Genomic DNA, 117,855 nt, shown 5'->3' with positions numbered 1-117,855 from the left:
ACGTCACAACGCTATGAACTGTGGGTAATTTCCTTACCGTAAGTCCGCATCGATGCTGACCTACGGTAAGGGGGCATAAAGGGCTCACTCACTGACTCACTGACTTGACGATTTGACAATGGGACAGCCCTCACACACTTACGCACTTCACATGAACGCGCCTCTAAGTCAGTGAGTCTGTAAGGGATCGGATTGGAATTGGGCCTTTGTCTCTCTGTCTGTCTTAACAGGTGTGTAAATGAGATCAAATGAAGGCCGAGTTAAAAGATGGGTGTGGTCCAAGCAAGAGAGTACAGGGATAGGAAGGAAGGAAGAGGCCATTGCCCCACCCTACGCCCCAATTTCCGCATTTGGCTTACAAAACTTGCACTGTTTGCCGATACTCCCATAAAAAGTTTGGACATATCCTCTGTAATTATGAGCCAGTAATTCATGTACAGCCCATGTTATCAGGAAGACCGATGCTGTGGGAGTAAAGAAGGAAAGGGTACCATAAGGAGGCCGGTTGAGGTGGTGGATGGGTCACAAAGCACATAACAAAACATGGGACTTTGCCTGGGACTTTCTCCAGGAGACCAGTGTTGGGGACAGTATGAACTTTGATTGAACTTTAAGTCATTTTAAGGTACACCATCACAATGTTGTTGTTTTTCCCTAAACCTAACCCCAATAACTTTACTTGCCTTAAACCTAACTTCTGTAACTTTACGCTAAGGACATAGCATCATTTATGGTGCACTAATTCACAGGATATCATGCAAACTGTTGTATGAGGATATGCTGCAAAACGTGCGTAGTTGAGATCAAAATGAAGGCCGGATTTAAATATGGGCATAGTCTGAGCAAAGGCACTGGAGGGAGGGCCAACATTCACTTTTAGCTGCGGAGGACCATTTTGCAAGTACAGTAGAGTGATCCAATCCAAAAATGGTCTCTGGTTTTCCTACTTCATTTGATGCCCAGCCATACTTAAACGTTTTGGTAGCATCTTGGCATGCTGAACAGCCACCTCCCTCAAATACACTGCGTTCTTCACCACACTACAGGTATGGGTTGTGGTTGCTGCGGTAGTGGGCCAGTGACACGTCACATCAAATCAAAGAACGCTGAGCAAAACTACACAAAGGATTGAATATAGGTATCGTTTGACTGGAAAGGTTTTGATACTGCTTGGTATCGGATTATTTCAGTCAATACCTTCAAGGTATCAACTACAGATATCCAGCCCTACCAATGGAAAGCTTTCATTATTTACATTTAGCCCCTTCTTTGTAAGGATATCCACCATATAATAACAACGTCCTTCATCTCAGCCCTGCAGCACTAACTGAGTATCAGCTAATTCAATTTTACAATTAATTTGAAGTATGAGGTTACAGCACGACAACTATTTTAGCTGCCAGTCACCACTGACTGTACAGATTTCACAAATAACCTTCCAGCCAAACAAGCTGTTTTTCCATTAGTCCAAATGAACAGATGCTCTCATTCTCACATGGCCTCGGCGCAGAAGCAAGTTAAGTCAGTCTCATAAAGCTTGTACACAGTACACGTCTCGTTCTAGTTAAAAACTGATTTACCACAGCCAGGACTCAACCCAGTTCATGAAAAGTTTTATATTTGCTTCTTTTTTCCACACCTGGTGTCTTTCCAGGGAGTCCACGGGGACCATAACATAATATTTTTTATGTTTCCTGCAGCAGGAACAGTGGTTTACTTGTAATAAGCACCATCTAAAACTGCACCAACAGAGAATGCAAAGAAAAAGACATCAAGGTGCTGACAGTTGATGCGTAAGTGTAATGCAAAACACAATAGCAGAACAGCAGCTCACTAAATTATAATGATACAGTCACATAATAAATGGGGATCTTGTAGAGTTACTCTTAGAGTGAATATTACAAGCACACACACACACATTCACCTATTCCTTATTAGAGGTCAGAGGTCTGTATGGAAGATTCAAAACACCTAAATGCAGTGAAGGAAAAACACATGTTAAAAAGGACAATTCACTCACATCCCCTCACGCCCTGATCTGATTCTGATTACTGTTCGGAGTCTCCAGTTGTTCTTTTATATATAGGCCCCCCTGTGACCTTGTGTAAGTTATAAGTTGTTATGACAGAATAGCCCTTTAAAATGCTTCAGCTTCCATTTGACATGAATTCTCATGTAAATTAGCATCATCTCAAAGTAATTACAGAAACATTAACAGTCAAGCACAGAGGAAAGAAGACAATAGCTTTTATTAAAGATCAGTCCGATATAGTCAGGGCTTCACATCTGTGCAAATGTTATCTTAAAAATCCTCACATCCCACTTACAATGTGAGCATGAATGATTGTCTGTCTCTCTGTGTCAGCCCCTTGTTGGTCTGGCAACCGATCGAGGGTGTAATCAGCCTCTTGTCTAATGTCAGCTGGGATCAGCCTCAGTCCCCCTGTGACCCTGAGTAGGATACGGCTACAGATAATGGATGGATGGATAGACATCCCACTTACCAGAAGTCTTTGTGTTGCTAAAAACTTCAATAAAACAGTCCAATGTTAATGTACAATAGACTACCAGTACATATAGCTGATAGTTGGTAATATGAATGTATTTAGTCTCTGTTACTACCATCACAGTCTCTTCCCAAGTCATCACATGTTGTCACTTTGTCAGTGGCCTTTCACATTGACATGTTATGCACTTAAAGCACGTGGCAACCAACGCCAGGATTTCAACAAAAGCACATGGTTAGGTTTAAGAAACAAAAGCATGTGATTAGTTGTAGAAAAAGCAGCAGTGTTTCAAACTGAACCATCCAGCATGTCATACCACCACAACTGGTCCTGTTCAGCAGCGTTGTAAGAGTATCATACTGCTGTGACAGGTGCCGACCGGCAGTGTATCCTAACTCTGCGAAAGGTTACAACCACCCGTATTACAAACTGACATTGACAAACAGTGGTATTCGACGACTTCGGAATGAGAACAGGCTGGACACACCGCTGAAACACATTGTAACACACTGTTAATGTCAAACAGTTGCATCTAAGTTTACACCAGAAAATTACTTGAGGTTTACAGTAAAGATCATGATTTGCATTAAAACAGGTACGTTTCTTACGTAAGGTAATGTGACATAAATGTCACATTATTGAACGACAACTGTATGTGAATTGTGTAACATTACGTTAAAACAACATTGATTTTTGGTTTCATTCATGACACAAACTGTGAATAATAGCCTTGCTTTGTTTGACCCATCCCCCTCTGCCCCACCCCCCTCTGACCCACCCCCCTCTGCACTACAAGGAGTTTCTTGCGCTGTGTCAAGTGTTGCAGCTGATGGCTTTACATTGCGTAGTGCATCTTTATAAAGAAGCCAAAAGCTGCCTTTGCCATCAATATCACACACCCAGGGTTGTTACAAATCGTCGGTATATGATGCACTGGGAGTCATTGTTAATTTTGAAAACTACTTTGAATTCAGTCTAGTCTTGAGACGAAAATGCTTTTTAGTTTTAGTCACAGTCATTGTTTTCTATATTTTTTAATCTTTAAACTAAATAAATGCAGTAATTCTTATTCCGGTATCAGAAATTAGAATCAGTGTGACAGGTTAAAAAAACATTTCATTTAGACTTTTTTTTATACAATGACAAATAATTCCTTCACACTTACAAACTTGCTTTTCTCCAGCGGTTTCTGACAGGTTTAAAGGGTTGATTTACGAGCACACACAGTTACTGATGATCATTTGAAAAGCTCAACATCTCTCTATTTATGCTCTCAAAAACTTTGACACCACAGATAAGTTGTATGACACAACTAGGATTTGTTCCCAGGTTCATTGTAAACTCTGACTGATCCATCTCACTGTATAGAAGCAGAAAAATAACTTCTGCAGCATGTTAGTCTGGAGGTTTAAACTCACAGAGTTGGTGATTAGTAATAAACTTTCAGCTCTGTCAGAGAAAACTCTGCAGAGTTCAGACTGTTTACTTACAGCACAGCTACACTCACAGGTAACTGAGCCTCCTACCTGCCTGTCAAACAACAATCACACAATAAAACTTCTCGAGACAGTCCGGATCTGAGTGTTCTGCGGAGATCAGCTGTGAAGCCCGGCGACCGGTGGCCGCTAGCTCCGCTGCCATTAAGCAGCTGACAGGAAGAGCTAACTGCTTACAGCCACTTTTGTAATTATCAAACTCCACAAATCCATTAAGCAGCTCCACCACCCACAGTCAGATACACATGGCTGCTTATTAACTGCTGATTTGCAGCTCATAACTCGCACCAGCGGCTGACGCTGCTCTGGTGTCAGTGTTTTTGCTGGCTAGCTAAAAATCCTGGCGCAGACTTTTTAGTGGGGTTTAACAGCCTGTCGCTCATGCTGCATTCAAGGATATTCAACAAGCACGGCCCTTCTAAGCTTGCAATGTTCTATAGTCCACCACAAACATTTTTGTCATGTCTTGTCTCATCAAAGAAAATGAAACATAGATTTCTTCTTAGTTTTTATTATCAAGATCTATTTGTAGCTCGTCATAGTCTTGTTTTCATCACGTTAAAAAGGTTGTTGAGGAAAAATGTTGTCATAGTTTTCATCAATGAAATGAACACTGCTGGGAATGAGAATGGGCTGTGTATCCTGTAAAAAAAAATGTCATATTGTTAAGTCAACAATAACAGACCTGGCTCATTTCAAATGCCAGAATGAAAAGCTTTAGATATTTAAACGTTTTGTCATAAAGGCTAACAAGTGGCTAAATGAGACTACTGAGCATCATCACATCAAACACAGCTTTACAGCCTTGTTGTGGTGGTGACGTTTAAGTCATGTGACCATGGTGTAGTTTGTTTATGGCCTAAAGTTAGCTTTTATTTATCACGATTTTATGTGTCAAAAATAAAAAGTGAATATTATCTTGGTGAACAAAACTTGCAAGTATCAAAAAGGTTTTTTCCCCATAGCTTATTTTCTACAATGATCCCATCCAATGGAAAATCCTGTTTGTTTTTTTGACAAGGGAACCAGGGCGATGTTAACTTCCATGTTGGCTTTCAAATAAACATCATCCCCTGCAGCACTCTGCCCATAGTCCAGCCCCCAAGCTGTGATATGCATATTTTATTTCACTGGATTTCTTTGTTTGATTTGTTTTTATGTGAGCATTTTAAATATACCATACAAATTTAAGGTAGATATAAATGGGTATTTTCAATGTATGCTACATTTCAGACAGATTTATAACTTTACCATGTACTTTGTAGCTCATACAAATCCTTTAATATTTTATTATGCCTTTTTAATATATCGGTAAAACCATATAGTGATGACATGTACACAAATAATAAGATGCAAATATCCAGTAACAGTCTACTGCCACTGTCAGTTAGGTTAGAGTGCATTTATACAAAATGAAAGCAAGATAAAGTATGAGCTCTTACACTAAAAGTACAGCATCAAAACTTCTCAAGCATGATGGTGATGCTTCACAAACACAGTGTGAGAGTGAGGACAGAACTGCCGGCCCGTTCAAACCACTTTGGCAACATGGGGTGTAAAGAACAACACAGTCTCTGGGGCTGATAGTGGGGGGCAGGCAGTGTGTTTAATTGTTGAAGAGCCAACTAAAAATAGAAAAAAAGAGCAACAGTGCTGCTGAAAAGAAGGCATGCATTACAAACAGTACAGCTTATCATATACAGTCAGAGCGGTGCATATCAGGTCACAAGGGCTCTACTGAAATAACATGGAACTTCTGTGGTCAAAACATTTACGTTGTTCATGATAGCCGTTGGAGATTTAAATGTTGTAGTTTTGGTGGTTTTATTGTAAGAAGGACTGCCTGTGTCTTGGTTGATAACCTGCGTGCTCCAGTCAGCGTCAGTAAAATTGGTCAATATGTGCAGAGGCGTGAATTGTTTGGTCATCCCCCCGCAGAGCGATGGGCGCCACATTTGGGGGGCTGGTGGCAGATGGTGTGGGGTGTGAGATTAGACTGGCATTGGCACATGGCAGGAGGCTGCGCTGGTGTGAAGTTGCTGTGGGTGAGAGTGGAGTTCAGAGATCTTCTCCATGGGAATTAGCACAAGAGTTGAGGAGGAGGGGATTTACATACGTGTCTGTATCAGTCGACAGTGTGACTCCAGCACCTTGGGGGAGCAATGTTAAACGCAACATTTTTTTTTCTTGCTTTTAAAAGAATCCAAACAGTCAGCAGAGAGTACTGTTTGCTTTTTATGCTCCATTTCTCCCTCTGGACTGAACTGTGTGCCAGAAGTTTATATATAACAGGATGAATTACTAAGTAATCACTGACCAGCCCTACTTTGCATACGGCTGCGCTGGGAAAAATAGACTTCTTTATGTTATTGCTATCATAAAGCAGGATGATAGTGCTGCAGGAGTTCATTAATAACAATCCCGGCCCATAACTCTTTGAGAAATATGATGCATTTTATACATACAGGAGCACATTGGAACAACTGTATTTTTACTGGGGCAATTAAGGACAAGAACCTTGCTCAAGGGCATGAATAGGAGTGGCTCTTTGGATTCATCTCCCCGGTGTTAAATCACTTGGTGATTGACCCTGTGAAATCTCCCGCTGCTGACACAGTAGAAAAGGGACTTTAATTATATATTCAAGAGAAAATGGTGGGGGGAAAATAATGGGATACCCCAGTGGCAAGGAAAGCTCAAAGTCAAGAGGAGCTTGAAAAGAATATTGAATTAAAAAACATCACCTTTTTTTTTTATAGTGAGAGTGCTCTCTACCCCTCTGTGCAGGGCAGGTGTTAATAAATTATGATGCTTGATCATTTTCAGGCTTTTGACCAGGGTGACACTGTGTGATAAAAAAATTTTTGCATCGTGATGTCTGGATGTTAAAAAGAATGATAAAAACCAGCCATTTCAACACTGAGAGTGCATGTGACATTAGTCCCGTGGGTTTCGAGGATTTTCAAGAGGACTGTGTAGGAATAAATACCACCATAGGGGGGTGACAGACACAACAAAAATGAATTGAGAATAGGTTTTGCTTGAAAGTTGTAATTCTTAATTCTACCAACAGAGGGAAGCAGAGCACAACTTATACCAGCAGGCTCATGTTTAAAAGCACGGCCTGCATTTTGGGAGCTTTGATACTTTCAGTGGATCTCAGTCCATGAATCAATTTGTGTCAGTCACTGCCCACTGCGGAGACATCTGAGGTTATCTTTTCTCAACAGTACACCTTTAAATTCCCATTATCTTCCAGCGATCAAGATGATGTTTGACAAGGTAGACTGCTAAACATTAATCCCTAAGCACATCACTGATCTTGCCACTGATGCAAGGTCACACTGTGACACAAATTATTAGCACAGGGCGAATACAAATCTGCTTATCAAAGCCTGCTGCTTGTTAGAGCAGCCAATCAACTATTCAGCACGCCAGAGCTCATGTCAAAGTAAAGAAGCACCAAAAAAGGTTCAACAAGAGCAGAGAGAAGTCTTATTTTCTGTTGTGAAAAAAACTTGAAGCCCACAGCTACAGAGTCCCAAAATCATCAATATATAAAAAAAAATTCATTAAATTAATACTGAATTGCATAAAATATATAAATAAATGAACAATTTGGGAAATAATTTGCCTTGTTATTAAGATTATGACTTGATCATAGACAATTTAACTTAAAATGTTTTTTTTTTAATGTCTGTTATTATTTCATAATAGTATTATCCCCAAATGACACCATTATTTTATATAACTTTTTCTTATTTTATAATTATAATTATCATTATTTTTATTACAAAGTAAATGGTATGAGGTCACACATCCTAGACTTCATATATTGTCAAAAAGACAAATGACTGAGAATAATCATCAGGGTGCTGAAAAAAAACCCAGCATTTTGAAATTATGTGTTAGACAGATCACCAAGTGATTATAATGAGAAATGGTAGACAAACTTTTCTAAATATTAATGCGTTCCAGAGACTGTATTAAAGCAATAAAATCCAAAAGTTTTAAACAGGAGGGTGACTTGGCAAATTTAGATTTGTGTATATCAAATTTACCCAGCAGGGTTATGAGAATTCAAGACTCATTTTAATAGAGCGGCCTGTTATGTTTTGTTACATGTCACATTTTATGACAGTAATGATGTCACCATCCCCCTCACCTGTCAGCCAATCACATCAAATTTAGCAGGCTTGCTCCTCTTATGTAGAACAACAATGATACCAAAGTAAGTCTGACTCAACCAAGTGGCAACGTCTGGGGCTGAAAAGTGGAGCCAATGCAGAAGTGCCGAAAGCTGCAGTTCCTCAAATGGCCACTTGAGGCTGGCTTCAAAAACTATTTAGATCAACTTTTCAGCAAACATAAACATGTTTACAGCCAGGTAGAAAAATGGTTGTGGTCACTAAAAATTTGTCAGTTGATGACAACTGTAAGGGGGGAGAATTTACTCTCATACAACGGTTGTATAATATTGTATAAAAATACACACATAATTGTTAGTATGATATCCTACAAATTAGAGCCACGTGAATGATGTTACATATATAATGTACAGTTAAGTAGGTTAGGTTTAGGCAAGTAAATTCACTATGGTTAGGGTTAGGAAAGGGTGACGATATTCCTTAAAATGATCACACACTTCTGAACACCAGTCTCCGGGGTAAAGCCCTGTGTTTTGTGACAAATCCACCACCCTAACCTGCTTCCTTATAGGGAGCAAAATTTGTACAACAGTGTACAAATTTTGGTGTCTTACTGTTTTTTAGGAAAACGTACAAACAGTGCATGAGAACAGCCTGAAATTTCACCAGACTTAAACTTTAACATAGTTACAGACACAACCTCTTTGAGTGACGGGTGGATGCCAACTGTTAATTCGCTATCACAACGACAATATTGGTCAGTAGCCTAATGTAACCATGGTATAACTCCAGATTCAAAGAGTATAGGCATAGCCATAGCTGTCACTATTTCAGTGTGTTTTTAGTTCATGAAAGTTAATTATAACATTTTGGTTGCTTTAAAAACTCTTGTTCAGTGTTTGTTCCACAAGACCCTCTAATCTTGTGAGTGAATTACATGTGAAATTAACGTAAAAATGCAATTACACGCGTTCTTTCTTCCAAGCGGCGCAATGGACACAACGCAAATGAATTTACACTTATTATATGAAGCAGGTCAACACAAAATATTCTAGCGTCATAGCGTTTGGTGTGAATACAACACAAGGAGTCGGATGTTCAGTTTTTCTGCTGAGTACATTTTGTTTAATAGTTTTAAGCCTGTTTGATGCTAGCAAAATTAGAATTAGCATCATCACGGTTAACCATTGCTGTAAATGCATCGGTCTAACCAAGCTAGCAGTTGGTGTTAGCTCTAGCGATGGACAAAATGCCAGATTTGAGGCTTCAGAATGGTAGTCTACAAACCAGTGGGTGACATCACGGTGGCTATGTTCCCTATTTTATACAGTCTATGGAATCAATCACCTGTCCACTATCACTGTCAGTAAACACAGAACTACAGTACCTAAACCTTTGCGTTTTTTTTTTTTTAGCTTTGCTAAAAAAGAGGTTGCACATGCTACCTACCCTGCTCTGTCTCTTCTTTGATGCTAAGTAATAATCCAAACTCAACTGCAGCTAGCAAGTTAGTTAACTAGGTGAGAGGGCAGATTGAATGAAAATACTGAAAATTAATATTGTACATTTGACTGATAGGAACATGTAGGTTACCCAAATCCATTAGTAGGCTAAATGAAATAAACAGGCTGTGAATTAATTATTCATGATTGCCATGCTTTCATTAGAAAAAAACTCCAATCAGCGTTGTAGAATACCATAAGCATTTTAAGTGATAAGTTTTACAATAAATATTCATTATGTGTGCTGAAGTGGGAAATAAGTAGACACAAACACGTTAAGGGGGCTGGTATTCTATACGGGGGGGGGGGGGGGGGGGGGGAACTTCATCAGTTGTGTGCAACATGGGGGAGCTTTACATTNGGAGGGGACAGGGGGGGGGGGGGGGGGGGGGGGGGGGGGGGGGGGGGGGGGAACTTCATCAGATCTTCATCTGAACACAAAGAGGCGAGACAGAAACTCAATTACTGGGAAATGGAAGTCTCCTGTCGTGTGACAGTGACAGTGTGGGGGGGCTACGACTCCGAGATGATACCATCAAAGTCCTCCTTTATTTTGCTTGAAGAGGGAGAGATGCCGCATCCCCAGTGCTGCCCCAGGGCACACTGATGTCATCTGCCTGTCAGACACAATGACAGGAAGCTTCGCTGCTGCCAGGAGCGGCGTGTAAATGAATGAATGAATGGACTGGTGGATTCATCAGGTCCTACAATGAAACTGGCCAAGGTAGCGATAATGGACAGAGAATGCATTAGCATTTTCCTGGATACTTGTGACCTGATATGTGCTATGATATTTACGGTGCTGATGATAAGCTCTGCATTGCCTTTGGTGAATCCGTATTGCTTTTCATTAGCGCCGGTGTGGTGCCGTTTGGAATTCACAATGCAATATCAGACGCTGCTCTAAGGTGCATCTGGGGGTTGGTTGGGTGATGCTGTTGCTTACTGCTCATGCTCCACCCTTGATCCTCAGAGACACAATAGAGCTGCAAGAGACAAAAGCAAGCAACTTATTTAGAGTGTTTTTGGAGGCTCATGCAAATCACGGCAGGCTAATCGTGTGTGTGTGTGTGTGTGTGTGTGTGTGTCTTTTGAAGACTTTGTTGCACGGACAGATTTATCAGCAGGGCCTTTTGTGACCGACCCCAGCCTCCAGCACAGGGAGTGGAGACAAACATGTGGTCTATCCAGATTATACCTCATTTGAGCTGTACAATAGCCACATTAGAGCATCTAAATGGAGGCCTGAGTCGTCAACCTTCACACCGGTGACAGGCCACAGATGCACGAATTGTTAACTGACCGTTGCTTGTTGAAGCAAACCGCAGGATAAGACATCCATGAATGCTTATAAGGGTAATTCTCCCTGATAAAAAATAAATCCCAAACTCAACCACTCACCGCTGCCAGACAACACTTAATGAGATGCAGCCAGATTGCTAATTGACTTCCTGAATTCCACGTAGCCTATATCTCCATGGCAACTAAACCAGCCATCTCCTTTCATACACGTAGGAAAAGGAGAAAAGTTTCTGAAAGCCTCCATTCACTCTGTTCTCTTTTCTTCTCAGGATAATACATTGGTGATTACATTTCAACTCATTCCAAACTATTATCTGCTAATGTTATTAGAGGAATAATGAGTTTAATCAATGCAACACATGATTACACTGATACTGTCTGTGAGGAGCATGAGTGTTAATGACTCAGATGTACAAGGCAGGATTGTGAGAGGACGAGACTGTGAGGTAAGGCCATTAAAAGAAGTGAAGGGAGAGGGAGGAGGAGCAGGGTTTGTCTGAGTGTCTGGCTCCCCGCTGACACCAACATGGCCCTCTCTGTTCTCTGTCAAAGTGACATCAACCAGTCCTGAATCACTACTCCCGGCCTCCTGACGGCGCCTCTGTGAATCCCTCTTCCTTGCAGACACACTGACCCCCGCATAGATCAGATCATGTGTCCACATCAGATGAGTAACAAGATCCAGAAGGTCTCATCCAGCTCGTGCAACACAGGAAACAAGCTCCGCAGGAACACGCTGTAAATTGCATGAGAACATGCTGCAGACAGCAGGTCCTCTAAACAAAGTACTGATTTGTTTTTAGTTTGCTACACTTGGCTTCCTCTGCTCATGTATACATAAGCATAAACCTGTATTTTAAAAATACATATTATATTTCATGCACTTTTTCAACCCTGGCATCAGGCCCATATGTAATGACTTCAAAGACTCATTTATTTAAATGTTTTATTTAAAGAGGAACTTAACTTACTTAATATTGCACTTCTATATATAGTTGGAACACTGAGCTATACATTAACAGAAGCAGGAAAGGTCAAGATATCCTGACTTTTAGTTCCTGGTCAGGCTTCAGAGACGTTTTATCCTACATTTCCTATGCTGCAACTTGATAGCATCTTGTAATCACACATGCCTAGCTTTCAAATGTACTCCTTTAGTTTGTAAGACAGGTTTTCTGTTGAAGCTAACCCTGGTGACATCACAATGGCACTATCAGGGTTATTTTTTCAGACTTGACAAAGCTCATTCAGAGCCACAGAAAACATCACACAACCATTTCCTTTCTTCAACAAGATTTCAAGAAAAAATATTTGTTGTCAGTTTTTTAGGATGAAAATGGGACCAAAACCTTGATAGACAAAGTAACCCATTAAAACCAAAAATGATATTACAGTTTCCATCAACAAATAATAACAATAATTTGCTACACAGCAAACAAAAAAATAACGAATAACTGCTAAAAGTCTTATTCAGTTGCCTCTATCCACACACTGTATACTCCTGTTTGACTAAAGATATTCTCCACCACCCAGAACACATAGATGGAGGCCCTGAGAGGCAAGGTGAAGATAAAATTAGCAGGCATTTGCCAAAACTTATACACGTTTGACATAATGTCTCCTACATGGAATAATACAAAAAAAAGGTTCACGTTTCCTCGCAGATCTTCTATAACACCTGTTGCTCAGATACTGAATTAGCTGCATGACCTGTTACACTACATAGCAGCTTATGTCTGCCACAAATGTTAGCTAACATTACCAGTTCTTAAAAGAAACAATGAAAGGACTAAATCCATCCGCAGTCCCTAAAATAAACAAGTGTAGGCAAAACAACTTGGACAAATTCATATAGGTAAGCTAATGTTATCATAAATTAATCAAGGGCTCTGTATGTGGATGTGCTGTTAACTTCATTTTCAGTTGGCTATCTTTAATGTGTCAGATGCTTATGGTGGGAGGGAGTGCAGGATAAATGTTGCAATTGTTAACCATCTAAATTTTCCACCTGATGTTAGCTAGAGGTACATTACTGCATTGAAATTAGCTGTTAGCTGTAAACCCAGAGAGTTAACAGTATGTCAGTGACAACTGGTACACAGAACAACACTTGAAATCATGTTAACTGTAGGCCTACACATCAAAGATGATGACAGCTTTAGTCTCAGAATGTGAAAAGACAGAATAAACTACAATTAAACTAAAATTTTACGAATGAAAATAAAGCTAAATGTCGTCAGTTTTTGTTGACAAAAATAAAATGAAATGAGTCCAGTAGTGCATCATTCCTGTCTCTGGGGGTTCCCCAGATTGATATGGCACATAATGGGAACATGATAAAGGGTCCTAAGTTCACAGGGTCTTGTATTCCCCAGTTCTACATGTGTGCTCTGCCAGCACCCTATGCTATTAAGGTCCTATGTTTGCCAGCTTTATCACATAATGGGAACCTGAGAAAGATGTTTTGCAGCTCTGTATTTGCTTATTATGACATGGATTAGGTTAGGGGACTATAATCATGGCTCCTGAGAGTGATGAAATTGCACTGGCACAGGTCTTTGTCTAAATATAGTTGCTATTGCTGTCATGAGAACAGTTCCGAAATTAATTGCAGCCAAAGAAATAAAAAAAAATAAAGAAACAAATGAATCCATTTAAAAAATAACAACTTACCAACTAAGGAATGCATGAACTGCTAATACGGTAAGAGGTCTAGTTGCTGGTTTCAATTTCCTGTTTCTAAACAGGTTAAATTTAGAAAGGTCAGGCTGTTGTAAAATATCCATAACCATTGACTTTTCCCGTTTCCAAAAAGGTTAAGAGTAGGAAAGAGGTCAAAGGTCAGGTTAAGGTGAGATATCCATAATAACTAAGTTTTCCCTTCCCCAAACAGGTTATGGTTAGAAAAAAAAGACCCAGAAAAAGGGTCTGAAACCTTCACATGCAAACTTGCTCGTCAATGTTAATCTTACATTTGAATCTTTTTATGACTCTTTGTCTTCTGTACTGATATGAGAAGTAAATCAAAGCTACTTTAGGGACAGAGAGTAACAAGAAAGTGGCATGAACACAGTATGCGGGTTGATGTGAAGAGAGTATCGTAGGAACTTGGGAACACAGATACGCTCCCACTGAGTACTACTCTCCATAAAGTACCATATAGCACCACATTAATATACAGGACATCTAAATGGAGCTCCATCCATGCTCTTATCACTGGAGTACAACATATCATTCTGAAATCCATGCATAACCCTTAAACTGCTGGGGTTTAGGGAATTTTGAGACCTAAATACAGGATCAAGGACCAGAAAAGGCAGAGAAACACTAATGCAGTGTCTTCTAATGGATTTTTTTTTTCACCCAATGGCTGAAAATGTCACTTGTCACACTTAATAATGTCATGACAACACAGCAATTGTGACGTAGTGTCACGTGTGCTATCAAATGCAAATGTCTTCATATGCCATACGGGCAGCTCTTTGTGGTTACAGATTTTTTTTCATTATCTTCACAGATAATAAGAGAGTGTGTGAATTTTCACTCTGACTAATGCCCCAGATATTAAAGTAAAAGTGTGAAGACGGTGAAGCAAATGTGCAGGATTATTTCTATTGATTTCCATTGTTTCTTTTTAATTAGCCCCAGGGCTTAGGTCTTGATTAGATGGGGTTCTGGATCTAAAGTTATTGATTTGTTGGTAGACTCCTTAACAGCCACTCTGCTGGTTATTACCAATCCCCCCTGTTCCCCTGTGGGCAGCGTTTGCCCCTCTTCCAAACATGTAGTCGCCCCCTCGGATGACTCCCGAAGACATTTAATTGAAACAGACAAAATAACACCCCTGTTATCCCGTGGGCCCAATTCTATTACCTTCTTATGCACCTCCCCTGAGAGCGCTGTGCAGCCGCAAACCAAGACTAACACCAGTGCATCATCCACACCTACAGATCTCATCTCAGAATGCTCATACAGCCTGCAGGGCCCGTCAGAGCAGGAGACATGTTTTCCTATTGTACAGCTGCTGTATGACATCTTCCTTATCAGAAACCTGATGAGGTTGTTTATCCCGGGGATCCATTCACACAATAATGAATTAATATACAAACATCGCTGTGTGTAAATTTGAGCCCCGCTTGTGTTGCCGGAGATCTGATATGGCCATGCCTGCCGACCTGTCTGCCCGAGTACAAGCGGAAAGGCAATTATTTGCATGATCACACAGTCATTGTGTTGCATCCAACCAAAGAGAAATTTAATTATCTAATGGTAAATTCTTTCACAAGAGGAGTGCGGTGACTTGGGCCCCATCTTTTCTTGCCATATTGCTTCATTTCTTTCGCCGCACAGCATGGTCAGTTGCGTTTTCAAGTCTTGGGTATGAAGATAAGATGCTCCAAATGTGAAATTCAGGCCAGAAACTCAGGCTCTTGAAGCTTGGTGGTTAAATTGTGCCAGTGTTTTGTGCAGAGTTGGAAGTGCACAGCTTCACCTGTGCTGATTTGCCTCTGATTTTCAGCAATAAAGGGTTTTCTAAAAGCTCTGGAGTATGGATCCTGCACTACAGTCGAATCAATTGTTTGATCTCAGTGGTCACAGAATACTAAGCTGCAACAGAAAACCAAGCCCCTGCATGCTCATAAGAATCACACATCTAATGATAACACTTCATCTTCATCAAGTGGTCCAGCAGTTATATTACTGTAGAAAAAGAGGGGAAAGCTTATTCCCTATTTCCTCCTTTGTTAAATGATTGACGCCCGCTTGGCACCAGTCTCCCATCTCAGCTCAAATTTCATAGCTGCAATATTTGGATTGCTATGGAAACAGCTTTCATACTGTGAGCCCCCACCCTCTCCTGCCTTCATCCAGACACCACGGTATCTCCCAGCCGTTATTGGATGAGAGGATGCTCCTTGTCGCTCTCATAAAGAGTAAATGATTCCACGAAGGCATGTGATGAAGCTCTAGGAGCAGAGCGATGCGTTGTCTCTGGGGGGAGCGCCCACGCACAGAGCAATCTGCCACAGGAAAACGCCCTCTCCCAACCTGCTGCTGATATTAATTACGAATCGAAAGCTATGGCTGTGCCTCCAGCGCTTCCTGCATGAAGCTGGGAGGTGCTTCAAGGCTGGTTCGACAGGAGCCACGGGGAAGCCACAGATGCTGTCTGCACATTCTTATGGTAGAAAGTGGGAGAGGCTCTGGCTTTATTCTGATCTCTTTGCTGCAGGTGGATTGGAGCCACTGGATGTCTGAACAGAAAGCCGTCATGCAATAAATCACAGCTGCCCTCCATCATCATACAGGGTGTGCTCAGCCAAAGATTCTTATGCGTCGACTCCCATGATGTATTCCTGCAATATAGCCTACAGCGTTCTGTAAAAAAAAAAAGAAAAAAAAGAAAAAGAAAATAGATGCTCAGGACCTTCATCGGTTGTATGTCTGGTTCCTGTAGGAGGATCTTTATGTATGCAATAGCAGTGTTTCATTCAGCAGGATAATGCCTACAAGGTTAAAAATGATACATTAATAAATTATATTTGCAAAAGCACATGCCAAACCAATGCAATCTGTATTCTGAAGCATCTGCCATGCAGGGACTCAGAATGTTATTATTGGATTTTGGGGTTCAGTACTTCCTCATTACTACGGTAATGTTTTGGACTACAAAAAACTGAATTTAAAAAGACTGGGAAATACACTTATGTGCTTTCTTCTAAAAGAGAGATATGACATTTGATAGCACTCTCATGTCTGTGCATTAGTTGTGGAGCTTTAGCCATGGGTGTATGAAGAGAACAGGATACAGTATTGGAGGCAGGACCCCGTTCTTTCCTATGAAAGTTGCTCAGTGACGCATGAAGCCAAGAAATTTCATCTGCTGTGTACAAAATTACCCAGATGATCGGCACTGCTTCTGCTCTGTGTGGCCCATAGAGCAAGCATGCTACAGACTTCTGTTGGCAGAGCCGGCTACTTCTGGTTTAGCACTCTGCTAACTTGAATGGGAGTAAAATGATTCAATCATGTGGCTCTTCGAGACTTTCCACATGGACTGAATGAATTGAGTTCTGATAGTGAAATTATCCACTGATTTCAGACGCCTCTTTCACCAAGAACATCAATGTGAAAGTATTTCTGGGCTAAAGGGCATCACATGATGGACGTAATTCCATTGTTTGGCCACTGAAAAATTTGGCTTCAAAGCTTTGTGCATTTCCTGGGGTTCTAAGCTGTAGCCAGTCTGTATTTACCGAGATTAGCATGAAGACTGGAAGCAGGGGAAAACTGCTAGCTTTTACCAAAGTAACTAAAGTTATAAAGATATAACCTAAAACCACCTCTAAAGCTGACTTGTTAACAGGAGTATTTTGTTTGTTTAATGGGTCCATAGAAAGAAATGTGAAAACAACAACTTAGGTGAAGTTGTGTGCTGGAGCTACTCCTCAATTAACAACAGTTTATCCATCTGCCCAGTACTTCAGTGCACCTTCTCTAGCTACAGTGTTATCGATAGATATGATCAGGGAGCATAGATTTTATATGTCTACATAAAGGTAGATAAATGCTACACCTGTAACCTCATTGTGACGACATGTAACTCTTTTTCCCATTGAAACCAGCGAGCAGTTACAAGAGAGATTCAAGTAAAATCCTTCACATTTGATTGGACTGCTAAACAGTTTGTGGGCTTAGAGTTTAGTGCAATACGGAGCTGGAGCTCACATGAGAGAAGTTTTCTTTGTAGGCTTTGTTACAGAGAGCCTTTAATGACAGAAATCTATTAATTTAACCCCAAACCATGACTTTTTCCCAACCTTTTTAACCAAGAAATTCCTTTCTGATAGAAAGCCCACTAGGAAAACTTTGCCTAAACATGGCACAAGTACATAAATCGGCTTCATTTCAACTCACAGGATTACACATTTTCCCCACGAACAACATGCAAACGTTATTAGCACAAGCCTAGCGGCTAGCAGAGATGTCCTTTACTCATATGAAGCCAGGGACAACAGCAACATTGACAACAGTAACGTTACAAAATTCAGCTCAATTAAGGTTCACCGACAAAGCAACTGTCTTATAATTAACACGTCTTCCAAACAAATACATCATGCTAACAGTATTAGCACAAGCCTGTGGCATTGTATAAATTAGCCTAGCAGAGATTTCCTCTACTCATATGAAGCCAGGATAAATCACACACAAGACTTAAAATGCTTTTTTGTTGGGACTTTACTTTCTTCACAATTTATTGTTTCTTATCTGTGAAATAAAAGTTAATCAAGGCTTTGTTTCCACTGAGGGAAATAGCTTTCACTTTACAGAAATAAATGGGAGGTATTCCTTGCCACAATGTGTATTCTTGGGGAGATGCATGTCAGGCTACGGCGTAGGTATGGCATCGATTCGACATAGAAGTATAAATTCCACTTGAGGAGGCATCTCAGGGTGGTGGATGTGTTCAGCAATACAGGACTTTCTCCCAGGAGACCAGTGTTTATGTCCCATGTGAAACCAAGGGAACTTGAGTTATTTGAAGGTACGTCATCACCATGTTTCTTTTCCTAAGCCCAACCAAAGCAACTTTACTTGCCTAGACCTAACCTACGTAACTTTACATTAACTACGTTACTTTATGTTCAGTACGTAACATCAGCCTGTCAGTCTGTTAGCTGCTACAACCTACAAATGGTGAAGTGCTACTTTATATGACTGGTGTGGCTAGCTAGTTGCCCAGTCAGGATGAGTCATCACACTGTTGGCATTATAGAAAAAAAAGAAAAGATTTTGATGTAAAAATACAGTGATAATAATTTTTTATTAACACATGGACAGAGGATTAAAACTGGGAAAATATATTTTTCATTTCACTTGGTCTTTAAAAACACAAACTGACATAAAACAAACAGGATACATAATATTACTTCAGGAGCTTTAGTGCTGTGGAGAGCATGCACAATACCAGGACCTTGAAACTGAAGCATCTAAATGGAATTCAGCATTCATTAATTGTATTATTTACACCTGCGCTCTTCCTACAGTGACATGTTAAGTATTCCTCTGTGAAAAATGACTGGTGGTGGTAAGTGTACTGTGTCATGATGGATTGAGGACATATTGTCTTTTTGAAATATATTCTACAGCTATACCCAAAGTCTGCCTACAAAATAAATCAGGACATAAATGATCATAAACTGCCTTATACTTAAACACATTAACCATCTGAAAACTCTTATTTCTCTGCAAAGTCTGTGTCCGTATGCGATTCCACAACTACATTTCCTGCATGTTCTTATCAGTGCAGTATATATATTAATATTTGTCCACCAGCAGCTGTGAGTGAACAACTTGCAGCTCGGAGCGCACACAATTTTCGATAACACACTCTTTAAAAGGAGGTTTGCGTTTTCTCTCTGGTGGCTTCAGAGCTGACGAGCGGGACTTTAATCCACCCTGACAACTTATTGTTTGTTTACATCATGTGGTGTGTGAGTGTTGGCCTGCGCTGTGTTCTTGTTTGCAGTCAGACTAACAGAGCAACTCATCTTGTGTCGTAACTCTTTTGCCTCGATGATATTCATGAATATTTCAAGCGTGGGGTCCTGTATTGCATCTTCTGTATATGAAGAGCTGTTTTGCCAAAAACAGATCTCTCGAGTTTTATTTATTTATCTGAATCATGTTTATTTTATTGTGCATGCAAAGGGAATATCAATCAAACTGGTGTTGGTTTACTCATTTCAAGAAGGACTTTTGCGGATGAGCTCCTCATAATTTCCCCTTTGCAGGAGAAACTGCTAGAAGCCATGACTGAAAAAGTGCCTCCCTGGCCTGTATAACATATAAAAATAATTAAGCCACCAACTGTGTTACAAGAGGCTGGGGGGAGGAGCAGCTGAATGAGATAGTGGTGATTCACATCCGTAGACCACCACAGCTACACAAGGTTGAATACTCTTCCCTTCAATGTGAAAAAACACATGTTAACTGTTTGTTTGAGTAAGTGGGAAACGACGCTGCAAATGCAGTGTCACATATTGGATCATCACCATCTTACTCACCTCAAATAAATATCAGCAACAAAGATAAAAGCATATAAACACAATGTTCCACATGGGAATGAATGTGTATGTTAAATCCTTTGAAATGGCCTTTGAATTTTGCTTTAGATAAATAAAACACTGTGTGGCATTGTTATGGGCTTTTGGCAACACAATCTATCTTAATTTTTGGTGAAAGCCTATGGGCTGACTGGTATAGAGCGGCAAACAGCACACAGCCTGCATATTTACTTCCAGCTCATTTATTCTCATTATGCAGCCCTGCAGACGTCAATGAGGGGATTTCTGCCCCACAGTGATATTCCATGATACAGAAGGAGAGGGAAGGAGAGGGAAGGAGAGGGATGGGGGAACTCTTCAGGAAAAACAAGACGGAAGCAGGGCGATGGGGGGTGGATTCATTCATGCTCTGCCCATGAACTCTGACACCTTTGACAACGTAGGGACTGTTTTCAGACCCTACGTTGACGGCACCAGCTCATTCTTTTCCGCTCGCTCAGTCTCCGTTGGAAATTTCACATTCACTGTCACGTAATGAGGCCCTGCCCTGTCTAGCTGGGGAGGTGCCATGATTTCATATCTCGGGTTTACTTCCCTCCAGTAATTATGGTTTATATGGTCAACAACATGTCACCTGAGAAATAATGAAGTCTGAACAACTGTTATTTCTAAAGGAAGGAAAATATCGGAGAGAAAATCTGTATTACAGGGTATTTTAGAACAAGCAATACAAAAGTGTGGGCTGCCATCCAACCATATGAACAGCAATTTAATAGATAGGTGAAAAGCTTAAACCTCCCAGACCTTTTACGGCTGATACTAGTGGGAAACATAAGCGGTATTTTAATTGAGTAGTTTTGTTTAAGGATAATTATTTCTCTGCAAGTATGCTGGCATTTGCTCACTGAACAGAAATGGGAAATTTGTTTCATTGAGGTCTGCATATAAGCACCTAAAAACTTGGTCAGATAATTAAAGTATTTTTCTGTTTACAGTTGTCAGTCTGACTTATTTGGCAACACCTGTGGTTAGATTAAAAGAATCACAAAATGACCATTTGTATGCATGACTCAATGGTGAACGAAAAAGCCAAAACATTCCAAAAACCAAAAATCCCAAAACATTCTTGATGGCATTCCACAACAGCAAATGTATAAAACATCTTTTACAAACTCTCTTACTACTTGTGCAGTGAAATCCAAATCTCGTTTATCCAGTCGTATGCTCAGTACTTCCCAAACACATGCATTTTCGCTAAAACCTTTCTGTTTAAAAACTACAACAGATGTAGCAAGACGAGAAGCACAAACTTGGCAACTGAATGAAATGCAAAAAATTCAAACATGTGCCCTTACCCCTACTCATATGCGTAAGTATTTCAAATTGTGATGTTTTAGCAAAAATGCATGTGTTTGGGAAGTACTGAGAGTGCAACTAGATGAATGAGACTGCACGAGTTGTGTTGGACTTTTAAACAGATGTTTTTTTCATATTGTTTTGTTGTATCTTAACACTGACCCCCCTCACTTTAATTCATCAAGAATGTTTGCTCTTTATGGATTATTCATTCACCATTATGGCATGCAAGAAAATACGGTTTTCTTCACAAAATCAGCGTAGCATGTGGTGAGTAATGGATATTTAAATGATCATTTTGTGGATGATGCATACCTTTAAAGCTGTTTAATACCATTGCAGCATATAAGCTACAGCATAATACTCCTTGAGTAGCTGTTTCAATCAGGAGCGACAGAAGAATGAAGTAAAGATAATGTTTAATACAGAATATGAGTGTACAGATTAACAGATGAAGTCTTCGGCGCTTGGACACCAGAGCGAGATATTTTGTGATCGAGGGACATCTGAGCAGCACCAAGATAAATCCCCCCATGGAGTCAAGACACTGCTGTTGGTGGTGGTGGCTGATGGCTCTGAGACTGATGGCTGATGGGGCAGATGAGGCTGATGAATCTGAGAACACTAGGGGGTGATGGGGAGATGGAGGTTGCGCATGACTGTAGCATGAACGAACTGCAGGCAGAAAAATATACCCTTAAACAAGAAGCATTAAGATGATAGGCTAATGGAGAAGGTGTGTTGCTGTGTACTTGAATGATTGAGAATCAGCTGTAGAACAGCTGATGACTCAAGTAATAGCTCCGGACAATGACAGCAAGAGATAGCGAGTGAGCATGTGTGCAAGGAGTGAATGGCAGGGTGAGAAAGATAGACACACGACAGAGGGGCAGCTAGCATAGCTGTTTACAGTGCAGCCAAACTCTCGTGCTATTAAAAAATAAGTTAACAATACTTGTAACTGCAATCTAATGTCACGCCGTACACAGTGAGAGTAGTTTTCCACACAACAGCTGGACCAAATGTTGGCTACTTTGCTGAGAAGATGGAGGTATGCAGCCTGTCGCCTGTCACTCCTCATCGTCTTGATTTGCAGATGAATTTTTGATGAGCGCTTACCTCAGTGACATATGCATTCTGTTTATTGTACTTGGTTCACAATAAATGTCATCCTGTGTTTCCCCAGTTGAATGCTCCTAATAGGAAGCAGCAGCAGTTTGTGTTGGCAGTAAGTAAATGCAGCTCTGACACAGCAGTAGAGAGTAAACAGTAAACTGTGACACTGACAATAATGAGATCAAATTACACTGGATTGTTTCATGGCTTATTTCCTGCAAAGACCTCATGTTTGAAGGTAATGGCGGACTCCGCCACTATCAATCAAAACAGCTATGTAGCCTACTGTTGAGAAGTTATTGCTGAGAAAGCAACCATAAATAATATAGTTTGATTCAATAAATATCTTAAGGATTGTAACTTTGCAAAAAAAAGATGTGTGTAGGTGTGGTTTGATAAGATCTGACTGAGAGGGGCCAAGAAACACACAAACAGCTGTCATCAGATTCTGATTCAAAATAGCTAAATTCTAATTGGTGCAAGGAAGTATGTGACATCACTTTATTCCAACTGTGCCCACCCACTGAAAACCTGTGAGCGCAAAGATAAAAGAAAAACAAAATACAGAAATGGTGTGAAATACCAAAAATGACTAAATTGTGTGTTTATGTGTAACCCCGTTATAATAACCCCAAAATGGGTTTTCAAGGCCCTTAAGGAATTCTTACCATGGCACCATCTGTAAAATAGAAACATAGTGAATCAGCTTACATATAATTATATTTTTTTACCCAACCCTCTACAGGGTCAGCTGAGAACTGAGCCTTAAGCTACTGTATTGCATTTACCACTTATAGATGAGGCAGTTCCTGCTGAAAAAAAGGAAGCAGATGTTCCACCAAATTAAATTTGTTTTGATAAGAGCACTCAGTGTAACATGGAGCACCTCACAAAGATATCTTGTTACATTTATTGCTCAGTCAAGCCATTGTGTAATCCATTCAGTGTGATTATGATACCCTAAATCAGGTTATTTGGATTCAAGTCAATCTGTTCACTTCCCTTCTTTGTGTAACAGAGAGGTCTTAGTCTTTCCTCTGTGGTGCCAGCTGGATGAAGATGAATCCACTGTGGACAGAATAGAAACACGCCCTGGCTCAGAACTCTGCATTCATGACTCGGTTACCTTTAGCCCTGTTTTGACCCCCTCCTTGTTCGGGTGTCCTCCACATGTGAACCAGCTAGCCATGCTGGAAGAGTCTCTTGTTTTGGAAGATATTTGCAAGGAATAATATGTTTACCTGTGTTTCACTCCAAACTGTTCAAAAGGAAGCAATGTTGATGCATGGATTCAGAGTGGTAGCTTTACTGAGGACAGTGAGGTCATTTATTTCCTAAATATTCAGTGGTTATACGCTGTGGAGAATCCTGGGAAATAAAATTCACAGAAAATATGATTAAACAATTAACTGAACAAATAAAAATATCCACAAAATTAAAAAAAAAAACATTAGAGACTTTAATTTTGGTGCCAGTGGGAGCCCTGGAGGACACTGGGAGGGACTCATGACCTCAGTATTTCTAAAACCCTGGCTATGGCTCCACGTGGATTATAACAAAAATAATAAGATTATAATAAGCAGTGGTACAGAAACCCTTACTGTGCTAAAATTAGCAGGTTCAGGTCCACACTGAAAGTCATCACAGACCACTGCACGGGCGACAGCTGTCTCCTGACACTGACATTCAGTCACTGATATGAGGGGTGAAGGTGGAGGTGAGCTGAGAGAGGTTGAAGCTAACCATTATATCTAAAGAAGAAGAAGAAAAAAAATCACAATTCCTGCATTTTATCATTAAATACAATATATACATTTCAAGAATGGACCCGATGAGTCATATATGACAGTAAGTGAGCCTCTGAGCCTGACTGGCAGTGGTGAGAGGCCCTTCCCACCTCGTCATTTCCAGGTTGCATGGCCTCGCCTTTTTCTGTCTCGGGGTCTGAGGTTATTGGATAAATTGATTTCTAGCTGACCTTTACTGCCCGCTCCTCTGATGCAAAGAGTTCTTAATGATCTTGTGCTGTCAGAGCTGCAGAAATCACACATCCCTACAGAGACTATTAGTCTACAATACAAGGGTTGGCACTGTGATGACAGGAGTGAAGAATGTTGATATACAGCAGCTCCAAACAACAATGTGAACACCTGTTATTGTAATGCAATCCAATACAGCAGCCAGGAGGTAAATACTACCTCTGTGAAGTCTTACAGAAACCTCAGCATGTTGATTAAACATTGTGGTCATTTCATAAGATTTTTTTATACTTATGTATCTATTTTCCTATACTGATACATCCGGATGATAATATTAGCTAATTTCAGCCTTTTACAAATACTGTATAAAGATATGGTGACCAATAAGTAACAAGAAACTGCAATATGGAAAGACAATGACATATCACTTTGCTTTATGTTCATTAGCTCTCTATAATTTGTTATATTAATGATTTCTTTTAAAGGGTTAGTAGGCTGCACTACAATAATTTATTATTATTTATTTTACAATAATTTATTCTAATTTCAACCTTTTTTGTTGTTGTTGTACTTGTTTTAATCCAAACATTATTCCCAGTGAAATCTATTCTTTAGATTTGACTTTGCTTAAATTAAACACTGTTAGTGTTGGTGTGTTTTTTGCCAAGTTGACTTTCAGCAGTAAAGTACATTCATATCTTATTTGAACAGCTTTGATTGTGACTCAGTTGCAGAAAAAAGCATCTGCTCCTCCGCCCTCGTTGAAAAATTAATAACATATGAATCTGAAAACTTTTTTTATTGAAAAAGTTAAACTTCTGGTCACAAGATGTCTCCTATAAAGAGCCCATTCTTGGTGTATGTGCACAGGAGGTTTCAGGTTTCAGCATCACATGTGTGAGTTGCATAGTTGACCACAATAGCCTATGTCTTTTTAATGGCAGACATTTTGACATGTCGCAGGTGTAATTAATAACTTAAAAGAACAGAGCTGTCGTTAATGATATTAGTAACACTTTTTTCACTATACCGTGACAAGTTTGTCTGCTTTCAGCCTTCAGATGATTTGTGATGTGACAAATCCACTCAGCCACCTAAACTCAGATCTAAGGTCAAACATTTAGCTCACCTTAGGTAACACTAAGCAAGACAGGCTATATTTTTTTAAGGCCCGCTTTTCCAGATGTGCCTGGTTGTAGGGTGTAGGTTTGCAACTTTGTTGGGGGGGACGGTGATGTATGAAGCACTTCACACATCAGACATTTAATGACCTGCACTTTGGTATTTTTATCCAACAATTAATGGTGGAAATGTCTTAAATTATGTCAAAATAAAAGTCCTTTGTCACTTTCATGTGTCTACTGGGGGTGACAAATGCACATTCTAAATGTTGAGGGGGTCATGTCCCCTGCGTCTCCCCCAAAATCTACACCTCTATGCATGGCACATAGACCAAAGGTGATCAGGGAGGACATTCCTCAATACCAAGAGTAAATTTTTTCTCACTTGCAAGATCATCTGTAGGATTAGATCTTGTTTCACTGAGAGTCACACCCAAATTAGGTGGCAAAATCCACAATTAAGTAATAGTCTATTAAGTTAAATTATCCGTATAATAAAAAAACACTTTTCTTTTTCCTTTTTTAGGGGAAAAATAAGCAGATGGTGGGGTGCAACATGGCATAGCTGGGTGAGAACGGGTGGGGCCAATGAAAAACATACAGTCCATGGACTGTAATAAGCCAGGATAGTGATTTGGTAAACTTTTACGGGTGAAATAAATAAATAAATTTCATTAAAATCTAAATATTGAATAGAATGGGCAGAAATTAAAATTGATACTTAAACCAAAACTGGTGAATGAATGAATAAATAAATAGGCTACACATCCCATTAGAGATATTGGGCACTACACCAGAGTCTATGCTGGACCAACACTGAATTTAAGTGTTATTTGGTCTCATGTATATTTAAGCACAGAGCAGTTTAGTGCTCCTCTCTCCTCCCACTAAAACCTGCTCATTCTGAAGCTTGGGAATAATGTCGCTGTCACTGTTTGGGGGGCTGGGGAGCGCTTTAACCCGGTCACAACGTAGGGAAGTTGCTCACGGTTTTTCCGCGTTGCCATGGGGTTTTGTAAAACCTATTGACTGCGATAGGGTCCCTTCTTTTCTTTGAGTCTGTCTTTGTGGAGGAGGAGGAAGAAACCGCTATTACTTTTTCTTTCCAGAGGCGGGTCGGGGGGGAGCGATAGTAGCATCCAGGGGAGGAGGGAGGTGCTCCGGCTCAGACCAACTGCGAGGCACCGCGGCGTTACGTTAACAGTTAAACCTGCCTCTGCTCTCCTCTTCCAGCGGTGGGGACAAATTCAACTTTCTCAGCGGCTGTCACGACATGAGTTGCACCTGAAGGTGAGTTTTCGCAATTTCTGTGTTTTCCTATCTGAGAAAAAGGAGTCTTTTCCCACATTTCCTTCCTGCTTAGTGTTGTTAGTTGTGGCACTTGTTAAAAATTTCAGCTAGCTTTGAACACGTAGCTCTCAGTTGGTGCCATGATTTGAGCCGGCACCTGTGCAGACTGTGTAATGGCAGGTGGGTGAAATTTGGAATTAAAAAGGGGGGTGACAAGAGAGAGAAGAGGGAACTGTAGTCACGACTGCTTTTGTAATATCTTCAGTTTTCATGAGCTGAATATTAACAAGTTTATTCATAAGCAGTGATGCTGGAGATGAACAGTGGAGTGCTAACCTAGCTTTAACAGGTTTACCCACCTTGCAGAGGCAAAAATATCCCACTTTTTAACATAAATATTATCATGAAGCTTTCACACCTTTTTAAATATCCATCTGATGCAAGGCTATCTGTGTTGATAAGTATCAAATGATGTCATTCTGAGAACATTGTTCATTTTTCCTCCTTTTTTATGTGACTGCCTGTGATGCCTGATAAGAATCAGTGACTGGAGATCACTCTCTGCCATCCCTCTTATTTACCACTGCACTGCCCATTACACAGTAATGATCTCAGCCTGCTTATCACTGGCTCTCATGCTGAATACTGAACCGCAGGAGTGAATCATACCTTGTCATCCAGTGTGGTGAATAGCATTATCTCAGTCTGTATTGGCAATAAGTGCATAAATTCCCCCCTTTTCTGCATGTGATGAGACAAGCTCTGGGATAGTTCTGTTTAGCAGGAGAAATGCATGAGCAGACATCTGTGTAGAAGCCCTGCTCGTGGCTGATACAGTCATACTTGGAGGGCAGGTTTTTAATGTAGAGAAACTACATGTGCCGTTTCAGCAGATTTATTCTTGTACTGTGAAAAGGTAAGTGGTGTCATGTGGTAGTAGAAACGGCATTGAAAGTCTGTGTTACTCTAGAGAATAGGGAAAAGAATTTCTTATAATTTGTTCCGGCACAGCTGACACCTCTGACAGAGCACAAACAATGCATTTAAGAGAAAGTTGTTCTCGCAATCTACTTCCTCTTTCTGTAATCCTGCTCCACACTTAAGGAAATTGCTCTTTATTACGTGCACTTCTGTTGCACAAGCGTTGAGCATGCATGACAAGATTAGAATGACTGATGAGGCGTCAATGGGTGTGATTAAAACCGCATTATAATGACATTTAAATCAGAGGCTTGGTGTTGTGGTTGGTTACCTATAGCTTTGGTAATTGATGGGGATGTGGATGGAACAGTTGTGCATCAGGCTTGGGAGCTTGACGTGTTGCATTTAAAGCCCAGATATATCTCACGTGGTTAACATAGTGATTCCCTCAGTATGAATATTTACAAGGTATGCAAATTCTTCACACACTGCATGGAAGTGCTGCAAATTCACACGCTGGTTTCCTCACTGTTGTTGTGTAGTGTCTCATTATAGATTATGCCTTTGAGGGAATCCCAGGAAACAGAGAAATGTTTCATAGTTTACCCATAATTTAATATTTGTATTCCTTTTGATGCTTTTCTTCTGTTGTTCGCAACAAAATAAGCTTGGCCTATATTGTTTGTGTTTGCTTCAAAAAGTGAAGATAGCGGTAAACACCCCCTACTCCTAATATGAGTAGAACTAGCAGCGCTGCTACTCCTAATACTGATCCTGCTGCTGCTTCATGTTAAACACAAAGACCTTCTGAAGGTCAGACAGCCATTAGCGAATGTAATCATGTCAAGCTGCTCTTCAACAAGAGGAGATCCTATTTGTGTTGTCACTCCCGTTCATCCCATCAGGCCAATCCATAGGCACATACGTTCTCCAGTGGTCATAGCCAGAATTATCCCACGTCAGGTAAGTTGGCTGATTTTCATTTCTAGGCCAAAGACAAGAGCCTCTAATGGCACTTGTCATCACACGTGGTCCCCAGCCTCTCTGTATTCAGGGCAGTGGTGCTTTGTGTCCAGAAGTAGGTCGAATGCTTCTCACCAAACAATCTGAGCGAGAGCCAGTAATTGGACAAGCAAAGTGTCGACCATCTCCCAGCCGGTCCATGTCAGCCAGCCCTCTCACCACTTAATATGCAGCTCCGACCCGACGCATTTCATGGACCTTTTTCATCCTTTTAATCGTTTAGATTACAAAATGCAGGAAACAGGACATCCTTTGTAGCTGCAGACAGACTCATTCTTCATATGTTTGTGGCTGCCATACTTGGTTGCTTGCAAATGTCAGCGCATATGTTGAGGAACACCCAGTTACTGCTTCTGTAACTGTTTAGTGAAATTAGTTTTATTCATATAGCTCAATATCACAAATCACAAATCAGCCTCAAGGGGCTTTACTATCTGAAAAGCATATGACACCCTCTATCCTAAGAAGAAGAACTCCCCAAAAAAACTTTGATAGAGAAACTTCAGATGAAGCAACTGAGGAGGCATCCCTCTTCCAGGATGGACAGACAAGCAATAGATGCTGTTTGTACAGAATTGACCAACATAGTAAAAAAAAAAGTGTGGACAGTCAGGATGCCAAAAGTATAGAAAGACTGTGACGATATGAAGAATACACATATCCAGGAGGATACTGAGCATCTTCAGATTTTGCCAAACAGACCTCCTCTCTGCCATGAAGACCTGGAAAGAGGACAGGCTATACAAACTCACAAGAGGCAAAGCTCAAACACACCATTCACACAGGTAGGAGGAAGAAAACAAGCACACAAACGGAGAGAGAGGCGAGAGGAGAGGCTGAGTCTCCTGGAGGACGAGGACTCAGATCCAAACATGTGGAATGAGGCATCGACTGCCAGGAGAAAAAGAGAGAGAGGATGGCCGATGGTCTAGCACAGAGAAGCCTGAGTGAAAAGAGAGCACAAGAAGAAGAAACTAGGAGGAGAAAGAACGGAGAGAGGGAGAGAGAGAGAGATAGGTGCACAGCTCGGATGCTCATGTGCTTTTGGGACACAAACAAACAGAGGGTCAGAGAGATGCAGAGGTTTTTAGAGAGTTCACAGGATTCTGATTGGCACCACAATCTGAAGATGAAAAGATGAGGCTTAGAGAGACATTTCATTGCTGGAAAGATGTTTTTTTTGTTTTGTTTTTTTAAATCAAACTTGTCTGTCTATGCAGTAAAAAGACAAACATGCTTTAAATTGGTGCTACATGACCAGAGAAAACTGAGAAAAAGAACTGTGGCATTTGCTTTAGCTCAAGAGGTAGAAAACTTACAACTACCGGAATGCACTGCACTGCACCGGACCAACAAATGCTCCTGTTGGTGGGTGACATAATGCAAGCTCATCCGTTTTGACACAAAAACCAATATGGTGGCTGGCTGGTAAAAACAATCTCATATTACGGTAAGATAGAATATGTTCTGACAACATATACAGTACAGGAAACAGTATGGCGCCACTGCTTGTTCACGAATTCTCGTATTACAGCCAAACAGTGCACTAAAATATGTTTCTGGAAACATTTTAGGAGAGAAATAGGCAACACAGTAACCTAATCTTGATTCATATTTGATTAGTATTGCTGAGTTTCACCATTAGATCTCAGATTTTTTCAGCCTCTGTTAGACAATATAGGAAACTGTATGGCGCCCAGCTTTCTTGTATTACAGCCAAACAGTGCACTAAAATATGTTTCTGGAAACATTGTAGGCGAGAAATAGGAAACACATTCACAGAATCTTGGTTTATATTTGATCAGCTCTGCTTACTTTTATAGTATGGTCTGGAGTTTTTCAGCCTCTATATTTACAATATAAGAAACAGTATGGCAACCACTTCTGATTCACAGATTCTCAGATTACAGCCAAACAATGCACAAAATATATATTTCTTAAGGCATTTTAGGGGAAAGTAAGCAGTACAGTAACAGAATCTTGGTTTATATTTGATAAGCACTACTTAGTCTTACAGTTTGAACTAAGTTTGTTGTTTCGCTTCTATACTCTTTGTGTCCATGGTGGCAGCAAAACTGAGGAGCACAATCTGTGGTTCGAGCAACAGCTGTATAGCCAGTGAAAATCTGCTGGATGACATGTTTAGTGTTGAGCAGGGAGATGAGCAAGGAGATCTGGTGCTGGCAAGATGGAGGGAAGTTTACCATAGTTCATTTAAACACACATTGTTATGGTACACAACTGGTCAAAAATGAGCAAAGTATCCCTTTAATAGCATAATTAAGAATGAGACTGGCTTGCTGGATGGATAATGGTTACGTGCCTGACCTAATTAAAGAATTAGCAAATAATTAAAAATTAAGGTGAATTTAGGGTGAGTTTTAAGTTTTGATTTAAAGGCCATAGGAGATCAGACAGACATGAAGGGGCATGACTATTTACAATTTTGTAAGCCAACCAAAACACCTTGAAGTCTGATCTAACATGGATATGAAGTCAGTGAAGGCAAGCTGCAGCATTCTGAACCATCAAGACTTTTAGTACGAACACACAAATTGAAAATCAGTCAGACAGACGAGTGATAAAAACACCTACGCTCACACCTCACACCCACAGACATCACAAACTGGCAATTTTTCAGTGGTAACAAGTGCAGTGAAGATATAAAAGATGTTTTACCTGTTCATACAGGTGCGTGTTTGCCATGTGACCAACATGTTTGGACTTACAGTATGTATGTGCGCTCTGTTTTGTTGTCCTGTGTGTACGAGTTAGGTAGGGCTTGAAAGCGAAAAGGAGAAAGGGAGAGACACAGAGAGGCCTTTCTTTGTGCCGGGGCTGTGTACACCTGGCCTTTAACAGTGCAGACTGAGGGCTGAATGTATCAAGATACACTGAAGCTAAGGCTCCCAGCTTCAGTGATACGTGGGTGCAAGTTGAGCCAAGTTGGAACCTGATTTTATGTACTTGATTTAGAGGGTTTTTGTGAATTTGTGCATCTAAACCACTGTAAATGTTCGTCTGTGTCTTATCTTTGCACAGTCTGAAGCATCTCTTATCAGCAGCAGCAATGTAATTTCAGGCTATGATTCAGTCTGTCAGATTGAATGTTGAGTATCAGATGGCTATTAGAGATTAGACAAAGCAGTGTAACAACACTGAGCAGGAGTGAACTGCTGCATCAGACTAATTGTCCGTTTAAGCTCCCTCGTTATCAACCTATCTAGAACGTGTTGCTGGTGGTGATGCAAAAAAGTGATTTTTAGGAAGAGTTAGAGTCGTGTATACAGGTACACTGATCCACGGATACAAAGTGTAAACTTAAACTGTGATAATGACAAACACTGTACAGATACAAGGCAGTGTTGAGATGTTAAGAGTGTGTTTCCCGGAGTGGCTGGCAGACATGGCGGGAAGGTGTGAAGCCTAGCAAGTACCCAGGCCCCTAATTGAGGTTCTGCTCAGGCTCCAGCACTACAAGCAATTACAGTGACGACTCATGCTCCCTGTGCTGCAGGCAGAGTTGAGAGTGCTGCAGCGCCGGCGTACCTGAGCCCTCCTCTTTCATGTTTGTCACCAATGACAGGCGGAAAAGGCAAATTCTAGCCAGTATGTTCTGGAAATGTGTTTGGTTACATGAAATATTCATTTCCTTTCCTGCTTTCCGGCAGTGTGCATATTTATTTACCAGATTGTTTATGATACCTGTGACCGGGACTGAGTAGAGATGGAGGAGTGTTGGAGATGATTCCCTCCATGCAGAGTCTCCGATGGGGGATGGAGGAAAATGCAAAGATAAGAGGTGCTGATCATCAGAATCAAGGTTTATTTCTTATTTAACAGGCCACTGCATCATTGGGGCCACTGGGTGAACATGATCAATGGCTTCTCGCGCTGCACGGACAATTAATCAGTAAAGTTAATACTGAAGGACAAACCTGCAGTGAGGTCAGTGTTATCTCATATGTTCAGCACTTCTTTACCCAGCAGGAGGGAACGAGAGGTCAGCAGCCAAACAGTGGTGATGTGTTACGCATGCGTCCCTGCCTGAAGGTATAGATTGGCCTGTCATTGTCCTTTCTCTGTGGTACTGAGGCTGTTTTCTCACAGCCGGAACATTTTACCCAGACGTATTATTTGCTGCCAGCGTCGGGACTTGCAAGCTGTTCATGTCTTTCATAACGTCTTGTGTTTACGTGTCATCACTCAGAAAAAATAAGAATGTCTCAGTATCGTTACGTCCATGTGACAACATTTACACATATCCTTCACTTGCTGTGTTATTATCCTTTCCTCCAGGCTGTTTGTGAATGTGTTTCTTTATGGGAATTTTCCATCCTCTATTGGATTCAGTGCAGCGATATGTTCTGTTTTTCCTGCCTCTTATGGCTTTACAACTGTAATTTTTATGTTTAATTAATCAAATTAGATTATGCTCACTTGAAAAACATAACCAATAAAGAGAACCAATATGATGGTGTTTTATGAGAAGACTTCTAATCCCACTGTGCATTGCTGTCAGCTTCAAACTCATTTTCCAATCGTGTTGTCCCCATTCTTGCACGTCTGCTCAGATTTATAAAGCTGCTGTTGAATCACAGGGTACCTATCCTCTGGATTCAGTGTTTGTGTTAAAAACCTCGGTGAAAAGGGCAACACAACCATACGATTCTCCAAGGAACAACAAACATGACAGCTATGCCTCAAAGAGTAAGAAGTTATTGCCCTTAAGTCACTGGGATACAGGGATGATTTCCATTTCAATTGCAGGCTCAATTTGGGATAACTCATGCATACAGAGGTAAGACGAACAAAGAACCTAGGAATAAAAGTGACAAATGTAGAGAATGGAGCAGAGAACAGCGGTATCATTGGCTTTGTGTCCCATGAAGGGTATTGTGTGTAGCTGCTTGGATAAGGTTACAAGGGGACCCCTGGGACATGGAAGTGAAGGGCAGCAAGGATGAAGAAGGACACATGCGACAGGCAGAGGACATAGAGGAGGTACCGGGACAGAGGTGAAACAGGCCTCATACTATGTTGCTGTGATACTGGTACCATTTGCCAGTTAATTTGATGTAATTGTCCCTCACGGTTTCCCACACCCCAAATTGCTTGTTAGCAAATAGCAGCCCTAAAACCCAAAACCTCATTTAATTCAAACCGTAACAAAGAGTGCAGCAGATTCTCCTATTCGCGAAGGTGAGACTAGTGTTTTGCATTTTACTTTGATGAATGAGTTGGATGCTAATTATTTTCAAATGATTTAATTTGACTAATTTCTATGCAAGATACATTTTCTGTACCTGAAACATGATTCACATGCATAACCATGGAATTGCATGTGCATGTAGCAAGCAGCTAATTGCCAAAAACTGCAGTTCCTCTTACAGCCACTTGAAGCTGGCTCCAAAAACAATTTGATACCCCAATTTAAAATGCCCAACTTGGCGGCAGAAATTAACATGTGTGCAGCCTGGTACAAAAAACATTTTCCCCATCCAGCTGTATGCGGGGTGCATTTCTATATAACTAACCCATTTAAATTTATCAAGGCTTAAAGTTACACAAAATTAAGGGTGTGCCACTCTGAGGCGTCACCACAGTCTCTGATTCAGATCCATCCCTTGCTTTTCCATAGCTCCACCCTCTCGTCCAAATACAGTCAGTTCCGGCTTCAAAAGTCCAAGATGGCAATGGCTAAAATGCTGAACTCAAGGCTTTAAAATGGGAGTCCACAAACCAGTGGGTGACATCACGGTGGCTACATCTATTATTTTACACAGTCTATGGTATATAGTCATCTAACTGCCTTTTTATGTTACTGTGGTGCCATGGTCAGCATTGAACTGTCCAAGAAACTGACAGAAACTGTCACGTACTTGATCTTTGATAAGATATTTCTTGATATAACTCAATAATTTGCTAATTTTAGACTGTATTTTATCAATCCATACTTCTTTAATGGCTGCTTTGTCTTGTGAATATATTTTGAGAAATTTGGCTTCTGTTTGTTGAATAGAAAACAGGATTCTGTAGGAGACAAGCTACAGCTCAGATCTGTGAGGGTGGCATACTGGTGCTTTCAGCTAAACATTGACAATGCTAACTTGTGGGCCATGAATACCTGTACCAAATTTCAGTACATCCAACAATTGTCAAGACCTTTCACTCAAAACCACATATATCAACCTCATGGTGGTGCCAGTAGAAAAGTCAGGGGATCAGGAATGTCAGTTGGCTTTATCATCTGGGGACTATGAATGTCTGTACAAGATTTCAGGCCAATCCATCCAATTTCATTGTGGATTAAAGTAGTGGACTGACATTGCCATCTGTTGATCCATGTTGCTAGCAATGCTAAAATATATATACAGTATAAGGAGTCAAAAAGGTATTGTTTTGGTTTTAGTGTTGAAACTTGAAAGGCAAACAGACATTTTTCACAGCAGACATTTTGACTTGTCATAGCAGGAAAAGCATAGATGAAACAAATTTTGTTAAAGTTGCCTCAGTTCCATCAAGTGTCCCAGTAAGTGATTATAGTGAGCTAGCATGCACAATACCAGGACCCTGGAAGTAGTTCACCTAAACAGAAGGTTGTCATGTATAATGTTAAATTACGCCTGTGCTGTTTGCCAAAATCTCTGCTGTGCAAAGGCTCACAAAGTCAAGGAGCTCACGCTGCTTTCTGTTCCCTGAAACCTTGTCATAATTTACAAACTTTAGAAAAGTATAGTTTCAAATTTTCACACAACACCAGAGATTTTCTCTGCATACTAATAATCACTATCAAAGTGATGTGGTGCCATATAAATCTTTACTTGATCATTTGTATGAGATAATATATCCCTTAAGTGCTGTGGCAGTCTGTCTAGAGGTACAGTAGTATGTGACAGTGTGACAGGGTATGCAGTGAGGGCAGCAGTGCTCTGTGTCCAGAGGCTTCCCCTGGGACCTCATTACGTAGTGTTGGGCTCCGTTGGGTTCTGTAAGTGGACTGCTGGGAGCCCCAAGCCAGTGCAGTTCCACGTGTGTTGATTTGGTGTGAACATGCGAGCCTGGTGTCTGCTCTGCATAGTAAGAGCCTGTTTACTGGCCCAGTGCGGCCTGGAGTCAAGCACAGCACTATCCTCCAAATGGAAGATTAGAGAGCAGATCAAGCATGATTAGAATCACGAAACAAAGAGGATGTGCTGCTGAGTGGTCAATTTGCTAAGTGGGCTAACACATGAGAAAGAAGTATAATCCTTTTAGGTTTTTTTGTTGCAGCAGTTGCATTGATTCATTTGTCCTTAATTGTCATTTAGGTTCGATCATGTGTAGACAACAAATTATCTTGTCTTTCCTAATAGGGATACAAGATTTCATAGACTTTTTAATCAAAATACAAAACTTTGACAAGAGATAGCCTGGTCCCAAGGCATTGTTTTGCTATGCTCCAAGGACATAGTGGTCCTTGTAATGTGTCAGAACTTAATTAATTTCTTCCCAACTAACATTTTCAGCAGTTTTCTTTGTGATAGTTTGTGAAAGTCTTTGCAGTTGTCCTTAAGGGTCTTCCAGAACTCAGCATGTCTATTTCTTAATGTACTCACCCCCTGATAGAGCAAATGTTGAGTGGAAGAATCTTGCCAAGCTGGTACGAGTCCAAATTAATTCATCAGCTTGGGGGAGCTCCGCTCTCCATTTTTACAAGTGTGACCCGCAGACCACCAGCTATGAACTGCAGACCTTCTTGACCTCATTATTTTTACAGCTCCAGACTTTTTGGGTCCAAACCAAGACTTCTTGCAGAGCACGTTTTTATAGCCTCATATCGGATTGCAAACGATCTCACCTTGTAACATTTTCTGCGGTTTACAGTGGATTTCTAATGAGCATCGGGGGATGGTTTTACCCCATTCACGGGGTCTTATTCTGGTTAGGTAGAGCTATTATGATGGTGCGGCTTAAAGGAAATAGCTTGGTGCCAAATTACTAAGCATTTTAGTCACAAATTGACTCATTCGAGCACACAAGAGGACAGTGGTAGGGTTAAATACTGTTTAATTGCATTAGCTAATCAGTGTAATGCAGGCTTTCCTGAACACATCTACTAGAGTAAAGCTAATTCTGAGTGTAGTGCTCATTATGAAATACCATCCACTATAATTGGAATTATTTTCCTTTTTGAAAATAGCATGGAACCAGTGTAATGTAGCAGCTTTGAACTCCTTTCTCAGGGAAAAGTGTACTAGGTAGATTAAAAGATGTTTTTACTTTGATAGTTTTTATGAATATTATGCCTTAAAAGCTCATTTCTTTTTTGTAGTATAGTAGAAAATAGATTACAATAGCAAAATAGTTTTACTGTTAGACTGACCCGAAGTTCACCCTACAAATCTTTTAACGTTTTCCTTGAAATAGCATCCATGTCTTGTGCCTTTACAGAAATACAGCTGCAGGGTCTTTCTTTCTGCCGTGATCTCAAGTGCAAGAAAACAGTGTATTTTGTGGTTTGGGTGTTGTTTGAATTGTGTTTCTCCAGAGCAGAAAGACAAAACTACTAGAGTAAACTTATCATAATGCACAACCTAAGAAGAAAATCTGTTCAAGGGAGGGGCGCAGGAAAATAATGATGACATTGTTCTGTCGCAGAGGCAATGCATGATTAACAGCCAAATGCTAATTTACTATGTTGGAGAATTGCAGATATATTGGGGGAAAGAAACAGATGTTTATTTCATATTAATTCCGTTGATATTAAGGGGAACAAATACTTTATAGATAAAAATAGTGCCCTGCAGCTTACTAATAACTTCTTTTGGCTTGTATGTGTACATTCATCAATGTAGAATCCTCTTATCTAGGGTTGCAATTGTATTGCTCATATTCACAAATGGTTTCAGGCCGACTTAACACATTATTTTATGCCTAAAGAACATCAAAACAACAAATAAGAAGAGGACAGACTGAGTTTTCCCCAGCAGAGAATTTAAATGGCCTCTGGTTCCAGTAAAACAGCAGACATCTGCAGGCTATTGTAAGAATCTGGGTTAGATCTGGTTTGGGTTCACTACATTCTGCAGTAGTTCAAGCTCTGGTCAGGTTAAAACAGAATCCACATTGGTGTGAGCCAGAATTTTTGAGCTCTATAAAAATTTTTGTGTATGAACAAACCCTACACCATTTCAGTGTGAGAGCTTTGCCAATTTGAAATGGCTTAAAGGCTTGAGGCAATGGCTTTTAGAAACAAAAACAGATCAATAGAGGTGATCCTAGAGAAATCCGACTTTGATATCCTTGGCTTCAGCCTGGAAATGCGCCCATCAGTCTTCGTGTGACATATAACACAGGCTTTCTTGTCTAGATGGATTCTCACTTCTCTGTGGCTTTCTGCTGACCCTTCCGGTTTCCTGTGGCATGTTTCACAAGCCAGAGGCTGTGTGTCATCTTCCCAGTAAGGACGTCAGGGTGGTCTCCTGTTGTATGATTCAACTTCAGCACCACAACTCCTTGAGATACGGTACTGTAGGCAGCTTGTTGTCTTAAACATTGACATTTGCATTTAAATTGACTTCATGCGGCCGTGATTTATTTTCTTGAGAGAGTGGCAGAGTTTTGTCGGTGGCTTTGCCTCTAATTCTCTTGCATCTGCCACAAGTATGATAACAGAAGCAGGATTATTTATTCAGTGGAATGGTAGTCTAACTTTGTTTCATAGTGTGCTATAGCCACACACCAGCCACAGACCACTTGTGTCTCACAAATTCTTTCAAAACTGCAGATTAAATTCTAGTCAGTCATGCATGATGGCTTTTCTCATGAATTAATTGTACTTGAGAGAAAAATATTTATTCACATTGGAGAGAAAATACAGAACAGTGTTCCTATGAACTTCTAACTTTTTACTCACAATTCTCAAACCAAGGTAAAGACCACGCTACAACAGAGCCCTGTCACTACTGTATGGGACTCTTCTTGACATTAAATTACAGATTGTATTTTACTGCAGTGCAAATGTTTTTCACATACTTATATGTGGTCCTGCACAAGGGCTGGGTATCGGTACTCAGTACTTTGAAGGTATTAAAATAAATAACCCAGTACCAAGTAATATTGAAATGTCTTGCCCGAGGTCTGGTCCCTGTCCACCCTGACTCCCCGCTGGATAAGCAGACTTTCTGTTGTTGCTCCCAGCAACAAACTCGAATTGACACTGAAACAGCTTGACTTTGTTGTTAAATCCGTTAATAACCAATAGGTTACTTTAACTGTTTGATGGTAACATTTAGCCCTGTCACAGAATCTCACAACTGTCCTCACTGTGGAGCTCACACTCCTGCAGCAGCACCTTCAGCTAGGGTTATCCTGAATACCAGTTTTGGGGCATCAAAGCTTTGTAGAGAAGTATTTGCGATTAAACGAAGCTTTGAGGGGGTGAAGGATTTCAGGGTTGGGGGAGTGGACGTAGAAAAAACAATTCATTGCAAAATGACTAAGCTGTTACTTACAGTTTGTAGGTGATTTGCCAAGCTTGTTGTAGATTTGTGGTATGCCTGTTTATTATGGTGCTTAATCTGGCACTCGACTTTTAAACCATTCCAGATGCCTGACTTTTTTGACATCTTGCTATCATATTTGTAAGCCTGTCATTGGTCGTCAAACTTTCAGAATACAAAACAAGGCCTGTCACCATGTTTTAAATGTCCTTGTCTAAGAAGAACTAATAATTAATGTTGAGCATTCAAATACTGATGGCAGTACAATGGCAACAATCAAAGCCTCAAAGCATTCAGGTCAGCCGTAGCTACAACCCACACAGTCTGTGGTGTGGTGAAGTCACATGCGGTGTATTGACGGAATGGCAGCTCAGTGTGCTGAGATGCCACCAAAACACCACTCCATTCACATTATGGGTATCAAACAAAGTACCGTATTGGTATTGGCATTACTTTAAAGTCACTAGAATTGTATATTTTACACAGTACCCAGCTTTACTATCCCCTGTAATTCCAGTGTCGCTACAAGGGGAATAACACCTGTAAAGCGTATGTTTCCAGTTGAAAAATACATGTATTAATCTCAAGCGCTTTGAAGTCATGTTGATGTCACTCCTGTGATTTATCCACCTTACAAAAATAGTCAGAACTAGAGACTGCCAGCTCTGCAGGGGTCATGATAATTTACAGGGCCATGATGCTCATGGGATGACAGTTTGACACAGGATGTTTGCGGAGATCACCTCAGAAAGCACGAATAATTGACACCATTAGCCTTGAGGTCTGTCAGTTTTCTGACAGCTGATGGATTCACGTGCGCCGTCCCCCCGCTATAGATAACAAATTCATACCTCCTGTTTTTAAACCATTTTACACCTCAGTAATCCCTTTCTAACAACCACTTGCCCCAGCTGAGCCACAGTTTGCACCCTGTGTCATGGATTTGTGATTGTCCTTTTCAGAGTGTGAAGTGGGTGAAGCACTGGCCAACATGCCCTCATGAAAGTCTGTCCACAAGTCTGATTCCCCCAGGGTGTGCATTCTTGTCTTCTTGTTGAACTGGCGCTGTAGGCCCCTTGGCTCTGCTGTGTGGTGTAACTTACCTGCTGCTGAAACATTTGGATCATATCCCTGAGCAGTGAACACTCCCTGGTTCCCCATTTGCAGCCAAACCAAAGTTACAGATGGCTTCGCTTCTTCCTGTGGTTCAGTGGAAGAGGTATAGAAAGTCTGAAGGTTACGGGCAGGTCTTCCTCCGTTGTTCCATGTCGAATGTCATTACTAACACACTGAGGCCTGCTTAACACTTGAGCTCCTCTTTTTCTTTACCACCTGCAGTGTGATGGGATTTTAGCTGGGGTCGAAAGTGTGCCAGAAGCACTGCTATTAACCCCTGTGCATTGTGCCTTTCTATGAAGGGCAGTCCTCTGGCAGACACTTCCCCTGTTCATAATAGAACAGACTGCATTCCTTCCAGTGAGCACGGACATACTTTGCTGGCTCTCAAAGAGCCTTCATGCAGATTTTGCAACAGTGGAAGCTCTTTTCTTCCCATTTACACAACCCTCATTTTTCAACCCTGTGTAGACCAAAGTTTCTCCTCCTCCGGGATGGTTTCAGCTATCTCAGTATTGAAGTAAACACCGTCCTTCCTCTTCATTCGCTACACAACCGGAGTGTAAAGAACTATTCACATAGAGTGAGAAACAATGGGTCTACTCCTGTGTGTGTGGGAGTGTATTTTAACTTCACAAAGAGAGGCTGATGCTCATTTTGTAAACTGACAGAGGCATGTTAGCATCACAGTGAAGAGAGGAGGATTTCTTTCAGCAATCACAGCAGTGGTATTTTGATCTACTGCACTGGGGAGATGTAAAGTACTTCAGGAATGCTGTTTGCACTTTCTTTTTCTTCCCAACTGTGTTAGAGATAGCAACACTTTTGAGAAGGATTTAGATATGTTATTCAAATACATTTTTATTATCCCTCAAACAAAGGGACAGTTCACTCCCAAATAAAAAAGACATCCTCTTATCTAAGGTGCTATTTATTAGTCTAGATTCTTTTGGAATGAGTGTTGGAGATAATGGCTGTAGAGATGTCTGCCTTCTCCTGAATATAATGGGACTAGATGGCAGCTTGTGGTGCTCACTTTGCCAAATACAAGCACATTTGAAAAACTTACCAGCAATGTCCCTTTCCAGAAATCATGACCTGTTTACTCAAGATGATCCACAGGAACTATTTTCTTTCCACCAATGTACATCTGCCAACCGTGTCATGGCACAGAAGGAAGCGTGCATCTACTGCTAGCTCACTTAGCACCACTGAGCTAGTGAATGTTACAGCTCAATTGAGAAGAACGCCACTAATGTTTCAATCTTGTGCTTACAAGAGAACAAACCTCTTGTCCATGAGTAGGTGCACGCTACCTTCTGCGTGGTGATATGGTTGTCAAATGTAGTTGTAGTAAAAAAAAAAAAAAGTTCCTACATGAAACTGCTTAAGACAAGGTGTGTAAATTATCTTGAGTAACCAGGTTATGATTTCTGGAAAGAGACATTGCTGTTGAGTTTTTCAATAGTACATTTTTGGCACTTTGAGCAACACAAGCTGAGTGCCATCGTATTTCATTATATTTAGGAGAAGGTACACATCTCTACGGACGATATCTCCAACACTTGGCAACTCACAGCAGAGCAATCCAGATTGGTAAATAGCACTACAGGTAAGATCAGAAATACATATTTTTGATGTTGGGGTGAACTGTCCCTTTTAATTTTCAGAGTGAATTATTATTTCACAACATTAGTCTTTCACAGACACACACTGACACTGGCTGCTGTTGGAGCTGTAATCTAAATTCTCTTCATGGTTTTGTAACGCAGATGGTAGAGCATCTGTGATTGAGAGAATTAGTCAAAAAATGATAAAATAATCTACTAGGTCTGGACCGCGCTGCATCATAATTTGACTGAATGCTTATTACCCCAGAGAGATGGGAAAAATACTGAATATGTGGTGTGAGTGATGGATATTCTTCTCTTGTACAGAGGCTGTCAGTGAGGTGGTTCAGATAGCTGGAGGAGCATGCTGTTGCTGGGAGTGTGTGTATTGCCAGTGGAGTCACGTCCGTCTGTCTCTTTTCTGTGAATTGTGAAATGGGGGCCAATACTGATGAAGCCAACCATAAGCATAGCTCTAGGTGGGGGATTCTATTATAATGCTCAGCCTGAAAAGACCCCACACTGGCTCCAACATGAACCAGAGGGGGATTTGTTTTGCTCAATAAGTGGCGAAAATGGTATCAAAATGGTTTTCCCCCCACACAGTGGCTGATTTATAAGTCTGTGTGTCTCCAGTTTCCTGCTGCTGTGTTATAAAGCTGGAGGTGGGGCCATTAAACTGATGGCATAGCTTTGCTTCTCTGTCACTGTCAGTAAACAGTACCCGGTTAGTCGACTGGGGTTGGCCACCGCAGCCTGCTGCTTTGATTTGTAGATGCTTTTTCTTTGCACTGCTTACTTTTATAACAAGATAAGGCTGAGGACTTAAGCAGTGTAAAACATTTACATGAAAAAGAGAGTAAGAGAAAAACCAGGTTTGATCAAAGCTGCATGTGCTTCAGTGCATCAAAAGAAACATTGTTCTGAGCCATTTGGTTCCAGTCTTGACCCAGTAAATGCAGCAAGGCTACTATCTACGGAGGAGCATGTTGGAGAGTCCATCCCACAGCTCTGGTGCCCAGAATGCAGAGCACAGCAAGTCCACAGCCATCATCATTAGAGCCGCGCTGCTGTGGACACTAATGGCTGTCCCTGTTCTGCTGCCTCTGCACATTCACAGGGCTCATCTGAGACTTCAGGGTGTGAACACATGAATTAATTCAAGAGAGATGAATTCACGGTTCCTGTTCTCACTTTAAAGCAGGACGTAGAACTCATTGTAGCGAAGCACCACCACGAGTGCATTAGTGGTGACGTCGTCTTTCAACCAGCCTCGCATGATGAAAGGAGGCTAATTGGGGAGTTTGTCCTCGTTTATCTTCATTTAAAGGCTGGAAAAGATGGCGTTGTTTACTTGTTTCAATATTGAGAAGGGGGGAACGGGGAGGAGAGACAAACAGTGGTGGCAGTGTTAAACTGGGGGATGGGGCTGGTGAAATTGATGTGCTGTGGATGTGCTATCCCTGGACTCCTAATTGCGTTTTAAGATTCCAAATAGTCGTATGAGTACCTTCAAACGGAAAATATTCCAGCATCAAAAGGTGGGCTAATAAATGTCTAAATGCATATTTCAGCAGAATGAAGATTTATCACCTCTATTTCTCAAGAAAGTGTTAAATGCAATACTTGAAAATCAATACAGGGTCGTGACAAGACACATTCATCAAGTTTGTTTATTTCTTCAGTCATGGTGAAAACCTTTACGTGGCCATCTTTTTCCAATTACATGCAAAGGCGGACATATTCCAACCCCCTTTCTGTAGGTTTTGTAGTGGCAGTATAGATTTTCAGCCATCCAAATGAACTCTTGACTGAAGAGCCTGCAGTCATTTTGCATAGCCCTTTCCCTGGTTTTAAGCACAATCATTCCCTCCTCTTTACAAATCAATAAGCTTTCACAGTAATTTAACTCTGTGTGCCCCTGAGAGGCTGCAGTAAATTCACTGCATAACATAGTAAAAAAATGAGTGTGGTTTCCTCTTGTCCTTGCCACTGAACAGGCTGGTTAATTGATGTCACGGCAGAAACTGTGTTTCTGTTCATCTCATATGTTTATTTTATTCTGTCTTATTCAGGGTCAACCAAACAGGATGCAGAAAGATAGTACTTGTTTTTTCTACATGGTTTGGCTGCATTTATCAGCCCCAGATAGTGCGTGCTTTAATGTGATTCTGGCAAACAGGGTGTCATCGATGATGACTGGCCCAATTGCTGTACTCTACCTGATGCGGATCAATACTCATATTGCAGGAGATCAATCCCCCAGAGGCAGGGATCCCCCCAGTGCTGCGTTTTGGATGAAGCCACACCAAAACTGGACTTCCATGGTCCAGTAAAAAAAAAAATATTCTACAAGAAATATGAGCTGACATTTCTTTAGTTTTGATCATCAAAGAGTGGTGATAAAGGGCACTATATTTTACAGCTGAAGAATTAACATACTCCTCATGTTCTGATCTGTAATATGCTGCTCAGCCAACTCCAGAGCCTATGTATTGTGATACCAATCTGTCTTCGTTAAGCCAATATCCGCCAATATTATCAGCCCTTGCCATATCAGCCTGACTCTAATCTTCGGTTATAATCTTATTACATTTGGTTCCTGACCAATATGGGTGATCTCATTAGTTTTATGCAAATGGAAAAAACCAAAAACACATGATTGGCTTTGCTGGCAGGAGGCTACAGGCACTTGTCCAAGGTAGTTTAATTGTAGTTTAATCTCTAAATGTCCACTAACACTTGTCCCTTGATAGTGTTGCTATTTGCAAATGCAGTCTCAACATGGTTGCTAATTAGATGTGTTTTTAGACATGCGCCAAATTGTTATCAAGGTATTGAAATGAAGGTAGAGGATTGTTCCACAGGAACATAATTTATATTCTTTTACGATGCCAAAACAGCTTTCTTACCCACCTGCTATCAAATAACCAGACTTTTATCATTATAAATTCTTAGCACATACATCAGTTTTGAATCTGGTTGTAGTAAAGTAGAAAATATCACAAATTTCATCCAAATATAAAGAAAAAAAACCCCAAAATTAAATGTACTGACATGGTTTTACGATTGCCTGTTAGATGTACTGTTTCTAGTTCACTTGTATTGTAATCAATTGTGTTTCTCAATAACCTCATTCTGGATTAGCAGCTGAGCGTCCCAGCACGGCAGACAACCGGTGATAACAAATCAAAGCTGCCTATTGAGAAGTGTACGGATGTTGCTAAGATGCAACCATTGTTCATCATCAGGCAGGGCTGAGGCATATGCATTATGGATGATGTAGTCATTGGAAATGTAACACATAAACTGTTTAAGGCTCGGAGATGAAAGCTAGGATGTCAGACAGTGAAGAGCCTGCCTCGGACTGACCACACATCCTGCTGCGGCCACAGCATGAGATAGAATCACAGATCAATCAAAGCCTTCATTAATGGAGCCAGCAGTGTGGAATTCTGCTTGGTCTGTCACCAGCTCCCTACAAAGCTACAAGGTGGAATCCATTAAACATTCCTGTCTCTATGACATGTTACGTCTGTAGGCATGTGGAAAGTGCCAGTTGACATGTAAATTGTAGCTATGGTCTGGTAAAGGCACATACATTTTCTTTTGGATATGTGGTCAAGGTTTTACGCTGTCACAGTAGGGAAAGATCCTAAAGAAGCACAGTCTGCTCTTATTGACTTGTTCGATCTAAACCCCCTTCAGTCACACACTAACCATCTGGTGGGGGCAAACAATATTTAGTGTGCAGTATTTGTATCTGTATGTTTCAACCTTTGACAAACACTGGCAGCAAAAACACACCAGTGTTTCTTGAAACATTGTGAGGATGTTTAAACACTGGAAAAAGCCAATTGCTTTTACTAGCCTGTCTTTTTTATATGTCAGTGGCATTTCTTTGTGTTCACATACAAATAATTATAAATCAATAACCCCAAGATGTTTTCTAGGAAAATCTTCGGTCAAATGTTCTCTTCATGCTGCCCCAACTTCAACATGTCCAAAACAGAGCAATTCCTAAACCTCCCTTTAATAGAGTCTTTCAGGGAGGCACAGGAAGAGGAACAAATGCCTCCATTCAGTAGCGTCCAAAATGCTAATGCCTTCGGCTCTTAACACGTTTATAAGGGTTCCCATGTCACGACATGGCATAGTCCACCCTAATGGGGGCTGTGGTTGGGGACTGCATGAAAAAGTCAGACACATAACAGAACATGAGAAATATGACAACAAGACAGCTGGTTTCCTGGGGAACAGGGTGTCTGAAGCTGCTATTTTCCTCGTGGAAGAAACACGTAAGCATGTTATGTCACAATGAATATTGAGGTTTCTTTTTTGGCAAAATGACTTTGGAACCTCTGTTTGGGACCTAACATGAACTCTGACATTTAGAATATCTATAAAAGTGACTGGCCTTGTGTGGCTTTGTTACTGTAACAGCCCACTCATCAGTGTAGTCACAGACCTTGTGGGATTGTTAAAGGGGGGAAAAAGAGGCAATAAAGTAACCGATAGCACCGGTGCTGTCAGTGGAACTGTTGGCCAATCCAGTGGGTGATATTGAATTCCAGTAACTATGTGCTCCCATATGTAAATGATGGCAACAAAAGGTTGTGTATTGAAGAAACTTTCTGCAAGCAAATAAATGAAGGGCAGGCAGGCTTTAGTGATTGCTTGGAAAAGTAATTACTCCTTATCTGTATCTCGAGTCAGGCTGCAGCCTCCAGGCCCCTTTGGATTGATATTATGTCAACTGCTCAAAAGGTATTTCTTCAGTGGCATTTTGGTCAACCTGTGGAACAGGTTCAATGTTGCATTGACCAGTTTGAATGATTAGACAACAGAGTTCGTCAAACTTCTCTCTCAACTCTTAATTCTATTTTCAATATGTCATTTCATGATCCAAAGCATACAGCTGTTAAATTGAGACAAGTGTTGACAAGACAAACATTGGATTGACATTATTGAGGACGAGATAGAATCGCTCAAGACAATACTCTCAATAGTCCTATTGACACAAAGTACATGATTAACACTAGCAGTGGTGATGCTAGGTTTTCCCTTATTCGTCCCTGACACATTTAAGTCTGAGATGATGCAGTAAACTCTCTATTGATGTGTCCACAGGATGCATCTTATTATTTTCCCTGATAATGCAACACTGTGAACAACAAGTCCATACTGAAATCATTTTGAAAGTGTTTATATTGTCACAGAAACCATTGACAGTGAAACTTGTGTTTTTAGATTTGCAATTGTATTTGTTTAATTGCCAGATATATTGACGATTTCAACGAATACTAACTTAGTTATAATCATATAACATCAAACTTGAGTTTACCATAACAATTTGTCAAAAAAGAAATATTGGGGACCCACTCACATGACCACTTGTGCTTCCCAGGAAAACCTATCAACATTGCACTAGTGTAAATGGCTATGAGTGACAAATTACCATTAATGTGACTTTTTTAACAGGATGGTATTACTGCGTGGGAGTGCCTTCCCCATGTTTTTCCCTGAGCAGTATCACTGTTGGATCATTTAAGCAGTTCAAAAACCTTAATTACACATACCAGTCAACATTTGATCCCAAGTGTGTCAACTTCTGTGTTTCCACTATCAGTTACATTCATTCTGTCACAGCCGGCTGCCCGCTTTGTTTCTGGTGTCACAGTAATCCCTGGCCTCATGTTACCTTATATAACAATGATTCCAGTCCCAGTGAGGTATACAGATTTATTGGGATTGGTACTCAGTGCGTATGTTGAGGAATTCATATTTTGGGAGAGACAAAGTTGGACTGATGCAGTATCAATGTTGCATCTAACAATTTATTTTCAATATTCAAAATTAATAGCAATACATGTCAGTGTCAATAAATGTTGTTTTATAAAACCAAAGAATATGAGTTATAAGTACTAGAGATGTTCCGATACCTCTTCCAATATCAGAAATGCCTCTGATACTGCAAAATATTCTGGATCGGGTATCGGAAAGTATGTGTCTCTGCATCGATCCGATACAATATACTTTATTAATAAAATATAAAGTAGTTTCACACCCAGATAACAGTAGCCTACACAAAGAGTTGCTTTGTGCAGCCACTGGCAACCACTGTTTTAGAGCAGTGAAGAAGACTTGATTCCCGATAAATAACATAACGTTATCATTTAGAAAATGTGAGCAATTTGGCAATATTTGACATTTTTTTGTTATACATTTAATTTCATTTTATTATGTTATGTAATGGTAAAGTTTAAGTATCGGACTTAGTATCAGGAAAAAAAAAAAATATTTGAAAATCTCTAATAATATTTCTAATATAAATACTGTAAGTCAGTAGTGTGCATGTTTCCCACCATTACTGAAGGCCATCTTTTAGAACAGTTTGGTCAAATATTTAAGCATTCTGCCATTAACAAACAGGCTGCTTTTGTACCATTGCAAAAATCACTTACCATTGTGCAGTCGATGCTACATCCTTTTTGATGATCCACCTTTGTTGCCATTGTTCCAGTTCCTTTTCTTCTCTAACACTGAGTGTTCTGCATCTTCACCACGACATCATTGACATTGCTTTTAATCTGTTGACATGTGCATCAAAAGACATAATTAGATTGAGGTTGCTGGTGCTTTTAGTCACTTTTGTGTTGTTTGCTTTTGGGCGGCCTGTTGTAGAGCTCACAATGTTGTGTGTTCAATCATCAGTTAACCTGATTATGTAGCCACTGCATGGAACCACTGAGAGGTCAGTTGTGTACCCGCCTTGTCATCGGCCAACCTGTTAACGGGATGTGGTCCAAACCACATCACAAAACAAATCTATATTGCGCCACTGTTTGAAGTAGCATTTATGATTACAATACACCTTTCTTTCCAAAGGATGCGTCTATAGATACAGAGGGCATGCCAACACTAATGATTTTTATCTCAATTTCCCTCCCTCACTCTGTCCTGTTGTAGGTTCGATTTTATGATTAAACAAATTAGATTTTATCCCACTCAATGCAGATTCCAAACCGCAGCATAGCAGATACAGTACTTGACTATATACTCAGAACCTGAGGACGCCATCCTCGTTTTGCTCTAACCACTCCATACCTCTTGAGACCTGAATTAACACCCTCTTTGCTCATTTGAAATTTGCACTGCTATTACCTCTCAACCTCCCACAGTTTAACCCTTTAAGCAGCATGTAACATTGGACATTAAATACACATTGTGCTTGACTTTCCCAGGGCTGCATAGCTTACATTTTTTGTATGCTCTGAATTCTCAAAACCGGCTTGAACAAAATATGGGTTTGATAAATGGAAACCCGAGAACTGCAGCCAAGGTCGCCGCTCATGACTCATAATCTGGACACAAATTGTATTGATTGGTCTACAGAGGGGTGCTATAATCTTATCCTCCAGAGCCCAACTCACTGTGGTGTTAGTTATTGAGCTACACAGCGTAGATATGTCTGGAAAAGCCAACAGTATGCTAAACATTCTAAAGTTTGCTAATCACAATGTCCCAGACAATAATCTGAGCTTGTCTAATTGCTGTCCAACTGAGTGAATGGTAGTCAATATTTTTCACAAAAACAATCCAGGAGTTTTTGTGTGTGTATTTTGAATATAAAAATGGACAGTTAGTTCTCCTCTATGTGACTTCTAGTACAACAAACAGAAGACCTCCACCCACACACACACAGAAAACACAAAGCTATATTCTGTCTTCAGGCAGAGCTTTTGATGTTAGTCTGACAAAGGCACCAACTCCAAAAGCCCCTTTCACTGGATTTTTCTAATGCCCCATGTGTCCTTTCAAGTTGTGAAAAGATAACTTTCTGGGTGTGCCTCATGTTTCAGTTTGAAGCGGGCATTTGTTTCATTTGTTCGAGCATCCTTTCAAGTGGCACCGGCTCTCAGAAACATTGAGAGCTTTAAGCTCTTGATTTGGTGAGGCACTCCACATCTGTCGTAATGGTTTGATGTAGGGTAGATATTTCTACATATTGTCCTGTGGTTACATTTCCTGTTCTGTGATTCGTTCCACAGTTATATCACTGCACGTTACCACTAGTGCTCATAAACAGTAAAATAATAATGGAATCCAGCCATTTTTAAGACTGGCCATTCAGTATTACACCCAAAGAGAGAACTGTACCTGCTTTGCCCCAAGTCACCAGGTGCTGCTTTATGTTCATCCATAAATTTCTCAGGTACTCCTGTTATTTATTAAGCTGATCATGTCATTCATGACATTGTAGGCAAATGTCAGGTTCTTGCAGGTCCTAAACAGTCCCCCCAGGCACAGTGAATAATTTATGTAGGTTTTATAAGCCACTACTACCCTGAGCCTCAAGTATCCCATACTGTGAACCATAGACTGTAACAATAAAAAAAAAATGAATGTAGAGAGGGTGATGTAACTTACTGGTTTGTGGACTCCAGTTTTGAGGCTGGGAGTTTTGCATTTTGGCCGTCACCGTCTTGGATTTTAGGGCCAGAAGTGACCATATTTGGAGGAGGCTGGAGGTACTCTAATGCTAGCTGCTAGCTTGATTTGCACTTTTTTTCTTTCAGCTATGGTTAACTGTGATAATGCAAATGCTAATATTTGCTAGTGGAAAACATGCTTGACAGTATTAGAACCAAAACAGGCAAGGTGAAAAAAGTTGAACATCCGACTCCTTAGAAGGTCTTTCAGTACAACCCAGTGCTGAACAAGACTATATGTGATAAAACATTACATTCAACTTTCATGACATGACAACACAGTGAAATAGCGCCTGCATTTGTGAATCTGGAGTTACGCCATGGTTACAATACCTAACTAATGTTGTCACTGTGGTAGCAAATTGTCACTTTACTTTTCAGACCTGGAGGTTGCCACCTGCTGTGAACATATGAACCATAAAAATGTAACTAGACACTGATAAGCATAATCCACCAAGTAAAGCCAGAAGGGATATTTGCATTCAGTTCCTGGTTTACCTTGTAGAATTGTGCCTGTGGGCTACTAAAACTTGACGTTGGCTAATTGGCTATCAAGAGAGGCTCTGAGAACAATGGAGCTACTTGTTTCCCACCACCGCATGCTTCCCATGCTCAAAAGTAAAGATATGTGTGGTACTGTTGCATGCTAAGTTCTCCTAAATGGACACATTTTAAAGTAAATATTGGAGAATCAAGGATTTTCGCAGTGTTGCTAAGGCAAGTAACTGCTAGACAATACTGTCAGCCCACACACACACACTAAAGTAGACCTGCCAGTGTTCTTTTTATGTGCTCAGTGAATGGCCATGAGGATGAAGCCTGAAAAGGTGTGCAGCCAGCCTATTGATGAGCATGTCTGTGTAAAAACACACACACAGAGACGAGGCCTCGCCCTCTACACCCCCAGTCCGCCACACACACACACACACACACACACACATCTTTAATTCGTCTCAAATATTGGTCTGCCTCATCTCTTGCTGTGCATCCATGTGAGACGGATCCCACCGACATTTTCCACTGCAGGATTAACTGTGTAGCGCGACGGGCTGCTCTGCCTCAGTGCACCTAAAGGGCTGACCCCAAGATGTGTGTGTGAAGAGGTGGCCAGCAGGCCGCTCCTTAAAAGGCTATTAGATCCTTAGTGCTTATTATGGGGGGCGTGCAACTGAATTATCTGCCCTGCTTTCCCTTGTCATAGGACTATAGGCGGAAAAAAAGCTTGTTTTCCGGAAATAATTAATCCTACTTGTTGGCATAATAATATTGAGGAGAACACTCAGGCTGTGCCTTGAGTGTTTCCTCATGAACTGTCTTCTCCGACAGGTGGGCAGCTGCTGATGGAGATCATCTTCTCTTGTAGCTTTTTGCCTGCAGGACCTTCCAATTCCATTACAACTGAGCCACTCTCTTGAGAAGGGGATTTGATTCAGACTAGAGTGTGCATTTGTGCGAGCAGATTTGTGCATGTGTGCGTACGTTTGCGCACAAGGCTGTGTGTCCAGGGTGTATCTCAAAGGAGAGCCAAGCCTGGTTGCCATGCCTACACATTTTACTAAGAGACATTGCATTTATCTTAATGAGTTCATTTTCAAGCTCATGTTTGCCTCTGCCTTCTCTGTCAGCTGTGTACACACTCTAAACAGCTATAGAGTAGAGGCCTTTTCCATCGCTAAAAGTCACTTGGGTGAAATAGCTTATTGATTCTTGGCGGAAACATGATTAAATTGAGGTCTAAGTGGACACTTTATCTGAACTTGTCTACAGCAGAGAATATAAGAAAATATAAAAGCCAGACTGCTTTTGTCTACGTTCAGTTTTACTGTTTTCTCTTTGATATGGATAAATTAATTGCTTCCTTCTAAGTTTTTGGAAATAGGTTGACAAATTTTAACTTCAAGTTTGAATTAAAAAATGAGGCTACAAAACTCTGGTTAAACATATAGCCTAATATATTATTAGTCTGAAAGATTACAATTATTTTACCGCACTTTTACAACTTGCAACATTATGAACCTGAATTATGTTAAAGACCAAAAGTAAATATATTTTCCTCTTAGTGCTTTTTATTAGTCTAGATTGTTTTGGTGTGAATTGCTGAGTGTTGGAGATATCAGCCATAACGATGTCTGCTGTTTATCCAGTATAATGGAACTAGATGGCACTCAGCTTGTGGTGCTCAAAGTGGCATCACTTCATGTTGATCAACTCAACAGCAATGTCTCCTTCCAGAAATCATGACCTGGTTACTCAAGGTATTTAAGGGACCTTGTTGTGAGCAGTTTCATGTGGGAACTATTTTCTCCCCACTGAACTACACCCACCAACCGTATCACTGCTCAGAAGGAAGTTTACTACTCATGGATGAGAGGTTTGTGTTTGTTACTGCGCAATATGGCTGGGTCGATTAATTGACGTAATAGAACATATTTCTGATTTTCTAAATGTTTCTTAATTTCACCTAGGTAGTTTCTGCACAGCTGCTAATGCAACGTTACACAATGCGTCATCTAAGACTGTTATTCGGCTGCGCACAAGTGAGAAAATGGCTTAAACTAATGTTACAGACTGCTGTTACAGTCTAATCGATGAATTAGTTGCTAGATTAATCAACTAATTGTTAGATAAAACAAAAATTGCTAGATTAATTGATAAAGAAAATAGTTGATAGGTGCAGTCCTAAGTCCGAAATGTGAACATTAATGGCGTCCTTTTTGGCTGAGCTGAATTGGTAGCTAGCTAAGTGGTGCTAGGTGAGTTAGCAGTAGATGAGTGCTTCCTTCTGTGCAATGTTATGGTTGGGGGTGTAGTTTGGCAGACAGAAAATAGTTCCTGCATGAGCTCACAACAAGGTCTGTGGATTATCTTGATTAACTGGGTCTTGATTTCTGGAAAGAGACATTGTCATTGAGTGTTTCAAATGCATTTTTTTTGTGCTTTGAGCACCACAAGCTGAGTGCCATAAAGTTCAATTATATTAGAGAGAAGGCAGACATTTCTACAGATGATATCTCCAACACTCTGCAACTCACACCTAAACAATCTAGACTGATAAACATCACTACAGGTAAGGGGAAAAATATGTATTTTTGAATTTGTGGTGAACTGCCCCTTTAAATTTTGAAGACATGCTTTCACTGCCGTGCATTTTTTTTCCAAATATGAATAGTTTTAATTAAATGAAGAATATTTTGCATTATTATTGGTCCAGCTTTGTAAGGACGGAGCGTTTGCTTTATTTCACAATTTGTAAAAGTGATGTTTGTTTGCTTACTGTTTGGTGCTGTGCAGCCAGAGATGGAACAGACGTTGTTGTGCACATTGTGTTCAGTAGGTGTGCTAATCAGGAGTAGAGATCCCCTGATCACTGCCATGATCACCGAGCGCACCATCTGTGATGCTCTAAAGGCCGGCAGTCTGGCTGAGAGAGCTGGATAACAGTCTGGAACAGTCCCTCTTCTGTGCTCTCCGTGTCCTCACAGGGCTGCAGTCAGCTCGCCTTCACACCCTCTTGTGAGTGTGCTGTTTTACTATCTCGAAATAAACTGGAACCTCTTAACTCTTCTTAAGCTACACCACTAATACATTATTAAACATTTTGTGGAGTTCAGATAAACCACAAAATGTGTGCAACACCCTATGGATGTTTTTTGATTTATCTGTTTTTAGATATCTGTTGTTTGATCAGATCCTCTGTAGTACACCGCACTGAATAAATCAGCTGTCAACGCAGATCTGGAAATAATTGAGGAGCCTGTTAAAGTGCCACGGATAATGGAGAATTGCACATAAATGTGGGCAATTTCATCGCAGGAATTTAGTCTGTTTTTCATTTGCAGTCACAGGTCATAAACAGTACCAGTCACATCTGTGGCATAATGCACGGGCTCTTTCTGAGTTCAAATAGAGTCACAAGTTGTTTGTAATGGAATTCCCAAACTGTGACCTGAAATAAATGTAAACACACGCACATGTAGCATGCTGAGGTAAACAACTCCACAATGCATCAACCCAGGACAACTTCTCATCAATGCCTAAGTGATCAGCAAGAAGATAGGAGCACCTGTTACCATGACAACTTATAAAAACCATACACAAAAATGCATTGGTTTTCATACTGATTCAGAGCTCAGAGAATAAAGCGCATGGTATCAGCCAAAAGCAGGTTGCCCCACTTCTATCGGCGAGTGCCAGGTTAGAGGCTTATTGACCGTTTTTGACAGACTGAGTAACAGACGACTTTTTGGTGAAATGGGCCGTGTGCCCAAAGTTCAATTAAAAGCGCCACACTGTGTGTAGTAAGCATATTTGCCAAATGGTGGAAAAAGTGTAAATCAGTCTCTGTGCTGCCTCAGCAATTTGGTTGTCCTTCAGGGATATCGATGGCTCTCCCATAACTCATTTTTTTTTAACATCTCTTTGGTGCTTCAACATTTGTCTTAACCTGACAGGTCGAAGGAGATTTTAAGGTATCACGTGAAACACATAGCTACATTTTGAGGTTTTAGTGGGGTCATGAACCGTGGCTAAAACCACCTGCATTTTTCTTTCTCTGCTCTCAAAGCAGACCGTGGGGGAGCAACATGGCTCTGGCTCTGAATGTGCCTGGTGTTATTTGTGCTTTCCACTCATTCGGTTTGGTCTTGCCCAAGGGGGGCAGCAGGTCAAGAGAGCAATATTTTAATTCCACTGATACAATACGGCTGCAGACCTCCATCTTGTAGCAGTCAGATAACATTAAGTGATTGCTGCTTGAGGGAGATAAGAGATGTGTCATAAATTATAGATGTTGTAAACATTTTTTTCCGTGAGAGTGCGGTGGATTATCTCATTTTAAATTGAATTTCTGAATGAGTCCCACCCAAGCGAAGTCAGAGTGTATGCTCAAAACTGTATCAGACTGGCAAATGTGACAAATGACACGTCAGGTGCCAGTGAAGCATGGTGACAGCAGAAAATAAGCCAGTTGAATTCATGAGAGTTTATTGAGTTGCACGATCTGCTTACACTTTCTCCCTGACTTCCTTTATGGCATTTTAACAATCGGTTCAAAGTGTGAATAAATGTTTGCCTTCTCGCCTCTGTAAGTCATGTCCAAATCAGTGAATCAACTGGGCTGGAAGTGTGAATGAGCCAGGGTAGTGGAGAGAAAGGGGAAGAGGCTTTCCCCGGGGCAGTGCCCAGGACAATGTCAGGTTTGTCTGGCCCGAGTGCATGAACACTAAGCTTTTCGGAACTGGCAGCCCGCCCCGGTACCTACCCATCTCCCCCGGCTTCCAGAGCTGTCCAGCCCCGGAGCACTAAGCATTTGTGCAAAGTTCATAAGGCTTCCCTCTGTTTGTGTGGCCATAATGGCAGCTCCATCCTGTTGTAGCTCAAAGAGTGCTTATGGGCTCTAAGGGCCTCGCGCTGGCGCTACAGAGGCGTGTGAGTGTTCTCAGTTACTGACTTTGGCTGACTGCTCTCATTATGAAAAGACCAGTGTCCCCCCCTCACCCCCTAGCCCCCCAACAGCTCCGAATCCCAGCCATCAGTATCAGCATTTCCTTTATCATGTTCTCTGTCTGCCTCTTAAACCCAATTTGCTAAATGGAAACCTCAAGCTAAATAAAATGAAAAGTCCATCCGCTCTCTTCAGTCCATTCATTTAAGAGCGGGCAAAGAAAGTTGCATCTGTGGGTTAAATCGAGATGATTTATGTTTAGGGATGCACCAATTTTGAAAGTCTGTGCTGATACTGATGTTGAAAATAACAATATGGCTGTTTTTGTTTTTGTTTTGTTGTTGTTTATTCCTCCTTTCGTACCAAATAAATCTTAATTATAGAAATAACTGCACTGTTTTAAAGTCATTCCGCCCTTTATTATATTACCTTTGAATGAGCACAAATTCAGTTGTACAGATTTATGAAGCAACCTTTAATATAACCTTTTTACTTGAAAATCATTATGAAAAAAAACTGCTTGAAAAGCCTTTTTACTATATATGATGTATCATAATTCCCTCTCTTAAATCTATTTTATATTGCTGTGAAAACATCAACAAAGTTTACCCTCAAACAGCTGCATTAATTCAAGGCTTTTGTCAAATACAAGATTTCATGAGAACAAATCATAAGTTTAAATTTCCCTTCGGCCATTACTCATTTTTTTGTGAATAGAGCTTGAACGCATCATAATGTAACTCAATGCAACCTTTAGGATATTGACAAAAATAATCAGGTAACAAGTAGTATTGGAACTTCTCCAGTCAAACAATACCTGCATTCAGTCCTTTTTGTATCTAGATTTAGAAAAACAGAATATTTTTATGGTTTTACTCTTAGCCAATCACCACAAGCATTCTTCAGTGTAATGCAACACGTAATTGGCCCACTACTGCAGCAGCTACAACCCACATACCGGTTGTGGTGTGGTGAAGTAGAGCCTTGTGTATCTGACAGAGTTGGTCGTTCATTGTGCCGAGATGCTACCAAAATGTTTGAAGTATAACTATAGCCTATTACACACCTGTAGTAGAAAACAGAGGTATCAAATGAAGTACTCTCTTGGTTCCACTTTAAGGGTACTGGTATTGGTACTGGTATTGTCATTTTTTCGACGATACCCATCCCTAGTCCTTTCACCCTGAAGTCATTCTGGGAAACTCTCTGGTCCATTGTCCCTGGCACGACAGGATGCCGTTACTCTTAAACCCTGCTTGTTAGCCTGCACAGAATTGATGTAATACAACAGAAAAACATCGGTCACTGCCATCGGTGAATCTCATCTTATTGTAGATAGGCTGATGGCAGACACCAAGGTGAATATTGGCCGATATGAATAGATAGGTGCATCCATGTCGAAAATCAATATATAGAGAGAGGGCAGGCAACGTATGTTATCTGTAATTTATCGTTTTCAGTTTAAATAAATTTAGAATTTAAATTGCCCGTAACAAGCTGCTAAATGACTACATATATCTGTCCAGTCCTATAAAGGTACACAATCTCACCTCCAGCATTTCCCAACTGTCAGCATTTGTGAGGCCCGAGTGATAATAACCTCGTTATTTGTGGCTGCAAGTTCCTTGGTAGCAGCCCTGCCTTTGGTTGGTTTCCTACCGCGGTTACGACCCACATCAGCATAATTCAAGCATGACCCTCCTCCCCCCTTTCATTTTCTGCCTTTCTCCCTGGTAAAACCCAAGTCTCAGTCTAGGGTCCACACCATACATCATCCAGACTGGGGGTGCTTCCTCCCTTCCCCCTCATGTGTCGTGGGAGAGAGACTGCGGCTTTTTTTGTCGGGCTGGTGGAAGGCTCTTATCGACAGTCTCAGCACTCTCTGTGCACTGAGCTTTCCCCTGACATGTCACCCAGCCTCCATTTAGGTCCATATGTATGGTCATGAAGTCGAGTCTCTGTTTACCAGCATGGAACAATCTAGGTCTACTTGAATCCAGATGCATACTAAAACAACCCTATACATTGATTTTTCAATCCAATATCTATTCACAGTGGGAAGAGAGGAGTGTGCTTCAGTGCTTTAATACCAGGCAAATGCTGAGCGACAATCTCCAGCAGTATTAGCAATTAAGGGGATTGTTACTAGCTGACAAAAGAAGATTGCAGATTTTCACACAGCAGGTGATCTGTGCTCCCACCATGTATACTCTTCATATTTTCCCTTCAGTCCATCATTGCAAATAAACACTTTGCATTGCGACTTCAGGTGCAGCAAACATCTTTCATGACACTGAAGGGGGGGGGGGCGAGATGGAACTTGCATTCCTCCACTCTCTTTTGTACACACCCGGTGAATAGCCTTCAGATCGGGCTTTGTGGGAATGATTGTCAGTGGCTTAATGAGCGTCTTTGCCAAGCTAGAGGCTTTGGCAACATATGTGACTACAGTGCCTCTGCTCCTCTCTGTCTGCAGCCTGTATGACACAACACACAACCGGCTCAGCAACTCTCTATTTTTTTTTCCTTCAAAACTGATTGTTACCTATAATGCATTCTTTTTCCTGTGGATGTTATTACCTGGAAAGGAACAGTTACTCCTCTCATGGGGACCTGAGCTGAGAATGAAGTAAAATCTTGTAAGTATCCCGTAGTATCGAGGGATGTCTGTAAAGCTTTTGCAGCAGATTTGGGTTAAGCATGTGTTGGTGTTTCCATGTGGACTAGACAGTCAGTAGGTTTATTTTCTAGGAAAGCAAAGACAGAAATCAAGTTTGTGATTCAAATTGAGAGTTAGTTGAACTGTCATAGCTACATTAGGTCGTTTTCTTGCTTTTTGTAAACAGCTCCTTAGTATATAGTAGAAAAACCTACCATTACAGTTTTCTTTTAATTAATAATCAGTATTTTTTTTAAGTGATAATGTCAAAAATGTTCCTCTTACCCCAAATCTAAGGTCACTTTTACAGAGTTTTGAACAACCAAGCCAGAAATCACTGACTAAACAAAGTGGTGTTAAACACTTTGCAACTCCAGATAACTGTCACAGAAAAATCAACAGTTTATGACACTTAAAATGTTTACTTCACAAGACATACTTGTGTTATTCACTAGTCCAACACACATCTGAATGGGGGATATTTAAATTGTGAAACATTCACAAGTGCTCTATGGGAGATATGTCACAAATTTAAAGTACCATCTGTATATATGCAGCTGCTGATTTGGAATTGTGCTGAGTTGCTTGCTTGAGTGCTTGAGTATGTCAACATGTAAGATAAAAGTTCCTTTAGTCAACATAAGATATAATCATAAATCAGATTGTTTACTATGTTGTTGTTAAACAAGCAAATGAGGTTAGTGAGATTAGACATACAATTTACTTACGTAATTACAACAGCTGGCTACACCAGTTCATTGATTTAGCCCATTCAGAACCCCATTATGTTCCTAAGACAAAAAATATTGTAATAATGGATTTCTACTCTACATGCACCCATAAATCATTGGCAGAAAAAAATCAATTAGGCACTTTATCCAGTGTTGTTGTTTTTTGTCTGTTTCAATGGACGGAGAATCTGAACGTAGAAACCATTTAATAGAAAAAAATGACAATAAATGGTCTTAACAGGACCTTTTTTTAACAAAACATGAATTTATTTATTTTTCATGAATGGTTAACTCATATAAATAAATAAATAAATAAATAAATAAATAAAGTGATGCTTTGAAACACATTGCATATATAGTTTGCATTGGTATTCGTCATCCTGGGTCAAAAAATCCTCAATTTCTGAAATACCTCCAGAAAATAATATGTTGAAAACCACCTAAGATTAATATTTTGTGCACATAATCAATAGGATGCCTGGTGATTAATTTTTAAAATTCAAATCAGAACAATATCTCCCCTATTCATTTCCCAGTGACATTCAGATCCACCTTCCATTCCAATGGACAGATATTTTTGAAAAAAGTAAAAGCCATAAATCTTTCATATTATTTTTTCACATGTATGAGTAATATAACATCTCCTGTTATCTTTAAACACAGTTTAAACACAAATTATGTTCTTCAACAATATGATTAATAGACTGAAACGTGTCCTGTGCTTCCTCCTTGCCTCACAGTCGGCCATGCTTGTTAAAAAGAAGGGGTTGCGGCTCTACTGCAGTCCACTTTAGATGATGCGGAACACTGTGATTGGTTTATAAACATCCCATCAGTCTGTGCGTTTCGATCTAGACATCAAAGAAAAGTTATGTCCATTGGAATAGATGGGGTATATAAACAAGCTAGATTAAAGTTCATCCCTTGTTCCACTGGATGAATCATAGTCTAAAATACACAGTCTAAAATATATACCGTGTAGTTAAGGACTTCAAAAAGCCTGACCTCACTGGCTTAAATCTAGACCAGGTGTATTGTATTGTTCAACAATTAAACATACAATATAGTACAGTATGCCAGGATCATCTGTGGAACACTCACTAAACAAATACAGATTCATGTTTAATTAAGTGCACTCTGCCTCCTGCCTCTTGCCAAAGCATATTTGCATCACACTTGTACTGAACACTGTACAGTAATGGTGATGACCTATAGGTGCATCACTCCAGACCTCCAAATACTTTTATTTACATTTGCCATGGACTGAACATCCATAGTGTTAGAATAAATAACACAAGATGTGATATCCATATGATGAGATCACTTATAGCGGTTAAACTTAGTTCTCATTTATAATGCAAACAATTTATGTTCATTTTCTTGAAATGATAGCTGTGCTTTAATTCATACTGTTAAAAAAGTTGGTGATTGTGTTTTAAGCTATGGTATGAGCCATGGCTTTGCATTGTACTGTAGTTACTCTGTCTATAAGTATAACCAAATATTGTTGGTTTGGGAACATCTTTCCATTGGTTTATTGCCTCAAACTAGTGTCTTAGCTCTTAGTTAAAGCTACAATAGGAAACTTTGATAAATATAATGTTTTGTCATTTGTGCTGCAACTGTCACTACATCCACACAGTAGTGCATGAGACAGACAATCTGTCTGCCTCCTTGTAGTGCTTCTAATGGCATTTGCAAGAATCCACCATGTCAGAGCCGAGGAGTCTCCAACACAGCTGTCAATCATGCCTCTCACAGCTCGTGAACTGCAGTGAAACTGTCAAACTAAGCAGCGTTGATCAAATATGATTCAAGATTCTGTTACTGCATTACCTATTTCTCACCTTAAATGTTTTCAGAAACATATTTTAGTGTACTGTTTAGCCGTAAAAGAGAGAGTTTGCTCTGGCCAGTGGGCAGTGCTTAGTTTTGCCTGTACTTTTTTCAACCTGAGGGCAAAGTTTCTCATTTTACAGCTAAACAGTACACTAAAATATGTTTCTGAAAACATTTGAGGTGAGAAACAGGTAACGCGGTAACAGAATCTTGACTCATAATTGTCAGCGCTGCCGAGTTTGACAATTTTACCACAGTTCACTAGCAGTGATTGACATGATTGACAGCTATGTTACAGACTTCTTGCCTCCGATTGGTTGTTTTTCTATCCAAACAAATGCCATTAGAAGCACTATAAGGAGACTGAGGACCATGATATTTTTCACAGACTATCTGTCTCATGTAATACTGTCAGGATATAGTGATGCTTTCAGCAGATATGACAAAAAGTTATTTTTTATAAAAGTTACCAACTACAGCTTTAAAAGTCCTATTCGTTTTATTTTAGAGAAGAAAATATAGAGAAGCAGGAAGCAGAAGAATGATGCCCCTTATTGCCTTTAAAAAAAATGTGTGCATTAAAAACAGTGAGTGAAATACACCATTGCTTACCGCCGTTACCATTTGTTATTTGTTTATTAGGTACACTTGACCATATCATCCAGAATGAAGGTTAGAATATTCGCTTTTGTTAAGACTAGTTTGGAGGCATGTTGGTTCAACTGTGTGGTCTTCTTGGGGATTGTAGTTTGTGCTGCTGTTATTGGACTCAGTAGTGGATTCAAGGACTTTATGATGATGGGTTTACTGTTGTTGTGTCTGAAGGCAATGAGCAATAGTGAGTTTCTGTCATGTCATATCTTGAAATCTTAAATCATGAGTATCTGGTCTTGCTTCAGCTCATTCCACTGAGTTTGTCTCAACACAACCTCAGCTCGACCCTATTAAGTGATGGAGAGGCACAGGAACTGGGCCACATATCCGACAGCTATGTCAAACAGCTTACCCAGAGTAACGCTGTCCAGATGCTCGGCTGGAGCACGGAACAGGAAATTCAAATGTTGAATTACAGATAGCAGGGAAGCTCTCATTTCACAAGCTGAAATTATGATTTTGACTGTATGTATATTGGACACCTGAAGGGATTAAAAAATGGATGAAGCGGCAAAGGTATTTCTGTAAAAACGTGGTTTTGCAGCTGCTCCGCGTTCGCTGCGGGGACATCAGAAATTCTCGGTTGTTGGCAGAAATAAATTCCTCCGGGGTCTGATGGAGGTAAGGATTTGGGATATAAGAGCCATCGATCATGTCTTGCTGTGGCACAGTTTCGTCTGGGGAAATTGCCAGCATCAGTCAGACGAAGTGAATGAATGCGGAGTGGAGCACGCTGTGTTAGTTCACACAAAATAATATTCCAGTCCCTGCAGTCCAACTTGTGAATTCATCTCTCTGCCGGCTACTCAGTGAGGATCACACACTAATGTGATTATTGTCCTGGGCAAGGGGCACTCCTGTGGGACTTCAAAGAGAGCAGATCAGAGGGAAAATGAGAAAAAGCTGTAAGCTGTGATGCACACAGGTGCAGTGCACTTTCTGAAGCCTTTTCTTTTGCTTTAAACATATTAACAGGTTCAAAGTGAGGACTCTGACAGCATCGGGTGTAGTTTTAGCCTACATACAGTGGCACATACAGTCCATGATTTATTATAACGTCATGTGATGTGCTCTGGTGATCAGTTTAAGTGTTTTCACTCAGCGTATAAATTATGCAAAAGACTAGAATTAAAAGTCATAATCCGTAGCAAAATTAATGGTGAGCTTCTCTATGGAAATACCACCGTAAGTTTTATTCATACATTCTTCACTCCTGTGTTGCTTGATCATTCTGAGCAGAACTTCATATTTCACAGAGACAAACAGCTTTCAGACAGACAAAAGAGCAGCTAATTAGGCGCCGGGGAGCCTTCATGCTCTTTGTTCATGAAAAAATTAAAAGCTTTTCTTAAAATGCCCATTACTGACAAGATAAAAACCTCTAGTGGATGGAAACCTCTTCAGTTGTTTGTTCTTTTTTTTGAAGTGAACTGCATCATACATTTACTTGTTCATAATCATCCTCCTGTAGTCGTTACATAAGGCTCTGCGGGGTCACTGCTGGTTATATGTGGTGTATCCCAGTCTCTCCCCAGCGAGGTAGGGTCATAAAGGTCATTCTTTATTAGTTCATATAGAACACAGGGGTCAGAAAACCCCACATTTCATCAGTGCAGCCGCTCTATATCTTGCTCCAACTGAGCCTCATTCCCCCACACCTGAGAGTCTCGACTCATTCCTCCACCCTCAGCCTCCTCTTGTCCCCCCTCCACCCAGCTCCAGTCTCCCGTCCCCTCATCCTGCAGAAGCCACAGACCCCTGAAATATTAATGGTGTGATAATTGAACTGCCATGCTTTCTGAAGTGCAGTAAAATGGAGCCAAATCTCAATTAGACAAGCATATTATCTAATATTGCTCCCACTTCCTAATCTCATTTAGCATCTTGTTTCTGTTTTTTCTCCTGCTACTAATATTTTAATAATAGATGAATTGCATTTCTAAGCCAGTAGAATTGTGTGTGTGTGTGAATCATTGCCAAAGGTCAGAATGCAGTCTATTACAAATTCTGAAGAGCAAAGAGGAGAACTGAATCTCTGAACACAAACGAAAATTAATTTCTACATAAGAAAGTTTTGCCACTTACACAAGCTTTGTTTTTTTACCGAGAGCCAGAGAGGGTGTCAGATTTGCAAGCTAAATGAGCAATTGATTGTACAAAAAGAACAAAACGACGACTGAATAAAAACGCACTCATTACACACATCAGAAGCAACGCGAGTCAATTGGCGCTTAGTGTTAATCAGCTGGGCCTTTGTTTTAATTGTTCTTGAGTGATCAAATGGGAATCAGTGTGGAGGCATTATCAGGGCTGTGAGAGGGGAGTGTGGAGCTGCCGTCTTCCCGTCTCAGGTCTTTAACGAAGAGAATATTTTAATCCAGCCTGACAAAACGAGGATCTGCTTAATCCTATTACAGGCTTGCACATTAAACTACAGTAGGCCCACACTTCTCTGCCTGTTGTCTTTGTGTGAGAAAGAAGCAGATGGTGCCAGCTCAAGAGCCTACTGTAGTGAACTTTGAATGGCCGCGCTTGGACCCCACCCGGTTACTAAACAACGCAGCCACAAGTGTGGAGAATGCTCCAGGAAACAACTTGTTGTTGTGGTGCTTTTTTTCCCCTTAAAATCCCATTCTTGTGATCCTTTCAGTGTGCGATCCTTTTATGCATTTTTATAAATGTGTTTATCAATCAAAGTTAAGGTGTAATGCAACACCAGATGGCTGAACCATAAGAGTCAAGGAACAGACAGAGCTTGCCAATTGTGCTATAAGTGTGCCAAAGTGAGTGGAAGCTGCGTAGCGATCATCAGAGATACAGTATACAATAGTTTGAGGAAAGCTGAAAGGCTCTAAGTGGAGAGATGAAGTGAAGTGGGACAAGGCCACATAAACAAACTGAACGCTGGTTGCCAATTAGCATTATCTTGATTAGCAAATTAGAAATGTTACATTCTTAGTGCACTAACATCCTATTACACGGAGACAAATCCATGGCTTTTTTAAGGAACTGAAAGTCCACTTCCCCAAATAGGTGCACACACCACATGCTAATGTTTTGGTTGAGGGCACTGGTTTTGTTTTAATGCTGGGGAGGACACATATAAAACAGGGGGTTTGGGGGTCCCCCACCAGAGTGTCGAACATGCATTCTGGTGAATTTTTATGCACCAACATGTGTCTTTTCTGTATCAATTTATGATGTAAATGTCTTTCATTTTGCCAAAATAAAAGTCCTCTGCCACTTTCATGTTTTGCACGTTCTAAATATTGAGGGGGACGTGTCCCCTGCGTCCCTGTGGAAATCTACACCTATGGTTTTGGTTTCAAAAGTTAGTGACATGAGCACTTCCTCAAAGGAAACTCTTGCTTGTCACAGACACCAACAGCTCTTAAATACAAAGAACTGTTAGAAACAAGACACCAGTACATCAGAGGTGTGGTACTACTTTGACTACTGTAGCTCAGTTTGCACATTCAGTAGAGAGACAGTTCCTAGGCTGCACAAGTCTGACATGAAACTATATTTATTACCTAAAGCATCACCTTCTGATAAAGCATGCAGAGACCAAGCGCCCACACACTAAGACATCAGCAATTAGACGCATCCCCTGGAACGAGAGAAACACCCCCACAGCAGACTGGAACATTGCTATGTGCTTTTACCCCATTTATAGGCAAGGCAAGTTTATTTATAAAGCACATTATCATGCACAAAGGTTATTCACAGTGCTTTACAGGCAGAAGATAAGAAACATAAAAAGATAAAAGAAAATAGGAGAACAAAATAAGGTAAATTAAAGCACAGGCAAGTTGAATAAAATAAATAAAAGAACCATAAAAACGGATTAATAAAAAGCTGCAGGAAAGGGAACAGTCTTAAGCTTAATTTTAAAGATGGCTACAGTTGGTTTCGGTCTTAGTTTCAAGGGGAGCTGATTCCAGTGGTGGGCAGCATAATAGCTAACAGCTGTCTCACCACATTTGTACCAATCACAAATGATTTCGCTATCTTAATGAAAAATAGCATGGTACTGATAGATACTGGCTGAAATAAGAGATTTTAACTGATACAAACTGACCTCAGATACAGGCCACTTGGCTGTAAAGATTCCACAATGAAGGATTTAAGGATAAATGCTTTGCTCATGGATTCAGGCAGACGACACCTTCTGGCACAGAATACAAACAGTCAGGAATGGCAACAAGGCAAAATGAAACATGCATGACAATATGTTGCTATGGTGATGCTGTCTTATTTACAAAGAATGAAATAAAATATATTAAGTAAAGTTATGGGTGGCATGGTGGTGTAGTGGTTAGCACTGTCGCCCCACAACAAGAGGGTTCCTGGTTGGATCCCGGGTGTGGGAGCCCTTCTGTGCGGAGTTTGCATGTTCTCCCTGTGTCAGCGTGGGTCTTCTCTGGGTACTCCGGCTTCCTCCCACAGTCCAAAGGACTAGGTTAATTGGTGACTCTAAATTGGCTGAGGGTGTGAAAGTGAGTGTGAATGGCTGTCTGTCGCTATGCGTCAGTGCTGTGATAGTCTGGCGACCTGTCCAGGGTGTACCCCACCTCTCGCCCAATGCCAGCTGAGATAAGCTCCAGCCCCCCCGCGACCCCCAATAGGATAAGCGGTTAGAAAATGGATGGAAGTAAAATTATCTTGTATTTATTATTTTATGTAATTAATAATGATTACCCCGTGTTTTCTCCCTGTGTGATGGAGCTACGTAGCATCGGGGTGTTAATTATGTCATGGAAGATGGCAGAAAGTTAAATTATTTTAACTTTGGATAGCAATACCATTTGTTGTTAATGTTTTTGGTATCCTCTGCTGGCCTTATTACTTTTCTGTGCTGCTCTTGTCCAATAAAAACATACACAGTTTAGCGTCAACCATCTGTCTGAATCCAAGTGAACGCAGCATTAGACTGACAAGTTAAAGAGAAATTTTGAGCTCATATAAAGAAAAGCATCAGTATTTTTTTGCCACATCACCAAGCTTTAAGGTGAAACTTGACAGGATTTGGATAAGCTGGAAGTCTGAAAACAGTTTGTGGAACTTTTCATTGTGACAAAGGCATTAATGATGACGGGAATAATTGGGTTACATTCCTTTGTATCAGTGTGGTCGACATTTGAAAGTGATTTGGTGTTGTTTACAAGAAGAAAGTTTACTGGAGAGTGCTCTACATCTGTCACTCAGGGAGAGCTTTTAAGTGCGGGGACACATCTCATTTGGCCCACATGTCTTCAGCTCCCTCTCTGTGCCCCCTCCACCGCAGAGCTTCTGTCCCCTCTGAGCCTTGGCTAAGTCAGGTTAGGGTTCATATTGGCCTTCCCACAGTCAGCAGCTTTTAACCTCCTGCCAGCTTCATCAATCTCAGGCTGGTGTGATCGCTGCTGAAAGGGGCGGGGATTAAGAACAGCCTGCCGTCTGTAAATCAGGCAAGCTTGAGGGGCCCCTCTGGTGTTCATCATATAGGTCCAATAGGCACCATACCCTACGACTTCGATGTAGACATTATCACCCTCAGCACTTAAACCCTAGGAGCGGACCTCCCTCAACCAGATGGCCGAGCTGGTTCTCAATAAATGTTTAACGAGGGGAGAACAAATTAAATCAGAAGGCAAGTGATCAAGCACAGTTTGAACAATGTAATCCATCTAAGGTGGTTTTAGGTTGGTGAAGGATTTTGGCCAGCACAATAGGACAATGAGAACACAATGTCTTGTGGGGATTGTAACCCCCCCTCCATCTCCTCTTAACCAGGCCAATCTTACCAACAAAGCACAAGCCAATTAGCACAAAGCCCTTACCTTTTGATTTTAATCTGTGTTTAGCAACATAAATCACCATGTCTGGGAAAGACTGAAACAAAGGAAAGCCTAAGGCATTTTTTCTGAATGACTTATGACTCTGAGACACCAATCTTCAGTTGGAAATAAAGTCAATAGGCCTGAATTGTGATTGAGTGGTCTGGATGTATGTAATGTATAGCACACTGAGAGTCTGGAGCCTTGTTGGTGATACTTTGGATGGGTGGGGCAGGGGTCACAATGGTTGAGAAAGCCAGTATTGAGTCACAGACAGAGTTAATTCCATTAACATGAGGCATGGTCGAAAAGTTCAGAGTGCACGTTCATCTGAAAACAGATCTGCACCAAATGAATGAAATCGACTCTTTTGTTCTGTGGTCAATTATTTAATTACATGTTGTGAACAGGAGTTTGACCTCAGTGTTTCCTATTGAATTTGTTAAGGCAGCAAGAAGATTAGAAAGAGTTAGAGTAGGAGTCAAGTACCACAGTGAACAGCAAGCTCATTTCTAGATATTGTATGGTTGGTTGAGCACACACTAGTTACTATACAAGTCCTGTTGACTGCTGCTTTACAACAAGTGTTGGGAGGGTAACTTTTACAACATATTCCACTAGAGATTACTGAATACAGGCCCTAAAATGTAATTTGTGCCATATCCCATGAGATTGCTCATACTAAGTAATGTATTCTAAATACTTTGAATGACTTTTGGATACTTCAAAATCATCTTGTTGAGCACATTTGTCTGGCTCTTATATTTTCCATGCCACAAACACATGACAGTCTTCTGGCTGTGCATCTCTTCTGCTATTGGCATGTGGCAGGTGCACTGCACACACTTTTTAAAATCTATTTATGGGAAATGCACTTCATATGAATTCTACACCATTTCCAGCAAGTAAGCATCACTCTCTGTTCACAGTAAGTTGGTTAAGTATGCACTGCTGTGCGCTCGACTGCATACATAACCACTTAAAAGATGGATAAGTTCTTGCTATCTTTCTATGTTTGCACTAGAAAACATGTTTTATATTGTGATATTCTGTACTGTTATGTTATGCATTGACTAAAATATGTCACTCAATAATAATAATAATAATGATCAATAATAGAAAAGGGCTCCCTTAATGAAGAGGGCTGGAAACCACTGACACACAATATAGCCAACAGCCAGTAGATTGTTACTAGCAATGGTTATTTACCAGAAACTTTCAGCTCCCTGGTGATCTCCCTCCAGCCAGCTGTCGCCTTATCTAGGGTTTTGTAGTGGATTAGTGGAATGAGAAGGTATTGTTCAGATAACTCCTCATTTTATCCTTTTGAATCAGTCGTTCTTTGACCATTGTGGAGCTTTCAAAGCAAAGTAATCCTTTTGAGTAATCTATTTTTAAAGATCGTAAGCGTATTCAGAAAACCACCGGAATGTAGTTACTCATATTTTGTGTTTTATTTACATAATGCTGTTCCTTGTATTCCATTACTCCCGAAACCTGAGCAGTGAACTCTTTTTTAGATATTGTACAGCTTGTTGAGCACATACTGGTTACTGTTCATGTCTTGGTTACTACTGCTGAACAACACACATCCCTTCTTTGACATTATTAATTGCACTTTTTCAGTGTGATGCTCCTTGCATGTTAAACTGGTTCTGTTCCGCATGAACACCAGCAAAACTCAATGTATAACAGCCTTATGATTTCACATTCCTCTAAAACTCTTATGTTTTGTTGTTAGTTTGTGGCGGCGTTTGTTAGCTGCTCAGCTAATTACTCCAGCATGACCCACCGGGCTGGGACCCAGCCAACACGAGGAAGACTAATGAACTGACACCCCAGAGAGTGAACAGACCCACTGCTACAGACACTTAAATTCCCATACATCGCTCTCTTCCGTCCTCCTCCCTCCTCTAGTTCTGCACTCTGGACCGATCATGTGCTCATTATGGTCCAGACTCTGGTCTGTTAGCTGGAAAATGATCCAGTGCTCTGTACTCCACAGCCTGTCAGTGTGCGAGCGCAGACAGCTTACTCTCTCTGACTGTTAACTATGTATGCTATTTATGCCTCACACCCCTCAGGCAGCAATATTTGCTGCAATAATAGATAAATGTGTAGCTGCATTGTTAATCTCTTTGAGTCATTGTTATCAGAAACATGCAGGCACAGATGAATACAGCACTGTGATTAAATCGGCTGAAAAGTATCTTAACTTTGATGGTAATTTTGATTTCAATCTCGGCTTGGTTTTGGAATAAATGCCGTTCTCGCAGTAATACCGAACATCTGCCATGCATTAATAAATCCACAGGCTCCTACATTTGTTTATTTATTTATTTCCATTGTCCCATGGAAAATAGACTTTCTGCTACACACTTCCACAGACATCAAACTACAGAACATGCTGAGTCCCAAGGGGAAGGAGATGATAGGAGGCTTTAATGTGAATATTTCTTTGTCACAGCAAAATTTGAACCAGCGCAGAAAAGAGTCCCTGTTGATGCAAATGAAAATGTGCGGCGTGCCTGGTTATGCCTGGCTGAGCAGAGAGCAGTCGGGCTCCCAGTCACGGGGGATTTGTTGTGTTTGGGGTTTGCCTTTCTGTCTGCCAGCGTGTGGGTGGATTCATGGGGCCTTCTCCGTCTGTGCTACTCTCACAGGTACCGCATCTTTGGTGCACCAGAGAAATGAACTGAGGACTGAGTAGGAGAGAGCACTCGTTTCCTGAGGACGTCCAACATTTAAGGAGAAACCATGAGGTTGCAGAGGAGCCCGGGACTGGTCACCGTGCTGGGCTTGATCGCCTGTGTTTGTGCCTTTCATACGACTGCAGCCATCAACATCCCTCTGGAGAGTGAGTGCTGACTTGTACTATGCAGGAGTGTACACATTTGTTTCATTGACTGCCATACTTCAAAGAGCAGTAATCTGTTGAACAAAACAATGACATCATTTTGTTGTATCTCCAGGAAAACATAGACATTGTTTCTGTAAAGAAAATGTTGCTGTTGAGATTTTAAACTAAAAGAGAAAGATATCTTAGAATCTGGGTAAATACTGTAAAACCAAAGCTACATGGATAGATGGAGAGATACCCTGGAGGCATCCAAGTAAAACTGTTTTTTGTAATTGTGGTACACCTTTTAAATAATTGAGGCTGTTTACACCTGGTATTACCATGCATCTTGGGTGATCTGATTGCAGCTGCACAGCTTTAAGTATGTCTGTTCACACCTGGCATTTAAATGCATTTCTACATTCGTCTCAAGTGACCCCTTGTGATCGGATCTCACTTCCCCGCTCTATATGCAAACAAACACATTATCATTTCTGTTTGCAAAGACCAAATGTGTTGTTGTTTTTAACCAGCAAGAGGTTTTAAGCACCTGGTGTTAAGAGAGTCCAACATTTTAGGTGTAAGTATGAGTTTGCACGCTGTACTGATGCCCTGTTTGTACGTACACTTACAAAAAGTAATGCACCACACTTTGTATGTAGCACACGTGAGCCAGTAATTCATTTATAAACTATGTAATTAGGAAAGCTGCGATCACATAACTAATCAGCTGCTCGGAGAAGGAAGTAGTATCAAGAGCAAAAGTCCAGGTAAGGACATTGCTTTGGGTAGTGGATGGGTCAAACGTGACAGGACTTTCCCCCAGGAGATTGGTGTTCAGGACCATGTGAAACCAAGGAAGCTTTAAGTTATTCTAAGGTATGTCGTCACCATGTTTCTCCTCAACTTTACTTGCTGTAACCTGACCTACGTAACTTAATGTGAAGCACGGAAGGCCTTTCTTGGGGTACTAATTCATAAAATATAATATGAACCGTTGTATGAGGATACATTGAAGTTTGTTGGGAGCGTTAAACAGCTGCTGCTGTGTTAGCTAACTGCCAGACGTTGAACTGACTGGTCACTGGGAGGAGAGCTGCTCCAGGGACGATCCTTCAGTGTTGCTTCAGCAGCTACAGAAAGTGGGGAGTTAGATAAGCAAAGAAGTTGGCTGGGTAGGTGGTCTTTCAGTGTGGCTCAGGACACATAAGCATACACTATGCTGAAAGAATGTGGCCACATGTGGCCCAGACACCCTCAAATGTGGTGAGTGATCAGGTCCCAAGGCGCAGTGAGGACACATTGGGTGCACTCTCACCAGCGCTTAGAGTTTCCTCATTGTGATCCAGTCACCTAGGATGCATGTTAGTAACAGGTGTATACGGGGCCATTGCTAGTACACTGGTAAACATAGTTAGCTGGTTCAACCTAAAAACATAAGAATAATTTGTTGATTCGGCTCATGAGTTGTGAAAATGTGAAACCAACTGATTCAAATACACTGAACTTGAAAAAAAAAACAAATTAAATTAACTAAACATGTCTTTGAATACATGTTATACACATGTGTTACACACAGCAAGTTTCCATCATGTTCAAGAGAAATCAAAGACAGGCTTCTGGATAGCTTTGCCCCTAAGGCTATGCATGCTGGGAAGCCTGATATTATGCTCATCATGTTTGTTTGGCAACTAAATTTGATGAGTTTAGTGAGCACCAGAATATTCATTCAAATTATCATTTCAAGTCACAAGACTTCAAGTGAGATGAAGTTCTGAAATGACACTGAAAATAAAATAAAACTTGATGTTTTACAGTGTAACTATTCAGTTTAAATTGGCTGAATTTGACATAACAGACACTTAACTGTTCTTATGAAACACATTAAAAGCTACTTTAAGTCATTCATGAAGCAAGATGCAGTAGAGAACAAGGACAGGTTATGTAAAAAAAGTCTTACAATTGTTAATGCTCATCCACACAGAAGTTGTCCTTGGTTTGAAGTGCTTTTATCAGAAAAAAAGTGTTGAATAATTTAGAGGCAAATAAATCACACCAAAGAGAACTGTTACAATCATAAAGTATTCTGTGAATGGAATACATTTACAGCTATTATCTTGTCTGAATCAGGTTTTTGTTTCTTTTGTGTTGGGTGTGCGTGCATCCCAGTTTCCTTGGAAACGCATATCAAACCTCTCCCTTTAAATTATTCAAAATATCTCTTAAGGGCTTGACAAAGAACAGTTCAAACAGGTTTTCTGTAAAGGCAAACGTGTTTTTAGGCTCTCTGATGTCACAATATCTTTTTAATTCAGTCTTCTGTTTTGCATTACTCGTGTGTGTTTAAAAGGGTTTATATAGCGAGTGCTTGTGACATGAAAAGATTATTCCCAAACTGCTGACTGTTTTTGTTTTGTTTATTTTCCCCCTGCTGCCATGGATTTTGTAGTTTTAGGTCATGTAAACAGTAAGTTCACTCCGCCATACCGTAGCTGGTATTAGTGACATCCTCAGCTCTCATCTGTTAATCTCCTTGGCTCGCTGTTGAGCGCAGCAGCAGCTTTACTCACAGCCATATGTGTTGGATCTGAATCTCATGTGTCATCAGTCATGACTCCATAATACTGATATCTCAACTTATAGGATAGGACTCATGTGCCGCAAGACTCATGGCATGTCCTCATTTTACTTCACACTTGGTCATGCAGCATTATTAACACTCATTGTGTTGTGTTTGTTCCATGCTTAGCACATGTCACAACTCTGACATCCTAAGATCACACAAGACCAAATAAGAGTTTTATGCCAAGATAAAACCATTGTAACAAAATAACATTTAAATGACAAAATTAAACATGTTTTATTAATTTTGAGTAAAGTTTTTGTCAGTATTTTATGACAAATCATGTTTTGGGATAGAACTCTGTACATAGAGACATAAAATAATAACCATCATAGAACAGCGGTTCCCAACCTTGGGTTCAGAAGTAGTCACAAGATGATTGAAGGGATAAGAAAGAAAATTCTATTATTTTTTTCTGCCGTTTTTGTAATTTTTGCTTTTTTTTTTTTTTTTTTTTCATAAAATAAAAATAAATACTCTCCCATATATTCATTGGCAGCCTGCCACAATATACAGTAGTATCCCTTGCGTACTCTGGGCAAAGGGGCAGCAGAGCGCCAGGCTCAGTGAAAGTGAATTAATTCATATAGAACTGTAGCGCTCTATTTCTTAGAACAACAGCACTCTCATGTCAATGCTGTTGTACTAAGAATCGTTTTTCAGACCTACTTTAGAATCAATTGGCAGCCTTTCCATTGAAACTGTGTACCCCACAGTCCAGCACTGGGTCTAACCTGTGTAATGGCAGCAACAGAAAGTTTACTTTCACTCACCTCTGCAGCAGCTTCTCCTCTAATCCATCAGTTTGATCTGTTCAGCTCTGATGAATCTGACCACAAACCGATTTACTGATCTGTTCTCCACCCTGCAAATCAAACTCAACAACTTGCTGCTTAGGAAAAAAACTCATGAAGAGTTCCACCTGCTGGATGTGCAAGAACCTCTGAATTCAGAAAGGTGGCAAAGAATCATCACAAAGGGACACACACACAGACAAAGAAAAAGCAAAGTTTTTTTACTTCAAGATTCTTAAAATCCTTTACATTAAACAATCTAAGCAGTAAAAATTACTCTTCGGTTGAACTACTCACAAATATGTCCTCACAAAGGCTGTATAACCTGTGATGAGGGGTCACAAGTAGAAATTGCTTTGTTTATAGGGGTCATGGGCAGGTGAAAGTAGGCTGGTAAAATATTCAGTGCTGGCAGAGGGGAGGACGGGGTGGCAGCTGCTTGCCTAAACCAACATACAACAAGATGGCATTTTAAACAAGAAAACACATCTGCTAATGTTTGGTCAATATTTAAAATAAAACAAACAAACAAAAAAAACCCAGTTAATCTCAAGCACATCATAAAATAAATCATAACTCATGGCATGAGGAACCACAACACATAAATAGAGCAGTCAGTGAGTCAGTGAGTCAGGTTCTCCGTCAGTCAACAGCTGCCTCCAAAGATGGTGTCTGTAAGCTTGCGCTGAATGGAGCTGATATTTTAACTGACTTGACTGTACAAATCTATTGCAATCTGCAGGCTAATTGGAGAAAGGTACTTTCATCCGACAACTCCGTCTGCTGGTGGGCTTATGATGATGTCACACAAGTGCAACCTAACAGCCCGCAGTAGCATTCACTATTCCAATAGAAAGCCATTTTTCTCGTACTGGCAAGGACTTATATCTGTTCACTCCTGATCACTAGCCAAAAGGGTTAGGAACCGCTGTAGAATCATGTCGAATATGAGATACTTCTGAGTAGAGCTCTGTATTGAGGGCCTGTGTTGTGTTTCTCACATTTTCATGCTGGTTTGTTTGTTGCCCAGTTGAGCAGCTGCCCGACATCACAGCTCAGTCACCCAGCTCTCTCATCGCTTTCCCTTTTGATGAGAGTTTCCCCATGACGTGTGAAGCCAAAGGGAATCCCGAGCCAGAGTGAGTACCAGGCCTTGCATCACTTCAGATGGGAGGAGGAGAGGATGGAGAGCTTGTTAGCAGCGACACACACCAATAACAAACAACAACAACACCAACATGTTGCATTTGTGTGCCTCGGTTATGAACTTTATAAAAAGAGCATGCTGCAGTCTCAGCTGAAGAACTTGACATTTCAGTACTGGTTTCTTTATGTAGATTCAGATGGACGAAGAATGGCCAGGAATTCGACCCCTCTCTGGACCCCCGTCTGATGAAAGAGGAGAATTCTGGGACTTTTGTGATACCTAATAATGGGAACCTCACAGAGTACCAGGGAACCTATCGCTGTTACGCCTCAAACAAACTTGGGACCGCCATATCGAAGGAGATTGAGTTCATTGTGCCCCGTGAGTAACATACATCTGTGAGTGTGTGCATGTGTGTGTGTGTGCGGTGCTCTGTTACAGTGCTTTCAAAGTGATTCAGGGCCAGTAGTCCCGTATAATGACTGCACCTCTCCATTGTGAGCTTTTCATTGTATTGGACGTGGCAGAAAGTCATTGAGGCTCCTGAGCTCTCCACCCCTTGCAGCATCTCATCTATAGCACCGTATTGGAAAAAGCATCGAGTGTGATCCGGGCTCTCCATCATTTCCTTTGCTACATTTTTCATTTTGTTCCCAAACACAGTACATAAATTCTCACAGAAAATCCACTCCAAGGGGGACTTTGACTAAATTTGGCTGGGCTTCAACCACTCAGCAGCAGTGACAAGCAACACACAATAGTAGAAGTGATGTCTGTTTTGTTTCTGCAGGCCAAGAAGTGAAAAAAATCACATAGAATTGAATCTACTGAATGATACAGAGCCCAGAAAACACATGCCATGCCTCCCACTAGATCCGAGAATGATATTACTGCCATCTCCTGGAGAATAAGATGACTGCATCTCATAATTATTCATTTCTGTCTGACATCATTGACTCACTCTAGTTTCTGTCTCTTTTTACTAGATGTTCCGAAGTTTCCTAAAGAAACACTCGATCCTGTTGTGGTGGAGGAAGGCCAACCCTTTGTTTTAGAATGTAATCCACCTAAAGGAATACCTCCACTGCAGATCTACTGGATGACTATCAGTAAGTCATATCTTTTATTTATCATAAATCTAGCACTTAGGTGAATATTGGGATGCCCATTAGCTGATATACAACATCAGTTACTTTTTCTGGGGTCCACAATAGTGTTGTAGTGTTGTGATATCAATTGAATATTTTAACATATTTATTATAACATATTTTTACACCTTTCCTTCTCACCCATGACATGCTGTGTTTAGAAATATTTAGACTGAAAAATGTTTCACATTTCTGAAAACCAAGTAACTTCAAATCCACATTGTAATTCATTTTTCAAAACCACAGAATTTAATTTCAAATCTAATTAGAGATGCCAAAGTTTCCACAGGTACCAAATATGTCAGGCTGAATTCTGTGAAAACATGCATAAAATGTGCGTGTGTGTGTGTGTGTGTGTGTGTGTGTGTGTTTGTGTGTTTCACCTTTCACATAGCATATTGTCTTAAAGAAAAAAAATACAGCTTTAATGAAGAACTGCGGTGAATGAAGAATCCAAAAACGGTGGCACATTCTTGATGAATAGAAGTAAACGGCAACCTATTTAACAACAGCAAAACTATATGAAAACATCCATTTATAAACTCTCACACAACTCATACGACTGAATAAATGAGACTTGGATTATACTGCACAAGTTGTGTAAGAGTTTGTAAATGGATATTTTGATATACTTCTGCTGGTGTTAGACGTCGACCCCCTTTACTTTAATTCATCAAGAATTTTCTCAGTTTTTGGATTCTTTGTTCACTGCTTAGGCATGCAAGAAAAACAGTTTTCAGTGGCGAGTAAATGATATATATATGGTCATTTGGGCAAGCAAAGTGTTCCTTTAAGATCCGTTACTCAAGTGAAAGTATATTACAACAATGTAAAAATACTCCATTACAAGTAAAAGTCCTTCTTTCAAAGTCTTACTTAAGTAAAGCACAGATGTATTATGAGAAAAAATGTACTTTAACTTTCTAAGTAAAACTACCATTTCTGCAGGAACATGTCCCCTGTGACTGATATGTTATCATATGTGGCATTGTTAAATATATGCTGATGGATCAATGCCTAACCAGCATTTTGTTGTGACAGCAGGTGGAGATAGAGCTAGGTTCAACCACTTTATGCATATAGGTAGATAACCTTGTGGCCCTTGTGGAATTTTTTATATTTGCATGGATTTTTTTTCTGATCTTTGATGTTTCCCAGAACCCCCTGGTTTATGATATAAAATGCATTATATTTATAGACTTCAATTTTGATTGAACAATTTTGTATATACAATTTCATTCTAAAAACAATGAGTAACTATACTGTCAGATGAAAGTAGTGCAGTAAAAAGTACAATATTTCCCTCACAAATGTGGTGATTAAAAGTATAACTCAGCATTAAACGATAATATACTCAAGAAAAGTACAAGTACTTCAAAACTGTACCATAGTATGACACTTGAGTTAATGTACTTAGTAATATTCTACCACAGCTTAACTGCAAAAAAAAAAGAAGAAGAGTTAATTTATGTCAGACTTTCTCGTGGCTTATAAATGCTCTGGATGTTAGACAAATTACCAAAAACATATGAAATCCTCCTCTTTCTGTGCTCAGATCTTCAGCACATAGAACAGGACGAGAGGGTGTCTATGGGCCTGAACGGAGACCTGTACTTCTCTCACGCGGTGGAGAAGGACAGCAGGAGAGACTATTGCTGCTTCGCCGCCTTCCCGCGAATACGAACCATTGTTCAGAAGACCGCCATGTCTGTTGTTGTGAAGACAAGTAGGTGTCACTTCAGCTCTGTTGTCTTTGCTCAAGTGCTGTTTTCCTCTCAAACCAGCATGATGCAAACTGTGATTTGTTTTCAGAGCCCTGATCATCTCCAACATGTTCATTGATGTCCATATTCACAGTTGCACTTCAAAAGGCATCCAAGTGTTATGCTGTCTTGTTTATGTGCATCTCCTTGGTTTTATGTTGTGATTTTGATCTTGGTGATGTTTGTCATGATGTATCCATGCTGTCCTCATGTTCATTGTTTTTTTTTGTCTCATCCACCTTCACCTCAGAAAAAAGTGACACGAATCCTGACACTGGTAAGTTTTACGTTTTTAGAATCAAACACACTGGTGCTGTGTGTCACCTATAAGCATCAGTGTGTACAGAAATGTATAAGATGTAAAAGTGAAGAAGTCTGATTTCATTGTACTAATTCTGTGCTGTGCTTCCTCAGCCAATGCAATCCTTGAGAGAAGACCTTCTCTTCTGACGCCCTCTGGTGGCGCATCAGCGACACAGCTGGTCAAAGGGGAGGACTTGAAATTGGAATGTATTGCTGAGGGATTGTAAGTAATTACTTTTTTTTAATAACTTGAGTTTTGTGTACATTTTAACACTTTTACCAACATTTTAGGATTCTTGTTTTTCACCACGTTTGTATCTCATCTGCGGTCATTTATTGGCAGCATGTCATATTTTTTAGACTCAGACTTTGTCCTTTTTCTATCAGTCCAACTCCACAGGTTGAGTGGGTGAAGATCGGTCATCAACTCCCAGTTAAAGCAAAACTGGAGAATCATGGGAAATTGCTGATTGTTCCCAAAGTTGAACTGGAGGACAGCGGGAAGTACATGTGCAAGGCAAAGAACGTACTTGGGCAAGTTGTCCATTACTTCACCGTGACAGTAGAAGGTAACTATAGTAACAGTGGTGTTAGCATGTCTGACTTATTTGAAATCATTATAATAGTTTCCATTTGAATAACAGACTGGTAATAGACCAATGCAAACTCTGCACAGAAGGGCTCCCTCCTGGGATCGAGCCAGGAACCCTCTTGCTGTGGGGCGACAGTGCTAACCACCACACCACCGTGCAGTCCTATTTGAAATATATTTCAGTATACTGTTGGGTACTTTGGTCCAGTGGTTCCCAATCTAAGGATCAGATCCCTCTGAGGGTTCATAAGATTAATCTGAAGGGTCACATGATGATCAATAAAGCAGGAAAAGAGAAACATACAAAGTCCTGATAAACACATTTATATTCATATTTTGGACTTTTCCTCTAATCTTTGTTTTTTGTGAAATATTAGGTAATTTGACTTCTGTGGGTCTCAACCATGTGAGAAGAGGGGAAATATCTCTTTGATGGAACAGCTAGCAGCTCAGGGCCCGTGTCCACGTAGCATGTTTTTCTGAGCACCAGCATCTTTTCTTAATTCTTCCCAATGAGGAAAGAGCATATTAGGCCGCCTCTTTTTTCAGAGCACTCTGGCTTTCTTTTGCAGCTGTTCTAAGTGCTTCTCGTGTAAAACCTCTTTCAAAGAGGCGCTGGTGTCATCACTGCCACTGCTTTAGCTACTGTATATCCTGAGCTGTATAGTATGCCAGTCAGAAACTATCACAACAAAGACAGAAAAGCGTTGGAGCAGATCAGCTGGACACTGAATGCTGCTGGTGGGGATTGTGCTTTTATCATTGACACGTTCTAAGCTTGTCTTGTAGCTGTGTAGTCAACCCCTTGTTTTGTAGCGTTGTTTAAGCTGCATAGCTGGGTATTGTTGTCCGAGTGTGTCAGTAAAAAAAATAGCTGAGAGCACTTTTTTGATGTCACACTGGGATGGAGCGCTCGCCAGCGCCCCGTCACTGCTTTTCTGTCAAAGAAAAACACTGTGGACACATGCCCTCACAGAAAACTGAATTTCCAACTAGACACTGATTTTATGAAAGAGCTCACAAGCCAAAAAGGTTGGAAACCACTGGGTCATTCTTCAACTATACACTGTGTAGTGACATAGAAAATACAATGTCTCCTTTGGAAATGTAGTGGAGTAAAAGTATAAAGTAGCAGAAAATGCAAACATTCATAAAGTAAAAGTACTTTAAAAGTGTGTGTAAATACATTACTTAAGTAAATATACTTAACATTTCCTTTAAATTTCAAATGTACTTAACTTTCCACTGCTGATGAAGTTAGGAGTACACTGTGTATGTGCTGTAGTTGTTAAAGAGGATGTTCTGTAAATAAAAAGAAAGGAGCATCGTTATAGGCACATCACTATACATACAAAGCCACTATAGACCTCCTTTTGGTGAAAAATTGTGTGTAATACACACCTACCTGATGATGATGCAGCTCAGAGTAAAGGCTTGTCTCCTGAATAAACCTAGAGTCATTGTGCAGGTGTTACTTTTTAATTAAATACCTGTAAATAACCACAATGTCCTCTGCTTTGAATAGTTTCTATGGCTTTCTGCTGTGTTTTCTGCTATGCTCAGCATTGTGTCATCCGTGTCTGTACGGAGGTGTATCTGATTATACATGCTCATTAAAGGTATAATTTCACAACAATGTATGATTGGAATTTTTACATAATGCCTATTATGTTCTAACAATGACTGCGGGGAGACAGTCGGCAGCTGAAGTGCCTTTTTGTGCCTCAGTGTCTGTCTGTCATGGTCAGACCTGTAAATGTAGCGTTCATTACAGCAGGACTCTTGTACCACGTAACATACTGTATATTGCACAACTGTTCCTGTGATTGCATCCACTCTGTAAATGCTTAGTGTCTTTCTCATAATGACACTCATCAGTTTGATCATATGCTGATTCTTCCCAGAGCCTCCAGAGTGGGTGGTTGAGCCTGAGAGTCAGCTCAGTATGATTGGCTCGGACGTGCTCATCAAGTGCTCTGCCACTGGGACTCCTCGGCCGACTATAACGTGGAGGGTGAACGGTGAACCTCTGCAGGGTCAGTCTCACTTTCAACTCACTTCACTGTTTTAAACCTTTCTAGACTGATTATGCTCTATGTATCGCCGCTTGTTCCATGACGGGTGTATAAGATAACTTTAACACAAGCACTGAGTATATATTGTCATTCATTTTTTTAAACCTCCGGCATTGGACTCGCTTTGGTGTTTTGTGTCTCCCACTCTTTGCCTTTCACAGACACAAAACCGCCCATCTAGACCACTCTCCTGGGCAATACTGTATGAGCAAGCAAAGCGTGTGTTTATATATCTGCAGGACCCCAGCCCACAACTATTTAGTTGCATTTTGCAAGCACTGAGCACAAGTGGGACTTGCAGATATTATTAATATATGAACTGGAGAGCTGTTAGTTTGTTTCCTGCTCTCAGTGAGTAAATCCTTATTTCTCCTTTCTGCTAACCTGGGCTGCCCCCAACTAAGAATTTTAGTAGTTGCCCAATAAGTGTCATTGCCCTCATGTTTCTGATATTAATTTAATTTTTAAATGATATATTTTGGGCGGGGCAACACAATGGTTTATATGTTATTTGCAAGTGCACGTCACACACTGAGTGAGCCGCCTGTTAATTACGCTGTCGGCAAAGCAGTAATGATTGTGCTAAGTGGCTAATGGACATGTAGCTACTTACATGTTTCAGATGATACAACATGTTTGTAGACGACGAATGAGTTTACATATCACCTTGGGTTCGTCCTTCACCTTCTCAAAATGATCCCACACTTTGGATTTCCTGCCCGACATGTTATTAACTAGCCTGTGGAATAACTGCAGGAACCAACCCTGTAAATGAAACTGTCTGACTGCTGTCCTTTCAAATTAAATTCCCACATGTTCCGGTCATATAGGTTTTGATTTATTTTGAGAAGGCGCAGCTTCTAATAGAGTTTCACTTTTTTTTCTTTGACTAAGCAACCAATGAAATCTTGCCAACTCATTACCTTTCTGGTCAACTAATGTTTGGTCAGCTATTAGGGGGCAGCCCTACCGCTAACTGCTAATAGCTAACAGCTAACAGCTAACTTTTGACTGAAAGGCTTCAAGTTCACTGGTACAATTAAAAAAACACTTCTAACCCAAGACGAGCCGGATGCTTCAGAATAAAAGCACCAGTGGCTCTGCTTTGAGTTACTTCATTATAACAATACTTTATCTTTATTTCAGCAATACTTTATTTAACTTTATTGTAACAATATATATATATTTTTTTAAATTAAAATATTACTTTATTTTAACAGTACTTTGTTTAACTTTTTTGTAACATTACTTTATTTAACTTAAAAGTAACAGTACTTCAATTAATAGTTTAGTATTTTAGGAGTCTACAGTAGTTTTTATGAGATTTTAAAATACCAAATATATAAAGGGTATTGTGATAGAGCTTTAGAATATTGTGATATTGTTTATAGGCTGTATCTGCATGCCATACTTTCCACTTGAAGGTTAGTCCTGATGACCTGATGACTAAATATGTACAAAAAGGCTGAATGTTGAGGTTGTCTTGCTTTTCTTTTAGTCAGAAATATTACATAAAATAGGATAAAGTGTTTAAAAGTGGTGAGAGATAGCCCTAGCGTATTGGACTTGAGGGTATGATCCTGACTTCAGCAGAATTTTAAGTCCAGTTTATCTTTAATGTATGTACAGTGTTGCAGCATGGATGGTGATGATGTAAGCTCTTGTATTAACTGAATGTATCTCTGGTCTATCACAGGTGCTCCTGCAGCCAACAGGAAGGTGTTCGATGACACAATTGTTTTACGTAACGCCAAAGAATCTGACAGTGCAGTCTATCAGTGTGAGGCCTCCAACAAACATGGAACCCTTCTGTCAAACGCAAACATCATGATTATGAGTAAGTACTTCTAGGTCTGTGTTCTCCCATCATGCTTTTACCAAGTACATGAAAACAAAGATTCTGTTGTAAAAAAGTATTTGTTTCACAGTGTTTGTGAGTAAGTGTCAGACTTTGCAGTGAGTCACTGGGAGACTGCTGACTGATGTGTCAAGCAAGAGAGCTGGTGCTGATGTTGGCGTACGCCCATAAAGCAGTGAGGAGCCCTGGGAAGGAGGGCTGTCTACAAGCTGTGCTCCTTCATTCAGGCTAGCAGTTCTCCCTGTGGAGCAACAAGCCCAGTTCCCTGCCATTTATATGCTAACAAGTTCTCTCCAATTCCATACTGATTTCAGGGCCATAAGATAAACATGTGCTGCTTTACAAGTGCAGATAAAAAACAGAATGTTGCTTTTTGTCGCTCCTGCACAAACGTAGGGAGTTTGTTCTCGGTGACACAGGAGTTAATAAAGCTGGACAGTCGCTGAATGCTAAGTCCCAGCGGCTGCCTTTGTAAACAATTAGCAGAGACAGACCATTTTAATGGGAGGCTTTGGCTACAACTGATAAGCCGCACGCGCTCGGCTAACTCATTATTCCATTGTTTTCTTCTTTGATTTCATTTTCGCATTTACACATTTCTGACAACCTGACAGCTGAGTCATTTTTTTGACACAAAGGAGCCTGCAATTAGCGCAGAGGGAAAGCAACAGTGTTGTCGCCTCATTTAACCCATGATTACTCACCTCATTCCTCCCTGTTTTGTCTGGTTTTAAGACTACTAAATTAGAAACCTGATCTTGCTCGGTGTTTTACTGCCTAAAAGTCCTGAAAGTACAGTAGTTAAGGGCCACACCTGGGCTCCTCTACAGTGGAATATTGACATCAGGGCATCCTGTGCTTTTCTAACAATCTTGGATTGATGATTATATTCTGCTGCTTGGTCTTCACAGATCTGCCCCCAATGATTCTGACCAAGGATGGGGAGGATTACTCTGCTGTGGAGGGGAAGGGAGTGATGATGCACTGCAATGTCTTCAGCTCTCCTCCTTCTACAATCACTTGGTAAGTGTGCAGTTTGTTCCTGTCTCCCACACACCAGCAGAGAGCAGTAGATCTCAACTGTTGGGTACATACAGTCCCTCTGTATACAGCGTGTTTCTTTATTGGTCACCTGCTGTTTCTTTAAAAGTAAGTCTTTAACTCAACATTTATGTTCTATTCAGTAACTTTTAATTCTTCTTTGCTGCCACAGTCCAGTGTTTATCCAGTCAGACTCCAGCTGTGTTCATATTTAATTTGGCCTTAGAGTACTTTGAGTCTTTAATGCTCTTGCTGAATGTTTTCCAGGAGCAAAGACGACTCCTCTGAATCCGTGGAGGGACCGAGGTTTGCAGTTCACGACAATGGTTCGCTGGAGATCTACAGCCTGGAGAAGGATGACACGGGACAGTACACGTGTTTAGTTAAAAACACAGAGGGAACGTCCGCCATTGATGCCATGCTCTATGTGAAAGGTAAACAGTTTTACCTGTAAAAGTGTTTGCAGTGGCTCACAGTCCTTGAAATGTAACTAATACGCTTGTGCCTGTGGAAGATCCCACTAGAATAGTCGTGGCCCAGGAGGACCTGCAGATCTTAATAGGTACCACGGCCCAGCTCTCATGCCTCGCAGAGTACGACAAGTCCTTCAGCAACGACTTTGAGCTCCTGTGGGAAAAAGATGATATGGAGATATCCCTCAACTACACTGAGAATTCAAGGTAGGATACCGCATTTTATTTTATTTTTTACAGCACTGCAGACTTAATCCCAGCTGGAAAGTCATTTCACTTTTCAGTTTTGTCAATCAATTCTGCGTCTCCATCTTTCTGTCAACAGATACTTTGTGGAGGATGGTATCCTACAGATTATCAATGTAAGCCACAGTGACCAGGGTGTGTACACGTGTGTGGCAAGAACTCCAGTCGACCAAGACTCGGCTTCCGCTCTGCTCATGGTGTTAGGTGAGCTAACATACAAACAATACTTTTGCCCTCGGCCATAAGATCAGAGACCCCTGGTGCTACATTTATGTATGACACAATCATAAAGGGATCAATATGTCAGGAAGCCAAAGCAGAGTGTGAACATGCAGACCATTGCTTTATTGGTGCAGTGCTGTGCCTGACAATCAGCCTTTTGAGATATATTTGACATCTTCAGTCTTAAAGAAATAGTGGCAGCTTCTGCAGCGATGCAGCTCGTTCCACATCCTCTGGCTCTCGGGATGATTCGATTGAACATTTGTTCCTATGGCCTTTTTTTTTTGCTGTAGAGATTGATGTGTCTGTGATTTTCCAAAGCCATGTTGTTGTGATGGTTTTCAGATGTCCCTGATGCTCCTGAGTACTTGGTACTGTCTGAACACAAGAGCAAAAGTGTGAAACTGAAATGGATCCCCGGGGACAACCACAACAGCTCCACCACAGGTAACAGGAGCATCTGTGTGTGCAGGTGTCACTGGAGTACATACTGAATCAGTGCCTCTTGCAGTGAGTGGTATTAATATGACACATTTTTAGGGCATCATTCTGCATGTAAATAGATTTGTTTGATACCATCTTGTACAATATGAGTCTATTATTGATTCATCCAAGCATGAGTTATGATTAGTCTCCCTCAGGGATATACAAGCCCAGAGCAGGGTTTGAGGAGTTTTCTGCACAGCTGGTGGTTAGATAAGCAATCCTTTGGCAAGAACCATAGCAGTGAGGGGCCGCTCTGATTGTCTTTCTGCCTGTCAACAGAGTTTATTATTGAGTACGAGGAAAGCCAGTGGGAGCCAGGAAACTGGAAGGAGCTGCTACGAGTACCCGGGAACCACAACTCTGCTGTGCTCAAACTCCACGGCCACGTCGACTACAGCTTCCGAGTGTCTGGTGTTAACGCCGTAGGAAGGGGTCCTCCCAGCGAGCCCACAGAGAGATACAAAACCCAGCCATCAGGTCTGAGGCTTCCTGCTTTCATTGTTTGTCATACTTTTTGATAAGGTCCTCCAGGCCACTTGAGCTGCCAACACGGCTGCTCTGTGAACTTTAAAACACTCACACCCGCTACATAATTGATTCCACTCTTGTTGAAAATCTGTTCTCTTGTGTGCCTTTTTCACCGGAGATTTCTTCCACTAACAATAGCGACAAAATCTATATTCTTTCTTTTCTGCAGCTCCTGACAAGAACCCTGAAAATATCAAAATCGAAGGTCATTTACCACATGAAATGAATATCAACTGGGAGGTAAGAAATAGAGTTTGGTCTTTTATTATCCTCTTACTGCAAATTCTGTAATGTCAGCTACCTTTATACAGTGGATTATTCACATCTGCTGCAGTTTTTGGAAGTCAGAGAACAGAGATGAAGTTTTATCAATGTTTCATAGGCAATTACCAATAGGAATTTAATTTAATAGAAATGGCCCACGTTTGATATTTCATTCTGTGGTTCAGATCTTTAGAAAAGCCATTTTCTGGGATCACTCTGAATGTGTTTCCATTGAAAGCTGCTCCTTTTCTTTGATTAGAAAGAGAAAGGAGAGCTCTGAAAAGACTTTTTTTCTTTTAACACGTACAATAATATATTCCGCTTTATTGTAAAAAGATAAATCTTTCCTTCACTTATTATCTGGTTGCCCTGTCATGGTAACGTAGTCTCGAATCCAGGATTCATGAGCTCCCCCACTGTTAATGATTTGCTTTTGCGGATAATGGTGTCTCATTGTATTTCTCACGGTCTGACTTCTGTGAAGAGATAAATCTTTTCATCTATGATGTCTTAGAAAGCCCTATATCAAAGAAAAGTCATGCTGCCAGACCAGGTCAGTTGTTCTATTGGTTTATTAGATAGTGGGATAAAATACTGCCAGTGTTTCAAGCGGAGTTCACTGGGCTAGCTTCTCATTTAAATCCCAGGGAGGCATTGACAATGAAATACAATTGTCTTATGCAACTGTGAAAGTCTCTATGAAACTCTTCACACCATTGTTCCTCCTTTTCTATTTTTGCTTTCTTTACTTTCCATGATTCAGCCCTTGTTACCCATTGAGCACAATGGCCCTGGTTTGGAGTATAAGGTGAGTTACAGGAGGCAGGATGTGGAGGAGGAATGGAAGGAGTACATGGTGAAGAGACACTCGTTTGTGCTGAAGAACACTCCCACATTTGTGCCCTACGAGATCAAGATCCAAGCCAGGAACCATCAGGGCTGGGGCCCAGAGCCCAAGATAGTGAGCGGCTACTCAGGAGAGGACTGTGAGTAGTAGTAAACTTAGCCGACCTTATGTGATTTTATCTTAAGTTTCACACACATTGTACTTTTTTATATTAGCAATGGATCAGATGACTGAAATGATTGTGAATGGGGTCACTGGTAACTCTAGGGAGCATTTTAGTGTCTTTTAACTCATTCTTTCATTTTCCCAGTAACTACTTTGCCCTCATTAACTGTTTCTAGCTGCAGATATTTTCAGAAAAAACAAACAAACAAATAAACAAACAAAAACCGATCTGATAAAGTTACTTCCTGCCCACCATTAAAGAGCAGACAAATTTATCAAAGTTAGTGAACATAATGGATCATTAATTTCCCTCAGGAGTTGGTGGAGACTAAAACAGAGCTAGAAGAAGAGTGAATATTGGACTTTTATTGATCTTATGTCAAAAAACACAACTCACCACAAAATTAGACTATGTTACATTTGAAAATATAAATAAGACAGCCTGAAGGCCTCTACACATGACCAGCTGTAAAACCGCTTTGCGCTGGCTGTCCCATTGTTTGTCTATGGAGAGGGCAGCAACGCCTGACAAAGCGGCACCGCTACCCTTGGTGTCGCACACCGCTTGGATTTTCTGCCCAAGCGCTGCGCTTAGAGTTGAAATTATTTGAACTTTGACTGCGCCGCTGCGCCGCACCTGGCGGTGAGCGAAGCACGTTGTTCTTATCATGTGAAGGCCGCTTAAAAGAAAATGTTGATCTGCCCCTAAACAGCTGTGATATCAGTTAGAGCTACAGTAGGTAACTTTTGAGAAAAAAATTGTGTCATATTTGCTGAAACTGTCACTATTTTGTGGAAGAAGTACATGAAGCAGAATATCTGTTAAAACATAAATCAAGATTCTGTCACTGCATTAACTATTTCTCACCTTAAATGTTGTTAAACATATTTTAGTGTACTTAGTGTACTTTAGCTGTGAAATGAGGAAGTTAAGTCCAGCAGCTATGCTGGAGACAGTCAAGCAGAGAACTCAGGAAATCTACTGGTGTGTATAAACTGACAGTTTAACCAAATGTTATTTTTAAATAAATGAAAGTTAGTTTGTAAAGTTTGGAAATTGCATTAAAGGAAATTTGACAAAAGATGTTCTAGAAGATGCCCATAAACCCAAAACAAACATAATAGATTTTCTCCTTGTACAATAGCAGTAAAATTACTTTTCTACTTACAAGTCAAATTGAGTATAAAGTGTTTCAAGAAGAGCAAATGCACCATTGAAAGAAAGCTAGACCTTTGAATATTTGCATCTCCTTTCTTGTTGTTATTATCAGTGAAGAGAGAATACAGATTCTTCTGGTGGATAGAATTAGATAACGTTGTGTCTGGAGTTCTGACTCATGTTGTTTCTGGGTATTAAAGTTCACAAATTCTCCACTCACCTCCTGCTGCCTTTTGGATCTGCCACAGTGCCAAGCAGCTGTTGTGTCTTTAGGATCTATGATGTTATGGAGAAAGATTTGGTTTAATTCAAATATGTTTTCCCCTTTTCGCCTAACTGATACTTTCAGGGAGACTTTGTGAAATGATTTATTTATAAGCTTTTTCGTGCTGTTGAAATGTTTTAGACCTGAGAGTTTGACCTTGACTTTCAGTTTCACAGCGGTATACTGTACAAGTTACAGTTTCTCAAGAGAAAAGCAGCCTGTACAGAAGTTTACTGTATTTCCTGTCTTTAGCTTTCTTCTGGACTTGCCCGCAGGAAGTAACTTCAGGTCATGACTCCTCTCCTTGTTGTGTCCTCACTTAAATGTGGTGTTGTTGAATACAGTATTTAATCCCTTAGCTCAATGGTTTTATCATTTACATTAGCTGGTGTGACTGTAGGTAGAGGCCATTGATGTCAGTCCCTAATAGGTGATCAGTGAATGTAGCTAGTTGTACAGTAACAGTAATGAAATCATTTGAGTTGTTTTCAGGATAACTCAAACTGGTGTGTCATTAGCTGTGTTTCCATTAACATACTTTTATGCACAAGTATCACATTAGAAAAGTTTTATGAAAATTCATTAAAACTTTCTCAGTTGCACAAAAAAAACTTTTACGCTTGAGATACAGTAGTTTCTGCTGTTGTTGAAAAAGAGTTGATGCACTAAATGGGATATGGAAATGTCTTTGCCGAATAGCGAACATTTAACTCACATTACTGAGCAGCTTTCTGCTGTGGATGTCTTCCTGAGCATTGGAATTGTTTCACTTTGTCTTAGACAGCATGAAACATGGCCAATACAAGCTGACATGAAAGAACAATTAAAGCGTGTCCACTTGAAACAAATTGCTGAAGACCTCTTTGTTTCTTCTCGTAGACTGGTTAGACGACCAAGGCGATTTGTTTTTTTTTCTGGTTTGCAACCGTTTCTTAAAGCGTAGCCTATGCTGCCAACATCTGGGAAAAAAATGCTTTGCGTAGCCTGGTTTATTCGCTCCAAACCAGTTGATGGAAACACGTCTAATCTGCAGTTCTATTTTGCAACATTATAACAGTTCACTTAATTCACCTGACAATTGAATGGAAACATGGCTATTTTTGCAAGTCTTTCCTCTCTGCTCTGTTTTTCCTTGACTTACTTTTAGCTTACTGTAGGTTCTAATGTGTGTTTGCCTTTGCAGTTCCCTCTGCTGCACCTGAGGATGTAGCTGTGGAGGTGATGAACAGCTCAGTGGTCAAGGTTAGCTGGACGCGTGTACACAAGGACAAGTTACATGGACATCTGGGAGGCTACAGGGTAATACCTCAAAAACAGGCCTTTGCTTTTAGACACGGCTTAAAAGGAATGGCCCTGACCTTGCTCTAAACGTTTGCTTCTTTCACCCCACTCTGTCTGCCTTACTTGGCCAGCTCAATGTTTTCCTGCACAGACCACCAGAGAGAAACACACAATAACTCATCCAGCATTCTGTCACACAAACATATATGTGATGCACAAAGGTTTGATGTCTTGCAGGCATTGCTGAGGATGTGTCTTCTTTCCCAATGCAGGTAAGCTGGTGGCGTCTGCGCAGTCTGGTGGACGCAAAGAAAAGCCACGGAGACAAACATACCCTAACATTTCCCGGGGACCGCAACCACGCCACAGTACCAGGACTGACGCCGTTCTCTGAGTACAGCCTCATCGTCATGACCTTCAATGGGCAGGGCAACGGCCCCGGCAGCCATCCCCTCAACTTCAAAACCCCAGAGGGAGGTAGGATTGTGGAAAAACAGCATGGAGCGTATTGATTCACAACTACTGAAGGGAAAATCTAATAATAGCTAAGGAAACTGGGTTGCAGAATTCAACTGCTTACTGTGTGTATTACCTTCTTTGCCCCCACAGTCCCTGAGAAAAATCCTGTTTTCAGGGTCAAAGATGTACAGAGGCACACTGTCTCTCTGGTCTGGGCCCCGCCACTGGAGCCTAATGGGATTCTCACCGGGTACCTCCTGGAGTATCAGCTCAGTACGTATCCCCACACCTCATGCTTAACTAACTCAGATATAATGCTGATGCCCCTTGGTTGCCACGAGGATGTATTGCTTTTCCACTTGTGTGTAATAGTGTTTACATCTATGGGTCCTTTTCAGCTTGTACCTTCTTAAGAACAAAATAAACTGAGTATATACATAAAACACACAGGCCATATGTTATAGTTTGGAAACAGTGACTGTATATCAGAGATCTTAATAGCCTCACTGCTTTGAATGCACAGCCTCTACTTCCATAATGTTTTGTATTGATACAGACATGTATTTACAGCACAGGAGTGTGATGGTAAAAGAAAGGTGGGAGATCTTAGTGATTGTCTAACCCATGATCCTCAGCACGGGAAGGAAAATCATTGTGCTTCTCTAATAGGGCCGGGGTCACGCTGAGATCAGAGTGTGTATATAGGAGACATGTCAGGGTGATGTCCGCCGGACTGCGTGTCACAATCGTGGCTCAGCCAGTGCTGACGAAGGCCACTGTGTCACAGCCGGTTAAGGTCCGGCTTTACTGACCCCATCCTGTCCGCAGGGGACACCGTCGCCATTGCTCATAGTCCCGGGGGATACCGTCACCGAACCCACGTGTGCACACACTTCACCGTCCTTAAACAAAAGTCATAACGAAAGCCAACGACTAACTTCTAACATCGTCTTAGTGCCACATTTCCCGGCTAATTGAGTTTGATTTGGCGGCTGCACAAGCAGGCCAAGTGTCATACGGTGTTTCAGGAGAGGACGTTTTCATTGTACCCCAGCAATAAAGCTGATGGGCTCTTTGAAGTGTGACTTTTTTTTTTTTCTAAGTCCCCTTGAGGTAAGTCATGTGCGAAATGTTGAGGATAATGTAGCCAGCTGTCAGTGTATCATCAGCGACACAAAGGGAATCTCAAGCTGCAGCACAGCTGTTGTAGGGCCACGCCCATTTTCAGCGCAGCCTGTAATAGCTTCACGTCTCACAGGTTTCACAGGAAGGCCTGTTGTAACATCGTTTAACAACCTGAGTGTGCAGGAGTACCAGGGCGTTTAAGCGGTTAAACTAATCTGCTATGAAGTGGCACGAAACCTTTTGATCATCGTATCAAGTTGTCACCAGAGAAGATCAGTGCGTTTATCAGCACACTGGCCTGCTAATAGATGCGGTGGGATACATCCAATAGAGGACATTATTATAGAGGTTTTTCCTCCACCAGTACATTTTGTAGTGTTAATAATAGCTGTTCACTGAACTTAGAAAGTTTTTGTCAGCGTTCTTTTCTAAATCACTAAATAAATTCCTGAATGTAAAGGCTGTATGTATCCCAAAGCTCCCCTCAACATTAAGTAGGCGGCATGGTCACAGTGCCTCAAAGAGCTGCTAACCCACTTTAAGCCTGGGGCAGATTAGGCCAGTACAGACTGAACAACTACTAGTCAGCCTCTCTCTCAGGAAGCTAGTCACACCACTTGACAAGGCAAAGATAAGTTTGTCACAGACGTAAAGATGAGGGCTCACACTTGATCCATTCACAGCAGTTTGCTGCATCATTTGTTGCCATGTGGCAGAGGAGCTGCAGCGAAGAGTTTACGTGAGGATTTTGTCACTTGATTAGTATTTTGTGCACATTTGTGAACACCAGTCTATATTAGAGTTACTCAGAGCAACTCATCAAGAGTGAAGTTTGCACTGCACTGATCTCCACGAGTGGGAGTTAAAATGACCTTGGCTTCAATTCATTCTGTTTTTCTTCCCAGTTGAGCTCAGCTCATACTAACTGCCGGGTCACTCTCAGATTTCAGCGTTGCTAAGTCTTGGTCTGTTTCACACTACACAAGGCCAACCCTATTTGGCCCAGTAGGGCTGAAGAATATTTGGAAATGTTGTTGTCTGAAGTCAGCGGAGGAGCCAAAGTACACAGCCTTCAGCCAGTTCACTCTATAGGATCATGCGCACCAGCTGTCAGGCCTGAGTGCTTCCGGATAAGTGAGAAAGTATCCATCCACAGGCTAGAAAAGTGATGCTTATAGCCTCTTCTCTGCAACAGCCTGGATTGTATAATTTACCAAAAGTGGACTGTTTTTTGTCCCCGATAAACAAAACAACAACAAAATAAAAGTCGTGATGTCTGATAACAGTGGGTGGTGTCCAGGCAAAAAGAGAAGCAGACCAATACATTCTTGTCATTGTTTCTGCTGCCTCCTACCAGAGAGACGTAGCACCTCTTTCACAGCAAAGGTCACCTGAACACCTGCTGTGTTTGTTTTTGTTACAAAGAACATAAATGCCACCTCCCTACCTACTGTGCTGTTTTAAGTAGTGAAAAATTAGATCCCATCACAATGTAGACAAAGACAACACTAATAAATTCTAGTTGTGACTGTGCAGGACACGATCAACATTTTAAAGAGGAGTGAAGCCAAACAAGCAAATGACAAGTTGTCTTTTGTTGAAGCCAAAAAAAGCAGATGCGCAATCCAAAAATGACAAGTGACATTTGCTTTCTTTGGCATCATTGAAATGTCTTGCAATTGACAGTTGGAAGTATTTTAAAAACGCCAGACTTTGTGCTTCAAATCAGAGTGCAAGCTGAAAATTAATTTTAGTGTGTGCTAAAGTAAAGGAATCACAAAAACATCAGGGTTCCTGTGGATCCTTACAAAGTCTTGAAATACATTGAATTCATAAGTCTCAAAATAAGGCCTTAAGTTGTATGAAAATGTCTTGAATCAATCTTTCAAATTTTTCGGGGCAATGGGAGGCGCAAGCAAGTAACAAAACCTTTAGCTCAACGTGTGATGTAAACAGTGACGTACTCTGAGGGAAGCCGCAGCTGGTCAGTCCTTCGGCGATTCTCTCATAAGTTGGCCCGTCCTTCACTGTTCCCGTCATTTGACGGTTAATGGCCTCTTTGTTTGCGAGGACAAGGAGGGCGCGCAATTCCTTGTCTCCCCAGTTGCTCATCTTTACAGTGTCTGTCAGGTTTGTGTTTCCCTGTTGCTACTAGCTGCTCACTAATTCCTGCTATCAGCTGTTTCCTGTTTATCCACCGCAAGTGGGTCGCACGTGCAGCGTCATCAACAGCCCCTCCCACAAGTCATCAACAGCCCCTCCCGTGGCGGAAGGGCGCCTCGTTCTTTTGAAACCAAAAAGGTTCAATATGACTACCCTACGAGGCGGAACATTGGGCATCTCGGATCAACTCACCAATCAGCAAGGCAAAACGGCCCAACATTCGCTGAAAATCTGGCAGTGTAAAAGGGGCTAGAGTGAGAAACACAACATTGCCAAGAAAACTCACCAATGAATGCCTGGTATTCTCCAGTTCTGTTCTACCGTTGTCTCAGCCACGAGAAAGAAAGTCATGTTTTACGTTACAATAAACATTTAAAACTGTCCCTAACCTTAAGTAATTGTTGTCAGCTCATTTTATTTTTTCCCTTGAATTTTGCTGATTGTAAAATTGGGTTTAAGTTTCAGTCTTAGTGGCATTAAAACCTTAAAAATTCTTAAATCATGTGGAGGAAAAGCTCCCTTATTTCAGTGTAAGTACAGGGCATTTGGACTGTAGAATAAAGCAGGCACTTGTTCACACCATTGTGGTGTGAGAATGTTCCCTTATTACAATGTCAGTATGAAATTTGTGACTTATAAAATGAAACAGTTCCTCTTTTCCCCTCATGCAGTGTGTGAACAATCTAGTTACAGGGTATATACTGGGGTGGGAACAATAGGTGCTGTCTTTCAGTGACACTAGGATACAAAGAATTTGACAAAAAACTGAAAATGATCAAAAAGGCTCCCTTTAAGCAGTGTAAGAACAGGGTGTGCAGACTGTAAACGTGCCTTGTTCCCCCTCCTTTTCATGTGCAAAGTAAGTTAGAGGTCCCTCTTAAACACAAATTTGTTATCCCCTCTGTCCCTGTACTTCCTCTCAGGGTTGTAATCACCTATTGACATGAGGGGGTGGCATTTTCAATCAACACCTTCTGTGACCCAACTGGAGGGAATCCCAACCCCAAAGGAAATAACAGCTAAACTTACCATTTTGGAGCACTTTGAAACAAAAATCGTAGATCAGGGGTTCTCTGAGTTTTAATGACTGTGTGCCATTTTAGGGAGGAAGCGTAGGATCAAGGGCCACACAGGGAAAGTGCGCATACTTTGACTCTTTGTGACATATAACACTGACATGTTTAATGACTTTTTTGTATGACATACAAACACTTAACAAAAACTCAAACAGCTGACAGTGATGAAGCCAACGTAACACATCGTGTTATATTTTACCTTTCCACTTTATGTATTTGAAAGTAATGAAACAGAGAGACAGTGCAGTGTTTGACATTGATTGAACCACAGCAACAGCCTCTGCTGAGGTAAATGAACAGTGTTATTTGAGGGCTGTATTAAAAGAATGAACCATTTTTTCTGCTGTTCTTAAATCTAGTCAACGACACTGAGGAAGTGGGGCCCCTGCAGACAGTAGACATCAGCAACCCAGACACCACCAAATGGATCCTGCGTGACTTGGAGCCTTTGAGCAAATACAAGTTCTACCTGCGCTCCTGCACCACGGTGGGCTGCGGGCCCATCGTCAGCGAGGAGTGCACCACTACCCTAGAAACAAGTGAGTGATGGAGGCTACAGAAAGCAACTGACTAGGCGTTGTATGTGTGGATAAGCTCTGTGAGTGCGGGTGAGCAGCTGGGTGAGTGGGCTGCCTCCTTGGGTAGACAATGACATCACAGACGAGCTTTGAGGTGCAGAATTGGCCGGGGAGCATTCAGGCTGAAGTGAAGTAGGTGACGAAGCCATTTCACCATTTCAAAATGGCACTGAACTAGCGGAATATGATATATGCCTGGGCAGCCAAGCTTTTCATATTTCCATGTAAGTAATTTTTGTGGATAAACAATTTCATATGGGTGTAGTGGAGGTTTTCATTTGTCACTGTCATGAGAGAGCAAGTGCTTATTGATTGGACAGAGAGTGTGAGCTATGAAACAATCAGCTAAGAAAGAAAATTGCTTTGAGCAGAAGGGAAACTGAAGGTTTTGATACTGAATTGTGTAATCATGAAAGAGTTGCTGGGTAAGTAATCATAATGAGACGGCTTGTAGCATGTAATCTTTTCTTTTCAATTACATATCATTTGTTGAGGACTGCACGCCATACAAACTCAAGTCAAGCTCCTGTGAGATTGCAGGCGCTGGTAAGAATGCCTGGACGGGAAATGAAACAGGAAACTGTGTTTGGATCCACCTGAGCGTCAGTGAAATGGACTGCAGCAACAGATACTGTCAGCATAAATAATTGGGTGGTGCTTTTACTACAAATGCACCCCAGAGAAATTTAATATGTCATTCAAGTTGCGTTATGCAAAAACAAAACGACTCAACTTAATGTTGCAACTCACTGCAGGTGTTGAATATGCGAGCGATTACTTAGTGTTTACTGGAAGAATCCTTACAATCACAGAAAGAAACTTAATTGGCTCTTAGGGGTTGTTTATTTGCATGCTGAAAAGCCAGCAGAAATGATTACAGGGAGAAGGACTCATTTTTTATGTATTGAATTTTTGTGGAGCTGTTTCATGTGTGTGTGTGCGGGAGACTTAAGATTGGAGCATGAAAGTTATTTGTGGCAGCTGCACTATCAGTGTGTGTGTGTATATGTCAGTGTCGTTTCTGTTAATTGTCCTCTGCTTGCTTTCTCTTTTGCCACTAAAACGTGCACTGCTTAAAGCATTACCTGTGATCATTCAGTGTGTATTGTTAATGTGAGCGAATGTGTAAATGTCTGCTTAGCATTGTTTGTCCCCTCTGTCTGTTTTTTTCTTTCTTTTCTATTTTTTTCTGCAGCTTCCACTTTGGCTCCCACTGTTGGCCTCAGTATGTAAATCTGTGCTCATGTCAGTACTGTGGCACTATGTCATACCTACACTGTTTTGAAACACTGCTATAACATCAGGGCCCAATCCCATTTGTGGTACCCACATCCCTTGTTTTTTGACTGCCCCTTTGCCACAACCCTTTACAATGGTTAGTGTTTAAACATCCCCCTATAACACAGGGCAAACCTTCAAGACCCCGATAAGTAGTCATCAGTGGTGACAATGGCAAGAATGGCAGTATCACAATGACATTTGACATCAGAAAAGCAAGGACGCTTCCGATCTGTTCACAGCTGAATCAATCCAACAAGTCATCAAATAAAAAAGAGTACTGCTTCACTAAGATTTGGACATACTCTCGCGGCAGTAGCTCAGTCCATAGGGACTTGGGTTGGGAACCGGAGGGTCGCCTGTTCAAATCCCCGTCCGGACCAAAATATGTATTGTGAACTGGTAGCTGGAGAGGTGCCAGTTCACCTCCTGGGCACTGCCGAGGTGCCCCTGAGCAAGGCACCGAACCCCCCAACCGCTCTGAGCGCCTGTCATGGGCAGCCCACTCTGACATCTCTCCACTTAGTGCATGTATAGGTCCAGTTTGTGCATGTGTGTGTTTGGACCTGTGTGTAATTGACAAACAGAGTGAAAAATTGAATTTCCCCTCGGGGATTAATAAAGTATATAAAATTAAAATTAAAAATTAAATTACTCTCCAAACTAGTGAGATACTGCTGAGTCCAGAGTGAATGTCTGTTGAATTTCCAACCTGAAGCTAACTTCACAGTGGTGAGGCAGCTGCTGTTGTATTGGGTGTGGAGCAATAGATTGGACATGTGCAGTCGGAGCGCTTGCCATTCCTACAGTTCATGTAGTCACAAAAAATGTGCTGCACACGGATGTCCACACAGGGCTCAATGCAGACCCTGGCAGACGTGTTGATGATGATATTTATGCCACACGGACCAAAGCCGACCGTCATGGACACACAGATGCGGAAACTATTATTGGCCTTTACCAGACCCCTAGTGGTGCTCTGTAGGGTAACATTAGCAACCCATGCTCCTACGTACCCTGCCAGTCTGCACCATATACTGTGAAATAAAAGCCCTTTTAAAATAGGAATTGTGCTAATTTGCAGGAAAGCCCAATCAGCCTTCTTTCAGCATTGGTAGTATAAAAACAAAATCGGGGAGTGCAGCAAAATGCCGCCTGCCTACTTTTGTTTTCAGGGCAATGGGGGGCGTGAGCAAGTAACAAAACATGTAGCTCAGCATGTGATGTAAACAGTGAAGTGGGAGGGAAGCCACGGCTGGTCAGTCCTTCGGCGATTCTCTCATAAGTCGGCCCGTCCTTCACTGTTCCCTTCATTTGACGATTAATGGCCTCTTTGTTTACGAGGACAAGGAGGGCACGCAATTCTTTGTCTCCCCAGCTGCTCATCTTTACAGTGTCTTTCAGGTTTGCGTTTCCCTCTTGCTACTAGTACTAGCTGCTCATTACTGCTATCACCATTCCAAGGCAGAAAATTTGGCACCTCGGATCAACTCACCAATCTGGCTCTGTGTGTCTAAACGCTCGCAACTTGCCGGCAAAACGGCCCAACATTAGTGGAAAATCTGGCAGTGTAAAAGGGGCTAAAGATGGACCACATGACAGCTCCCCAAATGTGAACCCAAAACATCTTGATCACCCCCTGCTGGCTGGCTGCATCAAATAAATTTTTCTCAAAGATAGTTTCTACCATTTTAGACAGTTGTGATCACACTAACGTATGTTTAAGTGCTTGTTTTGCAAAATGGAAATATGTCAAAACGTGGGACTGTCATGCACAAATCAGCAACAACAATTACAACAATGTTAATTAGCTAGCTAGTTAGCAACCAAGACATCAGCATACTACTCGCGTTTTTTTTCTTTGTTATGCTTATGTTATAAAAGAAAGGACCATAATAGATAATACAAAGGTTATCATAATTGTTGTAGCGTTATTAATGAAGAAAATACATTTGGTTTCTTTTGTTGCTTGTGCAGCCTTCCTGTCAATGATTTTTCATAACACTCGATTTGGAGTGTGCCTCTGAAAAACCTCCATTTGAAGGGTCATGTAGCCCAAACACTTCACCCTGCCCCTCTATCCCAGCACAAATTGGGACACCCTACCCCTGGATGTGAGCACAGATTGGAGGTGTAAGAACTAAGTGGTAGGAGCAAGGGCTGTATTGGGACTGGGTCCAATACTTCATTTTGAATTATGTGTTTCTAAATTGGCTGTATGTGGGTATGACATGTTTCACAGTGGTGATTATTATTTTAGTTAGCGGGTGCATGCTTTAGATTTAGAAATTAGGACAGGTGCTACAGGCCTGAATAAATCATCAGGTTTGGGTTCTCAAACAGGTCGACACATTTTATATTTTTCTGTACAGAATTTAAAAGCTCCAAACACCGGGCTGCTCTGCAGATAATTGACCTTGTCTGCTGTGTGCCCTTGCCATCAGCAGAGAGCACTCTGATGCCTCCTTTCATTAGAAAATTGTCAACTTCTCCTTAGATAAAGTTTGTGGCTTCCTCTCTAATAGCAATGGTAATGAGTAACCTAATTATAAATTCATATTAATCTTGGCTCATTAGCGACTGTAAACGAATATTGACTTTTATCCGAGCAACAGCAGACTCAGTGCAACATGTCTAACTCAAGCTGAGGAGATAAATGATGCTATAAGAGCCCAACCCAGGAAGAACATCAGACATCCCTCTTTCTTCCTGTTAATGATGTACAAAAAGAACATCCATTTACTTTTAAAAGACAAGATCAAGTCAAATTACATCTCACCTTGAGTGTAAACGAATGCAAAATATATTTTATCTCTTCTAGATGATTCACAGTAGACACGACTAGTTACTAATTTTAGAGTTTAGCTGAAAAAAGCATGTGTGCTAACAGTAGTATGTAGCACCCCGGAGCTCTATCCCATTTGATAACCATAAGGTCTGTCTTTCTTTTCAGGCAAGTCAGCTTCCCCCTCACCTCCAAGCACTCCAAAGTCCCCAGTGACCAAACCCACTCGTTCCACCATAGGTAGAGCTGCAGCACATTCTGACACAACCAGCATCAATCCACGGAGACAAGCAAAGACAGTGACATAAATATGGAAATGTCGGAAAACCAAATACATGTTTATGTTTAGTCAGAACATTTTGCAGTTACTAAGTGATGTGATGACCCTTGAACCCCTTTGGTTGACTGTTGGCCTCAAAGTAAATTGATAACACATAAACAAAGATACAAAATACCTCCATATTATGTAGGCTGATTACTATTTCAGATTACTTTTAACAAATGGTGTCATCCAGTTGAAACAAGGATTGAAATGTGAAGTAACAGCTCTGTTTTATTGTTTGTTATAAGAGGAGGGCACACTGATGGAAAAAGCGGGTTTTAATTTCTCTGCTGTACCACAGGGAAATCTAAGATACTAGATCCATATCCCGACCCGACAGTGAAGCTGTGGAGTGCAGTCACTTGAAGGGGACAAATATGTCTAATTGTCAGTGATTGATCTGTTGGGCCTCGATCCCCGCTGTACACGTCAGTGTATTGACCCAACAGTCACCTGACATTTCCATGTAATCTTCAACTGGGTAAACAGCAACACCGCTCAGGGACAAGAAGTTGTCCAGGGCAGCATCTGAGCGGAGAGAAAATAGTGAGGATGAACGTCCTCCTGGGCCGTGCCGGGGAGGTGTGAGCTCATACTGGGAGGGTGATATTTGCAGGACACTGAGATAAGTGGATAAGTGGAAGCTGTTGAAGGCACCTGTATCAGAATATTTTCCGGCTTCTCCTTATAAAGAAAAGCCTCCTGACTTTGAAGGGGCGTCTTCCAGGGCAGCAGCTCCCTGCTGGGTGAGCAGCTGCTTTCTGCAGCATTTAATGGCAAACTGAGGAGTGCAGTGACAAAACACGGCAGCCAGCCTTGGGATATTTTTAGTTTCAGGGCCTATGTCAGGCGAAGTCATCGCACAGTTCCAATGATTGGAATTACCATAGATGCAGACTAATCCATCAGCATTAGTCAGAGAGTGTCATTTGCAGTGGTTGGTATGGGCAGTGCAGACGCAGGTGTCCTTGTGTGCCGAATTATCACCTGAGCAAATAATGCACCTGAGCAGGAGACACAGCAGAAGATTTGCATGTTTGCCGTGGGGAAATGAAGTGGATTGTGCTTTGTTGACTGGCTTAGACAGCTGCTGTCAAAGCATACTTTCCCCATACTAATGATGCACATCATTCACCACATTATTAGACTGTTTGTCTTCCCTGTTGGGTATCAAAAGGCTACATTACATGATATGTCTGAGGCAGATAAAGCTTTGTACGGATGGAATTTGTTCTTGCTTTCAAAGCAAATAACATAAAATATGATTATGAAAGCCCACTAATAATTGGACACCTCAAAGAAAGAGAGTATAACCAAGGCTGTAGCAGCCACTGAGATCACTGAGCTCATGTCCCCAGTGTTGCTTCTGGGAATTAAATTACACATCATTGGCTTCAAAGACTGAGGCAGATTTTTTTTATTTACTAAACATTAGAGCGGAAACTATTATTTGATTAATCAATCAACAGAAACGACTTTGATCATGGATTCATTGTTTAATTATTGTTTAGTAACTAGTCATTAATCATTCAAAAACACCAGAGCTCTGGTCTTCAATGTGAAGATTTTTATTATTTTTTTTTTTTTTTGCTTTAATCAATTTTGTTTCGTAGTGAATAAAATATCTTTGGGTTTTGGGCTGAGATGTACAAAATGAGACATTTGTAGGCATAACGTCAGGCCTGGGAAAAGGTGCTTGGCATTTTTTATTATATTCTGTCATATCAAAGACTAAATGTTTAATCGAAAGCTAATCAGTTCTGGATAATATATCATTTTTAGGGGTGATTAGACCTCAGGACTGTATTTCTAAAATTCTGGCTATGGCCCTGAGAACAGACATTATTTGAACTAGTGCTGGCTGAGTAAAACATCTTTTGTGATATGACCATGACATATCATAGTATGGCCTACTGTGGTCCTTAAAATACATATTTTTTTCCTGTTACCTGTAGTACTATTCATCATTATATATTCATCATTATAAATTGTTTAGGTGTGAGTTGCAGAGTGTTGGAGATATAATCCATAGAGATGTCTGACTTTTCTCTAATATACATGTAATGGAACTAGATGGCACTCATCTTGTGGTGCTCTAAGCTCCAAAAAACATGTTAACTCAAAAGTAATATCTCTTTTCAGAAGTAATGGTCCGGTTATTTAAGATAATCCACACACCTTTATGTGAGCAGTTGCATGTAGGAACCAGGGATGAGCGGGTACCGTTATCTGTATCTGTTTGCCCATTTCAAGTACAGATACAGATACAGATACAGATACAGATAATTTAGTTGGCTGGAGTTTGACCAGGAAATGGGTGGGAACTGGGTAGAAATTGATATGTTTTGACCAGAAGTTGCTATATTTATATTTTTATTAGAAAACAATTCACAGAACAGTCTTAGAATGGAGCTTCAGGTCATTTTTGATCAAACAGCGACCCAAATGAGGATTTTGCTTCATCATGAGCACGAATATTGAGACATTTTACTTGGATGATACTCATACTCGTAAAAAGTACATTATCTGTACCAGATACTTGTTTCATCCGAGTATTTGTCTCAATCCTACTGTTTTTTTTTCCTACTGAACGACACCCACTAATTGTGTCCCTGCACTGAAGGACGTGTGCATCTACTGCTAACTCACCTAGCACCACTGAGCTAGCTAATGTCGCAGCTCAGCCAAGGAGGATGCCATTAATGTTTCCATCTTGTGCTGTCACAGTCAAGAGCCTCATTGTACAGGAGTAGATGCACTCTTCCTTCTGTGCTGTGATATGGTTGGCGCAGTGATATGGTGTAGTTTGGTAGACAGAAAATTGTCCCTACATGAAACTGCTCACTGCAAGGACTGTGGATTATTGTGGAGTAATCAAGTCATGATTTCTGGAAAGGGGGCATTGCTGTTGAGTTTTTCAAGTGTACATTGTTTGTTTGTTTTGGTTTGTTTTTTGGCACCATCTAGTTCAATTATAATGGTGAGAAAGCAGAGACCTCCAACACTCAGCAACTCACACCAAAACAATCTAAACTGGTAAATTTGGGGCTGAACTGTCCCTTTAAGGTCTCTGTGGCTCTTCATTTTTCATCTTTCATTTCCATATTATTATTCACCCAAAGTCCCCATCTGTCAGACATAATTGATACCTCCTCACGATAGTGTTAAGAATCAGAAGAGCACACTTGTTCCTTTCATGGAAGGTGAAGAGCAATAAGCATCCTTCATCACATACTGACAACACTCCTAACCCCTACATTAAGGCTTTGATCTGCTTTGTCCTTTACTAACCCTTCTCTGCCATTTCTCTCCTTTCTCATCTCGTCTCACTTCTCCTTCAGTCCCTGCCATCTTGAATGTTAGCTCAGCTGTTAGTGACAGCTTCACAAATATCAGCTGGATATCTGGAGGAGAGCACACAGAGTTTTACATTGCATACATGAACAACCGTAAGCTCATATTGCTCCTTTTCATCTGTTAGTTTATGGACGTTGTTAGAGGGATGCTTCAGTGAAACATCTGATACCTTTAGATGTGTTGTGTCTGAAATGGTCCTTCGTGTCTTTTCATTCATATCCTCACTAGATTCAATAGTAGTGTGTTGTCATGAGTACTAACGCACCCTGATCATTCACCCTCTGCACAGGTGAGGGTCTCTGGAAGATATCAGAGGCCTTAAACACCTCTAAGACTTTCCACATCATTGACGGGCTCGACCCTGGGACTGAGTACACTGTGCGCCTCATTCCAAACAGCTGGCTTGATAATTCTAGTTTATTTGAAGATGTTATCACGACCGGGTTTACAGGTGAGGAGGGAAACTAAAAAGAACAACAAAAGAAAGAAAAGCAGGCAGAACTAATTGACCTCTCATTGAGCGGAGTGCAGTTGCACCCAGCGCGTCCTTGAGCAGTGACTCAAGCCGCGGCGTGTGGTCCTTAGCGGTGTCACTAGGATTTAATTTGGCCGCGCGGACTCGCTGAGAGGAATTACATTTGTACAGCGTTCCTTACTTGATTAATTAGACAAGCAGGATTAGCTGTTTAATATTAATATTGGACCGTTTCCATCAGCGGCGCGCCCGGCCACCTTCAGCCTTTGCATCAGATAGGCTTTGTCGATGTAAACATTCAATCAAGTGTCCTGATGAAAAGGCCAAGGTGTGTCAAAGTCACCGGCTATTGTTCTCCTCAGGTCTGGCCAGCGTCCACGGAGGAATATCCACCCAGGGCTGGTTTATCGGCCTGATGTGTGCCATCGCTCTCCTCACACTCACTGTGTTGATCGCCTGCTTTGTCAACAGAAATAAAGGAGGGAAGTACTCCGGTAGGTGCTCACATATAGACACACACACTCACCTTGCTTGAATAGTAATTGCTGCTCGGAGCATCATTAGATTTCCATTTGGCTGTTTGTTGCTATGAAACAAATTATCAATCACACTAGAAGCCATTACAGGAATATGTAAGCTGATATGTTTTTTTTTTCTCCCAGCCACTAAATTATTTTAATGCAAATGTATACATAAATAGGCTCGTGTATTGATAGGAAAATGAGCATTCCTACTCCATGTCCAGCATTTGAATTTGGCATTATTTGCAGCTTTTTCCAGCAACAATCTAAACAAAGTGCAGCCCACAGCGAGACAGAATGCAAATGCTGCACACAGAGCAGCTGAACAGGGAATGATGACATAAGCTCTGTGGTATCTCAATGTTATTCCTGCTATTGGGGGCATGAGAGTCCTTATCGGCTTTATTATTCAGAGCTAATGGCCGTCAGGTTGTCGTCTGGGTAGCGATCGCTTCGCTCGTCAGCAGAAAAAAGAGCGAGACGCAGCTCTGTCCTTTGTTTTCTCATTAAGTTCTCATTATCACCCGTAGCTCCGGCAACCTTTTCTTTCATTTGCCTGAGCCGCGTCTTTTTTTTCTCCTGTTACTATAGAACTATACTTTTAAATGTGCACTGTATCATGAATTTGACATTCATATAAAAAGTCAGGTTAGATGAAAAATATTTTATGAAAAATAAAGCTTGATATTTTTAAAACTAATGTGAGATAAAAATGTATTTCTTGAAATTTTGCAATCTTTTCTGAGGCTTGCACTGATCTTTCATTAAGCGAATAAGTGTGGGGAATCAGGGACTGAGAGTCTAACTTATTCAAACAATGAAACAGTCAGGGGACACAGTGATCGTCATTGGCAGCCTCCTCTTGAGGAAATCACTGCTATCTTCTTTTCATTTTGTGAGCAGTAAAAGAAAAAGAGGACCTCCACCCAGACGTGGAATCCCAGGGCATGAATGACGACACATTTTGTGAATACAGGTAAGCGTAACCCTCAGAGCACTATTTCACCACCTCGCTGCAATACACGTGCAACAGAGTATGAAATTCTCTTCTGCTGTCCTCTCTGTGATTCTCTCTGCATTCCTCCTCTCGCTGAAAAGACACCCCAGCATGCACCAGGTTCACGTGGAGCCTTACACTTCTTCTGTTCAAGACATTTGAAGGCCTGAGTAACTGGAAGTATGTGATAAACAGTGGTAGCATCCCTGAGCTGTTTGCACATCAGTGTTGTCCGAGTGATAGCATCCCTTTATAGGTCATTGTGATCTTAGATACTGTGTTGTGTTGTTGTTTGTGATAGACATTGTATCATAAAGGGAGCCACAGCGCCGCTCAGATGTCGCCATTTTTTGTCCGGAAGGAGCTAAACGCGAGCTGCCCGGCACACAGCGGGAAGCTAAAACCAATCAGTGTAATTGAAAGCAGCTCATCTCCAGGGCAGTGATATCTGGGCACGTTTCATTAATCCTTTAGTGGTCCGCTTCATAAGTCTACCCCAGCATGAGTCTCAGTGTAATTCTCCAATCAGTGGGATCTGTGCAGCACAACAAACGCTGATGTGGCTCAGTGTGACAGGGTTCATACTTTGTCATGTTGACTCCAGGAGCTGGTTGCACCAGATACTCATAAATCTATCACCAAGGCTGCGTTCAGACTGTAGGCAAAAGTGGCCCAAATCAGATTTTTTTTTAATACAGAGATCCGTTGTTTTTTTTTTTTTTCATAACAGAGTGAACAGCACAAACCACATGGAATCTGAGCTTTTCAAATCTGATTTGGGCCTGAATTGGTCATTGGTTCGACAGCCCATTGGTTCGACATCCCATTAGTCCGACTGTCCGCGGTGCTGAACGGCTCGCGGCGGGCGTATGGTGCGCCGCGACCGGCTTGAGGCGGAGCAGGCTCACGGCTTATGTGTTTGTCACTTTCTTTTTCATTTTAACCCACACCATGATCTTTTCCTGACCCTAACCAAGTGGTTTTTGTGCCTAAACCTAACCAGACCTTAACCACAGGGCATCATGATGATTTCGGAACGGACTTCGGAACAATGAGTTTAATATGGTTGGAACAATGGGATGTCGAACCAATGGGCTGTCGAACCAATGGGCAGTTCCCGAATCAGACACAAGTCTGATCTTCTGCAACCTGACCTCAGTCTGAACAGTCATTTCTAAATTCAAGCAACTTTTACGTCACTCACAGATGGGTCGCCTGAACTCAGTGACTTGCCTCGAGAGTCTTGTGGGGAGGCGCTGACAGACATAAAAGTAGCCCTTGACAGCCTGAAATTTTGGATGTAATCTGTTGTCTCAGTAACATCACAATCCCAAAGTAGCAGCAAATTTGACTCTCTTTATCCACAGCCACGTCCTCATTATTATCAGCTTGTGAATTCACTGATGGTACGCTACGGTACGGTTCAGTTCAGTTCATTTCGGTACACGTTTTTTGCTGGAACCGTTCTGTACCGTTCCCATTTTTGGTCCCCCCTCTGTTGGGGTACCTAGCACACAGATCTGGTACTTAAAGGTGAGGCTGTGAACACTGCAGTCCGTTGATTGGTCAGTAGCAGATGGTCACCCTGCTCAGGGCTGAGTTGCGGCTGGTTTTGAAGATGTGTAACCACTGTTCATACCATGGCAAGTTGTACATACATTAGTAAACCAAACTATAACCATAACATGAAAAGTAGTTTTGCTGCCTCTCACAGCAGCTGTAGTCTGAGAAAAAATAATTTAACTCACTGAGCCGACTTTTAAGGAGGAACATTTACTTGGAATTTTACTCCATGCATGAGTTGACCCCGCCCACATTTAAGTGTACTGTCTGGAGTGGAAACGCTAAATGGACGTCATATTGGCAACATTAAAAAAATAATTTGAACAGACAAAAAACCCCAAATCAGAGCAATTAATCCAAACAACACCCACCAACATATGGTTTTTGTCTCAAGGTTACAATCGGCAGTCACTCACAGGACAAATGACACTGCAGTAGTCAACAGTATTTCTCAGCTCCAGCTCAGAGCTGATTGGCTCCGATTGGCAGTGATGAAAAAATGACACCATTTTTTCTAGGAAGGCAAAGGTGTGATCTGCTCTACTCTTCCTTTTTCTGTTTCTTAATAGCTTACCCTGACATACTTACCCTAACCCTAGCAGGGCAGGTCTTGCTTATGCAGTCCTTGAAAAAAAATTGGCCACCTGTGGGGACATACCAATTATCAACCCTTTTACTTACGATGCAGTGATGTGCTGCCACAAATTCCCTCTGTTCTCATCAAATGTTGTCAAATACACAAGCTTTTTCACACCCCTCAGCGTCTCATAGCAAGGCGCAGGACACCCTTTCGCGTCTGTTTGTGACGCACAGCTGAAACACACTGTAACATGTGGTTAAAGTTGTGAAACTGTTGCAGCTGGGTTTAGGCAACAAAACTGCATGGTCAGGCTTAGGAAAAGATTATTTTTGCGTTAAAATAAGTGCAATTGTTAAGTAAGAGTAACGTAATGTGATGTAAATACTTCATGTGAGTGACCTACGTAAATTACAAAATGTTACGTTAAAACAACGTTGAGTTTTGGTTTCACAGGGGACATGAACTGCGGTGTCCTGGGTGAAAGCCTTGCTTTGTTTGACCCATTCAGCTCCTCCTCCTCCTTCCTCCTTTCTCACCCTTTATATTATGTCAGTTGCTTTGAGTGTCAACTATTGCCATGGGTTTACATAGGATTTAGTTGAAAGCCTGGTGTGTCTCATAGAGGCGCCAAAGAGTGACACACCAGGAAAAAAAGAAAAAAAAAAGTAACACATTCTCGTTTACTGCAGAGCCATGTGCACACTCTGGTCTGCTGGCAATAGAAAAGAAGCCTATTTTTAGTGTGTTTTCCTGTATTTAAAGAACCAGCATATACGTGCTAATTTTGGTGAAAACAGGGAATTACTTATGAACCTAATCATATAAAAGCATATACTGTTTTGTCATCTGGCAAGTAAGATGTGTTACAGGACCAAAGCATGTGCAGCTTAAATAATCAGCAGCAGTTTAATGCCCCCCTCAATACCTCATTTCTCTTCCAGTCATCACTTTGTCTTAGCACGAGTGTTTGTTTGATCGTTCCCCAATGTTTGGCAGAGAGGCTAATGTCAGTCACAGAGGCTCATCGTAGAGGTGATAGCAGTGATAGCTGGAGCCTCTCCAATAAGCCATAGAGTGAAGCCATGGGTGAAATGAGGTGATTCTAAATCCACTGTGCCGCTCTTGCAGTGACAACGACGAGAAGCCGCTGAAGGGCAGCCAACACTCGCTGAGCAGAGAGATCAAAGCAGGGGACAGCGGGGACAGCCTGGTGGACTACGGCGACGAGGACGCTCAGTTCAACGAGGACGGCTCCTTTATCGGCGAGTATGCGGGGCGAAAGGAGAAAAGGGCGTCTGCTGAGATCAAAGCCACTATTCAGACCCCGGCATGAGGAGCGGAACAGCCATCCATCCTCTCCCGGACAACGTTTTCATTAAACCTGCTGCGAGGAACAAATGAAAAAGGAAACAGACATTATCCATACCGAGCACAAGTTTTGTGTCAAATGTAATGCGTCATTGCCAACTGCACACTGCCACCCACATTTTATAAAGCTCTGTTTTGTCAAGTTGCAACAGGATGACCATTACTAAATACTGTGTATATATAGTGTATATTGTATGTGCGGAGTGTCTTTTTTTATAATTATTATTACACAAAAAATGTAGAGGGCTTGGATTTTCTTTTTATTATCTCCATTACTTCAGCTGCAGTGCTGTTTGTACAAATGTTAGGACATTTCACTCTCCATTGCACATCATTATATGCAGCTTTGCCTCTGATGTCATCTTGTAGTAGACCACAGATACAGTAAGTGGGGATATCAAGTTGATATTTTTCAATTGGAGCATATATTACTGACCTTTTATATTTGAAATTGATTCATTAAATATGATGTAAGATGTGTATAAAGGTTGCCTATTAACTTATTTTTTTGCCAGTGGTTTTATACCTGACGAAGTAACAAGGACGTTTACATATCAGAAATAATGATTCTTGAGTCACGAAGCTCCCTGTGATCTTAGAGGAAAATAAAATGTAGCTATTATGTCTTGTTTAGTATTTTCATCCATTGGACACTATAAATTACAGATCTTGGTCTGTGCTTACTATAACAGCTCCATAAACTGCCGTACCAGATCTGAAGGAGATTTTCAAACATGTTATCCATTAAAATTTGCTATATATCTCATTCTTTAGAAATTGTTGTGTAAACCAGTTCTTCACCCTGTTTTTAGAACTTTAGTATTAAAACTACAACTACACAGTTGAATCCAGTTTATAGACAGCATATATTACAATGCAAGCCTTTGCCACAAGCTGGTATTGTAAATGTAGTTGCTGTGAAAACACAGTAGCCGAACAGTCTTCAGAGGAATAGTTTGACATATTGGGAAATATGCATATTTGCTTTCTTGGTGACAGATGAGGCAATTTATACCACTCTCATGTTTGTATGGTAAATATGAAGCTATAGCTGGCAGCCAGTTAGCTTAGCTTAGCATAAAGACATGAAAACCTTCTTCAACCTTTGGGGCTTAAAAAAATAAAAAAAAATAAAATGAAGCCATCTTGGAGGTGCCAAAAACTGCAGTTCCTTGAATGGCCACTTGAGGCTGGCATGAGAAGTGAGTTAATTCCCATAGACAGCCATGATTAAAAAGCCCAGTTTAACAGCAAAAATCAACATGTTTACAGCCCTGTACAAAAAACGGTTTTGGACTCTATAGCTGACTTCCTGTTCATGACAACTGTACGTAGTGTGGATTTTTATATAACTCGCCCATTTACATTTTATTAAAGTTACCCACAATTAAGAGTGTGGTTACTGTGAGTGACAGGCATCTGCAGATAGTGTCCTCGGGTTCTCAGTCAGATCCAGCCCTCGCCCCTCAGTGGCTCCACCCTCTCGCCTAAATATGGTTTCTTCTGACTCAAAAAATCCAAGATGGCCACGGCCAAAATGCAAGGCTTCAAAACGGGAGTCCACAAATCAATGGGTGATGAAATGGTAGCTACGTCCGTTATTTTATACAGTCTATGCTGGAAATGGTGGTCCCAATGCTACGGCTAGCAGCCAGTTAGCTTAGCTGGAAATGGTGGTCCCAATGCTACGGCTAGCAGCCAGTTAGCTTAGACTGGAAACGATAGTCCCAAAGGTAATTAAATCTGTCAAAATCGTTCTCATAAGCATAATAATAATATATTTCCCATAACATCAAACTGTTCCTTTAAAGCAGCCTTCCAGGGATTTAGTGTCTTTTGCTAAAACTTCCCATATATCTTTCTGTCATTAGAAAGACACTTCTGCATAAACACCCTTTTGTCAAAGACCTTTACTTTGTCTCTTCAAAATAGTTTTGATTGTAAAAATTAAAAAAAATAAAATAAATTGTACTCTAACAGCAACACAGTAATTTGCTATCTCAAAGTCTAAGCTGAGATAACACTGGTGACATCACTACGATGTCATCAGTTATTTTTTCAGACCCGACAAAGCATCTCCAGAACCACAGAACATTATCCAACTCTACTGAGTACTACTCCCTGTGATCAGTGAACTGATTTTCATGTGTGAAGTGTATTGGGCTCTTTAAGAAGAAAGTGCACAGTACCTGTAATAGATTATGTATATATGTGACATCTTCCCATCCTGCTGAGATATGGACACTGTAGTCACTGTTACATCAATCTTAACAAGCCTTACTGTGTTACTTTCAATATATTGTCATTCAGACCACAGTCATTATGTTAACTTTAGCACCATGATCAGAAGAATTGCAATGTTTTGTAAAAATTCAGCCATTGCATGTTAAGAATGTTAATTGGTGTTTTTTGATGTCATTAAATTGCTTTACTTTCTTAAATCCTGGTAATGGTCTGCCTGCCTGTTTGGTCACAGCCATCACTAGATGAAGATAATTAATGTTTGTGATACCTATGGGACTGTTTGTACAACCCTATAGAGGAATACACAACTGAATAAATCTCTGCTTGTACCTCCAGTCAGCAGTAAAATATGACACGAGAGAAAGTGGTACCTGCTGAAACATCCTCATTCCCTCTGAATAAAATAGAAGATGTTTGACAAATGGTTCCCATTTGTAGTACGACTTTAACAAATGTCATGCCAGGGTCAAGTCTCTGTCTGAGCAGAGCTTCTTGTTTGATTACTTTGGCTACAGCAGAGAATCATGAGAAATCAAAGGAGTGGGCTCAGACAGGCACTGGATCATGGAGCGAGAGCTGTAATCATGTCTGATGGTTGATAGTAGGGAGTGGAGAGTGTCACTGTGAGGGTTCTCACTGCGTGGGTCACATCTGCCTCAGGTACTCTGTCATCACTCAGCCAGGTTTGCCTCAGCTGCAGCCGTCAGAGGCTTCAGCCTTCACATACACGACTTTCAGGTGTTGACAGTGGACCCTATGGTAGCCATTTTGAAGGTCCTCAGCTCTCTGGCAACAATGCGAACAGCTGGAAGCATCTCTACACATGCCATCCACGCTGGGGGAAGCTACTTACAGAGCTTAATTCTGCATCATAACAATTACTGCTCTCTGGAGAGAATGAATTACATCTCAGCTAGAGAAATACAGTTCGGACAAAGCCTCTTAGAGAAAATACTTTGAAAAAGACAGAATGATCCAAGGATTTGTCTATAATACAACCCTCACATGGCCAGATGTAAATTGACAGAGCTTTTGTGATATTTCCTTCAACCCATACTGGCCTGAAGTTCCTATTTCCTACAACTTGAGGTGGAGGTCAAAATCAGCGTCCTCACTCTTTGTAAAAATGTATTAAGTTACACTGATGGTCGCCAGAAGAAAATGTTGGCATTGTTGGCTTTGTGCGTTTCTGCGAACTATGACTACCTTAAATTTATACATTAATACGTTTCATAGTAACTTTTCTTGAGTGACGCAAGATATTAGCTGTCTTTGTAATTTGGGGAGGGAGAGGGTGTGTCTTAAACACCTATCAAGATACAAACCACTGAGGAACCACTGTTCAAGACCAACAAACAACAAAACTGGTTGTGATTGAGTGAGTCATTGCAGTTGCTAACAGCTTTTATAGGCACCAAATGTGGGTGTTGTTCAGTGACTCGTGACTGTTTTTCTTGCAGCTTTCTTAGTAACCCATCACAGCTTTTCTAGTGGTTTTTCAGGCATGAGACAGAGACAGCGCAGATTTTTCTGTCGGTATAGTGGGGCAAAAAGCAGTCATTTTTACAGGTCACATTGCTGTGTTTCCTGCCGAGATAGCGCCACGAAAAGCAGTTGATTTTTACAGAGACAGTGCTGCCTTTTCTGCTGGGATCGTGTCACAAGAAGCAGTCACTCAACCATACCCATGTAGTTTTGGGGCGAAAACCTGACTAAAGCATTGTTCCAGTATATCAAGTGCATAAGAACATGCACGTGTAACGTATTTGTGGTTTGCAGAAACATACAACTTTGTATGAGTGAAACTAACATAAAGCCTCAGCAGCCAGAGTTGTCTACATGAAGCTGCTACAGTATCTTCCAGAACTGGCCTTATAAAAAAACAACTAAAGAGCCTCTCAATGGCAGTACTGTTGTAAGATGAAAAAATCCAAACCTATGCCCTTGACTCTATTGCTATTACTATTTTTGATGAATAGTAACTTTAGAAGTGAATTTCCCTGATTTTCCTACGAGTTGAAAAAGCGGAGAGATTTGAGGGAAATGAGAGAAATAACTGAAACTCCTGGTGAGTTCTGAGTTTGACCTTTTTTTTGTCTGACTCTGTTATTTAGATAAACATAAAAAAGGAAAAGAAGAAACAGAGAGATGTAGGTCCATTCAAACATGGTGAAAGCAACTCTGAACCCATGAAGTGAAGTCGGTCTGAGCTGCTCCACAGAGACGAGCAGGTCTCTACCACTCTCACTGTGCTTCAGCATCAGGAGGAGTTAATAATCCGTGTATAGAAAAAAGTAAAATGAGACAGTAAGAGCCACACTGCAATAATGAGTCTTTGATGCTCATAACCTCCCACTGCCCTTATTATCATCGCATTTAGCTTTGTGTGTGTGCGTGTGTGTGTGCACCCCCTATACGTTTGAAATAGGCTACTGGGCAACTTCATGTTACATCAGGTTTTTTTTTTTCAAGCAAGACTAATTTTCCTTTTAATTCCATGACTTAAGAACTGACACAGCACGCTGCTAGTGACTCTGGGCATTAGAGTCTAATGCACTGACTAATGATTAGACTTCTATGACAACATTCACGTGCCTGAATGAAGAAAGATTGGTGCCTTTCTTGTATAAAACACGCACCCTCTATACAAGGAAGTGGAATAATCCACTAAATATTATGGAGGGCTCCAGAGAGGGAGTTTTTCACCTCTTGCTCTGCATCACTTGATCCTAAATAATAACTGTTTATACATCAACTTGTTTTTCTGTCCAGTAAGAAACAAAGACCAATGACACACAGGAATTTTTCATAAAGAAAACAGTCCATATGAGACACATAGCACTCATAACAGACAGCTTTTTGTGTTATGTATTATATATGTATTAAGGATAAGACATTTCTTGCACTTTCTATTTTTAATTTGTTACCCTCAGACCATCGCAAAACTGGCTCTTTATCGTGAGAAATTAGGATTAAACTTGAATTCTACCAGTCACGTTTCAGCTCTTTCAGGCTCCAAGTTCATTAGGAGTGGAGCAGTTAAGTTGCTTTAGATGTAAAGATCAATATCATTCTCATCGCTATGCATTAAGAACAGAGTTGTGTTAGAACGTGGCTAGCTTAGCTTAGCACAAAGACTGGAACGAAAGGAAAACAGCTAGTCTGTCTTTCAAATACTCATTTTTGCAGTTCATTTCATAGTATTAGAATGCTTCCTTAAAATATCTAATAATAGTTTTTAAGCTTGCTGGCTTAGAATTTAGTTTTGAGGCTGATGAGTTCAACTACAGTACTGATCTGATGCACAGGATGGTTTGTTACACAGAACTTCTGAGAAGCCGTCAGTGGAAACTGTTTGGAAAAGGGCAGGCACTTATAAAAAATACTCGACAGGTGGTTGGATGAGCCTTTCACTATTCACCATCTATCCTACTTATTTTCAATCCGTCAGATCATCAAACTCACCAGCAGAGCCAGTTGGTAAATCAAATTCTTGTCAAAGCCTGTTGAGAGAAACGAAAACGTATCCTCCACTGAGAAATTTTTCAGTGCCATTCTTTGCTCTTCTTTAAAGGAAGGAGTACTTTCCAGTTCTGACATAACTTTATGAGCCGCCATTGTTATTCTGAATGAACAGTTGCCTCTCTGTGCTAACACACACAGCTAAACCACACCCGAAGCCAGTGCTTTTGCTGTGATAATGTGACCTAACTCAAGACATGTCCTATATGACGTCCTTTTAGCAGCAAGAATGGTTTTTACCTTGTAAGTTTTGTCTAATCACTTTAAAAATTTGCAGATTGCGACCAGCTGACACTTCTCCAGGTTAGAATTCAGTCAGTGCTCATTGTTCAGGAGGTTTTTATCGGGAGCTGAACTATTCGCAGAGGTCTCTTTCCCTCCAAAACAAACAGATTCGAAGATTTAAACTGGTAAAAACCCTGAATAAAGCTCAATCATTCATTCATATTCCGTAACCGTTTATTCTGGTAGGGGTCGCATCGGGGCTGGAGCCTATCCCAGCTGACACTGGGCGAGACATGAAACTTTGCACAGAGATGCCTCTCCTCATGAGGAACAAATTTGCATCAAGAACCCATAACTTCTGGTTATATAGATTTTCCGCCATTTTGAATTTTTTGAAAAACACTTAAAATCGATCTCTTCCTAGGAAGTTTGATCGATCTGCATGAAACTCTGTGAACATAATCTAGGGACCAATATCTAAAGTTCCCTCTTGGCAAAAGTTGGAAAACTTACTAAAACTGAGCTTCTATAAGGCAATGAATATTGCGGAGGGCGTGGCTCATCACATAAAGGTGTATAACTTCTCAAGGGTTTCACTGATCACCACGCAACTTTGTAGGCATATGACCTCACATAATCTCTAATAATATCTAGGCCTAACCGCCATATCGATTTTTACTAAACTTGGTCGATATGTAGAACAGGACGCCTCAGGGTGACTGGAGAAATGTAACTCTAATTTGCAACTGGGTGGCGCTATAACAACAGAAAAAAGCTTAAAAATGGCTAAAATGTGACCAATCGCTGTGGCTCCCCCTGTGGCCAAATGTTTTTGGGGGTTTTTCTAATTTTTGGTATGACTAAGTCATGGTATGGTATGCTGTACATAATCACGGAAACTGTCAGTGTGTCATTCTGTCAGTCAGTCAGTCATTCTATCAGTGCACCCCACTTTTAAGTCAATAGAACATATAAACACTTTAACTATCTGCCTTTCAACATGCTACCTCAGCTACTAATGTACAGTTTTAGCCCACTAACTATCCCACTATTGGCAATGGTACTACTGTACTGTATCAAATTCACAAAAACTCTGTCTGAATACATTGCTCTTCTTAATGGGTTCAGTTGACTATTTAATCTGCAATTTCCTATGACCTGTATCCCAAACACACACCATGTGAAACTGTATGTGGGCAACTGTGCACTCAATGGGTATGGACTAATTCTAGGGTAATAAAAAGACAACAATTCTTATTTTCAGGTGATTATACACTAAAGAAAATACACTTATTATATTCTATTTCTGCCAATATATCCCCCTAAATCTTACACACTGAACATTCAAGAACAAATGTAATTCAAAAGAGGGGGGGTTTCTAAAATTCTGTTCTGCTCACTGTGTTTGTGTTCACAAGCCTTGCAGCACCAGGTGAACCTTCGGTATGATGACTTATATGAATGTCACTATTAAACCAAAACACACACACACACACACACACATTCCCATTGTGTTGTGTGCGTTGGGGTCACAGTGATCACATGATTAATTTGACGGTGATGCATTCAGGTAAACTCCTGTGTGACACACCAGGAGCCGCACTCAGCACAGAGGTGAACGGATTTGCCTATAATGTGAAAGCCATAAAGAACAACATCATATATTTAACCACTCTTTTATGCACCATACCCTACATATGATTCCATGACCCCAGTCCATTACAATGACAATGTCAAAGGCTTAAAAAATGCTCCATTGTGAGTCCATACCTCTAATGGAATTCACAGCAGGTAATAGAAGGCAAGCGTCTCTATGGGCACCGCCATTTGTTGAGTGATGAATAGAGGAGAGGGCGGGTCAATGACTTAAAGCACAAGGTGGACTTTTAAGAGCTCCAATGACTTGCAAACGCCTTTTTTTTTTTTCTTTTTCTCAGACAAAGCGCTCCGGCGGCGTATCATAGAAATCAGAGTTATAAATAATACAGGACTCAAATGAACGTTAGAATTGCCTGGAAGGTCTCATACTGGAAAGAAAAAAATCACTGCATTATGTAAAGAGGAAAAATGGACCTTATAAATTACTTCCCATGTTGCCTAAAAAATGCCGTAAGGCCGACATCACAAAAGCAAAGGAAACAGTGGATCCAATTATCATTTCACAGTGTAGAAGTGATAAAACGCCTGCATGCTGTTGCCTCATACCAGATGACTTCATATTCCTTGATAAAGCAAGACATATTAAAATCTGTTTCTTCAACAGACATAAAGCCACTTACTGGCCTATTGTCGTCTACATCAGAAATTAAAAGTGCAAATCAAACCAGCAGATGTCTGATTCATACAGTCAGGTAATGAAAAATCCTGTATTACAGTGGCAGCAGGGGCTCCGCGCTTTAGAGTACTGATTCATTTGGAGCGCTGCTGAATTTCCAGTGCAAGCACAGTCCTGTGACTCTTTCAAAGTGCTCAGGCGTCTGGGACATCTGAGGGACTGATCTCAACATATCGCACTTTCGCTGCAAATGAATTGGTCCCCCAGGTCTCCAGAGCTGTCAGCAACTCACTTTGTATGAGAGCTTCATTTATCAACACATTTTTCCCTGTGAGCAGCAACTTTTTAAAAAAAAAAAAAAAAAAAAAAGTAGGAAAGAATTGTAGCGAAACTTTTTTCTTTTTCTTTTTTTTTCGTGCTGAATATCCATGTGGCATTGTGGAACATTTGTGGAGCTAAATCATGAAGCGGTGCCTGTCAGATTGCTATATTTCTCAGGTGAGGTGTAATAGCAATGCTCTCACGTCTAGAGACGTGTGTGTATGTTTTTTGCCACTTTGATAATTTTTCACTGTAGAAGTCTGTCAAGTTTACATAGAAAGATAAATTTGGACATGAAAACTGGGTAAAACTTTTTTTTGTGACCTGGAAAGAACTGTGTCGTTTGATAATAATTATAGGGAAAATGTTAAGTACCCTATGCCCATACCTCAGATCATGCTGGCTCTGAACCATTCTGGGAGGGACCACTCATTTACTCCCCTACCATAGACATGGTTTCTTCAAGTTAACCTGAAATAGCCTCAGATTATCACTCAAGAATCAGAAATTATAAACGTCACATAACTTACATTAGAAAATGCCCATGAACTGAGTCAAAGTCTAAAGTCTTAATGATTTTTTTTAACTCGGACAAAAAAAAATCAACCAGTGTAGAAAGATTACTTCCAATATAAATCAACTTGTGTCGGGGATCTCATAAAAACATGAAAGACAACAGATTAAAGGGAAATTTCGGTTTATTTCAACCTGTCTCCTATCGTCCTAAATTTGTTTCAAGTGACTAGTGACATAGAAATAATAGTTAGCATGTTAGCCGTTAGCCTAGATACAGCTGGGGCGCATAGTAGCGTCAGACCTGTTAAAA

General features: G+C 40.8%; 1 protein-coding gene across 8 annotated transcripts; it reads left to right on the top strand.

Moving 5' to 3' along the window:
- Positions 1-26,540: 26,540 nt before the first annotated feature.
- Positions 26,541-110,102, top strand: chl1b (cell adhesion molecule L1-like b). Of its 8 annotated transcripts, XM_050037759.1 has the most exons (30): positions 26,541-26,885; positions 38,182-38,337; positions 70,340-70,533; positions 72,965-72,982; positions 74,963-75,071; positions 75,270-75,460; positions 76,066-76,188; positions 77,783-77,953; positions 78,241-78,267; positions 78,405-78,516; positions 78,681-78,862; positions 80,790-80,921; positions 82,657-82,797; positions 83,730-83,841; positions 84,127-84,293; positions 84,374-84,539; positions 84,658-84,782; positions 85,146-85,247; positions 85,566-85,763; positions 85,984-86,054; positions 86,842-87,064; positions 89,698-89,813; positions 90,068-90,272; positions 90,405-90,527; positions 94,978-95,157; positions 96,392-96,421; positions 99,428-99,499; positions 103,776-103,907; positions 104,838-104,910; positions 108,203-110,102. In XM_050037759.1, exons 3-30 carry the CDS (start codon positions 70,434-70,436, stop codon positions 108,405-108,407), a joined length of 3,606 nt encoding a protein of 1,201 aa, XP_049893716.1. In that variant the 5' UTR covers positions 26,541-26,885; positions 38,182-38,337; positions 70,340-70,433; the 3' UTR covers positions 108,408-110,102. The 8 variants fall into 8 exon arrangements, with proteins under 8 accessions (XP_049893716.1, XP_049893719.1, XP_049893715.1 ...); XM_050037758.1 differs by lacking the exon at positions 38,182-38,337 and having other exon boundaries at positions 26,542-26,885; XM_050037760.1 differs by lacking the exons at positions 26,541-26,885; positions 38,182-38,337 and adding an exon at positions 58,426-58,613.
- The last annotated feature ends 7,753 nt before the right edge of the window (positions 110,103-117,855 follow it).

The sequence above is a fragment of the Epinephelus moara genome, chromosome 24 (genome assembly GCF_006386435.1).
Source record: "Epinephelus moara isolate mb chromosome 24, YSFRI_EMoa_1.0, whole genome shotgun sequence".
NCBI lineage: Eukaryota > Metazoa > Chordata > Actinopteri > Perciformes > Serranidae > Epinephelus > Epinephelus moara.
The sequence above is the reverse complement of the archived record's forward strand: the minus strand, read 5'-3'. Positions and strand labels throughout refer to the sequence as shown.

Excerpts from the sequence above, each read along its gene's own strand:
- chl1b (XM_050037759.1), top strand. The coding sequence starts at position 70,434 with ATGAGGTTGCAGAGGAGCCCGGGACTGGTCACCGTGCTGGGCTTGATC. Across the intron at positions 89,814-90,067 it reads GACATCTGGGAGGCTACAGG|GTAAGCTGGTGGCGTCTGCG; the intron begins GTAATACCTCAA and ends TTCCCAATGCAG. Across the intron at positions 96,422-99,427 it reads GGCTCCCACTGTTGGCCTCA|GCAAGTCAGCTTCCCCCTCA; the intron begins GTATGTAAATCT and ends CTTTCTTTTCAG.